This window comes from Amblyomma americanum, chromosome 1 (assembly GCF_052857255.1).
Source record: "Amblyomma americanum isolate KBUSLIRL-KWMA chromosome 1, ASM5285725v1, whole genome shotgun sequence".
Lineage (NCBI taxonomy): Eukaryota > Metazoa > Arthropoda > Arachnida > Ixodida > Ixodidae > Amblyomma > Amblyomma americanum.
This window is the reverse complement of record NC_135497.1, coordinates 299,814,892-299,959,070: the sequence shown is the minus strand read 5'-3', so window position 1 is coordinate 299,959,070 and position 144,179 is coordinate 299,814,892. Positions and strand designations below refer to the sequence as shown.

At 46.8% G+C, this 144,179-nt stretch overlaps 1 protein-coding gene across 5 annotated transcripts; it reads left to right on the top strand.

Moving 5' to 3' along the window:
* The first annotated feature begins 43,844 nt into the window (after positions 1-43,844).
* LOC144115286 (uncharacterized) lies at positions 43,845-129,664 on the top strand. 5 transcript variants are annotated; one of them, XM_077649606.1, is made up of 6 exons: positions 43,845-44,524; positions 85,236-85,384; positions 98,798-99,092; positions 118,597-118,746; positions 119,636-119,871; positions 127,679-129,664. In XM_077649606.1, exons 1-6 carry the CDS (start codon positions 44,426-44,428, stop codon positions 128,010-128,012), a joined length of 1,263 nt encoding a protein of 420 aa, XP_077505732.1. In that variant the 5' UTR covers positions 43,845-44,425; the 3' UTR covers positions 128,013-129,664. The 5 variants fall into 5 exon arrangements, with proteins under 5 accessions (XP_077505732.1, XP_077505733.1, XP_077505730.1 ...); XM_077649607.1 differs by having other exon boundaries at positions 44,281-44,515; XM_077649604.1 differs by lacking the exon at positions 43,845-44,524 and adding an exon at positions 65,046-65,445.
* Positions 129,665-144,179: the final 14,515 nt, after the last annotated feature.

Below are 144,179 nucleotides of genomic sequence, written 5' to 3'. Positions count from 1 at the left end.
CCTGATGCAGCTGGAGCAGAAGAGTGGTTGCAAGACACCAGGTTTGAGGCAGCAGGTAGGGCTTGCACAGCAGGTATGGCCTTCTGAGTTAGGCCTGACGGAATGTTAGGTGAACAGTCAGGTGGTGAGCCAGGGTGCGGCACCGGCGGAGCCGCACCCACCGCAGGAATCATACCCGGATATAACAGCGCAGGTTATCTGAATATAAACGTTCAGCGCTGATGAGAAATCCTTCATAAAGAGTGACAGAGAAGAGCGGGCACAGCCCGACAGCTGTCTGACTTCTTCGTCTTTTCCACGCAAAGAGGATCAATGTTCTCTGAGGAACGCCATCGTGCGTTTAAAATGCAGCCATCCACGGCGCATTCGGGGAGTGGAGGGGGGGGGGGGGAGGGAAGGGGAGGATGGGTGTTTACTGCTGTACTTGTTCTACGGCATGTTGCGCTTTCGTACAAATATTGAAATAAAACACATGCGGCGATGCAACGCGACCACGGTTCGACTCCGGTATACTATGCGTGCGATGCTCCGGCCAGAATTCGCAACCCACGAAATTTCATACCTCATCTTTTGAACACGTTCTCATTTCCAGTAGATGTCAACGCAGCATCATAGAGTTCGCTACCTGCTGTACGGATATAGGCGGAGAGACTAGAGTAGCGAGAGACGATGTGTTCGGCAAGTGCTATGTGTGTCATCCGCGTGCTGAACGGCATGAGAACCGCCAGCTGGGCAGTAAGCCGGCATTCGCGCTATGCAGGGCTAGTACAGGATGTTATGCTTATGTGGCGACTTTACCTGGCAGTAGTGGAGCAGCATGCTGCTTCTAGCTACTGAAATTCTGGCAATCACAAAAAATGTCCGGAGCATGTAAAATTCTTGTTTGCCATCGAATATCAGTACCGACTGTGAGAGAATTATTTTTTAAGCACTAATCCGTGCTTTAAACAATGTTTAACATAAAACTCTTGCGGGCCCATCTTTTTTATCATTTATTTTCGATGTCGAGATGAACCTGTTGCGGCGATTCATTGCACACCCGTGAAATTCAGTTCTAGGAATTTGCGTTTTGTCATTATTGTATCCTTTTCTCGTGACAATTCTTGTTTTTATAACATAGCTATTTCTTTGCAACAATCAGTATAATATTGCGTGTTTTTGAGATTTTGTATGCTTTTTGACACAACTAACGTCGACGCCAATTTCAACGCCTCGCTAAAAACACTCAGACTATCACCGGCAGTTTGCGAAATGGAGCAGTGAAACCTCTCCATAATCGCGTCGTGTAGGTTGCATTTTGCGCAGTTCTCTTCGCTTCTTGTTGATGTCTTTCCTCTACACTCATTAACGTTTTCTCTTGATCGCTTATTTGCCTGTTAGCGGTGCTTCTAGGCACTAAAAAACTGCTTTAAATTAAACAAAGACGCAATAAGGAAGTCATTACGCATTAGCGTCCATTTAGGCTGCAACTAGGTAGACGCTTTAGTAAATCTACAAAATTTACTACAAATATACTCCAATTTGGGGTATGCCCTTCTAACACCGTTCGCGCTTCGAGTTGTTTATCAATTCTGCCTCGCCCTACCATCTACTAGTTAGCTTAGTTAGTAGAACGACTTTCCCTCCGAGTGGTCCCAGGTACAATCCTAAAGACCAGGACGGCGCTTTTCACCTACAAAGTTTCTGTGGAAGCTTTACAGAGTTTTCGCGGCGAGCAGCAAAACAACCCCGAACTCGGCGGAGCAACGCCGCTCCTATTATCTGGTATGCGCCGGCGCCAGGGGCACCAAGGCATTGTGCACAGAATACGTATGCGCTCGCAGTTTTTAGCAGGACGAAGTAGCTTCGAAGCTTTGAACGTCCAGATATCGCCCCGAATCGTGACTCAAGGTCGTCCGGCCACCCCTGTGTTGTTGTCGGCTGCAGTAACGACTATCAGAAACGGAAAAAAATTATCTCCAGAACCACGCGAAGTGCAGCGACAGCCGTGGCATGTGTGTAGGTGCAGGCTGTTTAAGTTTAATCGCTTAACATGCGACAAAGATGGGGGGAGTCTGCTTTGCAAGCATCAGCCAAAAGGGTTTCGTCGTATCGGCCGCGTCTTATGGATGATCTGAACGCGTTGTTAGTGGATAACGGACAGTCAGAACTTAAATGGGCAGAGGGCACTATTCGCAGCAAAAGTTTACGGGATGCGGTTGAGCGGAAAAAAATGGTTGTGGTTTAGCTCTGGTTAAACCTGGAGGGACGCGATAGCTACAGTTGGCCGAGTGGAACTCGCTCAGTCGAATCACAAAGCCAGTCTTTCGACGCTCCGTTTCGCTGGGCTTTCCTTCTTCATCTTCGTTCCTGGACGTGGATTCATTCTCTCCCCCTCTCTACTCCCCCTCCCCACTCGGTTTCACCGCCGCGCTGTGCCGCCGGCAGCTGCTCCGCACCACGTGACCAACCACGTGGCCAAGGCTGTGGCGCCGCCACGGAGCTCAAGTGGTGCCGCGCTGAAGGCTCGAAGAGCTGGCGTAGTGTAGCTCTCGCTACAAAAATTATTTCGGTGCAGTCATGTAAGCCGATCTCCTGAAATTTGAGAAATCATGAGAGGACATGCATGCTCCACCGCTGTTAATAATACAAGCTGCCTTGGTCGCGAGGCAGCGCTACAGCAGGTTTTTTTTTTTTCCCCGAGAACACCCACCCAGCTAATATTTGCTCCCAATAATACGTGCGCATATGGGTATGTTAAAACAGGGTTTCGTCCACACGCGAAAATTTATCCACATTAAATGTGCTAGAAATGAACCATGCAAGCGAGCATCTTTCAGGGATAAAATTGGCAGGAGACGTGGCGTGAGAACTGACTACATGCCGGCAAAAAAGTAAGGGAGTTTAGCTTTATGGACAAGTGCCTGGACCTCGTTGTTGCTTTCACATGCCAAATCATCGTGTTCTTCATGAAAATTTTTATGAAAGATTTTGGTGCGCTTATTCGTCACTTTGAAATTGTGCCACATTATTTAGTTCACAAGAACGGTTACTTCACAACGGCTAGAGCTCCCTCCCCTCATTGTCTGGCGCTGGTACATTTAAAAGAAGGCATGTAGTTGCATCCCCTGCTTGGGGCCTAGATCCAGATTTCCGTTATTCGGAAAGACAATTTATTTGCGGCCGCAAGATTTTCCAGTCGCAGCGCGTTGACAAGGGCGAAACGTCCATTGTCACATATCCGCTTCGGCATTCACGAAACAAACTCGCCACCATAGCTAATCGCACAGCAAACTGAGTGTCTGCACACTGGGCGCACTCGACAAATAAGGTGCACTAACATCGCCTTTAAACAGTCGTCAAGAAATCACCAAATTCGCAAGCTTCCAACAATATACCTAACTAGTTCTATCTTTCGAACTTGGTCAGATATCATGGAAAGTAGCTTAACAATTGCCCTACCCTGCGTCGCAACCACCGTTACACCTACGCCATTTTTAACCGCGTAGATCACGCGCGACTCGTCAGTTGTCAGCACGACGGTGCCAGCGCCTGCGGCGTCATAATCATCCGATGTACCGGCCATTTCCTCACATAACGGCGTCACTGCTGCTTTAAAAAGCTTTTACTGTCAGTCTGGATGGAATTTTATAACGCAATAAAATAAATGCGGAATGCTTCGAAGTGCCGATTAGGGCCAACTGTGTTCTGTTAAGTCTGAGTGCCGCGAATGCGATCACGCGTACTAGCGTGGCGTTCGTTTCCGGCCTTGACACTAGATGGAGCCGCCATCCCGAAATGGTGGCGCTCTTGATAAAACGGTCTGGCAGAATACAATATCTCGGATTATGGGGAAACGCAGGAGAGATTTACATGGAAAAGCACTGAAATGTAAAGGAGAAGGGGTGTGGAGGGTGTCGCGATAATGAAGCATAGAGCGCTACGGCGCCACAACAGGTATGAAGTACTGAGAGTTATTTGGAAATGAATAATTATGCCAGGGCTTACTTTTGGAAATGCGGTTTTGGGCCCAATGGCAGAAGTTCACTCGTGGCTAGAAATAAATAAGAGAGCTGTTAGCAGGTTATCATTAGGTGCAGACGACAAAACTACAGATGAAGTAGTGCAGGGGGACATCGGCTGTGCATCATTGGAAGCACGGGAACCTCAGAGTAAAATATTGTATAAAGAACGCTTGAGGAAATTGGACGAAACCATGTGGGAATGTCGGGTATTTATGGTATCATCATCATCATCAGCCTGTCTGCGCCCAATGCAGCACAAAGACCTATGCCATATCTCTCTAATTTACCCTCTCCTGTGCCAGCTGCTGCGGCCACCTTATTTCCGCAAACTTCTTAATCTCACCCGCCCACTTAACTTTCTGCCGCCCTCTGCTACGCTTGCGTTCTCTTGCTATCCAGTCCGTTACCCTTCACGACAGAGTGTAGGCTCACAGTGGCGGGAAAGGACTAGGAATATAACCAGTAAATATGAAAGAAATAAGCACGGAAAAATAAAGAGCTTTAAAGGGGAGATAAAAAATGCACATTGTAAGAATTGGATCTATTCAATGAAGAAACAAAGCGGACTCTAGACCTGTATATTTTAGTTCAGTTTAGTTTATGGGGGTTTAACGTCCCAAAACGACTAAGGCTATGAGAGACGCTGTAGTGAAGTGCTCCGGGAATTTCGACCGCCTGGGGTTATTTAACGTGCACGGACATCGCACAGCACACAGGCCTCTAGAATTTCGCCTCCATCGAAATTCGACCGCCGCGGCCGGGATCGATCTAGACCTGTATATAAAATACAAAAGGCAAATCAGGAAGCAATCGATCTATATATGTGGTAACTCAAGAGGCAGCGGCCTACTCTTTGAAGCGAGATCAGGGTATCTTAAAACGCGAAGCTACAAACGAAATTTTAACCTAGATGGCGCACGCAGGGTGTGGTAAATCCATAAAACAATGAAACTGATTTCACTAGAATGTGCCAGTACCCATCTAGATGTCGATACAGGCACAATAACCGTCCCTGAGGCCCTTGGATTTAAGATATAACAAAGCTAATGTGAATTCGGTGGACGTTAGCAAGAAACAAATGGGAGATTAGTGACTCAAAAGTAGCCCGGTGACGTAAGGATACAAGCTAATAATAAAAATTTGGTCGAACGTAGAAGTCAGTATAATTTATGTGCAAAGAAAGGTGGTGAATTTATAAATAGTTCGTTTAAGCTTCACAGATCGCTTAGAGAAATAAAAACATACGAGCATGGTGGCACCATCCATCCATCCATCCATCCATCCATCCATCCATCCATCCATCCATCCATCCATCCATCCATCCATCCATCCATCCATCCATCCATCCATCCATCCATCCATCCATCCATCCATTACTTTCTATCCGTATGGGTATGGCTGCGCTTGGGTGGACGGTAATGAAATTACTCCCTTGTTACACCTTGTTAGAAACCTACTCAACATTGGAAGATTTTTCTAAAACATTGGATTAAACGAGTGAGTATAATCACGTATCTACCCCCTGCGCTAGCTCAGTGGCTTGGCGTTCGGCTGATGAGTCCAAGGTCTCAAGATTGAATCTCGACAGGGGTGGTCGCGTGTAGATGGAAGCGAAATACAACGCGTACACGTGTGCCCGTCTAAGTGCACACTCAGTGCATCTCGGGTGCTCAAAATTAATCCGCAGCTCCCCAATCCGGCATACCCCATGTGCAGGTTTGGCACAAACGCCAAATACCACAACTTCATAGCTCTATACCACACATCAGTACGGGCCGCCAGCAGAACAAAACCACCTAATTTTTCCCGTCACTGTTCAAAGCTTCGTGATCTCCGATCAGTGCGCCCTGAAAGCCCTGAGCCAAACCAACGGTTGCATAAAAGCCGCCATGCGGCCGTAACAACTCGTCCTAACACTGGCGGATCTCCAAAGAGGAGACACGACCTCGCCCTCTCAATGCGCTGCTGTGGCTGGGGCATATAACAAACAAGACAAGGAACAGCCGTCTGTCCCGGCGACGAATAGGTGGCATCCACGCCTCCGAGAACACAGCCCGCTCACTTCCGTATCTCGTTTTCCTCCTTTCCCCAACTAACTGCGGCTCGCGGCTCCAACGGTTAGAAAATGGCGTGGGTGGCATGAGTAAGATAGTGAGTGAGAGAAAGCGAGGAAGAGAAAAAAAATAAACGCTCTCGCTTTCCTTCTGTGGGAAAAACCGGGGCAGCCTCAAGCTTTCTGTTCTGAAGCAGGTGATGGGGCGATTCAGAGAGGCGAGGAAAACAAACCCCTCGGTGACTGTCGCCGCAAGAAATATCGGCCAATGCCAAGTCGCATGCGGCTGCTGCTGCTTCTTCAGTTTGCCTCTGCTGCGTTTCCCCGTCAGCCAGGCGCGAGTGGGGGCAGCTGCTTTCTAAATCGGGCGCGGGCAGCGGGACAACCGCTTCGCGAAGCCCAACGCGCGCCCGCGGCTCCGCTCGCTTCGCCCGGCCGCCCCTCCAGCTCCCTCATCTTATTCCGCCAGCGTGTCTTTGAGAGACACACTCTATTTTGCTTCTTTGCCTTACCCGCCCGACCGCCGGCCCGAGTCGCACGCGTTGCCCAGCCCTGTGCCGGCACTGGCAAATCGAGGTCACGCCACAGCGAAAAAGGGCGACCGGCGCAAAGTAAACCGCAAAGGTGAAAGCCGCGCCGGCCGGCTTTGGCAGACGACACGTGGCGGAGGGCCAGTAGTTTTGGCTCTTCAAAGATGTCGCCACAGTACCGTTATTCGGAGAGAGCGTGCTACTCCTGTTTCGTTTGTTCGGCCACAGGTGGCGTCACTGGCGATTCTTTGAGGGATTGCGAATTAAATTAAAAAGTGTCCTCTGTAAAATGCCTTTTGCTGAGCACCTTTGCATTAAAATTGACAGAGGGAAGATATGACGAATTACGGTCTGCAAAACCATGTAATCATTATGAATGTCCGAAATCAATCGCACCGGAACATATTGAGGCACATGATTGCTTTGTCACTAGAGGGCTTACAACACAGCATAAAGTACTTCAATTAGCTTTCTGGTAAGTTAATTTCGACTCTTGGATGTGCTGCAGCGGTTAAAACACAGCAATCACATCGCCTGACGAAGCGACAAGGACTACACCGCACTAAACAATCAAGTTCTTTTTTTTTTCGAATATCTTGCGTATTCGTGAAGTACAGAAGTTGCGATAACATGAAGCCTCCTTTTTCGTGCCGGGAGGCGCTCGCAGGACCTTATCCGACAGTAATTATGAAGTTTCGCTGACAGACTGTTCACCGCAGCCGCAGAATGCAAACCTTCCGAAATGCCCCAGTAAGCATGTCGATATTTTTCTCGAACAGCCACCACGTCGTGCAAGTTAGCAGCCCAGGGGAATTTCTTGCAGCACACTAGGAAATTACTGCTTGGCGCCTCTTTTATTGACAAGGCATTTTCTCGAGGCTATTATTCGCTGTCCAGTTTTCTGGGATATCCCTTCTAACTGTGAGGAAACTGTGGAATATCGTAGGATACTATTATTAACATATTGGTTATGTGTGCGCTTGCGTGCGTGAGTGTGTGCGTGTGTGCGAGAGAGATAGTGTGTGTGTGTGTGCGTGTGCGCGCGTGTGTGGTTGTGTGCGCACGCGTGTGTGTGCGTGCGTGCGTGTGTGTGTGCGTGTGCGTGCGCGCGCGCATGTGTGCGTGCGTGTGTGGTGTACGCGCGCTATGAGGACCCCCGACCTTCATCTATATCCTCGAAGGTCTCGCCTACCAGGGGCCCACGCAGCAGCAGAATGAAAAAGCGGCGTCGACATCATATTCAGATATTCCATGGTAAGGTGGTCAATGCGTGTTGGGATTCAGGTAGCGTGGTGGGGCCAGAGCCGGAGAAAGGTCGAGGAGGATGATGATGGTCGTGGATTTTTATGGCGCAAGGGCATCTGCGGGCAAAGAGCCCCATGGCACAAAGTATTTTCGTTTGTTTATAGTGGGGTCAAAGACCCATTTCCCGAGCAGGCGACGTGGTTACTATAAAAGGGACGAGGAAACTCTATTCAAACTATTTAGATGATGGTTACATTACGAGTCAACAATAGAGGAGAGAGATGATCGAGGCAAGAAGCCCCGAGGAGAGCAACTGAGAGGAACTGCCGAGCGCACACAACGCTGCTTTGTTTAAAGCTTGCCTCCTCCCTAGGTCCCACGTCCCTAAATGGGGACAACAGTATCTTCAAAAACGTCAAATAGGTGGTGCTCAATCTGAACGAGCCGTAAGGCATGCTGGGTACTCCGACTTAAGGGTCGTTCGGAGAGATGCGCTTCTTCGGCGCTCTGCTTGGAATTCGGCCTTTGATGTGTTAATAAGTGTGAATGAGGTCATAAACAAGCTCAGCATGCTCTACGTGCATTATGACGTCAGTGTTCAGCGTTCAGTATTGGTATAAAGGGCGAAAAAGCGTTTCAAGTGCGAACGTTTCAGTGTGCGTCGTCTGTTCGCACTGAAGTTTATGCAATGCTTTAGGACGCTTCATTTACTCTATTTACTAGCTGAAAAGCTCGCCTGTTATTGTTATAGTGTGGGTGCTACATCATTCTTTAACACATATTAGAGCATAAAATTCTTAGAATTATCGCTCTACACCGCAGCGGTGGCCTAGTCATTCCACTTCCGGTCACCGACATTGACGGACGCATGTATGATGGGCTCCGTTGGAAAGCGATAGCGGCCGGTGCCGGCCGCGGAAACAGGAATGCTGCAGCTGCAGATAACGAGTATCAAGTTCTTTTGCCAACTTTGCCTACTGGACACGTGATGTTAAATACTGTTTTTCTTCATGGCGATGTGCGACTTCGGCCCTTCAAAGTCGAGGACTTCCATGATGCCCTGGCCAAGACTGGAACTCTGCCTGATGTGGTTGCTGTGGGGGCGTACCAGGTTAACCACTTATGGGCGGTAACCCTCAGCCCTTCCGAGGCAACCAAGCGGCTGGTCGCCGTGAAGGAAATGCAAGTAAAAGAGGGACGGTGCATGATCATCTACCCTGTGGACCAGCATGTCAAACTGCGGCTGCATTGGATGATCCCCGGCCTTGATGACGAGGAGATAACAACGGCATTTGCAGCGTTCGGAAAGATCACTGCAGTGACCCGTGAACGGTGGCGAGTTCAAGGTATGACGGAAAAAGCCTCTAATACAAGGACTGTTTTACTGAAGATGAAGCCAGGCATTACAGTTGAAGACATCCCTCATCAGCTAAGAGTTGTGGGAGAGCTGGAACTTGTGGATGTATCTGGTAGGCCAATGCAATGCCTGTGCTTTCGTGGAACTGGGCACGCGCGGCGAGAATGTAATATTCCTCGCTGTACGAAATGCAAACGTTTCGGTCATGGTAACGCTGATTGCGTTCGCATCTACGTTTCGGCAACGGGAGCTGCGCTCGACGACGAAAAGGTGTAGTTGCAAATAGATGCCGCTGAAGCTGAGGAGGCGGCTAAGGGGCAGGGTAAGCGGATAAGTCAGCAGTAGCCACGGTCTCCTTACCGTCTTCGGCGGAGGACACCGAGACGCCTAGTGACCAAGGGGAGGAGCCTGAACTTCCAGCGTCTATGGCAACCAAAACGGCAGAGGAGGCGGGTCTGCAGGCGCTTCAAAAACCGAGGTGCCTCAACTTGTGTGTGAGGAGGGCATGGATGACAGTGACAGGCGCTTGGCAACCATTTGTGCGCCAGTCAAGCGTCCTCATGATCCGACTCGCCACGAAGAGGCCAGCGAGACTACAACCAGTTGAGAGGAGCCTCCAGCGAAAGCTACTCAGGCCCGGAGGCCAGCTTTCAAGCCGCGCCTGAACATTTCAGCTAACAGGCGAGTCGGCGCAAGTTCACCTTTGCGGCAAGGCCACGACGATCGACTTGATGACACAGGCGTTCAACACAGTGTCTAGCAATACGCTGGACGTGAAAGGCAAGCGCCATGCTCTCGGCCTCTTCACCTTTTTGTCTAAATGGCTCCTCTACTGTGCCTGAGAATAGCCACACTTAATGTAAGGGGATTGGCGGGGAAAAGAAAACAGAGCCAAGTGTGCCGACTTATAACTGACTACGACATTGATGTGTTGGCGGTGCAAGAAACTAAAGTAGACGGGGAGGAAGAGACCGGGAGCATGGTGTAGCGTTTCACTTCTAGTTATTACGCGATAGTTGCTCATGCAGTTGAAACGTCGGCTGGGTGTGGGCTCTTCTTTAAAAAGCTACCGGGCTTGGTTGTTCAAGCTTACGCGACACGTTCTTATGGGCGATTTAATGTGCTTGATTATGCTTACTTGGATGTGGAATGTAGAATAGTCTGCCTTTACGCACCTAACAAGGTCGAAGAGAGGGCAGCCTTTTTTGAAAGTATTGAGCAGTACTGTACTCTCGAAAGGCAATTGATCGTCATGGGTGATTTCAAGTGAGCCTTGGCTGCGCGTGACAAAACAAGCGATAGCATATTCAACGACAGAAGTACCCAAAAGTTTGTCCGCGTAAGTAGATAAATGGAATATTGAAGATGTGGCTGACTGTTTACAAGACGAGCGAGATGTGCAGTTTACGCACTTTCAGCGGTCAAGTCACGCACGTCTGGACCCTATTTATATGGCGGTAGACCTGCTTCCAAGAAGTAAAAATTAGAAGTTGCACCTGTGTCCTGTTCGGACCACTGTTTGGTACAGTGTAGGCTAGGCACAGGAAACTGGGACAATGCGTTTAATTGGAACTTGTGGAAATTTAATGATAAGTGGTTAAAGTGTGAACGTTTTTATGACAACATAAAAAAAGAAATTTGCAAAGTAGTGCCTAATTCAAGAAAAAAGTTATGGGAGCAGTGGGAACAATGTAAGCAGCAAATTAAAATGAAAGCAATTGAGAAGGCGTGCTGCGTGGAAAAAAGGAAAAAATTAAGGAAAAGAATTCAAGAGAACTGCTGCGGTAGCTAATCGAGCAGGAGAGTAAAGCTCCTAGTCAGTGGATTTATGACGTAAAGAAAATTAAACATAAGCTAGAAGTTATGGAAGAAGAGCGTTTTCGTGGAGCGCTGGTGCGTGCGAGAGCCGAAGAGGCGGTTTTCGGTGGAACGCCAACAAAACGAGCATAGGGCATGGAAAAAACCCGGGCTGAGCACAATCGGGTTGGTAAGATTGAATGGGGATGTTTCATAGCAGATGACGAAACGCATATAAAGCATGCTTTTGGTGAATACTATCAGGCGTTTTTCGAAAAACATGACGGAGACATTGACACATTCAAAGACAAGTTTCTAGGAGCAATGCCAAGAATAGGTGACGAACAGAGAAAGCTATTAGAGGAACATATTCTGAGTCCGGAGAGCAAAAAGCAATAGACAATTTAAACTCGGGCAAGTCGCCTGGACCAGACTGTTTAAGTGCGGTTTTCTATAAAGCCTTTAAGCAAGACATTTCTCCTTTGATAACTGCACTCTTTAATGAAGCATATGAATTGAAAGCACTACCTCCTTCTTTTGGCTTATGTCACACTGTCCTAATTCCGAAAACGGAAGACAGCGAGAAGTTAAAGCTGGTTACAGCCTACAGGCCGATTACACTCACGAACATGGACTACAAAATATTTATGAAGGTGCCAGCAAGACGGCTACAAAAGGTAATGAAGGTGATAGTACCTGCTCGTCAGACGTGTGGCATCAAAGGCCGTTCTATTATGCCTCTTATTCATAAAACAAGATGTGTTCTTGAGGGCAGCAATACTACAGACAGTCGTGCTGCTATTCTTTAGTTCTACCTAGAAAACGCTTTTGATTGCGTGGCACATGAACTTCTGTTTTTAATTTTGGATCAAGTGAATGTTGGATCAGTCATCAGGGAGGGAGTGGCCATGGTGTACCGCAACTGCACAACTAGACTAATAGTAAATAAGTGTTTGGGGCCCACATAAGGGTGAAGCGTTCGGTGCGCCAGGGCTGCCCCCTCAGCCCTATTTTGTTTGGTATATACATAGAAGCCCTGTCTTTGAGAATAATACAAAATAACGGTATTCAAGGTTTTGGCTACAAGCGGCAGAAATTAAGTTGCTGGCTTATGCGGACGACGTAGCCGTTTTCGCGGTTGATTACGAGAGAATATGAAAGGTAATCGATTGTGTTTGACAGTTTAATCAATCGACAGGAAGTCGAGCAAATTGGGCAAAATGTATTGATTTCTGGTATGGTGCATTGCCAACAACTCCAGTTAACTTTGCGAATGTGTCCTGGGTGACGACCTCAATGAAGTACTTAGGGCTCACACTGGAGTGATATCGAGACAGCGAACCGTATTGGAAAGGTCAATTGGAAGACACGTGAAAAAGCTGGCAGGTGGAAAGGGACACGGTTATCGACTTTCGCGAGGGCTACAGTGTGCAACTTATTCTTCATCAGCAAGGTGTGGTACGTGATGCAGGTACTGCAGTGTTCGCGCACTAACGTGCAGAAACTGCACCGCATTTTTTCAGCGTTTGTCCGGGCCTGGAGCTGGGATCGATGCAGCCGAACAAATTTATTTGGAAGTGAAAAAGATGGAGGCCTAGGCCTGGGTCATCTGTTTTTTTTTTTCGTGAGGCGAGTGACCCCTTCTTGCGTACAATCTGTCAAGAAAGGCTGGGCCGTGCGTTACCAGAATGAATTGTGGGAACGAATAACACTCAAGGTCAGATTTCTGGATACAGCACTTAAGTGGTTATGAGTGTTAGATTTTTACCTGCACGTTTTTCACAGCAGTACATCTATACTGTAAAAAGAAAAACTCTATCGGGATGTACGTAATCTTGTTCTGTCTGTCCATTGTGCAGGGCCATGTACCGTGGAGGCCAGGGCGGTAATGTGTTGAAGCGTATGAAGAAAATGCAGGTACCACCGGTCGCTAAAACTTTCTTTTTTAGTTACACACAGAAACACTGACCGTGAAAGCTTTTATAGAGAAAAAGGAAATGTTCCTGCCTTGGGGCACAGATTGTCTGATTTGAAAGAAGCCAGACACAATCGATCATGTTTTCTTGCACTGCTGGGAAGGCGTCTATTGTTGGGATGTTTTGCAATGAACGCTCAAGAAAGGCTTGCCTCTACACACGTATGGAATACGGTATCTGCCTCTACAAAACGAAGAGGGCGTACCTTATGACACAATATTGGTTTTGGGTCTCCACGCTATTTGGTGCTCGCGAATGGCTGGATACTACTGCGAACAGGATTCGAGGCCTGCTCGAATTTACTTCCGTGAGAGTGCGCACTGGTTCACTGAAATACAAAAAAAAAGCGGCCGATCAAGTTCCTGAATGGCTCTCGAGGGTAGAGCCCTTGGTATCCCTGAGGGACTTTTAACATGACGAAGCCAGCAGCAGAGGCTGGTTGGGTGTCAGATTCTCTCCTGAAAGGGGAATCATGTAAATTTGTGTTTGTGTATTCTGTCGAAGCCCGACAATAAAGAAAAAAACAGCGGTGGCCTAGTGGTTGAGCATCCGCCTCGCATGCGGAGGTGTAGGGTTCGAGTGCCGCCGGGTACCCACCCGTCATACAAAAGGGTACAAGCTTTCCCCTGGCCTAGTGCTCGGCTTATGACGGGGTGAAATGCTTGGGAATCAAATTCAAAAAAGCTGTAGGAAGGCAGTCAATGCGAAAGCTCAATGCATCACCAATACGCCATATGCAGACTCGTCGCATCGCATCGTATGACCGGCCGCCAGTTTTTTTTAAAATAAAAATGTGCTTCTTAGCTTTCTGTATTAGTCTTTATATTCTACCTTTACCCTAACTTCACTTCACGCTCACAGTGGCATCTCGAGGTCATTCTGAAAGACGGGCATTCGTTACCGGCTGGCGACAGCTAAACACCACGAATGTTTCTATGAGGAGTGAAAATAATTTTCGACCTTTCTATCGCGGCATCAGTTTTTGTTTCTGGCTGTTTTTGTGGGCCCTGAGAAATCTGCAGCAATCAATTAGGCCCGACTTTTTATTTGACATAGACCTATCGCCACTCGCTCCTAGGAAAACACATCGACGCAAATCATCCCTTTGATCGGCTCGCAAGATTACTGTGCGGAAACTCTGGACTGCTTCGCAAGCTGAGCTATTTCCGTATTCACATCCAGCCACATGGATAACATTTCGCAATGCTACGGCAGCGCTGGATACTCTGGTTATCGTCAAGCGCGTTGCACAGCAGTTCTTTTCTTAGAAAGGAAAATATGTGGTCTCGTCCTTTCATGCAAGGACGCATCAACAACCGTAATGCATACTCAGAACCTTGTCAAGATGTCAGTTGCGTAGATTTCACATCGAGTGTTCCACAAAGTACCATTTTCGGACTTCTCTTTGCTATATATAAGAATTACATTTGGTCACTAATTTATTTAGTTTGCAGTTGTGGAGAAAAGTTCTCGGGACATGTATTCAGGGGGAAAATTGTTTCGCCGTGGTCAGGCCAACCAATTCACCAAAAAGTCTGGAAGTATAAGGGTACATACATGCTCCATCTACTGAAACGAATATTAGCTTACGGGGTAACGGGGCAAAGCAGCATCATTCCTTTCTCGCGCACCTGCATTTTGTTAACTTTTGTCCATGACGGCACGGTTACTGTCAGTGAGAGCGTTTTATGCAAAAGAAATCAGAAGCGAAGGCGTTAGCCAGTAACAAAATAAAATATGTTGTTTTTGAACGGCGGTGGCAACGGGGAGAATAATCTTAAATAGTAAAAAAACGCGCTCATGTTTCATTCACAGCCAAAAAGAAAAGATCAGCTCTCAGTATGCCGCGCCTGCGCAACAATACGGCGTGCAATGCGTTTCAACACGAGCAGAACAATATAATCGCTATTGTCGAGTAATAAATAGGCCCAAGGTTTCCATGAATGCACAAGACTTTGACCTGAAACTGTACCGAGCAATGAGAGCATGCTGCATTGATTCGTGCTCTGCCCCTCCATGCCCCCCAATCCGCACCTCCTTACTTTTGTAAACAAACCGCCCACACGGGCGCCGTGCGCCATACGCCGTATGTGAACAGCTCAATGCGATGTCAAAACAACGATAGCCTGTGCTGACTCTTTGTGTCAGTTTTTTTTCAAACAGCATTTCTGTAAAAACGTGTCCCACCTGTCGTCCAACGCGCGAAAAGTATTTCGGTGCAACAGTGCAGCCGACTGGCGGTCTGGCCTGGCCACAGCCATGACATTCTATGCTTCAAAAGGCTCGTCGATGGAAAAAGGAAAAAGGCACCGTAACGTTTTAGAATAATATATAAGTTAAAACAGTGGCGTTGTTAGCACCAACAACTTCAATAACACTTCTGTTGGTACTAGTTGGTGCATGATAATACTACAGATGATCGATGTGCACAAAACATTAGACAATCCACTTAAACCTGCCCTTCCGTTTCTCTCGTGTACTCGGATTGTCTCATGTTTTGTGCACATCTATCATCTGTATCATCAAGAAGAATGTACGCTTGAATAAATGAAAATGAAAATTTGTTTTTAGGGAAAGGAAATGGCGCAGTATCTCTCTCACATATCGGCGGACACCTGAACCGCGAAATAAGGGAACGGATAAAGGAGGGAGTGAAACAAGAAAGGAAGAAAGAGGTGCCGTAGTGGAGGGCTCCGGAATAATTTAGACCAACTGGGGATCTTGAACGTGCACTGACATCGCACAGCACACGGGCGCCTTAGCGTTTCGCCTCCATAAAAACGCAGCCGCCGCGGTCGGGATCGAACCCGGGAACTCCGGAATAAGAACATTTATTTTCACTCTTGCGTCTTCTGGCGTTTGGAGAAAATACCAAGCGGCTTGCGTGGTCATAACGTACTTCCTGAGGCCAGTTTCAGCCGAGTCTCCTCTCGTTACGTTTTCTTTCGAAGCGAAAGCCGCTCTTCGCATGTCGCTAAATTTGACCTTCCCAGAGACAGAGGTGATGCTTTCGCGGGGTTGAGGTGTCCACTGAGATGTCGAGATCTGAGAGCTACTGCGCCCTTTCATTTCCTCAAAACACATGCTTTCGCATTCCTCCACGTGAGCAGACCTAAGTGCCCTCGATTGCGTTTCGCCTCCACCGATACAGGGCCGCCGCGGTCGGGTTCGAACCCGGGTACTCCGGCTCAGTAGACGAGCGCGTTGACCACTGGGCCACAGCGGGGGGTGCTTTCGCTGTCTAGCCAGGTTCAACACTAGTTAAACCGCACCGAATTTTTTGAAGCAAAAAGCTTCACTACGCTAGGTAAAGCAGTCATCGAGCAAGCCAGAGAATGACCTTAAACGACCTTCAACCCAACGACGTTTATCTCTTGCTTACGGCGTGGTTCGGATGTCCGCAGATATATGTGAGACAGTTACTGCGCTATTTCCTTTCCTCAAAACCAATTTTCGAAACCAATGAAATTTTCTTCGAAAACAAAAGAAAGGCGCATGACTGGCCCCTAGGGACAGTTTAGGCCTGATTCGCGCTTTAAACAATTCTCTTCGAAAGCAAAAAACAAAAGCGTGAGAGATCACTGCGGCAACCCGCATTGGAGGAATGCCAAACCACTAACGCTTCCTCGATACTATTTGCTCCTCTTTGATTCTGTTTTGTCTTCTTCGCCTTATCGACTGATTGATTAGTTATCGATTGGTTGATTGCCTCTATTGATTGCGAGGTTCAACGTTAATTCATCAATTTAATTTCTGTAATCATTTGCCTTAATCACATTTACTCTTATTATACACTCTTCATTTCAATCGCCACACGCCGCGGTGGCTCAGTGGTTAGAGCGCTCGGCTGCTGATCCGGAGTTCCCGGGTTCGAACCCGACCACTGCGGCTGCGTTTTTATCGAGGCAAAACGCTAAGGCGCCCATGTGCTGCGCGATGTCAGTGCATGTTAAAGATCCCCAGGTGGTCGAAATTATTCAGGAGCCGTCCACTACGGCACCTATTTCTTCCTTTCTTCTTTCACTCTCTCCTTTATTCCTTCCCTTACGCGCGGTTCAGGGGTCCAACGATATATTAGACAGATACTGCGCAATTTCCTTTCTCCAAACAGCAATTATTATTATCATCATTATTATTATCTCAATAGCCCATTCTGAGTTTTGAAACTTATATATAATATATATTATATATTATATATAGCGCCATGATTTGTTTTGAAATTTGGCGCCCTGGTTCGTTCCCGCCCACCTACTTGTTTTCACGACCATTCGCTATGTTCACAACCACTCCTAGATCTGTGACATTTTTGGCTCTAGTTACTAACCATGCAATTGACATCAAATTTTTTGCGCATCATCCTGACATCGTCTTCTATCGATTACAGTGATTCGTTTGATGCTATCTTTTATGAAAATGCCATAACTGCAGCGGACACATTTTGGCGACACACTTTGGCGACACGATTCCGCCGATGTAGCCTAGAAATGCTTTCGCATTAATAACTGGCCCCCTGGGACAGTGGACACCTCAGTCGACCTTTAACCTACGTGGCGGTAATGACAGATGTGCTCTGCGTGCGTTGGCATTCACAACGTTGTAGCAGAAATGCGGCACTCAAGCTATTGACAGTTGGAGTTCATTGCGTTCATCGCCGTTGGCAACGTTCTAGACTCCGATGATTTTGAGGAACGGAAGGAGCATAACTGGCTCCCAGGGGCAGTGTACGCATCAGTCGCACTTTCAGGTACGTCGAGGGCAACGATAAACCATACGATAAACGAAAAAACTAGCGCAACGATAAACAACCCAAGCGTACAGGCAGCAGAAGAAGCCGCCATGGCTTTGACAATATCGCATGGCAACGCAACAAGACAAAACCTCACTATAGTGACGGACTTCAAACAAGCATTCAGAAACTACACAAGAGGCAGAATCAAAAGCATCGCCAATCGTATTCTAATCACAACGAGGAGACACGTAAACACTAAACAGTATAGTATGGTCCGCCGCGGTGGCTCAGTGGTTAGGGCGCTCGACTACTGATCCGGAGTTCCCGGGTTCGAACCCGACCGCGGCGGCTGCGTTTTTATGGAGGAAAAACGCTAAGGCGCCCGTGTGCTGTGCGATGTCAGTGCAAGATCCCCAGGTGGTCGAAATTATTCCGGAGCCCTCCACTACGGTACCCCTACCTTCCTTTCTTCTTTCATTCCCTCATTTATCCCTTCCCTTACGGCGCGGTTCAGGTGTCCAACGATATATGAGACAGATACTGCGCCATTTCCTTTCCCTAAAAACCAATTATTATTATTAGTATAGTATGGGTTCCAGGACATGAGGGGATGAGGGGCAACGTGGCATCAGACGAGTTAGCTCGAGGCTACGCCAACCGAGCAGACTCAAAACTTTGCACCACGGGCACCTTTTGACTGTTAACCTCACGTCCTCAGACATACTCGATCATTAAAGGGGGCAGCGGAAACGCTGCCCAGCCCCACACAAAAGGCTTACCAAAGAGGAGGCGGTAGACTGGCGTATACTACAAACCGGCACCTGCCCGCACCTGCACGAACTACACAAGATTTTCCCTACCCAATATGTAGAATAATGTCCGTGCTGCCAAGGCAAGCCTACTCTACAGCATGTCACATGGGCCGGCCCTAAGGCAGATTTAGAGCCTAGAATAGACCACCCGAGTGTGGCGCAGGGGGGGCACTTGCTCGCCAGCCAGGACGAGGAAGCGCAAAGATTTCTCGTACGCCGAGCCACGATGGCAGTAGTGAAGTGCGGCATCCTCGATCAAGGATCGACCACGGCGCCCAGTGACCCGTAAGGGTCAAGAACACTTTGAATTTGTCGCCAACAAAGTTTTGAAGCGAAAGGCTTTAATACGCCAGCTTTTCGAGCCGTCAGCGGGGCCGCAAGTTTGACCTTGAATATAGCTTGAGGTCAAACCATGAGCATAATTAGTGGTAGTCAGGTTCGACACATGGCGTCGGCTACAGCAGCGACACCAGCGGCTTTTACACCAACTGTCTCGACTTTGACCCTTGACCTTTGATCATGACCATTGTGCCATGATCTTTGACCTTGACCTCTGGTAAAGCGGGAAAGCGTCTCCCGGCATCGCATGCGCAGGCCATGAAAGTAGGTTCTGCATAAAACGCCGGTGCCCTTTGATGCGTTCAGCGGAACGCTAGGTGTGATAATAATAATAATAATTGGTTTTTGGTGGAAAGGAAATGGCGCAGTATCTGTCTCATATATCGTTGGACACCTGAACCGCGCCGTAAGGGAAGGGATAAGAGAGGGAGTGAAAGAGGAAAGGAAGAATTAGGTGCCGTAGCGGAGGCCTCCGGAATAATTTCGACCACCTGGGGATCTTTAACGTGCATACTTAACTGGTTTCGAGCCGTTATTTCAAATACTGCCACTTGTTCTGCAGTTTGTCGGGAAGCTTAATGAAAAGCAAATAATTTTAAATTTTCTATTGATGTTAACTTCTAGAAATTTTTAACAAATATGATGACAGTCAATTTTGAATGCGATCAAGGGAGTGGTCCAAGCGAGTAAGGCACACAAATAAAATGTGACAGGGAAATGCATCAAAAGAAGCTATTTACTGCGGATACGTTTTTCTGTTGCCTTTAGTACCAGGTACAAAATGGGAAGATGTGCCAAAGCCTCAAAAGCATAAATAACTATGCAGTGAGTGAACACAAGATGCTTACCCTCTCATTCAATAGACGTATGCATCAGTTTATATCATGCTGCCTAGAACCGCTAGTTTCAAGAAATCATTTACCTCATCCTCACATAGTAAAATTACAAGTACAGCTTCCATGCATTGGTGTGCATGTGTATCTTGTGTACCACCTGCCCTGAACCCAGAGTGAAGCTTCAGCATGCAGTAATGAGTAGGAAACATTTAGTACAATTGATTAATATTATCAAAACAGTAATTTCAACATAAACATTTTTGCTAAAGGGATCTTTCTTTTCTACTCCTATTAAGCCGCCGCGGTGGCTCAGTGGTTAGAGCGCTCGGCTGCTGACCTGAAAGACGTGGGTTCGATCCTGGCCGCGGCAGTTGAATTTCGATGAAAATTTACTTCCTGTGTCATAGTCAAATAACGCACAGATTTCTTGTCACTTCACAGTTGATGCTTGTCACATCATAACAACTACAATTAACCATAATTTCATGTGTAGCATATGAGCATGGTCCCTTTGAGACGCACGACCTTCAGCTGCGTTTTTATGGAGGAAAAACACTAAGGCGCTCATGTGCTGTGTGTTAACAGAGTCATTATAATATTTTATTCTAGCCCTGGATTGTTTAGTCTCTTCTCAGTTGCTTCTAGAGACTGACTTCGATTATATAAATTCTGTCACCCAAAGTTCTGAGGCCTGGCATGTGGTGCTCAGAAAAGAACTTCGGAAAACCAGCACCTGTTCATGATTATTTCGCAGTGTCAGCAATTCTTGGTGATAATCAAGTGATTGTGTTATTTGACATTTGCACCCATTGAAAACATTTATATTGTCATCTTGCAATACCACACAATGAAAGAACAAGGGTATGCTATCATGCTTCATGTTCTTACAGGATGCCTAGTCACTGTTTGGAACTATGATGATGGCTGTTTGTTTAGCTTGCAGTGAAAAATGTTAGCAGGCACAGGTGAAGTGATTTGGGAGGCAAACCTATAATTGTTCTGTGGAAGCCAGAAAATTTAAGTATTTATGTTGGTGTTTTACAAGGAATTAATTTTAGCTTTTGTGTGCAGCCTCAGCTGCATAGAATAATGTATTTTTTTTATCACACTGCAAGGCTTTATGCGGCAACTGAAATTTACTAATCCTCTTGCAGAACGTAACCTACAGCTTCATGTGCAACTTTAGTGCAGGCGGAAATAGAGTAAGGACCACTGATTATGTTGTTTGTTTACCTCCTCCCTTTAGGGAATAAAGAAAGCAGAGGAAAAAAAGTACTGTTACACACCAAGAATGTGTTTATTTTGCAGAGCTCTGTGTACGTTTCGATTTGGCAGTGTACTCTAGAATAATATTTCTATTCTTTCTCTTTAAAGAACTTTATAAACTGCTTTGCAGGCCCCTTCCCAGTGCTGTGCAGGCTTGCTTCCCTAGCCAGGCACCCACATCCTTTTGACAGAATTGGCTTGGTAAGCACTCTTTCTTGTAACTAGATTTGGGCACTGGTCTGGCTTGCAAAGCAGTCTGTCTTGTAACTGTTCTTTCTAGTCATCTCGTTGATGCAGTGCTGCGATATGCTGAAGTGACATTTGAAATCTGGGTTCAACAAAAATAAGGGCAGCGTTTTTGCACTTCAAAAAATTGAAGCCAGCTATGCACTCACTGCAATTCTTCAACTATCAAAACAAATACAATAATCAAGTCAGTATTAAGTGTCTGTCTGTCAGGTCTTCAAACTCCTTGTTTTAGCCTGCTTCCTGAAACAGTAGAAAATGTGTTGCACAAAATAGGTGCATCGGTAATGGTGACATTAATCAGACAAGTAGCTCCCCTCTACATTTGCCTTTACTGCTGCTTGTTGCTTTCACTATTTGTCAAGGTATTTGCCTGTCTGTGCAGTGCAAGATCTGCCTTGAGGACATTAACCAAGAGACTGCACTTGTGCTGCTGGGAACCGTGTGCATTGCATGCCGTTGTGTGCCATCGCTCTCACTCTTGCACTTGATAGAACACAAGTGTTCTATCAAGGAGTGTTCAACACAAGGAAACACCACAGAAATCCCACACTTCCTATCATGTTTCTGAGGTGTTTCGAAAAAAAAAGAATTGCATGGATTTGTTCCTGGAATGGGTTACACTGGATAGATAAGCAAGTACATTTAATTTCTTATTGTGAGTGTGCCATTTAACTGGGATGGTGCAGGTGGTAGGAGGGTGTTTGACTGACCACAGCCACCGTTGCCTAGACGCTGCAATGTTAGCAGTATGTGTCATCCACCATTGCAGGCTGCTTACTTGTGATGAATATTTGAAGTGTTTTCAATATAAGTAGACAGTGTATGAACATGGTATCTGGAGACGGTTGTGTAAATAGCCCAAGGGTTAGCTTCTCATCTGTGCAGAGGGGCTTTTGTAGCATTCATAGATGTGCCACCTTTCAGAGGGGTGATAATAATAGGTCATAGTGTTAGCAAAGTTAGGACAGATGACACATATACAGTGTTAAATGGTTTGGTTCATGGTTTATGGGGTTTAACGTCCCAAAGCGACTCAGGCTATGAGGGACGCCGTAGTGAAGGACCGCGAAAATTTCGACCACCTGGGATTCTTTAACGTGCACTGGCATCGCACAGCACACGGGCCTCTAGAATTTCGCCTCTATCGAAATTCATCCGCCGCGGCCGGGATCAAACCCGCGTCTTTTGGGCCAGAAGCCGAGCGCCGTAAGCACTCAGCCACCGCGGCGGCTAGTGTTCAATGGCTGGTACATATCCTGCTATCATGGCTTACGAAGGAAGTTAGAACTAAGTATAGGATTTTAATAAATAAGTATGTAGCTGGGAATATCAACAAATTCTTCACAATCAAGAAGACAATGGTAGTGATCGTATTTAGATTTAATAAGAGGTACAAGTCGAAGGCTGTCAATGTTTATGAATAGACATAGTCATAACAATCGAGTTTAATAAAAATTTCTGTGAACGCATAGAAGCGGCAGTGAACCAAATAAAAATGCAGCTAGATTGCTGAAAGACGAATTTAATGTGGAGGCAGAGATGAAGCATGCAGTAGGAGAGTATCGCATGAATTTAGAATAACAAAAAAGCTATTAATACTATTCGCAGAAAAAAGTAATTTATCTTATATGTGAAGCATTTGAGAACACTATTCCCTGCCACCATAGGCATCAGCAGTCTCACCACATCTGTCTAAGCAAGCAGCTTCTTGTATATTGACAACTTATTCATACTGCGCACTTTTTTCCAAGATGAAAGGGTACAAGTTGACGCAGGAAATGTAACACCATGCAGTCCACGTAGCCCTGGCTGCACTTCACAGTGACTTGGAAATTGCCACCTTTCTGAATGCAATGAGGGCTTTCGTTTACAAGGTGTGGAAAGAGCTGATGTGCACTGACAGTGACATGGCATCTCTGGGGAAAAGAAAAAGGCACAGCAAGCTGTCAGATCTGGCCAGAATGCGTGATTTTTTCCAACGGCTGCAAGTCATCTTGAATGATGACCCAAGAAAGTCGATCAGGATCATTGCCAAGGAGCTCCAAGTCGCAGAGTCGACTGTCAGGCACGCTGTGCACCAGACTTGAGTTACCGTTCTTAAGTTATGAATAGGGGAATTTGATGCCCATTTAAACTTGCGAGAATCGTGTACTCTGTCCCAAGCGCTTGTTAAGCAAGCTGAACAAGGCTGAGAAGTGTGGATTGCCCTGCGGTTTTTCAGTGAGAAGTTGGACACAGACCAAAAAGCCAACCGCCGTAATTACAGGCGGCTTTTTGCAAGCTCTGATGAGGTGTCTACATGTCACCGTCCGAGCACATCAGTTCTTTCTGCAACTTGTAGACGAAAGGCTTCGCTATGTTCTGAATGGTGTCAATTTCTAAGTCACTGTGGAGTGCGGCCAGGGCTATGAGGACTGTGTGGTGTTTCATTTCGTGTACCAACGTCTACGGTTCTATCTAGGAACTCACCGCACAGTATGAATGATAAGGTGTCAATATATAAGAAGCTGCACGCCTGGACAGATGTGGTGAGGCTGTTGGTTTCTATAGTGATAGGAAATAGTGTTCTGAAATACCTCACGCGCTTGTTAAGAATCATAAATGCCTTCTCCAAAAAGCAAAGAAAAGCATTCTTTAGTAATATTCTCTTGAAATAAAGTAAATAAATAGACATGGCTAAGGCATGTGATGTAAAGGTAAGATAACTGAGGGCCTTAAGAGAAGTAACCAGGCAGACCTCTCCTGTTTCATTAAAGATCTTCTCTTCCTTTTCAAGAGAAGGTAAGTTAGAAGGGGGCGATCAATTGTGATGCGCAGCGATGAAATTAGGTAATTTGTGAAGATAGGGTGGGTGCAGCTGGCAGAGGAAAGGGCAAATAGAGAGTATTATTAGCTTTTTCTTAAAGTGGAGGTAGATGGATTCGTGATGATGATTATGTAGCCCAGTATTAATTCTAACTCTGCATTCTGATGCTTTGTCCTGTATCTTTGGAAGTGCTATCATGTTCGGTAGTATGGGCAGAAGTATTTTTCTCTGGGCAAAAGGTGCAGCTGAGCAGAAATTCTGAAGGCTATGCATGATATTCTTTGCTGGAGGGGTAATTGAATATCAAAATAACTTTGGAAGATATAAATCTACAATGAAGTTAGCGTACCTGAGACTGCTAACCAGTGCATATGCGTTGTATATATTTGCCTTTACACAGTGCTGTCTGCTTATGGAGACCATGGTTCTGACAGGCCTCTAAAAGGACAGATACTACTTCGAGTTCACTTATGGAAGCTGTTGATATGATAAAGACATTGGCTGCCTCCATGGTGCACATTTACTTGTTTAAAAGCGTAGCATATCTCACTAAATCATAGTATAGACTATTGCTAAGGTCTATCCCTGCTGGCAAACCACGCTTGCGCAGTAGGCACTTTGAAGTACACGCACGGCTCAGGCTAGTTGTGGTTGATAATTAGCTGAGTGTGTGTGCTTGTAAAATCTACAGGGTTGCTATTTGTTGTTAGTGGAAATATATTTACGTGTCGTAAGGGTTTGGTGATTGTTTAATTATTTCCATATCAGGTGCCTCAACATTAGTCTAAGCACAGAGGACTGGCTGTTGCCACAAGGAAGGAGCAGCACAAATGTGTTGAGTGGGCAGATGGTAGATTTATACTCTTCAAAAATTTTTGCGACTGTATTTTTTGAAAGTCCTATGGAGTGTTTATTTATTTTTGCCCAAATGCACACAGTGAGTGCCTGTTTGTGTTTGTGAGTAATTAATTACTAAATGTGAAGCCTTATACTTCATGCAGATTGTAGCCTCTTTGTAGCTTCTTGTATTGCAGCTTGTGTGTACATCACTGCTAGGCAGGTCACTAGAGTTGAGCTGCCTGTTTGCATCTAAATTCAGTGTTTGTAGTGCATAAAAATTTGAAACCTTACTGTGAACCTTCATGTGAGCCATAAGCAAGGAGTATTTGAGGGGGTGTTCAATTTTTATATCTTTTCTTTTCGAGCCTCTGATTTGCTTGTCACACTACTTTGTAAAATTGGCCACAATGTGTTTCAGTTTTTTGGTTACTTCAAGCCCATTTTATTGACATGGTATAAGGGCACCTTTACCATTTTTTGGTGCATGTTCTGTCCTTACAGCAAGAGTATGGTTTTCAAATCTTTGGCACGGAGGCCACTGCAGCATTTTGTTTATCTTTTGAATAGCGGTAGTGACCCACTAAATGCGATCATGGATCTGACGGGTAAATCATATGTACAGTCGTGCCTTTATAATATGAATACTTTGGTTCCCGAGCAAAATTGTCGTAAAGTGATTCATCCATAGTAACGAATCATGAAGGAAAAGAATAAAATTTGATATAAAATTAGTGGCTAAGGTCTGCTTCTGTATATAGTGGTGGGCAGTGAAGTGGAAGCTAGACAAAGGGTTGGTAGCTCCAAGTACATTAGCCTAGTAGCCGTTACCTTTAAACATCGGTAATCTTATTGACATACTTGAAGCCTGCGTTTATTTGACTTTATTCATTAAAAATTAGGTTGGGCATCGTTTTTCTATGCAAAATTTCTTGCTTGGGGAGGGCTGACCACCCCCATATGAATTCTCCCCTAGGATAGTGCCGTCATAATGTGCATGGTACTGAAATGTGACAGTATTTCTTTGCTCTTTTGCAAGTGTTGATAATGTTAGTGACATTTGGTTTTTAATTTTGCAGCACTTGCACCATACCTGCTCCCTATCAAGGCGCAGTTTTCCTGTTCATTGGACAGCACCTTGTAGTGAAAACCTCATCGCTTCTGTGGGGTTTCTGCTGTTTGCAGCCCTCTGGGTGTTCCGTGTGGAAAATCTAAACAAGGCAAACTGTCTGCTGAGCTTTCTTGAGTGTGCTTTTATAAAGTTTGCTTAAAATGAGCCGTGCTTCGATTATCTTGAGCCCATCAGTTCTTAAGAACAAGTTCGTCTTTCCTTCACAGCTGCCTCTTCTATCTGCCAGTACGCGTTGTATATATCTAGTTGTTTAGTATTGTTTAGAACACTGCTAGGGGAACACTAACTGTGCTGCTCTAGCTTACCAATGTTAACATGTTACATGGTACGGTTGGCCAAAGTGCAGAAAAAGAAAAACAGTATCAGCATGAATCTGTGAGAAAACTGGTGAAAAGCTTTTGTCAAAAGTAAGGATCCAAAGGGTTGGGCTTCTAAGACATGTGATAGGGCCTGTGTAGCATCCAAGGACGTCCTAACATTCACGGTGGTCAGGACGAGAGTTTCTGCACCTTCAACGGATCTGGAATGCTAGCGATGCACAACAAGCCACTGAAGCCAACTCCTCGGGCTATAAACTTTTGTACTTGCATTATGTGGCAGCGGGGAAAGACAAATGACAAACAGGAACATGGCGTTGACCCTAGGAATCATCACCCCACCGTGTTTCTCGTCCCCACCTGGGCTAGTCATAGTCTTTATCTTTTTGCATTTAGCTGGGACAGCTTCCTGGCCACACGGTCAGCACGGTCATTTTTTCTGTCTTCTTGTAGTTTTCCCGTTCTGCCCCATGGTGCAGTTGGTAACATTTATACATATCATGCACTAATAAATTTTTCATAGTGATTACGGATTTGGTGAACATTTAAGTTTTCAAGCAAAAATGCGCTTAGGCACAGGCCTTCAGGAATTTTATTATTTATTCACCAAATTACCAGTTCTTTAGTGATATTAATTGCCATGGGAACTTATTTTCTGGAATTTTGCTTCAATCCGTAAAGTGAAGGTGATGAATGCCTTTCTCCTCATCAAACAGAATGCCTGTACCCTTACAGCTTCGTCTTTTGGCTATGTTTTTTCCTTTGCTTGTTGTGCCACCACTCAAGGCAATGCCAGGTTGACTCGTTCCTTGTGTTTGTGCATTAGTCAATATGTGTTAGTTGGATTGAAATGCAAGTGTGATGTTTGCATTTGTTTTCAGTAAAAAAATTGTATTGCCACTGAAAAGGGTGGCTAACATATGTTTCTGAACACTAGAGAATAGGCTCCAAATATTGAGTGTAAAGTTTTGTTTTGTGGTTTTTTTATGTGAATGTGTGTAAAGTGAATGTATTTTATACGTTTTCTAAGGTTATGTTTGTCCTTTCTGTTTCTAAGAACAGACACAAAAGTTATAAGCTGGATACCTGGTGAAATTTACTGTAGATTTAGTGAGCTGCTTTAGAATGTCTGTGTTTGGCATTTTCTTTACCATAGTTTATAGATCTGCATGTTGAAGTTATCCAGTGTTACTTAGAGTTTGAAAAATCCTATTGTCGTGTACCTACATTGTTTTGGCTAATCTTATCTGAGTGCACTGGTTAGTCTGTAGTGTAGGGAACAAATGCTGAAGTCATCTCTGCATGAGTTTTCATGATTTGCTGTTATATCGTTTTGATTACTTTTAGGTGCTCATTTCAAGTTCGTCCCTATCACTTACACCTGTCCAAAAATTGTGGTCGCAAATGTTGTTTATTGTCCTCTGTTTTAGAGAAATGCAAATTGGAATCTACAGGCCTTCGTGACCTTTTGCTTATTACTTTACGCTGACTCTTGAATTTCTTTTCAACTGAATAAGCTTGAAATGCCATAGTTAAGCAGCATTTTAAATGCTGTTGCTGTTAATAATCCAGTTATGTGTGTAGCTTAGTAACTGACGTATTTCTGATAATCCAGCGCCATTTCTAACAGTAGTCTGTATAATTAAGTGCTATCGAATATATAATGAAATGAATCTACTTCGCATGCACAAGGGAAGTTGTGAATACAGTATTTAGAGGATTTCCTAGTAGTAATGTTTTTGTAAAATGCTTACAAAGTGCTGCTACGAAGAAATAATGGCTAACAAACACACAACTACTTTGCACCGTAAAAGTAAAATCATAGAACTATGTTTCTGCTCCAAAATAAAACCACTGAGCGCAAACTATATCCCATGTTTTTGTGTAACCCTTCATGGGGATCCTTTTTGCAAAATGGTACTCGAGACATATTTTATATGTGCGAGTGAAGCACAGCATTCAAAATTTTCTTTAAAAAGCTCCACTAAGGACTGGAAAAATAAGTGACATAAATGAGCGGATTTTAAACATGCAAAATAATACTCTTGAGTATTATTTTTAAAAACTCCCAAGGGCAGAGATAGCAAGCATTGTTTATCCAATGTGGAGTAGCCCGTTGGTGGCTTGCTTGTGCACTGTTCAGGATCTTTAACTTCAAGGAATCGGTTTTTGGACCAAATGAATAAGACAAGGTAAACTATTGTGAGAAAAAAAAAGAATGTGTTGCAGGAGTCTGGTACGTAGATTAGTTACGATGGTCTCATTTTCACTTTCTTGGCCCGCCGTCTCCACAACTCCGCTTTTCTTGCCCGTTGCGGGCCGCCCCTTCAAGATTCGTTCGGCTGACGCCGGAGCCATGGTTCGCGTATTTTCTACAGAAGTGCCGTATACACAGCAGAGTCAGATCACGGATGTTTCCTTGCCGTCGCCACCGCCGCCGCCGCTGGTCGCGTTTTGTTTCCGCGGAATACGGTGATACGCTGCGACGTGGCTGCGACGTCGTGTGTATGCATGGCGCCACGACCTTGCCGCGCTGGCATCCTGGAGAAAGAGGTGCATACAGCGGTCTGATGCACTGTTCTATCCAGTGTTTTCACCCTGTTACAGTACTACTGCGTAACGATATGGATGGAACGGTGCCAGTTGGTACACCTCACCTTTGATGTTCGATTGGGTTTTGTTCACGATTAAAAAGCGCATTAGACCCTAATTGTTGTCGTATATCACAATAGCACCGTTTAACCTATATCATTAGCATTTGTAGCGTTGTAAGCAAAAACGAGAGTGCCATAAAAAAGTGCACCGCTGTCATCACCCGTTCCTGGCTGCCGGCGTTGCGAAATCTTGGCCCCATGCATACACATGATTCCGCTGCCACCACTCAATCACCGCGGTTGAATTCTCCGATTCCTAACTGCACAAATCATGAAAATTTCTCCCGTTGTCTACTGTAAGTACTCGGTATTTTTTAGCGTAAAATAAACACCAAATCTGCTCCCATTGCTACTAGCAAGAGCTCCGTGTTTTTTGGTGTGCAAATATACATCAAACCTTTTCCCGATGGCAACCGCATGCACTCCGTATTTTTTGGTGTGTTGAAATCCACACTAAATGTAACGGAGGATTTCGAACCTCGATTAGGGAGGCCGCTAGAGGACAAGCCATTTACGTCGATATTGGTTGATTCGTGTTTAATGTGTAGACACCTTTAGAATTCTTTCCGTCTCTCCTCTTTCTAACAACATACAATCACGGCGTGGTTCAGGTGCCCATTCAGTGCAACAGCGTCCTTCATGCGTTTCTTCGTTATTTCGTCCTCCTCCTCTCCATCTTTCACATGCCACTGGCCTTTGACGCTTCAGCCTGCCACCGATTTTATGTTGCCAGCACCAGAAGCACAAGCTTTCCTGGGAGTCTAATCATTCAGTCTTTGAAGCGTCGCGTATTCGCAACATTTCGAAATGTACGCCGCGTACTCATTTACACGTGGAGCTTGGGTACGAAGTTTTGAGTCACCATACACAGAAATTCTCGACAAGCGCATTTTTCAGCGGGAAATAGTATATGAACGCAATTTTTTTCATATATCCTAAGAAATCACCTTAACAATCAATATGTCTGCACGTCTTTCTTCGGCAGGACATTTTGTTTTGTTATTAACGTCTTTCTGTCGTCAAAAACATTCTCCATTGGATTTCTATGGCATTCTTGAAAAAATCCATGCGAGCGATAAACAAATATATAAAAAAGAAAGGCTTTGGAACGCATCGGAAGAATGAACCATTACCTTTATTATCTCTATAACAGTGCTTACAATATTCCACAGTTGCCTCGCATTTGAAATAGATGTCCAAGAATCCCGGACATGATGCTCCCAGTAGCAGACGCTTTCTGATGAAAATATATGGCACGAGTGTGAGGAATCTGTACGAAGGAAAACGAGGATCTGATGTACTATCGGCGGGAAAAGTAAATGGCCCACGAACACGAATAAAAAGTTTTACGGCAGTGCAGTTCTGCATTGCAGTCCTCCGGAAATCACGAGTGCGACAAGCGTGGTCTGAAACGCTTAGCACCAGCCGACAGAGGAAACCGCTTCCGATATGACAAGCTTCAAGAAATAAAAGTAATTCCGCTTCCGTGGTCCATTTACTTTTTATAACAAGGAATAAGTACTCATTGGCATCCGACGATATACCGGCAGTATACCACCACATGCAAAAGTTGAACGGCTCATCCCGTCCCATTTTCTGAACTATTGCCGGAACACGTTAAAGATTGTTGCATCAAAAACTGTTTACTCTAGCTAGACCCCTGCAAACAGTCTTTTTATTTATCGTACGATTGAAATGTTTTTTCTTCGCATAAGTCTTTAATTTTTGGCATATCGCGAATTTTCGACAATCAGCAGTGGCGTCACTGTTTTTATTTTCATGAAAATGTATTTAAACTCAACTCCGTAGTGAAATTCAATTCTTCTCCTTACAGTAGCACACGCTGTTCTGTTCTAATCGGTTCAAACGCCCGTGATTCGTCGCAACTCACGGAGACAATTATTCCACGAAGCACGGACTTTATCTCAATCTGAAATTATTGTCGGCTACGTTACTGTCAAACCGTAAGAATACCAGCCTTGAGTGCCAAACCCAGCGGGAAAGACGAATGATGTGTACTACTTGTTTTGAGCAAATGGACAATAAATCTTATTTAAGCCAATTGTTGAACATTTTCAGGTGGAGCTTGTCACTGAACTTAAAGAGGGAGTTGTGAAAGTAGAGGGCAATGATGAAGAGAAGAGCGACGCTTGTAGTACAGTGCAGGCCTGGAAAATTGGATAGGGCGGCGAGCGCCCGTCCTCTGCCAAGTAAGTGCTCAGGGACGTGTGCAGGCGTGGGGTGAGTTGTGACACCGCGGGCACTGACACGAGTTGCTTTTCTCAGTCTTCATCCATTCTCCAACGGTAGGCTTCATTGAGTGTCGCGGCTTCCCCTTACTGTTACCCGCCGCGGTGGCTGTGGCGTTCGGCTGCTGATCCCAAGGGCGCGGCGGCGGCCGTATTTTGGTTGGAGGCGGAATGTAAAAAACACCCTGTTTGACGTCGGCGTGCGTTAAAGAACCCAGGGTGGTCTAAATCAATACGCAGCCGGATAATGTAGTAACGCAGCATTCTCAACGCAAATGTGTACGTGTGATAACTTCAGTCAAATGCTAATGAAATGTTCGCGTTGTTAATGCGGTTGCAAAGGCCTGTCAGAACCTTACACTTCAATCAGCTAAATTTGAGACAATCACCTCACCTGGTAAGCGTATGTCGATCAATGCCGATGAGGGAATATATTAGTGGCGTACTGAGTAAAACACCGGACAAAATTCAAGACTGAGAACCAAGGCTCGCCTTTCGTCGGTATTTGAGAGGACAGACACAATAGGAGCTGTGTTGGGGGAAATTACTGCTAAAGCTATTTCGAATATTTAATCGTTGAACAGGAATTAGTAAAGAAATATAATTATATACGCCTCACTGCGTTTCCAACCGTACTCATGATTGTTTCAAGAGTAACTGAGCGTATAGAATAGACTTTAGAAAAAACAGTTGAAGCAGCTGTGCAATGTGTGCGAAGAAACACGTTTTACTAACACTGTGACCCCCTGCGACAGTGTGTCTGGCGAAAGCGAGGTAGTCCTTGTGTAAAAATAAAATAAAAAGAAACAGGATAAAACTCACAGACGGCTACGAATGGTCAACGCGACACTCAGCGACCGGAAAGGTATATCTGCTTTACGATATGTTGTGGTAGAGAATATGAAAGCGACCTCACATCTGTATAGTTCTAGAGCGCTCTTTAGTTTTCCACACATAGTCGCTTTTTCTTTAGGTCTCCTCTCCAGTTCGCCACTCTAGACGCGCAGTGCCGCCGATGATTCTCTCCTCAGGCGGCGCTCTTCGCAGCAACAGCCGCAGATGGACCAGGCTGTATTCCTCCGCTGTCGCCATAACCTCCCTCCGCCTTCCTCTGTAACCACCCTCCGGATAATTTCGGTGGTATCCAACTCACGGTTACTCATTTCTACGCTCACGTCAAGCCTTCCTCCTTGCGCGGTAACCGCCGTCCGAGTGGTTCCCATGGCAACGCACCCACCGGTTACGCCGACGACCACTGACTACGAGAGAAAACAGCAGACTATAACAGACTACGACAGACGACGACCGACAACGACAGACTACTACGACGCGAAACACAGGAATGTGCGCTTAGCAGCTCTCGCTGTAATAGCGAACGAAAACTTGCAACCCGGTTAGAGTGATAGTTGGTAGAGTTTTTTCTGGAGTGCAACACGGCGTCCGCGTTGCTGTCGCCGAAACTTCCCGCTTCCCACTGCTAGCCAACAGAAGTGCTATCATGGCACGCTGCGCATTTCGCACCCTCAAAAATGTGCTCTCTGGTGTCACAATACAGGGTAGGCTTTCGAGCGTGCACTTGCATGTGTTAAGGGAGTGGTGCATAGCAGGACTACCATTTTCACCGTTTTCACTTCTTGGCCCTGGACGAGGGCTGAATATGCCGGAGATTTTTTCTGTGTCACCCTTTGTAGTTGTCGTAGTCCGCAAACGTTACCACACGCATCACCACTTTTCAGACTTTTCAGAAAGTCCGTTCCAGTTTATGAGACTTTCAGGCACGTTATAACCAACATTGTCAAGCAATCTGTCTCTTCTGCCAGAGTTAGTGGATTAAGTGTGCCGGCGCCTTCAGTACTCCTGCTTTGCTCAAGTTTGTTCCTTTCCTTTTTTTCGCCCAAACTCTGCTTCCTGATTCTGCTGCACATTCCCGTTGTCAAACACTAGCACTTTGCGCTAGCATCCGGAAAACTCATAAAGACATCGGAGTTTCTTGACGCATTCACAAGTGGAAGTCTTTGTAATGGGAACATGGTAAAGCTATATGCACCGGCCGGTGCATCATCTCTTCTAATCCTGTGGTAAGTCAAGCGTGGTGATGGCCGGTGCAGCTTCCAACTTCGAACAATGAATCATCAGACTGGCCTGGTCGAGTGTACGCATAGTAAACCGCTATCTGCGACTTTTTACTGGTGAGCTTGTTTACTTTAGTTTGTCCAGCAGATACTCCCGAGTCTTCTCATTGTTGTATAATTAAACTATGCCTACACATCACTGACTTAAACCTCAATTTTTCGTATGACACCCTCGCCTCTTTCGTTCTTTCTGCTTCGCACTTGAATCGTTAAGCAGGATCGGAACTCGACGTGGAAAGGTTACAAAGTGTTTAATGACGCCCGGCTGTATTCTGACCGTTTACTGCTCTGGCATGGTTCCAAGAACGCAGAACATCTCCGGAAAGTTATCCTTGTGCCATTGGTTCTCCAATCTTACGGAATCAACCAATTTGACGCTTTCCAGAACATGCCTGGAATGTGGTTCATGATTTCGTAATAATCTCGTCAACAACTTTGTCAAGCACACCGATCCTGTGGCATTTAGCACTTTGCAATACCTCCTCAAACTTCCTGCTCCCCAGATTTAGGAACGTCAACGGTTAAACTGCCTGAGCAAGTTTGAGTTTCAAACAAACATGCATGCAGAGCTTCCGAAAACAAATTAGCAGTGGCTTAGCTCGGCTATGCCAGGATACACGTAGCATGAGCTATGCTGAGCCACTGAGCAGCAATTTCGCTCTCGTTCTCCATGGCTATACCACACTGGCAAACGCCCCGTTATATGTATAAACCCCCCCCCCCCCCCGATACCTCTGCGCATGCGCACAAAATGAGAGGCGCTATCAAGCAGCTCCGGCGCAGCCTCAGACTTGGCTAATGCGCAAAAGGAGGTGCACAGCTGGGCACGCGCCGGCGCCAGTGCGTCTGCCGCGGCTATGAAGTCACTCCACTAAAAGGCGCAGACCAGCGAGGCGCGCGGCGGCGACGGCGGCGGCTCCGGCGCGCCAGCTGTGCGCCATGTGAAGTCACTGCTCCTCGCGCATGCGCAGCACGGCTCTGCAGGAGCCACGCGAACTGGTCAACCTCGGTCAGTGTAGCTTACGCTACAAAAGCTGCGTCGGTTTGGCGCGTCGGCTGTCAACGAATTATACGTCGCTTAGGTGTGCTAAATTCACAGTGCTTCGCGAGTAGTTGTAATGCTGCCCCAAAGAGATACATGGCTAAGTTCCTGACGTGACATTTAAACTTCAGGCAGCCACTTTGCAATTTTTTCTTCTTTCTGACTCTTCTTTGGTTCGACCTTGTTCAAATGTCTTAAGACCAGATAGTTTGCTTTTCAGCCGTACATAGTGGTGCCCTTATCGCAACCGAGGAGATCTCTGCTGAGCGAAAACAGCGCTCGTCCTCAACTTGCAAAAACTTTTGGTCTCTGAGCGTGTCAGAAGTGCTGCACTGCAAATAGGCAGAGTCATAAAAAACTAATGCAAAATAACGAAGCGATCAATGAAACCTTCCGGTGGCTCTAAGCGGCTACAAAAACAAGAACCAAAAGCGATATAAACATTTGAAACGAGACCACAAGCAAGAGCGCCTGCATCAGCATAATCGGTGTTAGGCGAGCGTACTTTAACTATACGAACCCAAGCCATTTCGGTCATGGCAAGAATTTTGTATCGTGTTACAGGGTCACTCCGCTAGAAAGCAATTTCAGCCTGGCTAGTTCGTCCATAGTTCATGTTTGTGTAGCTGCATGTAGCCACCAGTAGTATTTCTGTAATCACTATGCTCCTTCAGGTTAGCTTTACCGCGTTTAGTACGGTGTTCACAGAGACACAATATAGGGTTTGCACTGAAGCGCGGAAATATGCGAATAAACAAAGCTGAGAGCACATTACACTTCGGCAGCCAGCAGTAATGCAGGAGACCAGCTTACCGCGCTCTTATCAGCTTTTTAAGGTTAACCTGCATAACTGAACGAATGCAGATTGTTTATATTAGCGTATTCAGGGGGGCCATAAGTTTCATTGTTAGAGGAGAATGTTCGCCGGCACCCATCGTTGTGAAACAGTCGCTAAGGTGTTACGCTGATGACTCGCATTTCCCGAACTGTTCTTCGTCTTAACGACCATATTTCGATCGAGTGAAATGCGAAAGCACCTATGCATACTGTCTTAAGTCAGTAGCCATTTAAGTAGCCCAGGCGGTTGAACCTAAATTTTAGCCCACCACTAAGGTGGCTGTCACAGTCCACGCAAAGCTTCGGGGCGTTAAACCACGCGTGCCACCAAAATATTTGTTTGCAAATTGTAAAGTGCAGAGTTTAACGTCCCGAAGCGACACACGTGATATGAGGGACGCCGTATAGTAGAGGGCTCTGGATTAATTTATACTCTCCGGGGCTCTCTGACCCGCGCATTGGCATTGCACGGCACACGAGAGTTTTTTGTATTTCACCTTCGTCGAAATACGGCTACTGCAGCCAGGATCTAACCCACGACCTTGTGATCAGCAGCCGAACGCCAAAGCCATTGAGTCTTCGTTGAGGCGGGTGAATTTGAAGGCTTGAGCGGCAAGAATCTGCATGACATTCTTGTAGTCGTCACGTGATCTCATGGCCCTCGGTTACATGAATTTCTCTGTTCCACTACCGTTGTTTTGGCGGGAGCAGCTTGGATGATCCAAACCTATGTCAAAAAGAAAAAAGTAAAGTAATAAATCACAGACAGTCTTGAACACTGCAACTAAGTAACAAATAATTGTACGCAATTACTTTCGTGCAACCTCATGAAAATGTAAGAAAGTGTTCTGGACATACGAATATACGTGCTTGTAACTTGTTAGTGAAAGATGCCTCTATCCTTGCAATGCGTGGCACCCAGATAAAAGCCACTAACGCTTTCCACTACAGCCATAATGACGTATAAATCGCATGCAGTGTAGGCGTCCGTCACTTGAGGATACAAGAGCGTTGCGGTTTTTTAAAGAGATGGTACAGAAACCTAAATGGGAAGGACATACGCCAGTAGTGACTGTGAGCGTGCAGTAGGTGTTTCCAATCAAAAGGACCTGCATTTTAAACGCAAGCGTACTTTATTACTTTCTAAATTTGAGCAATTGTGTCCGTACACTGTAGTGAGATAAATATGAGGGACAATCGCATACAATGTGCACCTCCGACGTATGGAAGTCGTCTGAAGCGTGCCGTGCGTGTAGCATCTCTAAAGAGAGTTTGATTAATACTTAACTTTACACAAAAAAACAAGATAGGCTGTGAAGTTTTCAGCCTGGTGTGCGTGATAACACTTACTAACAAGATCTCCTGACTTCCTTCTTCTCTGCTCACTTCATGAACTTAAGTTTTTTCAACGTTCCTCAGTCGGTTGACCAACTATTTCTTGCTCTAGCAAAGCTCAACGTTGTCATCTTTTCCTGTAAAGGGTACTTTGCCACTGACAGGTGAGCAGTGTGAGGAGGCTGCAAAATGCTGAGGGTGACACCTCGAAACTGACTATTCAGAGTGACTTGAGTGTGGCTTAAAAAAGACAGTGCTGCGAAAAGCAATATCGACTATGACAAAAATGCCCTCAGAAACACTTGAAGTAATCGAAGTGTTATAAAAGCAATGGGAATGAGCATGAGCTATGATACGTGTGTCAGATGGTGGCAAACAAATATTAACAGCCGTTCACACGCAGTATAATGAGCAATCAGTGAACAAACTACGCTTAATTTCACATAACGACTGCTGACGGGGCCCGCTGTTTTTCCTGCCTTTCAAAATATGGGTGGTCTCTGTTAGAATGCCTCAGAGAAGCTGCGAGAGAGCGCCCTCTTGCTTGGAGCACTATTTAAGCATATAAATTTTGCGGCTTAAGTTTTTTGTTTTCTCGAGGGATACAGAAAGAGAAGAAAAAGTGAAGCTTACTGCAAATGTTTGATTAAGAACCACTTGCGGCCATAAAAGCGGAATAGAGCATGATATAGAGCAATCAGCTAATTTTCGGAACACAAATCACTCCAGTGACGTCATACCGAACCTTTCATGCACTTGGCATGCGGCAGAGCAGATTACAAGCATCCATGAATCATAAAGTAGTAAATTTTAAGTTATATGTTCGTGGGCTTCAAAATAATCTCTTTGTTTTGTTTGCGACAACGTCAGCCCACATAGCTAAGGGCGAGCTTCGGAAGAGGACTCTGGGAACGCTACAATGAGGCAAGAAGTGCAATTCGCTCCAATATGTTGTGGCCAATTCTGGCTGGAAAAAATACTCGGAAATAAAAACGACCTCCACACTTCCAAGGGATACACCCTACATCATGATAAATTGCGACACGCTTACCTTGTTTTGAATCAATCTGCCAAGAATCAAACTTCTTGGCAGCACATGTCTAGGTATATATTAGATTTCTTCTGATTAGCTGTTTGTGTGGTTGTCGTTTTACCTGCCTGGCCTCTAGCGCATGCAAAGTGGTCCTCGTGACAAAAAAAATATGATATTTGCACCGATGACCAAAAGCCTCCGGTCGACGGACATTAAAAATCAACAACAATGAAAGAAACAGGCAGGTGCTCTCGACCCAAAAATTATAATAATAATAACGGCAATCTTAACATCTGCTCATATCGGTTAGACAGAATGCTGGCACAGTTTGTTCGTTAACTACTACACGGTAAGTTGTTAGCGCATGCGCTGTTTCAGTAACAGGAGACTAACGAAGACCGCAGATGAAGGGCACGGCCAGCGGCAAGGACGTTGCCGGGGAGTGAGAACCGGGGGCTTGGGGCGCGGTCTGACAGCGGCGCCCGACGCTCTCTTCGTCCCTGGCTGACGTGTTCGAAATAGAAGGCGCGCCACGCACTCGTCACCCTTCTAGAAGTGGGCTGAGAAACGCGCGGAAAGTGGCGCCACTTGCGGGCACGCGTCAAGAAGACTGGCCATCGCGCCACCGCGCAACCGTGCGGCAGTCTTTGGCACTCTCACTGCTGCTTTGCAGAAGATGGCAGGAGGGCTTGGTAGGGTTTGGTAGGGATGACTGCAAAAGAAAAAAAAAAGCTGTTGATGCGACGTAAACAAGGCCGATACCCGTGATGTTTCAGATGATTTTGTGGCTACTAGCCATACCGCTGTTTTGCCCGTGGATTCATTCCTACCCCGAACATGGGGTACAACCGGCCGTGCTGAACATTACGCTTGGGAACGGACAAGTTGAATTACTGTTTGTACCGATAGAGCACGACGGTGAAGGAGACCTTGTTAATGAGCCCCTAGCTTACCGGCTGTCGAGCTGAAGGTAACGCTGCTTTCTTAAAAGCGTTGGCCATTGTAAGCATTGTGCACAGAGCACACCTCTGTCATTGTGTTGTACGCGTAAGTGATCTGCTTCCCAGTTTGCGACATGCGTTTAACTGCCGAGTCAGGTTAGAAACAGCCGTAACAAGTATTTTTGCATTTTTTTCTTTTACGAGATTTGTTGTCTTGACGCAAATAGCTGACATTATAAGGCCTCGACTTTAGGTTGGCCATCGCAACTGGCGCCACGGTCTGTAAGAGAAAACAAACGGGCAGCACTGGTTTCTCGTAACAGTAACATGATAGATGAACACCACATTCTACAACAGGGGTGGATGTATGGGTCACTCTTACGGCTTGGGTGAGGGCGGTTCAATTGGAATCGTGTAATTCTTGGACATTTTCACCGAAAAAATTGTGCTTTAGCCATGATTTTCCTGCGTAAAATTTCTCGCCTGGCTAGGGCGACGCCTCCCTTCCCTTATAAATCCGCCCCTGCTTTACAGCTGTTACGTGAGCTTAATATTTCAGCACTAAAAACTGCTCGGCTTAAACTGTAGCACTGAACCCTCTCTAGGGCACCCCATGAAAAATATTGCCCTGAGGGCGCATGCATCTCAGTCTCAAGCTCAGTATTAATCGACTTGATTTTCTTGTTCCTGCTTGATAGCAAATACTTTGGCTTGAATCAGATGGTCTAGTCGTACCACACACATTTCGTGCTTACGACTACTCTTCTCCTTTTGCCTAATCAACAAAGGAGCACTTTTCTTTTCAGCCACCAAAGGAGACAAAAGCAGTTATAGCAGGTTTTGTTGCGTAAATTACTGTGCCCGAAATATCATTTATCTTGATGACTGGCGCAACATGCTGTAATTAAGCCAGTTGCTGCACCGAGCGTTCTCATAAATAAATACTGGATGAAACTACACTTAAGAAGTGGTGTTCTGGGATGCGAAAACTAGGGGACACAACTCACACACGCACAAAAAAAGAATACAACACAATAAACGCAGGCTCGATGCATCACAGGTTATGCTAAATAACGTCACAAGATCTTATGCGCAGGCTTTCTGAACGACGAGAACGCTGTCTTGAAGAGCCGTTTCACTATGCTCTCGTCTCGGTATTCTAAGTATATAAGAACTCACTATCCGGTAAGCTCGTTCGTTGGCTACCTTTAAATCGGCAATTCATCTCTTTAACCAGTCGTTTGTTTTCACCGCGTAGTATTTAACGACCGACTCACTTATAATGACATGTCAACCAGACACGACTATAAATGCTTTATGTATTCGTTTATTTGGACTGTCATACAGAAGAGCAAAGAATGCATATCTATATATTACCACATAATGGATGCTGTGTGCGACACGAAGGTGATATACTCTGCAAGATGAATATAACATCTTTTTTACCTTTATAACGCATTATTTATTCTGAGTTGACTTGCTGAAAGGATATGTGGGGAGTATTGTATTCTCCTCTACTATTACACAAAAAAATGATGTCGCAATGCCTTAATAACTACAACCTACCTTATGCAGCACATACCTACAAAAGTCTACTGGGGCAGCAATGTACCCTCACTGCAATGAATACGAAGCCGTGTCTATTTTATTTTGGTGCATACTGGATTCACTTCGCACCGAATGACATAGAGTGGAAGTCAAATTAACCATTTAACATCAAAAAGCATGCGAGCTCAGCTCCACTTCCCTGCTGTCAGCCTGTCATGACACAACGGTGAAGGATCGGTGATTGGGTGATCGGGGATACCATGATTGACCAGGAAACTTAGCGGACGCATGTGGGTTCACGCCACAACATCCGGTACTTGAGAAGCGGAGAGGCATGAAGAGGGAAAACTAAGAGAACTGGATATGAGGAAAGGCGTAGATGGAAGAATATATATATATATATATATATATATATATATATATATATATATATATATATATATATATATATATATATATATATATATATATATATATATATATATTTTGGGGGACTAAAGACGCAGTAACTGTCACATATCCCGGTGGGCAGCGGAATCACGCCCTGAGGGAAGTGATGCAGGAGGGAGTGAAAGATGGAAAGAGAAAGAGGCGCTGCAGTGGAGAGCTACGGAATAAATTTGACCACCTTGCTTTCTGTAACGTGCACTGATTTTGCACAGCCCACTGGAACCTTTTGCACTTCGCCTCCATTGAAACGTGCCCAGCGTGGCCATGGATTCATCCGGTGTCTTTATGGTCAGCACGTGAACATCGCAGAAGACAGAAGGCCGAATTTCATCCCGTATTCTTCTCCTTAGCTGCTGATTGCCGTTGAAGACGTTGCCACGACGGTGGAGAGATTTAGTGCACATGCGTTACACTGTCACAAAACCCACCACGATCAATAGCACAATATTAGATTGGGTATTTGAAAATGACGTCCACAGTGTCAATTGACTAAATTTTTCGGCACAGTTCAGTTTTATTATGCCTGTTAGGTGCAGTGATAAATTCTGCATATCCCTGGGGTATGTGTTCGAGCAGCGTGACTATGTATGGTATGTCTGCAGCAGGGCGTGCACTGTATGGGATGCCGCCGCTATTCTTTTGAAGGATACAGCAAGAAACCAAGAATATTTTTTCCCTTTCATCTTAAAGCTTTGTTGAAACTATGAATACACTGTTGCTGGCCCATCGATGAGTGTGCCGTGTCTATCGCTGTCATTGTTGGATCCTGACGCCTTTTAGGCATGTTTGACGGGTCGAAATCTTCCATTGGACAGGCTAGTAGGACGGCAGTTACGTCAGCGCTCGCGACTGACTGAAGATGGGCTCTAAGCCAATTTGAGCGGTCGGCACCGACAGAACTGTCGCCTCGCCGAAGTTGGCTTGGACTCAGGATATAACCCTGAATATAGCGGAAGGCATACCAGCACTCTGGTTATAGTTACAAAAAATTAAGTTAACGGCGTCAAGCTCAAATACATTCTACTTTGCATGAAGATCGCGTATCTTTGTGAAAACTAATATTTTTGTCGGCTAATCAGGGCCCATATTCGTAGAACTGTTCACTTGAGGTCATGGTTCCCGTGCGCTGACGAGCCACAATTGCCAACAGTCCGACAGTCCGAGCAGTCTATAGGACAAACGGGAACTGTTCTTACGTGACAGTAGCTTTGGCAATTGGGTCTCTGATTGGCTGGCGCAGGCTCTACCTCCCGCAACGCTGCATATCTAAGGAACACAAACTTTTGGGCGAGCTGGTTTGAATTTTCGGATATAAGAGCAGCGCAATAAAGATGTTCACAAGAGAGGACGAGGAGGAATACCTCAGTGGCCATCCTTGCGTATTGTGTTCTTTCCTTGCAGTCTTTTTTGCGCCACAGCTATGTTAGAAAAAAAAAGAAACAGCATAGTCACTGCGTATAAGCATGCTTGAAATATCGAAGTTAGAGCGTCGTGATTCAGTGCTCACGCATGCTTCATAATTAAACAGTCTTACAGAAAAGCAGCGGCATCGTAACGTCACGCACAAGCACATACCTTCAGGTACTGTTTCGTATTGTCAAAATGCACTACGGGTGCAACAATTTGACTGTCTAAATTCGGTCTAGAGCCACGCTACACAGCAAAATGTTTGCCAGTGCCTCTAAGCGTAGCGTTACAATTGTTCCAGTAAAATATTTCGTTTTGGAGACGATTTACTTGAGTTCTTACGCAATTATAACCTATTTTATTATTTTTTTTCTAGCACCCAGATGCGTCGCATGAAACGGAGCTCTCTAGCGCCCTGAAGACATTAGGGGGGAGAGCACAAACAACACATGCTGGAAAATCTCACGCTTAAAATGTATTTAATACGCTCTTCTACGCTATGACAGTTGATTGGAATGCTCGTGTCGCTGCGTTCGACCGAGAGAACGCTCCAAGCTACCTCTTCGCTCCACTGCTTCGCGTCCAACTCGCACGCGACGGACGAAAACGCCGCTGGTTGACACCGTCAAAAGGCAACAACGTATAACGCGCATCAAACTGTCATGCTTAACAAGCCGCCCCGGGGGCCTTCCCCCAGCGCCATCTTTAGTCGCCACCCACCTCGAACGGGTGCAGTGGCAGGCGACGCTTTCGAGATCAAAGGAAAGCTGCACTATGCGAGACAACAAAACCGAGAAACTAAAATAGGGAAGCAAAAAAGAGGAAATGCAGGATTAGCTGAGACGAGAGGAAGAAGAGCGTACGAAGACGGCGAGGCCGGGCTATAGACGTCACAGCACGCTGCTCGTATGGGGGGGGGGGGGGGGGGGGGGGGGGGGGGCTCTCGATAAACGGGCTCCTCGGCGAGAGCGGACAGCGTGTTAGAAGGGCGCCGCTCAGCCATTTTCTAATTTTAAACGGGCCGACGCGCTCTTTCGACTTGCTCGTTCGGGATTTTTATTACTTTCAACTTTCGAACGCCGCCTTCCCTCCCCGCTTCCAGTTCTTTTGTTTTCTGTTTGTCAAAGCCTTCTGGTTATGTAGCCACGTTGACAGCACTCCAGAATTTCTGCCGCCAAGTGATGTTCCTTGCCAGCGTTTTTATTTTTTCATAAACGTGTCTCTGGTTTTTGTTTTCTTTAGAAAGTTGGGTGGCCCAACCGCGACTTCCATTCTACATAGGCCGGAAGCGGTAACAATGATGGTGATATTGAAACCCCGGCTTCAAATGCTGAGGGCTTACTAAGCCCCCTACACGATGCCGGCAACGAAATCTCCATCTTTTCATGTTTCTTTTTGGCATGTATTTTTTACATTGCGGTAATAACCTGCGAATCAGTCCGTTACCGAATTTGCGTGAAACTAACCCTCGTAGATGCGTGTTCTTACGCCGCTTGGGCTTAACTTTACAGCTGAGAGCAAGCTTAGACTCTTTTCGCGTACAGGGCGTACGGGGTATTCTTTTTTCCCGGTGTGAAACCAGATTTTCTTTTCGTGGCACCAACCTGCCGCCGCCCTCGGATGCATTTTGAGGCTAAACTGCGTCTTCGCCCGAGTTTCCCCTCCTTTCCGCCAGCAGCGCCTCCAGTGACGCCGGGCACGTAAGTAGACGCGCTCGGTCTTCGCGAAAACAGAATGCGCCCGCTTCTGGTCGCTTTCCAGCGGGTGCCTATGCAGAATCAAAGCACAAGAAAAGCATGCGCAGGAGAGAGCGAACGGCTAAATGGTGGGGCAGGAAGGACTCAAACACGAGTGTTTCAAAATTAAGAGTTGAAGGCCGCTGGTACACGCCGTCGGTGGCGGGCGAGTAGACGTCAGGAAGAGGGCCGCAGTGGGGGAGAAGGGTCCTCCGCTGAACGGGCGAGCGGGCTGCCGAGGGCGAAAATCTGGCTTCTGTACATCAGCCACGAATTCCTCACGGACGGCCCAGGGCCGAGCCATGATGATGGAGGCGGCTTTTAAAAAAAGGACCGGGCGGACCCTCTCCCTTCCTTCCCGTGTTTCTTTTCCTTCTTTCGTCGCTTGTCGCGTGTGGGGAAATATTGACGGCAGCAGTGCACGCAGCCAAGGAGGCCTTCTGGACGCGCTGAGGACCGGCGCACGTATTGAGAACCTTCAAAGAGTCTTTTTTTAAGACGCGACTTTCAAAAGCAGCCCCGCGATAGGTTAGGCGAGGGACGGGAAAAGAGAGAACAGAAAGAGGACACACGAGGGAAAGTAGAAAAGAAAGAGAAGAGGGAATCTTCCTGGGCTCAGTGCGGCCGCCGCGTTTCCGAAGCTTGGACACCAGTTTCGAGCCCAACTCGAGTGCGCGGGGACAGCGTTTTCCCTCTGGCCGGAAGCATCATCCCGGAAGAGTGTCTTGAGCGTACGTTGTCGTCCGCACGTTTTTTCGCCCAAACCGCAGCTCGCTATGTTGAAGGCGACGGAGAAGCCGGACTGCCTCAAGGATGCCCGGGACTACAGGCGCTACACCGCGGCGCCCAAGAAGAAAACCAAAGATGTGAGTGAGGTACGTGGACGACGTGTGTATTGAGCGCGGGAGCGAGGATGTCGGTGGCGTTTCCGCGCGCATCCAGCTGCGCGCGCTTTCGTGTGAAAACCGCAGGTGGCCTCTTCCTGTTGGCAGACGCCGAGGCGATTCGCCAAGAAAAGCTTTTGTTTCCGCTATACCGACAAGAAATCAAGGGGGGGGGGGGGGAGGGGGTTGCACCATGGGGTGTCATTGCACTCTCTCCATAATTCCCTGACGGCTGGAGTACTGTTTTTTTTCCCATGGGTAACTGAGTGATTGAGAGAGACAGCGTGCTTTCTGTTGAAATCCCAACAGAAATTTCGCTAACTGTTTCTGATAGGTGAAAAAATAAGACGCTCTTCCACTCATAATGTAACGCACGCAGGGTTTTCAATATTTTCTGCTGTGCCTTCTTATCGAGCCTTATGGGACCTGCACAAATGGCACGAGCAGCACTATATGTACTCCTTCTTCACTATTCACTCGAAGTGCAACCAACGGCGCGTATATTCTCTTTTAAAACACGCCGCGTTTTTGCTTTATTATTAATAATATAATTTAATCTGTTCCACAGATGGAATTCCTTGCTTTTACTCGTGCACTGAAGTATTGAGCACACGGCACGTGGACTTGAGTTTAAAGTATACTGGAGCACATGCAGTGTACTGAAGGATCTACCATCATAATCTGCAAAAAGTTCCAGTTTCTTACCCCTGTCCGCTTAATACTTCTACTGTTTTGTGCACATATTTTATGCATGTGGAACCCCAAAACGTTACGTTCTTCATTTCGTGTGCAGAGCGACACCTAACGTAAATCCAGCTTTTCATTTGAGAGGAAGATTTTCACACGCTCTAAATTTGAAACGTAGAGCATTTCTCGAAGATCCCCTTATAATACGAATAAAACAGCAAGCGGATGTAAGAAGAAAAAAAATCACAGGAAGGTTACGAGCTTGTAACGCGAGTGAAGCAGCGTTAGCTGACTTGTGATCGCGAAGAAATGGAGACGTATTAGCGTTGATTTATTAGAGTTGATGATCTCACATAGCATCGCCGCAGTGGACTAGTGGTTCGTATTTCCGAATCGTATTCGGGAGGAAGTGGTGGTAGATGACGGAGAATATAGGCGCCGGTGGGCTACCCCGGTGTGTGCAGCCGGTAGGTGGCTGCTCGGCGGCGTGTGTTGTGCGGACGCCACGGACACCACATTTTTGAACAACGAGCTAATAACAGGTGATGCTGTAAAAGTTGTCGCGTTATTACTTGCATTAGTGGACCTAGTGGACCACTTCCTGTTAGCATGGCTGACGATATTTATGCTGCAATTGATTGGACTAAAAAATAATTGGTCTTTGGCTGAACTAAATATGTCCTGAGCTGTTGGCCTTCCACTGCTTATTTGCCGAGTACGGTGGACACCGATAAAAATTTGAGGCACAAATACGCCTACGCTATACTCAACTGCAGGAATAGATGCGTGCTGTGCCTTCGTGACCCGGCAAAGCTGGCCAACATCGTCCACCAAAGAAGAAACTCTTAAAGAGTGGCTTTGAAGCTGAGACGGCTGCTCCGCATATTAAACTGCCTGCACTGCCTTTCGTTTGGATTGCCTGACAACTTGAGCCTGGATTGCTCTCCTGAGAGCAAGTTTTTCAGCTCTGCGCCTAGGCGATGGGAGCTCCCTTTTGCTCGGGACCCCGAGGCGCAGAGTTTTTGCAATAATGAATATTGAAGGCCTATGTATAGAGCCCTTTGCTCCAGATCTATCAAAAAGGGTCAAACATTGACTTATTGCCTAGGAGACAGAAATTACATTGCTGCCTCTGACTGCTCAAAAAACGGGTACACTATGTAGACAACGAAAACAAGCTGTAAATCCGTCCTCATGTGAAGCTTTATGCAAACAGATTACCTCATTTCCGCAATGACACCTTGGTAAATGAGTGCGATTTAAGTGTGTAACGGTATTCTCTAACTGAGGGATTTGTCTCTTTCATTGAGGAGGCACACATGTTCCGGGACTTGTAGCCGTATCTTGCGAACGTCATGGGCGGCAGTACCTGCCCTGACCACTTTTCCCTGTACAGCTCCATGCAACGTTATTAGAATTGCGGGCAGCTGCCAGCAAGCGCCGTTAAGTCTTGCGGCCTAAACCACATCAATAGGAAAAGTCTAGTTTTTTTTGTATAACTACTCGTGCAGATAATGTATTGTTTTTTGCCACTATTTAGAAGCCAGGTGATCTCCCTCACACGCCGAAAGCAGCGGCGTCTCGACTGCTCGCATAACGTTTATTTCAAATCCATTCAAAGTTCAAACAACAAGCGTCGTCTATGGAAATGAAAATTTAAAGCCTTTCTGGCGCACAAAACTATTATTTTTGAAGAATCTACACCTCTGTTCCCGTTTTGCCAGCGGCTTTACAGGAAAGTCGGGTGAACCTGTGGTTCTTTGAACTCTAACAACGCGCCGCCGCCTCGCCACGATCCCAGAAACTATAAACTCGAACCGCAGGCACCTCGTGAGGTCCTGGGCACAGACTCACTGAAGGCTCCTCCGATATCAGGCGAACGCAACAAACCGTGTCCTATGGTCCGGGCCGTAAACGTTCTGGTGGCGCTGAGCAAATAAGCAAGCAGCTCCTTCAGTAACGGTTATCGTTTGAGTAACGGGTACACATTAAAAAGACTCGCACACGCTCACCGTACGCTTTGCAGAAATAATCTAAATTACAATGCAAAGGACATGCATACGAGGAGCGACATGTCTAGTAAGGAAACTGGTACTTTAGTACACTTTGCACTCCTGCTTCCGTGGCGCATTGTTTAGAGCGTAGTGGTTAACAGCCCGGCATTTCGGAGTTTGATTCCCGGCTTGCACGTAAGTTTTCTTTTTTTTTTCAACGCCATGGCTCCCTGAGTTCCGCCAGAGGGCGCCGAAGCCATGAACACCGTACAGTGCCCATCTTGCGTAGATATCACTGCAGAATTTTTCATGCGAGCACAGGATTTCTACTTTCATTGTTATGCCGAGGAAGTACAGTGCTTACCAAAGAGTGCAACGCTCTGAACCTCAGCCGTCATTACATACTTTCTAATAGTCGTTGTCTTCGAAATAAGGATTGTTTCTACAGTTAGGCCAACTGGCTGCTTCAGCGCAGTTGTGTTGTTTTTATAGGCGACCTAATCCTACCGTCAGGTTCCGCGCAGGGGCGGTGGTCATGACGAAATCCTCCAGGCATCAAAAGTGCAATGCTCCGATACAGAGCAACTCGAGCTGCATGGCTGGATTTGGTGACTGTCGGAAAGGTTCTAAAATTTCTTTTTTTTGTTTTAACCGTCAGTTTGGCATCATAAAGCACAGTGTACCATAGCGAATTGCAGCGGACTATGACAGACAAATATTTTTTTAGACGCCTTGTAGAGCCGAGTGCGAAAAATACAGATATATGTAGTTAATTTGCGCAAAAGAAGAGTGGTGGACCAGTGAATCAGCGGTAGGGGAAGGAAGATAATGAGACCGGCGGTGATGATGATAGGTGCAAGGCGAAGGTGCTTATGAACGGGTTGCCAGCAGGCATTCTTCAGGGCTTTCGAAGGAAGAACGCCGTACCGCAGGAACCAAAAGGCCGTTCTTAATCCAAGGCTAGTAAATTCTGGCTCTCGCGAAGGAGCCAATGAAGTCTCCTCAGACTATAACCGGTTGCCGGAGAACGCCGAGAACACTTCTAGCGCATGCTGTTGTGAAGAAAATGGATGGTAAATGCACGACGCATGTTTTAGTTCTATAATAAAGAAGGTTTGGTTGATTAAAGTGCTTCGTAGCCCTCTCAGTGCTGCGGATGGCCACAGTACGAGTAAAAAAAATGCTCTCAGGGCAAGCGTTGACACTCAAAGAAATTTCCACATCCGAGAAAGAGTCCATTTATGAATTGGCACGTGGCGGCGATAACAGGAGGACAAACATATGTAGGAGATGGACAGGAAAGTTGACGTAGTAGTCGCAACGAACTGTTCACTCAGGCCAAATTGTACCACGAACGAAAGAAAGCAACTCATCGGCGACGACAAGAGTAAGCGCATTTGGCGGTATTCGAGACCAGATTGACTGAGGTTGTCGACTTTGCTTCGTCTATAAATGACACAGAACACTCTAGATAACGAGCACGCATCTGTGTGAACAGTCTCTAACCTCGCAGAAAAGCCAGAGAACGATTTTGATATTTTGCTAACGATTTTATTACGTCTAGCAGCACCATTGAATATAGCTCGCGTAATACGTGGTGAGCAGAAATTTATTAAGCCATGCGCCAGCGGTGATAAACAGAAACGTTGATGAAAAAGCAACCATAGCAAAGGTGCGTGCGACGTAATGTGGTCACACTAATGACAGCTGCCAACAAAATCAAGAAAATAAGATCGCCACCACTGCTGAAATTACTGATGCGACCATATGCTTGCACATGCATACCTAAGCTATTGTTTGAATAAACAAAAATTTCTCAATGTTTCAACGCTTGTCTTCCGTTCACCTTGTCTTGCTGCTTCTCATGGCGCTGGGAACGCTTTTTAAGAGCGTTAGCTCTTAATCATCCCGTTTCGAGATTTCGTGGGGTCTGCTACCACCCTGAGATCACAGCACCAAATTTGGCAGCAACTACTCATCACGTTTCGAGATTTCGTGGGGTCGGCTGCCACCCTGGGATCACAGTGCCATCTGCGGCAGCAACTAGAAAACAGCACATTTAGCATTGAGACTTGTAGCGCCATCTACGATAGCATTGTAGAAACAACCACCTGCCGCGTGCCAAAGATGACGTCACGGTCCAATATGGTTGATAAAGGTGGAACTATGTGAGTATGACGTGAGGTTACGAAATGGCGGCATAGTTTTGGTTTCGGCACAGTTTCGGCGATAACGGCTGCTTCGGTAATGCCTATGACTATAGAGCCCTCGCCGTGAAATCTCAGATTATGCTGGCCAGTGGATTCCTAGTTCGTGCCCTATAAAGTGGTCACCTGATTAAGAGGGCATCGCTAAGGGTTACCTTAGCCTATGCATTGGTAAGTTTGTTTCCGGTCAAGCCGCTTGTGCGGCAGACCAGTGTAAGCACAACACCGCTTCCGGGACTACACCTGCGCGATTCAGTAACGTCCTGAAGGGCATTTTCGTTTGGAACAAATGCGCTTGCTTGCGGAATCATTTTTTGGCTACATATCGCAGGGTGTTACCCACGGAAACTACAGAAGGAAACAACAACATGCCACTTCTGTGATGTTACGACCACGTCCCGTCGCATTCTGGTGGTATTAAGTTCACAAGACATTGATAGAAACACTTTTATTTGCCAGGGCACTTGAATGTCTTCTGTCGGCTGCACAATAAAATTGTTACTAACGATAGCCAGTCATATCACAACTGAAAAACTATAGTTGCCTTTCCGCGGCAATGACATCAACGGAGTGTTTACATCCATTAATCCTTTTTCTGCTGATGGCTTCCTTATTTTTGAGGGTGCGTCAACTTTGACCGGGTGCAGAACTATATCTGTATGCACAAAGAGATATATTTAGGTGTGGGTAATGGAGAGCAGGGGTGACGGGGCGCCACTGCCATCGCCCGGAGCTGTATACCTGGCACGCCGGCCAACATCGCCTTCTTTTTGTCCTTTCCCCAAGGCGTCCGCCGCCCGACTCGAACGTCACTGATGACGTGAATTGGACTGCCAATCTGGCTTCGTGTTTACTTGTGGCAGCGTGCCATTATAACCGCTACTGCACTTCTGCCATTTTATATGATGTTTTTGTATTGTTTTAAGTTCCGATTTTTTTTGTTCTATCTGCAGCATTGCTTGCCGGGGAGCTCTGATATTCAATATCGCTTCTTTAATTTTTGTTTTTCTTTGGCCAGATGTACTTGTTGGTCTGGGAGCAAAGGCAATACGGTGGGTGATAAAATGGTCCGAGCAAGACAACAGCGCAGTCTGCGCTGACATAACTCCGTAGCCCTACTATAGTTACCCGGGGATTCACTTCAAGAGAAGAGTCGCGTCATGCCAGCTGTACAAGCGTTATCATCATCAGCTCTGGGAATAGAAACATGCAGAAAGGAAAGAGGAAAGGACGGACTGGGAACTAGTAGTAAACATTATGCCATTCCCTACGCTACTTGAGCTGAATTAGCCTACGGGAAAACAAAATGAAACGCACGTCCGGTTCTGAAGAAAGGAAAGAAAATGAGCATCGCTCTTTGGCCGCCCAAAAGTAAACTAGCGTTGAAGCAGCCTGCAGCGACACGAAATAGACATGACCCTTTGCGAAAGCCTCCGCCCTAACGACAACAATGCGCTGCTGTGACGTCATGGTTGCTCCTTTGAGCAGCCAGCCGTCTAATCCAGTGGCACAGTGGAGGGCGATAACAAAAGCACAGATAGATAAAAAAATGGTAAGTTCCACTTAGGAAAGCGGGGTAGCAAAAGGAAGCGACTGAAAGTCACGTGAGAACGAGAGGAAGGTTGCTGAGAAGCACGAGAAAATAAAACGTAAATGCTGAAACAACAAGGAATGACGGAGGCGCCAAGTTCAAGTCAAAGCCGAAGGCTGTCGGAGCTTCATTTTGATCTCGAAACAGGAGCGGTGGAAGAGGCACCAGCGAAGCGAAATTCCTGGGCCGTGATGCGACATTGGCTCTCTTGCACTGACTGCTAAATTTGGATATATTAGTGAGTCGGCGCTGGAACGAGTTTAGCGGTGAAGCTTAATGAACCTCGCGCAAAGAGGGTATTTTTCCGTCCTCCTGGAGTGAAAGTGCAGCGACTATGTGACATTTTTGTGTAGACTTCCGACTTCATGCTCACACCATGTCTCAAGAGACATTCGAAGAGTAGCAGCTACCTGTGTTACACTTCAAGTGCAGGCACGCGAACTGGCCGACAAGGACAGCATTCCAATCAAACTGTTGTAACTATCACTTACTCATGCTTTCGAAATGCTACGCACTACGCCATCCAAATTAATTACGCTCTCGTAAGTTGCAACAACAAGTATTGACTTGAGGCCAGAGCACTTAAAACTGGAAGCTTAAAAAATTTTCCTCAATACTGTATTTCACTAAAGGCGGTATCCCGCCAACTGTTTTTTTTTCTCGCAGAACACAAAAAACAGCTAAAGTAGTTTCTGCCAGAAATTAATTTATGAATGAAATTAATTTATCTAGAAATGAGAAGAACTTCGCTCTAAAACGATGCGCGCTGTGCGAGGCCCAGTAAGTATACCTAGTGCTACCAGTGTTGAAGATTTCCGCCGGACGCGCAGTCTGCATAAGACTGCTGGATCCTAGCATCTCCAGCTCGAACACACAGTTGCACTACTCCGGGTACCCACGAAGTTGATTGCAACAACAATGCGCTCGACGCTTTTGTTTTTTTATGTGGGCTTGTTTGTTACTCCCCCGTGTGTTCCTGCGTGTGCAGCTTAGTCAAGCATTTTGTGGCGCTTGCCACAATTTGCAGCGAACGGTAACGTGCTAATCGAAGTACTTCTATGTCTAGTGCATCTTAGTGGTTAGGCCACTAGGACAGCACGCATCGCCGACCGCCCTAAGGCCCACCTTGGCTGCCATCCAGGAAGCGCACTGATTTCACTGAAACGTGTGCCTGGCACACTGGAGCCTGTTATACGAATTAAGCGTTATTTTATTTAGACCGACGACCTCTTCTACAAGCCACCATTATTTCTGGCTGTGCAGGCGACGTCGTATCAAAGGAGGCACTCAGAAAAAAACAATAATCTGGGTTAGGAGGCGCATCTCGATCTCCTCCCAGGTCGTCAGAGAGCAATTCGGGAAGTGCCCGCTTTCTGCGATGACCGAGAATTCCCTGCTTTTAGCGACTCTGCAGAAGTGCGCTCCCCTTCCCGCAGGACGTCGCAGAAGCGAGTGCTGTGTTAAATAGAACGGTGACACACTTCCAGCGAGCATTTCTTCCCCCCACCCCCCTCTTATCCCTGGAGCGCAGTCGCTGTTTTTGTGCGTGCTATACCGAGACAGCCTTAGCGGTGCCACCCAGCCTGTGTCAACGATCCTCTTCGAGGCCTCGCGACGCACTCAACCCTTTGCTTCATCTTCTTTAATCCGGCTGCGCTGTCGTCACTGCTTGAGTTGCTAAAAAATATGGCGCTGTCAACAGATATCAAAACATGTACAGCTCCAGCCGCCAACTGACCAAAAACTTCTTGTTTCTTTTTTTTTCGTTTTTCTGTGTTGGCGTTTGAAGTGTGGCCAGCTCATTGAGTAGGGTGAGGGATGAGACTGAAACTGGAAAGTTTTGACAGGGTTAACTGCTGTTTGCAATAGAAAAAAGAAAGGGGGAAGGGGATTCATTTCGGTTATTTTTCCAATCCCCTTGCTTTGAGCCAAGCGCATATTTTGGCAGCCATTTCCTCTCTTTTTACACCATTCATTTACATCTCCCTCAAAAGACGTCAGATTTATTTACTTTTTGCCAGTAAAACCGCGCAACGCTGTGGAAGCTACTGCCGGTTTCAGCCAACCGTGGCGACTAAAGCAGAACGTGAGAACGTGCCGTAGACAGCTTCCATGTATTCATTGAAGGGACACTGAGGATAACTCTATTATTTTTTTTGTTAGCAAATTCTGATAGTTCGGCATTTCATGGCTTTGTTGCCGCTTGTCCGGGCGCGAAAGATGCGTTCATTTCAAAGAAATTTGGATTCGAAGATGAAAAAGTTCTTCCCGCCGCTCTGATTCAAACTCAGGAAACTCTTATGACGCCACGGCAACTCTTATGACGTCTTAGAACGGAGTGACGTGATACGTGACGTAAACGCAGACTCCGTGATTTCTGTAGGCTAGCGGTGCGGTGCGCAACCTTCCTTTGCCAGCCTCAGAGATTCGTGGTTTCCATGAAGTTAGGAAAATTCCTCCAAGGTGGCGCCTCTTGTCCTAGGAAGTCATCACGCTTGTACTTGCGAGATTGGCCTGTGGCGGCGACACCTGTATTTTGGTCCTCTCTATTTTCTACATTACAAGAGCTTTGTTTTCAGTAAGAGTGGAGTTTTTGTGATCAGGAGCTGCTATTCTATCGATACAAGCCAACTTCAATTTCTCCTCAGTGTCCTTTTAACTAGGAAAACTAGCGGCATGATATCAGACGCGTTGGACGATTACAAACCGCCCGAAAAACGAACAATCCAGTGATTTGGAGCTTCAGGGGGTGACCCTTCATGAAAGAATAAATATGTTCAGGAAAGGGAGGGGTATAAGATTGAGGACATTGGTATAAGATTGAGTTGAGATGGGTGAGGTTGTGTCTGGCGTCAATTGGCGACTGTGGAAAAAAATCCACTATCCTACCCTCTGAGCCAGGCCATTCGTCCTGGGATTTGAGTGCTGCAGTATTTTCTTTTGTAAGGCAGTGGTCTCCTTGCTGCTGTGTTGGTAAGGAAAGCTACAGTGCTTAGCATAAACTGAGGGGAAAAAAACCAGGAAGAACAGGTTTTAACAAAGCTGAGCGCCTCTGCAAGCGTGACACTTGTATCAGTTGTGGAAGTCGATTGCCGCCTTGCTGACCCTCTTCCAACACCACACTGAAAACAAGCGTTGTTCGCAATCCCAACACGCAGACAAAATACGCATTAACTACTCACGAATGTGCGCATTTGCTTTGAACTAGATTGTCTGCCTCGAGACCACGGAACAGAATAAAGGGCATTGCTTTGGTTTAAAGCAATGCTTTAACCGCACTCTTTTTCTCGCTTTGCGAAAGATGCAGTGGAGCTCGCATAAATTCAGGGCACAATAAATGCTCGTATAAATTGAGCCGGCGCTCATAACTCTGCTATCGAGAATACCAAATACGCGTAGGTTGATATCACTAAAACTCGTCTTTTAAAGGAAATAAAACAGAGTAAAAGTGAAGTATACGTGTTTACTAAGCTTTCTTTCTTCTGCACTAGGAGTGATGACAGTTTTATGAAGGGCAACTTCATTGGCAGTGTCTCTTGTTCTTCCTCAGAACAGCGCTCAAAGCGCGCTGAGCCGAGATGCCTTGCTTCCTAGAGCGGTATTTGCAGCGTTGTGTATGAATAAGAGAGAACCCACAAAGTGTCAAAAAGGCGAGGAAAAAATAATGAAGCCCGCAGCAGTGTCGTCGCATGCCAACGAACGACTCAATCAGGGCGCGCAGTTTTGTGAAGTCACTCTTCACGTCAGCATTTACACTGCCGGGGCACGATACTCGAATTCGTTCAACTGCGAGTTTCTCAGCAAAAAAAAAAAATCTATTCGCGACAAATAAGCAAGGGATTGCTGAGGAGTTGAGTCAATATGCCATTCATGGGCTTTGGAGAAATTTTGTCTTTTCGACAGCAGCATCGACGGTGCATGAACCCCGCACCTCTCACGTGGGGCACAGGCAACCATCAAAACACACCTAGTCACAACGACAGGTTCCACGTTGCTTACTGGCACGTCTCAAAAACCATGCCCAGCCCAGCCGTTAGAGCATTCAAGCGCACGATATCTCTCAGTGAAATATCAACCGCTATCGTTCCCAACGGCAACCCAATTGCCTGATTCCCGAAATGGGTCCTGCTCGTCAGCTCAGCGGGCGGCCTGATAAGATTGTAACGCCAAGCTTAAGCCTAGCAAGATTAGTTCGTGGAATTTTATGCAGTCAGAACATGCACTTAGACTTGCCACCTTCACTGCAAGTTTCCTCAGTTGATTTTGTGGTCTCTGCAAGCTCTTACGCTGCAGCTTTTCCAGGCGCGAACTAAGCAGTGTTCTACTTTCAAGACCACGACCACCGCCTCCACTCACCCCGACAATCCTCATTTTATTTTTTCCCCTGTGTTTCGCTGTCTACAAGCCTTGACATGTAGTTTTTGTAAGGAACCGGTGACCGCGAGACTGCGGGCCTTGCGAACCAACGAAGGACAGTGAAAAACGAGGCGCGCGCCGCGAGAGAGCGAACGAACGCTGAAACCGAGACCACGGATATTTAAAGAAAGAAGCGCCTGCTGCTGACGAAGCGAAGGTTTACACGAGAGGCTGGAGCTCGTTGCCGCAATCGGCTGTCGGGACGGCACGGCCAGACTGACACGTCTGCGAACCTTGTTTTTTATTGGCAACCGCCCGTTCACTGCCTGCGCGTGCGTGTGCCTGTGCGTGTGTCAGGCGTCCTAAAATGTGAACGTCTTTTTTTTCTTTTGCCTTTCTATTTTCTGCTTCTTGCTACAAGGGCGGCCATACTTTCAAAATGAAATAAAAAAAAACATTAGTAGATCACCGCCGAAACTTGCTGAAGCTTGCAAAAGCACTGCAAAGGGATACTTCGTGAATTACAGTGTTCTTGTCGTTAGCAAAACCTGACTAAACCCACACAAAAAGGAGGCCTTTCAAAATATTATCGTCACAACATAGTTCGCTCATGCTGGCCAACAGAAAAGGAAGTCAATAAAGGCCGAGTTTGGGCGAGTTGGTTTACCATGCTGAACGTAAAAGCGCAAAAAACAAGGACGTAGAATAAGACACACAACACGAGCACTCGTGTTGTGTGTCTTATTCTACTTCCTTGTTTTTTGCGCTTTCGCGTTCAGAAAAGGAAGACTTTGTGACTTTGTGTCAGCATGATAACGGTCCCCCAAATTTTTTTGTTTTTACTACTCATTCTCGCAGTCGTCATCACTTGAAATAGTTGTTTTTTTCACATCTGTATGCGTCATTTCTATATTTCATTAAGTGACGGGCACTTTCGTCTCCATGTTTTATGGTGCAGATATAGTTATACGGCTATGGAATGGTGGTCAGACAACCACAGTTGGCTAAATATGATCACTCGGTCATTTGCTGTTTCCCTAAACAATTTTGCAATTACGCGAAAGTGCACAAACACAAGCACTGGGACTCAGAACAACGCGCATGACAGTACACAAGTGCACAATGATCAGATGCCGTTGCGCGGTTTTGCTTCCCTTTCATTTCGGCAGAACGCACGAACCTTACGCAACAGTGTGCGACCTTAGCTAGCGCGCTAATACTTTCGCTGAGGCTGTCGACTATTTCTGAAGTTGCTTCAGTCATTAAGCGAGAAAATATGGATTTACAGACATATCAAAAGTCGCGCAGACTTCTTTCAGGAAGAGCGGTGAAAACCGGAACGTCTCTTCCGGCTTCGTGAACAGTTCTCCACACGTCCCGATAGCTACACAGACTGCGCGACAGAACCAGCGAACTATGGCTGGCCGCTCAGTTTCTCCCTGTATTTAATTTTAACATCTTTCCATGGGAACGAGACGATAATTTTCGACGGCAAAGTTGTTGGCACGGCCGAGCAGCCCGCACCTTTGCAACTGCCTTTCGTCAGCCGCCCTGAGGAGGGCCGTCCTTGACCCACATGTTTCGCCACCAAACTCCTTTCCTTTCCGCGTGTTGGTGCCCCTCGTCAGGGAAGGACCGTCAGAGAGCGATAGCCGGCTCCTTCTGCCGCACCACTGTAACACACGCATCCCCTCCGAAGACTTCGTCCACTGAGGCGCTTTCCCCGCAGCTTCGATGCTGCACCGGCGGGGTATTGTTTGCTATCTCGACGCCCATAGCTGCTGGCGCTACTCTCGCGCTAGGGCTGGCCGAGAGGATCCGCGTCTCCTGACGGCCGGCCGGTGCGGCTGCTATTCTGAGCGGCGCGGTCTGCTGCCAGGCGTCGCCCCCCACCGACCGACCGGCCGAACGCGAATCTGCTCTGGAGGTCCTGGAAAGAGGGCCAGTTGTGGTGGCAAAAAGAAAGGCAGAAAGACATAGGGGGGCGTGAAAGGGAGAGAGAGATAAAAGCTGTGTCTTGGTGGGGGCAAAACAAAAGCCGAAGAAGCCGGAGCCAACGTGTTTTGGAGGCAAGCCCAGTGGAAGGGATTGCAGAAGAGCGGTTGCCCAGGATGACTACCACTCCGCGTCTCGTAGCGCAGTTCCATGCAGCAGGATGGGGAGGCTGGGCAAGTATGGGCAGTGCTGCATAGGTTGGGACTTATCTTGAGTAGCAATTAAGCGCGAACGCAACCACTTGATACTATGTCTCTCACTCGGTTGCAGCTGTCGAAAATGCTTTTCACAGTTGAGCAACGTTAATATTTCTACTTCGTTTTCCCCGGTCCTTTAAAAAAAAAACACGATATCTTTATAAGGGCTTTCCCAGGTTAACCGGCGTAGAAATTCATGTTGACCCGGCAGTGGGCGCTCTCGGCAATGTAACCTCTGCAGTCACGTGATACAGATAGGCGTCACACATGTGCGCCTTAAGCTGGTAACTGCCATGGGGCGGAGGGGCATTTGGTAGTGATACTGCTAGTATGTCTGTTTTTAAGTCTGAGGTTAACTTTTGCTTTTGCCGCATAGGATGGGGAAGAATCAGAGTTACTTCAAAAATATTTTTTAAAAATATAATAAAAGCGCACTTTTGAATCAGTTTCATCACTTCCATATACGTGTTCCAAGAAAAAGGACCCAGTTTTATTGGAATCAGGATGAAAAAAATTATGCTTGCTCAAGCAGCAGACGTCAAGGGCGGGTATCTTTTTTGAAGTGAAGGGGGAGGCTAGAATAGAAACCTTTTAAGCCACCCTGTTCGTTTTTATCAACGCGTTTTTGTTGTACGCTAGATATCTTGTGTCGGCCAACAACTTTGGAATTAGCTGATTCGTGCGATCGTCACGATATTTAGGCTGATGCAGCCTTGTTGGTGAGTGCTAGTTTCTTCAGAGTTGAATTCTAGCACACAAGATAAAGAGCAATCAGCACAAGTGCAGACTATGACAAACGTTTTCATTAAAAGAGCAAACGGACATAGTCGTGTTTCAGTGAACGTCATTGTGGACACATAGCACGTCGATCGTCTAGTATTATTGCCTGTATACGACAATCACTTTATTAAATCAGTATCGCTGCCTAGTTATGCACAGCACAAGCACTGTTTCGTAATTTACTAAATAAGACATGCGTGAGAAGTGAGTCATTGCGTTTGCTTCTGCTCGTGTTGTGCGCTGAGTTGAACTTATGGCAGAATGGACACCAGCCATCACATGCATCTCGCAGTGCTTTTGCCAGCACAAATTTCATGCGAATCGCCTCGTCCCCGCTTCGTGAAATTTCTACTTTCATGTGTACTGCCCCTTTTGTTAAACGGTTTGCATCTGTTCGTCCAAACTCTGCTGAGGGAGGTGACCCAGACGAAAAGACGCGCCGCTGCAATGTTTACTATCAGTATAGGCGCGTTCCGAGCAAACGCGCTCTTCTAGGGGGACCTGGCATACTCTTATAAAGTGTTGTCCTCCTCCTCCATTTCCATGGAACGAACCCTTTCGGCGGCTGGTGAGGCCCTAGTCTGCGTCCTAAGCGTACTGCACCGAAACATTGAGAAAGCGGCGGCGTGGCGACAACGGTGACGATGATGATGATGAGCGCCGGAGGACAGTGTCTTCTTCTCGGACGGGTGTCAGAGCCAGCGGTTGCGGGGCTCTGGGGAAGTATATATAATCCAGCCCGGAGTCCAGGGAGTGTCGCAACCCGGATTTTTTTCTGGCACCGCCGAGACAAACTGCGGCGCGGAATGAAGGGCGATAATAATAAACAAAAACAAGTGACGCGGTGGCGGCACCTCCCGCGCGGCCAGTTGTCGCGTTGCGACACGGGAGAAATCTGTCGCGCGTGGCGACGGGTAAATGTACGCGCGCGTGCCGCAGTGACTCGCTATGGAGAAGGGAAATGTGATCACGTCTCCACTGACACTGTCGAGCATACGCACCGCTAGTCGGCCGAGCGCGAGGCCACGCCAGGCTTGAGCCAAATGTCGCATCTCGGACCTTGACGGGCATCATTCATGGACGCTTACGTCTTCCAAGCGCAGCTGTACGGGCTGAGGCGGAGAGTGGCAGTCCGGTGCATTTTCATCGTCCAGCTTGCGATTTTTGAGATAGCATGTCAGCGCAGCCGAAAGTTCGATCTTTCTTAGGTAGCTCGACCGAATCCCCGTGTACGCGAAGGAAAAGCGAACCGAGTGTCTGCACTAACAAATAGTTTGTTGCACAAAAACTGGCCGATTGTACGCAGAAGTGACTTCACTTCACGCGGAGGTGATGCCGTTTTATTTGACGACGTTATTAATTGGGCGTGATTGTAGACAGAAGGATGAAACGAATTTTATTTCAGGTGTGCACATACCGAATTATGCACAGTGATCAGTTATGATACTTCTTTTTGAATGCGCAACACCTAACACAGAATTGAATTATTAAGAAATAATTTACCAAGGCAGTCGCAGTGATCGCTTTTTGTGCGCTATGTACCGAACATATTTCCGAGCCCTTAGTGATTACGAGATCGAGTTAAGAAAATATATAGTTTATGTTCGTTAAATATGAAGAAACTTTCTGGTAGAACTAATATAAGTCTAGCCCACTTATAACGAACCTCAAGGTCGAGCGGATTTCATTAGCTGTATCCGAAGTTTGTATTTAGTGGGCTTGCCCTATTACGGACAAAAGTGGCGTTTATTTCTCGATAAAAGTACCGTTTTTTTCTTCAAGACAGACTCTATCAAGCCACTTTCTAAGCTCTCCCCAGCGGTCATGTGCTGCTGGCCGAGACCCTTGCTGCGTACGAGAGCGATTGAAGTGTTCTCGAGAACGGTACGAGAGGTTAGCATCCTCGTCTTCGTTCCTCTGCAAAGTCGTAAGGATGCAGAGACGAAGCTACCGTTTCATGTGCGAGTCTGCCGTCTGTGCGCGCTGCCTGCTAGCGACGGCAGCGCAGAAAGCGGAGTTTCAGGTGTACGGGCGATGCGCGCCACGTCCCCGTGTGGGCCCGGAGGGCCTCCCCGAGTGGTATAAAAACGTCTAAAATCGCTGTCATTGGTTGATGGACGGCTGTGTGCAGTGGTTTCGCTTTCAGCGCTGCCCTTGTGTCGCACTTACTACGCTTCTGCTGCCAGTTCAGCCGTTTTGCCCACTGGCTGCACACGGTCAACTGCGATTGCAATGGCTCCTTTTTATTGTGCTCTTTATTGGGGCGGTCGACTATTTATCTTTTGTGGGAAGGGGGGGGGCGGTTGATGGAACAGGGAGGGGGATCATGAAAACTGGGAGACGCTCTCATGTCTGCGCGCTGATGGGAAACGCGCGTTTTTTGACAGCGGGTGTAAGTTTACGGCGCATCCTTATTCTTTATAACCGAGTGGTGTGGACATGCTTGTTCGTTCTATCTGAGACGCAATTACGTATCCCTAGTTCATATTTTGACAGTAGCTCCACCTTCTTTCGTAATAAGCGCGCGTTCGTTATAACTGCGGTCATTGTAACTATAGGCTCGACTTAACTGATGAACATTGCATGCCAATTTAGTACTCCTATGAATACTATGAATAGGATTCGTAATAAGCGCAACAAAGCATGAGCCTAGCGTGGTTTGTGCCATGGACACAAAATGAACAATCGATTTTTTTATTGCGCAGGCTCGCGCTTGCGTGTGTGTGCGTGCGTGCGTGCGTGTGCGTGCGTGCGTGTGCGTGTGTGTGTGTGTGTGTGTGTGCGTGTGCGTGCGCGTGCGTGCGTGTGTGCGCGCGCGCGCGTGTGTGTGTGTGTGTGTGCGTGTGCGTGCGTGTGCGTGTGTGTGTGTAGGATATGCCAAGGAAATGGGACTGCAGAAAGGTGTAAATTCATCCTATGCCCATTTGAGAAAAGTAGCTTCAGAATAATATTCTTCTTTTCTTCATGGGGCACTGGGGACAAATTGAAGTTGAGATAGGTTACCGCATTCTAACGACAAAGACGCTACTTTCACTGGAAATGGAGCTTATGTAAGCTGTAAAAACAGGTTTTAAAAGTGAAACACATGTGCCGCCATAACCGGCCGATTTAGCAAGTAGACTGCGGTGCGTTGGCATCATATTTTTTTTCGCTGATGCCAGAGGCCAGGCTACACCATCATTCACTTCGAGCGGCGATCACGGAGTCCTTTTCGATGTATATGCCACAATTTTGAATCAGAGTGGCAGGAAATATATGTAATAAAATGTTGACATCAATGAATGGGTCTATTGTTAAAGATACAAACATCAGCAAACACAGGAACAACCATTTGATCAAATTTTACAAAGCACATAAATTGAATGGAGGCGCCCTGTGTGCTTTTAATGTCACGACCTTATTTAAGTTGATGCAAGTGACATCGAAGGTAAAGGTCTCAAACCTGATTGGCAGCGGTCGTATGAATAAAGAAAACAAACAGAGCTTGCGTTCTTGGAATGCTTAAGTTAAAACATGCGTGTATAAAGTAACATTTTGCGCCAACATTCAGGAGAACGTACTAAACACGGCCTTTCCAGTACCTGCTCTGGCGGCTGTCAGATGACACCAGATACCGAATTGACCTCTGAGCGTTGTCCACAACTGGCCAGCAGACAATAAATTCAGAACCGCGCTTAGATACAGTCAGTCCTCCGAACGGCCAAGCAGGCCGCAGTCAAGAACACTTCGCTTTCAGCACCCGTCTAGGGATCTTTTTTTTTTTTGCCGTGAAGTGTTTTATCTCTACTGCAGCCCCATTTTCTTATCGCTCACTGACGTAAGAGGACAAATATGCAGCCTTCTTTCTTCTGCATGCGCTGCATGATCCGTATCATTACGCAATTTGAAGGGTCGCATTCTTCAGGGCACTCGACAGAATTAAGAATAGAATTGAAACATTACTCCACAAGAGAACTCGTGCCTGCGTCACCCTCTCTCTTTATCGCTACTACCTGTATCGAACAAGAGCTGCATACGATCTTGCTGTTCCCACGGATAGCTGTGGCATAATTATTGCTCAGCGATTCACAACGACTGAACTTCATTCTAAGCATGTTCTAGGTAGCGCTTGCTGGCAGAGGAATTATTTCCTTTTGGTAGTCTAAATGGGCAATCGTCATAGAAACGCTGGCGCAAAAAAAAGAAGCATCCTTCGCCGTGCACATGCTATGCTTTAGAAGATGTTTTCATACTCCTTGGGATGCTGAGAAAATATTGAAAGCGTATGCGCTTAGTGAGCGAAAGTTCACCAATTTACTTTCCTGCGAACTTCTTAAGCGCTTGCCGCAGGCGTCAGCCACTGGTTAGCAGAACTGGCCAATGAGTGCTTGGCGTTGCTAAACTAGTGTTGATCCTTACTTTTTAATTTGCTGTCTTCGTCCTCGAAAGAATGCTTCAGTATTTTTAACGAAGCCATAAGCGTGCTTGGACATGCTAACAATTACCGGCGCTCACTGATTTAGAAATAAAGTACCGACATAATTGAAACGAATGAAGCAAATAGTCTGTTGCTCACAACACGTCTAATTACAGTACCGGCCCTAAACGACAAATGCCGAATACGAGCTGGGCACCATCGTTAGTTCTGTGTATCTTGTCTGCAGTTCTTGTCGTTCAGCGGTGGTTATACGAGACCTTTAAGGACACATCTTGAATGAATCACACAGAAATGAACGTGCATGTTGCGATAACGGGGTTATATACCTTAAGATACATAGCTATCGCCGAGAGATCTTAGCTCATGATTACTAGTTGTTGATAATTATCCAAACATTGTCGACATCTACAGTGGCAACAAAGCATATACTGTAATATTACTCATATCCACGCAGCGAAATTATTCACGATATGGAGACCTTCGGTATTCAGCACACCTGCTCATGATTTCGCGAAATGTTGCGTTGAGTTCCGCTAATGCCATGAGCGTTTCGAGTGCACATTTCCGCCACGCGCAAATTCCTTTCTATCTGAACCTGTGAGTTTGCACTTGGTTGAGAGAATGATTTAATTAGCACAGTTGACTTTTACAATTTTTTTTTACTTTTCCTCAAAGCTCCGCAGGGGCATTACCTGAGGTGTGGGCTGACAAAAAAAAAGGGGGGGGGGGGGGGTATTAGCGTGATAACAGATCGCCTTCGATGGCGGATTTGAAGTGAACGGGATTGGCAGTGGTTGCCGCTTCGGAAGGAAGGCCATTCCTGTCGCTGGCTGTTCTGAGGAAAAAAAGACTAATGATATGTTTCTGTGCGTGCTTTTTCTGAATAGACGGCATTAAGGTGACTATTACGAGAAATGCGATGAGCGCGTGTGATATAGAGGAAGATTCGTGGCTGAAAGTGTGAAAAAATGTATGATACAAAGAAAGATGGGTGATTTTGCGACGGCAGGCCATTGTAGGGAGATGGAGTTGAGATTTTAGTTCCGGAAGGCCAATATAGCTGGAGCAATAGTTGGAGCAAGTTAATCTGGCAGCGTGATTTTTGACCGATTCGGTTCTGGACCGATGTAGTAACTGGCCACAGCTGCCTGAGAACATAAGCGGGCATGATAGAATAGAATGGAATAGAATAGAATAGAAGCTTCGTTGTCCGCAATATATATATATATATATATATATATATATATATATATATATATATATATATATATATATATATATATATATATATATATATATATATATATATATATATATATATATTACTTTTCTGCCGCACCTAAGCACCGAGGTGCTTGTGGGTGGGCCGGCAGAAGCAGTGCACACCACACACCGGACAACGCAATGCTCACAAATGCACTCTTTTGATTCATAAATCAACACTATTAAGTAAAAATGAAAAAGCGAAAATATAAAGAAACGAACAAGTACATCCTCGAATAGTGATACCACCCTCATGGTACTGAGCTAAAAGACGTAACAACATGCAGAAGTACATAAATGAAACATCACGAAAGTAGCGCCAATATTTACACACAGTTCTGCTAAGAACTGGTACCAGGATGTTGACCGTGAGAGTTGCGATCAGCTGGCATTCTTGTTATTGTATTTATTTTTCGCTTTTAATCAAAATTTATTATTTTTAACGTCATATATCTATGACCAACTTATTACCTGTCCCGGTATACCGCTCCAGATTTTTTTCTCTGTTTAAGGAATAGCGGCCGAGTTCAACGCCTAATGATGCCGAAAAGCCGAAGGAAAGCAGTGCCTGGAATTAGGCGAGCTAGCGCGCGGAGAATTGTGCAACGGACAGGCAGCCTACGCGAAAGGGGTGGAGGGGGCATCAAGTAACAGATTAAGTAATCAAAGCAAACAAACAAGCCCCAGCCACAAGTTTGGAGGTGGCGCTAAGGACATGGTGCCGACATGTGGGCCGGTTGCTACAGCGGCGGTATGCCTTCGGCCTCGGGTAGACGGTAGATAACGGTCGCTTTCCGTGCGAGCCCATTCAGGGGGAGAGAGCGGGCATCTAGAGCAGCGACACTCGACTGAGCGCGCGTTCCGACCTTTAGCGGGAGGAGGGCGCGCGTCCCTAGCCCAGCAACATGGCGGCAGGCGCAGTGAGGGGGAGAAGGTGACGTCGCTGGAAGAGCAGGATACACACACCGCTGAGGGCGCGCCCTCCGTTGCTCGAGGGGGGTGGGAATGGAAACCGAAGAGGAGGCAGTGCGGTCGGCAGCGGGTGGGGGAAGGGGTGAGGCGAGGGCGAAAGCTCCTCGGTGGAGCGCGGCCCCGGCGTTCCAGAAGGGGGTTTTCGCTGGCACTACGTAGCTGGCTCCCGAGTTCGACTCCGACGCCGCGAGACGCGAAGAAGCGACGAGGTGGTGACGACGACCGAACGACCTCACCAGCAAACAAGACCCCGTGTCATCATCTGCCCCGTGTGTACGCGAAGCATATTCGCGCCGAGTGAGGTAGAACCAAGCCTGAGAAGCAGCAGAAATCATGAGTTACCAGAAGGGAGGCGTCCTTAGCGTCGGCCTACGGCGGGACTTTAGCGCCACGCCGTGGGGATTCCGGCTCCAGGGCGGCTTCGACCTCAACGCCCCTCTCACCATTCAGAGGGTGAGTCCCGCGCAGCTCTGGCGCCACGGCGAGCTCTGTTTCGTAACCACGCGGGCGCCGTGTCACCTTTGGGCCGCCAAACGTGCAGCAGACTTTTGGCGCCAGGGTGCGGCTCGCGCGGGCACGAAAGAGAGTGTAAAATTGGTTGTCGCACCTCCTCGGCGGCTCAGAGGAAGCGAAGGTCGCAAACTGCTGTTAGGAGAGTCGCAAAAAAAAAAAATACTGCGACAGGGCAGCCGCCTTTTGACGTGTGAGTCTAAGCAGCGTCAGTAGATGATTATGAGCAGCAACGATGTTGCGATCTAGTGCCAAGCTTACCAGTGAAGATACGGTAAAAATCGAGCGAAAAAACAAAAACAATGGTGGCTTCTTAATGCTGAGGGAGATTCTAATGAAACACCCTTTTTACCTCCAGCTGGTGAAAAAATACGCAGCCACTTCTTGTGTCTTTCCCGACAGTCTGCGGAAAAGAAGAAATAGAGTGACAAGTCGTGCTGACAGGCTTCCGTACTGTTGCTTTTCGCCGAAGTGTTTTAGACTACAGCGTAAAGGGCCATTGATGAGTTGCAAAAAAAAAAAAACACGTTCTGTCCACCAGAGCTGTGGTAGCGATATCGAGGTTGCGAAACGAAGTTTAAACTTGTATTGTGGACTTGTCGCAACCATAAGAACGCCACAGACGTAGTGATGGCTGGAAATTGCTCAACTCTTGACGCATTGATCGCACAGGGACGAAAAGGTACCCATTTCTTCGCTTAAAAGTGAGATCACCTCCTTTGCTGTCTCAATGCCAAGTTCCTTTCCACGCTCAAAAATTCGACCAAGCTTAAGTCTAATGTGCTCCATAACGTTAGATGAATTCAATCGCTAACCTTAAAGCGAGCGCATTTCCATGTTCGCACAGAAAAAAACATAAATCTCACTTAATGTTGACTGCGCAGCTTACATGAACTGTACACGTCGACACAGACGTGGTGCACATATGCAGACCGAGGATGCGATGGTCACACGCAAGGCCATCCTTCGCGTAAAAGAGCAATGAAGCTTAAAGAGTATACTATATTGGTCGACATCCGTGACAGCTGAAGTTGTGCAGTTTTTCAATCATGTACAATACAAAAAAACTCAAACGCAGCGTCAAATCTGAATGTTATTTCGAGCCTCTTGTTTACCTTAGAAAGATTCTTGTGCGTCGAAAGCCAGGAGCTTGTCTGCACAAAAAACATAAAGGCTAAAGAATTGATTCTATGAACAAATGTGCTCAAGAAAAAGAGGAAGCTGGCAGGCTTCTACTGTAAATTAGCGCATGTCGGGCTGCATTAGGGAAGCGACAGGAACTTTCCCCGCATCTAACAAAGTTCAGCGTGCACTGCGGCGACCCCGAGCCTCTAAAGAGCACAGGCCGTTACAGTCTGGCACCTCCATGTTACACATTAAACTGAGGCACGGTGTCGGTGTAGTCGACGCTGATGTAGAGAGCAAAACGACTTGCCAGTGGGAAACAGTGACGGCATGCACGTTTCGTGAGGGAAAAACTGCAGACGCCACGACGTTTATTCCGCCTAGACTCCCTTTCAGTGCGTCCTATTTACTGAGAATGCTTTTGAGAAACTTTTCTCTCTCCAACGCTCCGTTCATTGTTTGTTTTGTTAAGTGAGAACTATGAATAAAAATAAGAGATTTTGTGTAACGATACATTCTTTTAGTAAGCAGTAAAAACTGAAACCTAGTTTACCTGATTACATACAAAAATGACCGAATATCACAGTTACTGTGCTGTTCTACTAAAGTAGCTTAAAACACCTGATTGTTACCGCGCGCCTAAGTGGTGCAACATGTAGCGTTCAACACGAGCGTTGAGAAAAAGTGTGTGATCATATATATATAACCGCGTCCGGAATTTGGTAGCAAGGGGGACGACGTTAAAATGCACAGGACTTTTCTTCCGCTGTTGCTGCTGTCCACTCTGACGCTCGAGGAATGGAATGTGCAGGCTGTGCCAAAAATATAGAAGCCACAAGGTTCCCTTCCGAACCCCGCAGCACGGTTCACTTCTTATCGCTAGGGCTCCAAATGTCTTGAGTGTAATGAGAACTACAGGAACGCTGCAGGAGCCGCACTCCTTGACACAGCACCAAACCCAGTAGCCTGAATTACATTGTTCTGTGTGAGAAAGTACGCTGAAATGACTTTCCGTCACGCCTAAGTCATGAAGGCTGCTGCGCACGACGCATGCTAGAATGTTATTGCCGCAGCTAGCAGAATGCAGTATGACTTTGAGTAGAAACAGCTACATGCTAGAAAATTGAAGAGGTTTTCGGCACATATTTTCATTTAACAGAAGAGAAAGAAAAAAGTCGTACAACACACTGCGCGCCATCTCATCCTCTTTGCAGAGTGTGTCGGAATAAACTGTCCTCGGTTGCTGATAAGCTACGCTCCATTGTCCGCTAACACGTGAGCACACTCGACCACAACTTATTTTCGGCTGGCATTAAGTCACAGTGTAGGGCAGGCATTCTAGGGCACGCAAAAGAAAAAAGTAAAGAATGTAGTTGGCATTGTTCTTCATCAGAGCTACGCCTAGAGAACAAAGTCTATTTAGCGTGTGTTTAGATTGCGTTGTAGGGATGTTACGAGAAGGATGACTGTATTGTTAATTGAAGCGAAAGCGAGCTGTCTTTAAAGCTGCTTAAGGTAAAAGAATAGAAGCTAACGTAATAAAATGTATGATTTTGATACAATAATATGAAGCAATGGGTTGCGGAATTTGTAAGAATCTCTAGATCTATCATAAAAAAGAAACCTTCTTACTTTCATGCTCAATTATCACGGTCGAAATTTTAGCGAATCGTTTTTTCATGGGTCACCCACTTGCACTCATCGAGGTACGAGTTTCATATCATTAAGGCATGCGGTTTTATCCTCCCTGTAAATAACCTGCGAGGGAACAGATGACGCTCTCAATACAACGTCCCAAGCAGACCAGATAGCGTGCGGAAAGGCTGCGCAACCTTGTTTCCTTGCTATCGGCCTTTGTGGGGGCTCGATAGAGCAGCATCTAAATATAGAATTATAGCATTCGGCCATCTGCCCTCGCTTATCTCTTAGTGGGTATGTTTATAAGCCTCTAGCGCGGCTTGCGAAAGCGTCGCAGCTAGAATCCCCGAAGAACTGCTTACGAAACTGTAAACAATTACTGCGAGCAGTTATCGAATGCTTGCATATATCGCCTCACTGAGTGCAAGAGGAACGTGTTCGTATGTTTCAGATCCGGCACTGAAGTTCATGCAAAGCGAAATTATTCAGTACCTAGCGCACATTATATTCACCTTTGTTGTTTGCTCTCAAAAATAATAAAGTAATACGATCGACCGGGTAGTTGGGAAGCTTCGAAAATTGTGCCTTTTCGTTTTAGAAGTCTGCATGCAGTTTTTCTTTTATGTTAAGTACTTGTCTGTGAAAACATTTCTGTTCATCGGCTGGTGTCATTCCGATGTAATCCTTTTGAATCGTTTTTGTTTTACAAAAATCTACTTGGAAAACGTCGACGAAACTAAACGTTTCACATTAAAACCTGGCTTCAGGTTGTTGAAACCAGCAGCTTCCTAGCAAACTTAAGCTTGGAAACTTTTACGATGTTAAAATGAGGCACAGGGAACAGACTAAGGATCAGAAAAAGTTAAGAGGCAGCCATTCAGTGCCATTTGTCACACATAAGTACGACGACAGGCAACTCTAAGGTTCGTAGCCCGCATTCACTAGACATGCTTTACACTGTTAGAGTATTTTTTTTTAAAGTGGCAGCAAAATGTACGGTAAGATTATGAGGCTTATTTAAATGAGAACAATTATTTACATGAGCTCTACGAATGAAGGCTTCGTGGCTCGTCCTTTTCTTTGTAGTTGACTTTTTTACATAATAGGCCGGCTGTGCCACACAAAGTGAACTAAGAGTATGCCCATAAACTCTTGGTCACTTGAGCCTTAGTATGCCACACTACTGCACATGGCCACTAGTAAATCCGCAACTTATAACATAGTATTGAGCGTCTGTAGCGTTCAATTCCTTCACCCTGATGAGCACATCTTACCACCTCTGCAGCGAGTCAGCTCAATCGTGACCACTTGAGCTGACTCGTGCGGCAACCCTTTCAACTGGCATTGCAGTCCAAAGTAACAAAATGATTAACAATCTACTCTCAATTGTTTCATAATTTTTGACTAGGAGAATGACGTTGCGAAACAGAACACAAATGTCCTGGCAGCAGATGAAGCCTTTAGGGTACCCCAACATTGCCTCACTTGGCTACCGTGTCCTCTAACTTGAGTCTGAGTTGGACGAGTGGGGACGGTTGCAACAACCCGAATTCTCAACGTGTCACCACCTCGCATACAGCGCCGCGGGGCACTGCTAGCATTTCTTCGCGTCGCTTCTTACAGCCACAGTAGGGCGACGATCGTCACTGCTGACCCTCTCTGTCATTAGAGGCATTTACATTAATGCTACAGCAGCGCATCGCATCAACTTTTCAGCGTATCGCATTCATGTAAACGGTGATAATGCCCTAGGAAAGCACATCCCATCAATGCGCCAGACAGAAGGAGATCGAGAATGGCAAGTCGACTTCAGCGGTGAATGGAGACAAGTTTAGAGGTGTCCCTCCCCGTCCCTATCGTGGGTATACAATACCCCCCCCCAGCCGGATAACAAAGCAGACTTCACCTAAGATGGGGGTGGCCGGACCCCTCTGCTGCGTGCAATGGGCGAAGGGTCACCGTCCCGCCAGGCTTGATGCGGAACGCGCAGCAGCAGGGCTTCGGATCCGCGATATACGGTAGGAAATCCGATGTGCTACTCTCGCATTCATGTAAACGCTGATTTTGTTTCGCGCAAACTTGATTCGATAGTTCCGATCCTCCGCGGGTATTAGCCGGGAAAAAACAGAACGTAGTTAAAACTCAAAACGTTCCTTCGTGTTGGCCGACTTACAGGCTAAAACTTCCTCTTTTATATGTATGCCGTAGGCAGCAGGCACCTCTTTTTTCTCCTTAATTTTTTTTCTCGCCGCAACTCGTTCTGCGGTCGCGCTAATAGATGGCACAGACGACGCTGTGCTCTAGTATCCTTGAGCGCAGAAACCACGACAAAAACGACAGGCAGAAGGGAGGCAGCAGAAGGAGGCAGAAACGGTGTCCAAGAAACAAAAATACCCCCCCCCCCCCCCCCCCCCCCCCCTGCGAGTGTCGCGGCAGAGAACAACGGCAACCCATTGATTCCCCGATTCTCCACTCTGCCGTCTCGGCAGGACGCGGTTTCGGCGACGTCCCGTATTCGTTACCAGACGGAAAGGCAACTAGCTTCCTCAGTGCGGTCGAGAGCGCGCATGGCAAATGCTAATGTCAAGGGAGCCGAGAAACCAGCTAGCAGAAAGGGTGTCGTTGTGCTGCTGGCAGAAGCTAAAGCAGGAAAAACATAAAAGTAGAAAAAGTAAGAGGAAAATGGCCTGTAGAAGAAAAAGATAGAACTGTGAAATGATACTCGTACTCCGTTGTGATCGCGATGAGCGCCAAGTGGGAGACGCATGCAACCGTCGCCACCAGATTCGACCCAATCGCGTTTTTTTTCGGCGGGCTTCGCTTTGGTGTCCCAACGCGAGCCGACTCCGCACGACGACGATTATTAGAGCATAAAAAAAGGATGGCATGATGCTGATACGCGAGAAGCAATCAGCGCTCTTATGAAGTACAGAAACGTCATCTCATGAGACTATAGAATTGTTACGCCATACGGTAGATCGCAAACCGGAAGCAGTTCAGATACGTGCATGGCTAAGCTGCGCAGAATATAAAAAGCTACTGTGAAACTTTACTATGCTGCCGCCTCGGTGGCCCACAGTGGAAGACTTTCCACGAGTAAAATAATCACCACAGGTCTGCTTCTTGCCTGAGGAAACGCTACAAGCGGTACGCCTTTGCAGTTTTTGCGCCGAGAAAAATATTGTCCTAGTGTTATTTCTACGTGGTTCATGGTGAACCCGCACAGAACCCGCAAATGACCCCTAACACGAATCACGAAGGCCCAGACCACGCTCGCCTCCGAGACACTTTGTTTACTTCGTCTGCATTCGTATTATCCGTTGCAATATAACCGGGACTGCTTTACCTCCAGAGATAACATTATGTTATAAGCCTTCTAAGTATTGCGGCTTGTGCCCATTATACAAATGGCAACACAATAATGCTTAGTCGCGTCTGGCCTTCAAACGCGCTTAAAACGACGAGAAAAATGGGTTCAAGACGAGATGAACGTAATGTCGTCGCTGCCGTAAATTACCCTCGTTCTCCAACGTCTTTCCAAGGCCTTCTGATGGCTGTTTTTCCGGATAAAGTCTGAGGTTCAGTGAACCAGGTCTTGGCCACCAGGTTTCTTTTAGTGCGCTCAATGATGCATGATAAATATATCGTCTGTCATGTACCTATTTCCTGCAGAAACGTGCACCTATGACAAAAGTAATTACATATATACACTGCGAGCGCACTAAAAATTGATTACTTTTACAGTAACAAAAGAAAAGACAAGCGCCTGAGCAGTTTTTATGCTTACACAACTGTGACAAAACAACGCAGTTCGCCCGTAAAAAACTCGACGTGAAGGGAGAGGGCAATAATTAGTGTAATTTCAAACTGCTGTTTTTCTAGTGCCAGACAAACTAATTTCTCAGGAGAGGACATGGAGGTTTATCGTGACGACTGTATGTGCTGCGTTACGTATGTACTTATATGTTGAACCTGCAATGTAACAGCGTCTTGTAATTAGTCCACTGACCTCCTTGTTTTTTATTGCACATATAAGGGAATAATAAGGGCGCCAGGAAAAAGCAGCGCAAAGATAGTACATTTTGCGATATGAGCACGTTATCAGACCTCCCCCCCCCCTGTGGCTGATGAGCTAATTCTTCACTTTTGTCATGGTTATCGGCAGAATAGTAAAAATTGAAAGTAATCGCATTTTCATGCAGGGTGGCGGGGATAACGACTTTTATTACAAGAATAAGGATGAAGGAGTCAAGGTATCAAGTCTTAAACAGATCTGTTTCGCTTTTCCCAGAAAAAACAAGTCCAGGATTCATGAACTTCAGTTTGAATTGTGAGGAAACAAATATTGTAAGATACAGTTATGGGCATATTGAAGGTAATGGTTCGATCTTACGGATACGGCGTCCGCAGCTGGCAAAGAACAGGGTTAATTGGAGAGACATGGGAGAGGTCTTTGCTCTGCAGTGGGCGTAGTCAGGCTGACGATGATTATCCAATCTTCCGATGCGTTGCAAAATCTTTCTTTTGACGTTGCTCCTTCGCTCGCATTGAATAGTTAAGACTGCTGTAGAAAACCAATGAGCAACGTTTCTGGCGACAGCAAATACGTTAATAGGAAAAAACTACAAGCCTCACGAGGGGAGATGCGCGGATATAATAATTGTTATGGTGGACTGTTACCACATGTGCAAAATTGGACACATAAACAACTCCCCGTTGAAAATTTTCCCGTGTTCATAATTTATGGGCACGAAAAATAATGGTCAGGACCCCTACTGATAGAATTTACCTCATGTAGAGCGCTGCGAGAATGAAGAGCGCATGCAGAAATGTTAACAGCCTACTGGAAAGGTGATTACTCATGAGGACATTTGTGAATACGGCCGCGGAAGTTAACCTGACATGCATGAACCAGATGAACTTGAAAATGGCGTTAATATCTTGCCATTGAAGCCAGGGCCTTTAGGTACAAGGTGGATGTAGCACTAAGGGCCTAAGTGGTGCGGTATGCGTCCGGGGGAAACAATTGTGACCTGTTCTATCGCTTGACTGTGCAGGGTGAAAAACGTTTTTCTCCGCTATGCACTGGAATTGAACCGAAATATGTTAGCGTGCTCCGAAGACGCGTTTGCGTGTAGTACACCACTGCCAAAATCACAACTTTACCGTGGGCACGTGGTTTTCGAGAGTATGTACCGCATTACACAACGATGCGAACTCAACATGAACGCGGAGTGTTTCGCACAAAGAATTCAACTTGAACGCGTAGTGTTTCGCACAGAGAAAGTCGCCAGAGCCTGATCGAACTATTACATGAAAACATAGCAGAATTTATCGGTCATAATTGATGTTCTAGAAATGCGTAAAGAGCGAGAAACTATACTGGAGCATACGCCTCTCGTGCTTTTTTTTTTAGTGTGGGAGTATTGCAGTCGTATTTACCGACTTGATGCGCAATTTCAATTATTGGGCGAGTTGGAAAATTGTCTTTTAAGGACTTTTTCTTTTCCGGAACGTAAGACAGCACAGCCAAATTTATTGAGTCAGCTTAACTAATGAGCGTGTTGGACGCTCCTCGTTTCTCCTGGCTTATCGCTTGTAAAGCATGCGCAAGGAAATATTAATGCCCGAGCTTTCAACAGGCGTACACTAAGAAATCCTAGCCGGCTCTGCCTAAATAAACGCCTCCTCCCTTGATGGCCTGGCTGATACGCCTCCTTTCCCCCTGGCACATTTTCCACCGTGTCGCTTCCTAAAGTTAGGTTGTTCCGGTTTTCTCGTTCGTGAATCCTCATCCGTTTCTTGGGCCACGTAGGCTAAATTTAGCATCGGCGCAACAATCGCTACTTTGGGATCCATACGCGCCCATTTTAATATTACTTTGGTGATCTTCGCGAGTCAGACGTATTCCAACCTTCATAGCACATCTTTTCCAAACCGATTCGATAGCACAAAATGGAACACCTACGGCACTCAGTTGGCTGCTCGGAAATATTGTTTTGGTTGCGCGCAACGTCAGTAGGAAAGTTTTCAAGTCGGCGTCACCCAGATAAAACTTAACTGCGCCCTAATCTTAGCGCTGGACCTAAATTAGCAGCGACTCAGTTAGTCCTCAACACAAAGCTCAAGCTCACTAACGTGTTTACGATGTGATTTTCCTGCCTGAAAAGTTTTCTCCACGCAAAGCTATTCAGAAAAATAAAAAAAAAACGCTGCACTGCATTTACAACCAACGCTTCCCTATTATCTCAGGGCGCGACATCTACCGTACCATGAGAGCATTACCGTTGCTTATGCGACTGGCTCGCCGTTCAAAGGCGAAAATGTTTGAATAGTGATAGTATTTTCTTAACTTTTTCTTTTTTTGTCTTAAAGTTTTCTCGGCACTTCTGTATGTTTTCCTTATTCTCATTAAATTAAACCCATTGCTTTCTTTGGCGCGAATTGGTGACTTTTATCTGTTTCAGTTCTTATATTCTGCAGTATATATTTTCTGTATGTCCGTAACCATTACGCAAGAAAAATAAAATGTTTAGTGGCTTGTCGCTTTTTATACTTCGTGTTCCTTACAGATACACAAAGCGTAGTTCAGGTCGAGGTATTCCTTGCGTGCAGATTCAGGGTTTTACGGTCATGAATCAATCTTTTCTACCGGAGATCCAGCTCTTATTACGCCCATTTTAAACGTAAAAATCTCACAAAATCTTTGTCTCGAACAGCTTCATGCTTCGGGTGGCATCGTTTGCTTTATTGTTTTCCCCCCAACTTGGACAGCGTTCAATAAAAACGTATTGTTTGCCTGTCTATAAGGTGTTGCACAACGTTTACAAAACCTTGATTGAGCAATACACCAATCTTTGCGTGCAAGAGAGAAAAAAAACAACAGAGTTACGTGCGAAGAGCATACTCCCTCCCTCACTCTTTTCCTAGTTCTTTCGCCATATTTTCTGAGATCACGCATGTGGCCTTTAAATACCGCTTCCAGCAAGGACCGGGCCACACAGTGTCCCCGCTGAGCTGACATTCGAGGCCCTCGCCGAGGCTTGCTTAAATAAACTGAAATAAATCCGCGCTCCCTCCCTCGAGCCCTGCAGCGTCGCATGCGCCCGCAGTGCGGCCACCGCTGTCAGCTGTAACGAGATACCTCTCGGCGTTAAAAAGCCGCGCCGTGAAGCCCTCCACCGGAAGGGCAGGAACGAGAAGGCTTGGGCGCTTTCCAGCTTCCAGGAGAGACGATGTGGCGTGCCGATTGTCTTGTTTTCTTTCGCCGCGCTTGGTTATGCCTTGCCCTGGCTGCTTCCTTGACTCTGCTCGAGGCCAGCAGCATGATTTGGCACCGGCTTCCTCGGATGAGAATGTCACGTTCAAGAGCGCGCCGCCTCGTCCGAGAATGCGCGCGAAAAGGTCACGTGTGAGTCAACGCAGCCACTGCGGGCGGTTATAACAATGTGGGAACTACTGTGCACACGTGGCAACACCCTTTCAACAGTGGCGGCAGCACTGAATTAGACAGGAGAGTCTATTTCATCTTGAACTATACGATGACAACAGATGATATCAAACTACGTTCATTTGTAAGGGCAGCCGACATGATTCGAGTAGCTCATGAAAGCTTTCACTAATTTTTTTCCCGTATCAGGTCGCGTTATACGAGCGACTATTCGATTCCCGCAATAGTGGCATCACTGGGGAACTCTTGCAAGGAACTCTTGCAGAGAAACTCGTCTCCATGAGACGACGACGTGGAAATTCGAAAACCCGACGGCACTTGTAATACTGCAAGCTGCCGGCTCGGGTGTAGTGGTGCAAAGCTAACGCAAAACGATTACGGGCGCTACACTCAAGGAAACTTACACATGATCTTGTTATCGTTTGCATATGCGTCGTAGCGGAGCATGTTCTGGGCTGTAGTCACAGCCCATTAGTTTTGTTCTAACAGACAGCTGAAATCTATATAAACCTGCTTGAAAACAACCCCTTTTTCCCCTCTTCTAAACATCGAAAATTTAACCGCCCTTTTATAAAACGCTCATGCGCAAGCACCGCTTTTATAATACGTGCCTCAATTTTCGAGTTTACTTCCCGTTCCTTGGAAAGCAAGCTTTGTTGGCTTAAAAGCGGTAATGAATGTTCCTATTTTGCAACGTTTTTGTTCGCAAAATGTGCCACGACATTCCTTGAGTTTCCAGAATATTGAAAAAGCTCCATGCGGAGCATGGCCGGAGAGAGGGAATGCCTTCGTAGAAAGTGAGAAAGGCCACACGGAATGAAGTAAAAAAAAGAGAAAGATATGGAGAAGGGTGGGGGGGGGAGGCGGTGGAAGAGGGGTGTTAGGAAGATGCCTTCGCCGAGGAGCGTAGCCCCTGTGTAGGCAACACTATTCGCTGTCCGCGGGCCGCGAATTCAGGCGGGGCGTATCCTTAGTGAGTATAGAGCGCCCTCGGCGTGCAGGCGTTGCGCACACGTCTTCTTCCGGACGCTTCGTGCGCGCGGCTATTTTGAGGGGGCCAGGCGCGCGCGCTTGGCCCTGCTTTCGTTTCAATGCCGGCCCGACCCAAATAGAACCCGGCGTAACCCGAGCCACCTCCCTCCCCACAGACCCTCCCCCGAGGAGGACCCCGGCCTAGCGTAGACCCGGTCCCCAGCACTAGAGGCAAGGGCAGTGGCGCGCTCAGCTCGCCAGTTCCGGTGGCACCTCGCGCGGTTTTGCTGATGCAATGCATGCTGTCTGCGCTCTTTTTTGTTTACCGCCATTTTTGTGGATGCACCCCTCAGCAGAGGGCACAGCTTTGCGAGGGTGCGGCGTATACTCCTACACCTATAAGCAAAATGGCATTTTTCTGGGCAGCGAGCTCCGCAGCGCCTTCGGCTTGTTGACGATCGTGACGGCGGGCCGCACATGTGGCCTTTCCTTCAGTCCGGCCCCTGACATGTGGCAAGCGCGCTTCCCCAATGACCGTTCGCTTCCACAGTGCTATATGTAAGTTCAGCAACTCGAGTAGAAGAAGCGTGCCACGGCTCGACAGATGAACTGTCGTAATCTGCAAGCTGGTACAACTGGCGGCGCGAAGTTATGCCGACGTGGTATTCCCCGCGGATCGAGATCGGTGTCGGTAGGACGTAGTAGGGAGAACTTGAATGTTACTGATTACGTGCTATGTTGACGACCTGTTAAGGAACAGGTAAATGAGGACGCGCCTGGATGACGCAAACGTACAGAGGCGCCACCAATGATAGAGAATTATGAAAAATTAATTGCTGCACAGACGCCACGCCTGCACCTTTCAATAACGACATAGAGACTGCCGATGTCGTAGTATTGCCCTTGCATATCCGGCTCAAAATTTCACGTCGCATAGCTTTGTTTGCAGAATCGCCATGGTTGCGCTCCGGAATGGCGCCGCGATTCCGCGGCCCCCGAGGTCAGTATCAACAAGCTTTGCCGTCATCAAAAAAAAAAAAAAAAGCTTGCACGAAAAAGCAGCAACTTGGATGTATTGCTTTTTAACTCTCGGAGATATCCTGCATTGACCTCCTCGGCTGGAATTTAACATCCTCGTTGTCGCTTGTCCCTCGAGTACATTTGTTTTCATGTGCTGACGATTGATGAAGGTTAGGGTCGCTTTCATGTTACGATTTATTTGTTTCACTTAACCGCAAAGCAAGCGGCGACAGTTAAAAGAGAGAGGTGGGCTGGTTCGTTATTTGACTCTTGAAAGATAGCGCCCGCGTAAGAGATGGGATACAGAAGAATAGCAGACAGGACGATCACTGAACGTCTAGTTTATCACTGGCAGCAAATGAATATAGAAAGATTAGGGGGCGTCAACTAGATAGGTATGTCGACGTCAAAAAAAAAATGACTGAATAGGGAAATTTTGGAGGTCTGCTGCATTCAAAAAGCACGCAAAGAATGTATCCGCACTCCCTTTCTGGCCCAATGAGCAAAAGAAACAGCGTATTCGAACGTCTGTGTTTGTGACAAAGATGTCTACTAACCTCCCGTGACGTGTATACCTATCTGTTTATTCCGGATCCCCAATATCTTTACGTTCTCCTACTGTGAGTTAAGAACGGGTTTGTTTACATCCAATGTCCTGTCTGTACTTCTTCGCCCCATGTTATATGGCATTACACTTAATAAGACGCTAACATTGGTACTTCTGTTTACGTGACCTATTACGCCAATCAAAAAAAGGGAGAAAAGCTTCCAACACAAAGAATATTTATTCTAGTTCTTTCTGGCCATCAAATATCAAAACAGGCGAAGGGGCACGACGTTTCTTGGTGGGCATATGCGCCACATTGAAAATAGCTCGACTTTTCACCCAATGGCATGGGATAATTTAGGCCTACTTTACTGCGCCTCCGTGGGACTGGCGGCGACAGCTTACGCAACTTTCAACGTCCGTTGCATCATATATTGTGCTGAAAAGGGCTTCACGTGACTGCCTATGAGGTCTTTAGATCAGATGATAAAAATAAACCGCAGAGAGTTAAATTTTCTGCTCACTTCTGGATCAGGGGCCCAAGGGCAGGATTCAAGACTAAACTGGAGCGGTTGCAGTTTTCGACTGGTCGGCGCCTTTTGCGTCTCTTATAAAAGTTGCGCTGTCATCAAGGGCAGGTAGTGACCACTGATCTGGATCATGAAATGGAAAAACACTAGAAGAAAAAGAATGGAGTGCAGCGCATATGGCAGGCTATTTCAGATCATGATTGGCAGTTCACCAATTTCTCTCAAAATAAAAGTGTACAACAGCTGTATCTTACCGGTACCCACATACGGGGCAGAAACGAGGAGGCTGACGAAAACGTTTCAGCTTAAGTTAAGGACAATGCAGCGAAAGATGGAAAGAAAAATGATAGGTGTAACGTTAGGAGACCGGAAGCAGGCAGAGTGGGTGAGGGAACAAACTCGTGTTAATGACTTCCTAGTCGAAATCAAGAGGAATAAATGGGCATGGGCAGGGCATGCACTGCGAACGCAAGATAACCGATGATTCTTAAGGGTAACGGAGTGGATTCCAAGAGAAGGCAAGTGTAACAGGAGGCGACAGAAGGTGGATGCAGCTGGCAAAGGACCAAGTTAATTGGAGAGACATGGGAGAGGATTTTGCCCTGAAGTGGGTGTAGTCAGGCTGCTGCTGCTGATGATGATGATCGTTTAAGGGACCATTATGATTGGTCATGTTTTATGTGCGGATCGATCACATTGATTGGGGCTATTACGTGAAAACGGCGGGATGTTCATTGGCTGTTCGTACGAGTATACAAGTATAGTTGAAATGAAACGAATACGGTTCCAGTGACGTAATCACGCTGTCATCCGGGATGCTGAAATTTCAAGCGCGCGGTGCGTGCGTAGGCGTGGGCAGCACTGAGACTCACACGTGAGGGCAGTGCACCCCCTAAATTCCACAATGCCGCGAGTGTCAGGGTACTTTGACGTCAAGGCTGTGTTCCGTTTACTTGTTATGTTACATATACGTTTCGGCGGAAGGAATCGATGCGTGGCTCGCCGACAACCTGATTATCATCTCGTTTGATGCCGGAATTATCCGGCGCGCAGGAATCTGGGATAACGCGAATCAGTGGAAGATGTATACAACTCTGTGAATCTGGTCTCTCTTTCTCTGCCTAAACACCTCGTGTGGCATGCCAAAAAGAAATAAAATGGTGAATAAGGCGGCCCCTTTATGCGAAAAATTTGCCGACGCCAGCAAAGAGTGATATACTATAGCTGTGAAAATAGCGTAAGCGCGCAGAGTTTCGAGCCCATGTAACGCAGTCCGTTACACTAGGGCAACATGTTTTTCGAGTAGCAAAGACGACTGTCAAGGTTACTGCGTAACTAGCCCTCCCCCCTCTCCATATTTTTCTCCCCTTGGCTTGGCACGAACAAGAACAGTACTCCATTTTGCTCAGTGAGATACAGCCTTGCCTGCGCGAGCACCCATACTTCTCACCCTTCGTCAGCAGCCTTGAGTCAGTGCACTTAGGCTTGAGGTGATGGTCCCGCGATAAGCGAAAACAGAACGCGTAGTTCCTTGACGTGTAGCGTATATGCGTCTATACTGACAGACACCGTGCTGCGAAATTTCCTCACAGCCTGTCACTGTCTACGTTACCAAACGCCGTTTAGACGGGCATATAGCACCGAATATTTGCTGAGCACAGCGTGCGGGCGAGTTCGCGAACTCGAGCATTTTCGACTCTCGTCAACAGAACGCGACAAAATCGCGCTTTTGAGGAGAGGGTAGAGAGTACAGAAGAAGACATGCAACGCTTCGTGAAATAGTACCTGAAGGCGGTTTTAAAAACACTTGCCTGCCGCAGTCATCGAACTAGAATCGCAAAACAAGAACTGCGAGGCGCGGAGACAACGTGTTTACCACTCTCTTCGGACGAGACTCAGCAGGCCTGAAATAGCGCGAAGCCGTCGCGGCTCGTTTTTTACAAGCCGTGTCTAAACCGGCGTGACTGAAGGCGAAAGATAAATAAGGTAACATGGCGTCGCGACACGCGCTGCAGAAAGCATAAATGCTCCCGCACATCGCTCAAAATGCGTGACGGGCTTCGATTTCTTTCTACTATTTTTTTCTTCTTTTTTTCCCCTTGTTCTGATTTCTGCCAGGTTGCAAGGCTTTCCAGAGCCGAGGAGGAAGGCACTGCCTTCCTGTTGTATCGGTGGAACTTCAAAAAAGTTTTTGTTTTCATTCCTCGTCCTCGAAGTTGCTCGCTCCTTTATTGTTTCACTCGCTTCTATGCATTTTTTTTACCGCTGAAGAATATAAACGATGCTTTTCAACAGCTTGGAGCTCATTGGTGGAAGCACGAAATGGGCGCTGACGCACAGTGCAAGAAAAGGGGGCAACAACACAAGGATGCAATAAATCTGGGGTAGAGAGAGTTTTTCATCCGCTAATACACTCGCTGGAATTGTTCCCTTCAAGCAAGTTCGTGATTTATTTCTATGAATGTGGTGAAAATGCTGAAATAAGAAAATTACCTGACTTTACATATTACGTCTTATCATATGACAGTGTCATACGGGAAGCACCATAAAATTCCGAAAGAGCGTCCACCCGGCGACTTTAAGTGAGATTTACGGAGCGCGCTCTTCCGTGGTGGCACGCTAGACTGGAAGCATGTGGATTAACTTGAAATAACAGAAATAGATGGGAGCTTATTGCTAATTCAGGATTGCTGCTGGGAAAACCGCTAGAAGAGTCTCTGCTACCATTGTCAAAAACCATTTACAGCGTTTTGTTGCTCAAGCTCCGACCTATTGCTGTTTAGTTGCTCAGTGACGCCAGTTCTTTTTTTTATTTAATGTGGGGTAGAGCGGCAGCTATTCCTGATGTTTCCGCTCTCTTTAGAATCATTCAAAGCTGGTGGTCAGGGCGCGCGCCTCAACTGTTGCAGGTTGCGCAAAGATAATGGTCCTTCGGACGGTTCAGCACTTCTCGTTGCAGCTGCATGCTTTGAAACTTAACAGTAACATCATATTAAGCATTTCAACAGGGTGCGTTACGTTTCAGACTCTCGTTGAAATAGATCGCTCTCCAAAAGCTAACTGGGTAATCCTTTGAAGGTGGGAACATATTCTGAACTTTATATGCTAAGAATGAGCTGTGGCAGTGCCTACGTACGATGCTGACGCAGACAGGGGCACTTACAATCGCCAGGCCAAGGCGGAGAGGAGCCCACCCGATTTTGTGAGACCAGACTGAGAGGAAGGCTCATTTCCAGCTTCTGTAAGCCTCCATCTTTCTGCGCCCATGTGTGCTCACCCATAATAAGATATATGCTATATGATCTGAAATGGCAGTACAAGAGCGTGTACGACGTCACGAATGTGCTTTCGGGGTAATAAAGGTTATTTATGTACATTCACCGGAAGAGTCAGACAAAGTTTCGATTTACATGGAAGCTTTCACTTACAGAAAATCAGATTCCTATGACACCCAAATATGGAAACAAGCACTGCCTTCCGCTGACCTTAAACCTCCTGCATTAATCGATCCCGTTTTACGCACCACCTATTGCGTTAAGAGGCCTATAAACGCAAAACATGCTGTTTAAAGGTCGGTCAAGTGTTCCTAAGTTTTCACAGGCAGAGCTGCGAGTTGCGTTGGATTGTATATTTTCTAATAGGGGTACCTGCAGCACAACAAGGACATTACTACAATGAGGGACATCTATGGAAAACATAAACTGTACAACATAAGCAGAATCAAAATACAGAACATACAGGAATGCACAAGCAAAGATTCAAAAAGAAAAGGTAAAGCAACATCAAAACTTCAACACTGCCGCAACGAAGACACAGGCATTTTAGTATAAAAATTTCATGCACAGTAAAAGGAAAAGCGAAGGAGCTATATCGCATCAAGCGCAATGGCCATAAAAAAGCAGGACTATATGCGCCTATGAGAAATGTGACGATAAGGGCTGAGTAACGGAACACGTTTTACACTGAACAAAGCCCTTGGGAAGGCTATTCCAGAGTGCGGAAGTTTGAGGTATAAATTAATTGCGGAATACATCAGAAGAACTCCGCGTTTCACGAGCTTTCAATTCATGTTCATATATTTATAGGTGAAATGGCGATGCGATGTTTACAAATTCTTGTTGATCCCGGTGAAAGCAGAGTGAATTCGGTAAAAAAATCCTAATTTTGCGTTTAACCGTTCCAAAGAGGGAAAGCATTCTGAAGAAATAGGCACAAATATAACTAACTATTAGACCTGATCACAAGACATTACGCGCATTCTTCACAGTCAAGTTAGATCGTAACATTCACTGCTACTTGCTGTTTCCATGAATGATTTTTCGTCCAAAGAATCTACTCTGCTTTAGAGCTCCACTGCACAACTCAGAAACTCTGGCTTCAATCTGCTTTGTTCCTAACTTGGCTCCATCAATGTGAAGGTGTGTCTTCTGACAATAGGCCGCATCCGCACTGCACGGTGGCTCCAGTTGGCTGCGACTGCTGTCGAAACTCCTTCGTTTTCGCACATATAGTCTGTCAAGTACAACGGGGTCCGAGTTCAGGGCTATAGCGAAGGAGACACCTCATTTCGAGCTGATTGCACGAAACCAGGCATGGATTGCACATACGAGGCTGACTGTCGCTTGCTGTCTACGCAGGAGTCTAGAGAGCATGGTGTCAACCGTGCTTCACCACTTCCGTATGGGTAGTACAAGTGGGAAAGCGAGGCCCCGAGCCTACAGATTGTTTTGTAAATCGTGCTCGGTAGAAATTTGTATTGTGACAGATTTTCTGCGAACGTGTCAGTCTGTGACGAAGTCACTTAAGGCCTCACTTAGCATAAGTTTGGAGCTCGCTTTGTGTCTTTTTTTGTGTTTTGACAACACCCGAAGCCCTACCCTAACACCACATTTGCTGTAAGGAAAACCGAAACTCTTCACTAAACTCACTTGCTTCAGTACTTCGGGCAAGTATATCTGCGAGCTTATTTCAGCCCTTTGTGCACTGCACACGTAGGCCTTGTGGCAAGCCTCAACCTTGATGTGGGTAATCTCTCGTGGAGCCGGCAAGCATAAAGATATCAATTAACATAAGCATTTTGCCCTAACCTATACGCTCTTCAAACCGGCAAATTGCTGTGATACTGATGCGCGTGGTTACATTGGCAGCATAGGGCACGTAATGTATCATCGGCCGAATGCGATAGTCTCGAGTTTTATGCTATACAACAGGTGTTGCATTATCTGTCTTCAATACCTTCAGTCGGACTTCTGACTTAGTCGTTACCTAGTACTGTTCTTTTATTTTGACTCACGCACAATTTGCAACAGTACTGTAATACTTAGCAGACAGTGCCAGCTCCACGTACTTTTGTGGTATTCTTTTTAGCATGAACCAAATTCCAATACCATATGGCCCAGCACTACGTTTTGCTTAGCCGAAAGACAACTTGAGGCTACATTTGAGCAGGTCGCAAATGCCGCGCAGTGGCCAACAAGTCGTTTAGCTTTGCGTGCAACGAAACGGCAGGAAAGCCTAAATCACAAGAGGAGTTTAACATGATGTTTGCTATTTATCACTCTATCAGTGACCGGCTGCACGTGTTGAAGCCATTAATGGCTTAGTAAGGTGTAGAAGTTTGTCTACACCCTCTTCGGTAGTGGCAAGCCGAATACTTGCCTTAACATGAGTTAAAGGACATTGGTCACATGATATAGGCTCACCTGTTTCCCACGAGATAGAGAGGCGATGCATTGAGTTTCCGGCTGCGACATGCTGCTTCGACAGTAGACAATAATTACCCCCTAAACTCCGGAAGCGCACCCTGATACAGATTTCCTTAGAAAGGAATAAAAAGCAAACATACCGCGAGAAATATAGATATAGCTTCCACTAAAAATCTTACAGTGAGAGTAAACGACACGCAGATGTATCATGTTCGGATAAAGCGCGCGTCCGATGATCTATGGCATTTAGAAAGTGTCATCACACCAGAGCTGCATCTTTCATGCATTATAGGGCTTGTGGGTATAAGTGCAGCCAGCCAGACGTACGAGCATCGCGAAACACGGGCGCCGCACCTTGATCTCATCACCATATCTCAGATACCTATTTCTACGCTTCGCAATGACCGTTCAGCTCGAGAGCTGTAGGTAAGGCTGACGTCTGTACCTTCGCAGTTCAGCGCCACCGCTTGTACGCGTGCAGTACTCCCGCAGACTAGCATGAATCGGCTTGCCCTTCTTCTCGGACTATAGTTGGGCTGGCAGGTATGTCTCCCACCACACGGTAATAAATTAAGCGTGAGCGAAAGAAAAAAAAACAGGGCGAAGTGGCAGGGCCACACGGAGGCCCTCTATGTCACCTCGATCTCTTGTTCTGGCCCCTCCTGTCGTGGTCTGCTTCAAGGCAGGTCTACGCACTCGAGAAGAACGGCGCCCTTCCCTTTTCTCACTGCGCGCGCCCCTCGCAGGTGTTCTTGGGCAGCCCCTCCGAGGGCGAGCTGCACCGCGGCGACCTGGTGCTCAAGATCGGCGACCGCGACACGTCCCGCATGACCCACAACGAGGCAACCGAACTTATCCGAAACAGCGGCAACAACCTCAGCCTGGTCATACACAGGTGAGTACGCGCTTCAGATGGCTCCTCACTATATATCCCGTACAGCGGTGCATCCGTGAAGTGAGTTTTATCTTCCCTTCGTTTTTTAACGCCTCCTAATTATTACTTGTTTATTTATAATGAAGGCCTAAATAATAGCCCAAGAAGTAGGGCCAATGCAGTGGCAAGGCATGATGATGCGAGACACAACAATAAAAACTCACGAATAGAATGCAGGCTTTAGCAATGTTACTGAAACATGAAAATTCTCGCACTAGCGCAGTAACTAACAAAAAAGGAAGAACCGCACATATGAAATTACATACAGGTGGGCAGGTCGCTGTGCCAAACAGAAAGTAGCACAAACATCGCATAATGAAGGAATTTTAAGTGCAAACAAGAAAGTAGATTGAAAACAGGGCATAAGTTTGAACTAATTTATGGGAGAAGATTGCTTTCTAACTCTTGTGCACAGTTCGTTGCTTGTAACACCTCAGCAAGGATAGAATTTCATTGTTTATTGTCCGCGGAAAAAGCTATTCATGTGACCTTTTGCTTTAGAAAAGTTGTCGTAAGGGAAAGGTTGTGTCTACGTCTTGTTTTTCGTGTACTGTACTCAGAGATTTTCATAATGAGGCAGGGGAAGTCCGATTTTTACATTTATAATCTTATATAAAAACTGGAGATGACTAACTTCACCCCTTTGCTCTAAACTAATTTTATTCCTAAGCTTTAATGAAGTCGGGGAATTCTCTTTTTATATTTTCCAAAGATAATTAATTTGGAATTCCTTTGGACAAGCTCCAATTTCGCAATATAGTTTTTGGTACGAGGATCCCATACAACCACCACATATTTCCATTTTCATCGCACGAATGTATTGTATGCTAAAATTTTGGTATTTACAGGTATATTTTGTAGTTTCCTTTTCAGGAACCATAACATGTGCAAAGTTGCTGAACAGTAAGGGAAATATGGTTTTCCAAGAGAGTTTTGTTATTGAATGTGACACCTGAATATGTGTATTTTTCCACTCCAGATATTAGTGTGTCGTTAACACACATAAGAAAATACACTAAACTCTCTCTTCTGTGTTACTCTCAGCAAAACTGTTTTGTGTATATTGATTTCCATAGCCCAAAGTTTACACCAATTGCAGATAGCAAAAACTGATTTCTGCAAACATTTAAGATCGTTTCAAGAAACTATTTCTCTAAAAATGGCCAGTCATTTGCAGAAAAAATAACACAGACATCATCAGGAATTTCGTCTACTATATCATTAATATAGATCAGAAATAAAAGTGGTCATAATATGCGGCTTGCGGTACACCTGATGTTATCTAACAGATATCGGAAGAACATTTGTTAATTTCTAGGAATTGCGGTCTATGACGAAGATTGGCCTGGATACATGATATAATATTAGTAGGAAGACCAATGCGCTCGAGCTTTTGAAGTAATTTTCCATGTGGAGCCATATCAAACACTTTGCTAAAATAAAAAGAAAAACAGCATATCGACTTGTCCGGACGTGTCAGGCACCTAAGAGATTTCATGAACTGAGACAAGCTTAGTTGAAGTCAATAGTTCCTTTCTAAACGCATGCTGTGATATTTATTTATTTATTTATTTATTTATTCACGTTGCCTCACAGGCTCCAAGCATGGAGTATTGTGTGAGGGGGGGATTACATAAATAGGGGTAATAACACGAGCATGAATGACACGATTATATAATGCTGATTGACTGTTAGTACTCATTAAACAGTAAGAACATCATTATACAATAGTTATTGACGCGTCAGTAATTAGAAAAAATGGCTGTTATTTCGGTCCTAAAAGAAGCTGGATCACGAATATTGACGATGTGTTCCGGAAGACCATTCCAGTGAACAATAGCCTGCGGCAAGGCGGATGAATTGAATGCAACGGTTTTACCTGAAAGGCGTTTGAAGCTGAGATGGTTGTTTAAACGGCGCGAGGTGCGGTGAGGTTGGGCAAGAGAGAGAGTCGAAAGATTACTGCTATAGACTATCTTGTGAAATAAGCAGATTAGGGCAATTAATCTTCGTGATTGCAAGGTACAAAGAGAGAGCGATAATTTAATGTTTGTGACGCTTGAGTGACGGTCATAGTTTCTGGAGATGAAACGCGCAGCACGATTTTGGACTGATTCAAGGGAGTTAATTAAATAAGCCTGGTGAGGTGACCAAATGGATGATGCATACTCGAGTTGCGGACGAACAAATGTTTGATAGGCGAGCTTACGGGTAGTAGCAGGAGTTCCATGAAGATTCCGTTTTAGGTATCCTAAGGTCCGGGATGCTTTAGCTGTTATTTTCTGTATATGAGTGGACCAGGACAAGTTACATGAAAAATGGACACCGAGGTATTTGTAAGAAGACACCTGAGAGACTAAGCTGTTATCGAGCATGTAATTGAACGAAGAGTTAGATTTTTTGCGGCTGAATGTCATTAACTTGCATTTTTCAGTGTTAAGTGACATTTGCCAGGATGAACACCAAGCGGTTACATGATCGAGGTCCCTTTGAAGTGCAAGAAGGTCTGCAGGTGATCGGATTTTGCGGTAAATTATGCAGTCATCTGCGAACAAGCGAATGGTTGATGTAATGTTAGATGGCAGATCATTAATGTAAATCAGGAACAGCAACGGGCCCAGGACGCTTCCTTGAGGAACACCAGATAGAACATCGCTAAACGGAGATGAGTGGCCGTTAACAACCGTGAACTGTTTACGAAAAGACAAGAAATTCCTTAGCCATGAGGTTGTTAGTGAGTCTAGGTTGAGGGAAGTAATTTTACCTATTAAGCGTGAGTGCGCAACGCGGTCGAATGCTTTTGAGAAATCTAAGAATATGCAGTCTGTTTGGAAGTTCTCGTTCATGTTGTGTAGTAGCTCGTTAGTAAATTCCAGTAGTTGAGTCTCACAAGAGAAGCCTTTCCTGAACCCGTGCTGGTTAGAAAAAAAGAAATTATTACTATCTAGATGCTGCGCCACTGCTGATACGATGATGTGTTCGAGGATCTTACATGGGACAGATGTCAATGATATGGGGCGATAATTTTGCGCGTTCGTTTTATCACCTGATTTGAAGATGGGGATAATTTTACCAATTTTCCAATCCCTTGGAATTTCACCAGTTGATAGCGACTGACGAAATATATGGAAGAGAATATTGCTTGAATGGATCACTGTGCTTTTGAGAATTTTTGTATTAATATCATCAATGCCAGCAGAAGTCGAAATCTTAAGATTGTTTATTAATGACACTATTATTTTTCAAAGACTCAGGAACAAAGAATGCGACGATATGTTCTAAGAATTTACTGCAAATGCCTGTAATAGAAAGATGATGCTAACTGGACGCTGTAAAGTGAACACCTTTTGCGTGAATTGGGACAACTCTTGCCCTAGGCCAATTTGGTGGTATTTTCCTGATTGTAATGATACTTCGAAAAAAAAAAGAGATACGAATACAGATTTCTGTTGCGCATACCTTCGTAAGAATGCATTTGGTAGCTCATCCGTCCCTGCAGATTTCTGAACATTGACGTTTAGAAACACATCCAATACACCTTGTCTGGAAATCTTAATACCGAAATCATAATACTGCTCAGTAGGAACCTGAGCTCAAGTAGATGTAGCCGTGCGGTGGACTGAGGTTTCTATAGGCGCTGCCCACTAATGTTTACGTAATGGTGCGCTTTGCACGCCGTAACCTTAGGTTTGTCTCGGTAGCCGCGAAGCTAAGATTAGAAAGACGCTGTAAATTTAACTACGAATCCAGCTCAAGTTGCATTCACAGTGAAAGTAAATGTGCGAATCTGTTTTACACCGCTTCAAGCGCACATCGAAAAAAGCCCTGCGGAAGCACCGGTTGTGTACGCACTTCAGGTCTGCTGTGTCAGACGGGCGCTGCCATCTGTGTCGGTAGCCTGGTGCTTTTCATGTCATATTGTTCCGGTCAGGCCAGATGTTTCCGCCCGGGAACGGTCGGACGGCAGGCCTGGCCGTGCGTCTTTCTCGCCTAACTTTGAACTCCACGAAAGCTCTGCAGTATTACCCGCAATATGCGAATGAATCCTGCCAGAAAGTTACTGGCAGTGGCACCTCCTGCTGTCACATTCCATTCGCGCATGCCACGACAGCTAGCGTCATCCATAACAGCGTCATTGCGTCATCAGCATAGCATGATGTCAAAACATTTGACATCAACAACTGCACTCACGTCTTTGAGCATACTATGGCATATATGGAGTCACGTGCTATCACAGTGCAAGACCAAAAATGGTAGAAATGAAAACATGCGATGAATCAGATTGAAAAAGCCAAAAATAGTGATATCATAGCAACCCAAGTCGAATTACATCAAATATATTAAAAGAATCACAATTCGCAGTTGAAACAAAAATAAGGTAAAAGTGCAGCTTTGACAGCCTAGAAAGACGCTTTGAATAGGCACCTGTTATTTCAGTAGTTTTTTTTCTGGTAATCATGCAACAATGTGCGCTTAATGCCAAATCGTTCGAGTGTGCTGTGGCACTATAAACTTCGGCGAATTTCGCCCAGGCTACGATTTAAAAAGAGAAGGAGGGAGAAAAGTGCGCGCGCGCGCGCGCGCGTGTGTGTGTGTGTGTGTGTGTGTGTGTGTGTGTGTGTGTGTGTGTGTGTGTGTGTGTGTGTGTGTGTGTGTGTGTGTGTGTGTGTGTGTGTGTGTGTGTGTGTGTGTGTGTTTTGCGGCGAAAAGTGTTCAAGAAATATATGGTTTAAATGGGACCACCCTCCACCGCCCCCCAACCGCTCTTCCAAGGGTGACCCATATATCCGCCTCTGATTTCACCAAGTAAAACCTACTCTCTTATCCCTCATTACAACGCTGTTATTTAGTGCCTTCTCAATCCAAGGGAGATGCTTTTTTGAGTAATAAAACACAAAACATTCACAGGCGACACGGCTTCTTATTTCTCAAAATGCGACTTACTCGCTTCTCTTACACGTATGATGACACAATATGTTGTCTACGCAGTCCATGCGATAAGTTGTCTGTATTAGACAATAGTCGCAGAAGCAGTAAATTGGCCTTGATCTCGCACTTCGTACTTGTGCCAAATACAGAGGAAAACATCACCAGAATAAACATTTTTTTTAGATCTAAGCTTACTGGCCTAGCGCATTAATCAGCTAGAGCTTGGCATTAGCTGCCGATAGGTGAGGAGTGGAAGGCCAAACTTGACGGTTCACAGGCGACTGCCTGGGTGGGCGTTCTACAAGCCCGTTTTGGCGTCTATACGCTCTCGTACATACTTGGCGTTCTTCCGCTTGCGGTCTTCGGTTCGATCGCGTTGCCAGAACACTTCACGGACTCTAGGGACCGCTTGCACCGAGCAAATAGTCTAGTTCCCAGTGTTGTCTTATTCGCTGCATAAACCCTCCGTTCGTTTTGAAGGAACGAAAGGCGTATAACTGGCTTACTGGACACACCAATCGCGCTGTGAGATGGCGATGGAGTGCACATACAAATTGAGGCAGTTATGCGCATTTCCTTTTTTCCAAACCAACAGAGGGTTTAGACTCCATTTGTTTTGGGGAAAGGAAAGGCCCATAACTGGCTCCCTGGATCAGTGGAGACCTCAATCGCGCGTTGAGGTACGTGGCAGTGGTTTGGTTTTGTTTGGTTTGGTTTATAGGGTTTAACATCCCAAAGCGACTAAGGCTATGAGGGACGCCGCAGTGGAGAGAGAGAGAGAAAAAAACTTTATTGTTGGAGAGGAAGTCGGGGCACGCCCCTAGGTCTCCGCACGACCCCACTGCACTCAAGTGTTTATGTCCCTAAGATCCATAGCACTGGCAGCCCGGCCGGTGGCGATTATCTGCACGGCCGGGTCCTCCGAGCGCAGCAGGGTCTCTCAGTCCTCCCAGGTCTTGAGGTCCTCTAGGCCGCGCGGGGGAGGGTCCGCCGGGCAGAGGGAGAGGATGTGGAGGGAAGAGGCGAATGTTTCTGGGCACAAGGTGCAGGCAGGAGTGGGGAAGGCGGGCTGATAGTGGGCTAGGGTCGGGGGTGAGGGGAGTGTGTGTGTCTGTAGTTTGCGCCAGCATGTTGCGTGTTTGTTATCTAGGGAGGGGTGGGGCGGGGGGTAGAGCTGGCGCGAGGCTCTGTAGGCCTGCGTCATCTCGCTGAACGAGTGCATTCGCTCCCTCGCTAATCCCCGATCCGAGGCCACCTGAACCCGGTTTAAAGAACCTCGGGCTAAAAGGTTGGCGGCCTCGTTTCCCGGATTCCCGGAGTGCGCAGGCACCCATATAAGCTCTACATGGCGGGGTGGGGGTGCATCGGGCGAGCCCAGTATGCCAAAAGCAGGGACGTGGACTCAGCCTCGCGCAAAATTTAGAATTGCAGTTTTAGAGTTTGTTAAAATGTACTGGGCTTCCGTGCGGGTGATGGCAATTGGGATGGCGGCTTCCTCTGCAGCCTCTGGGGTGGTGTCAGGGGGGAGAGGTAGTGTGAGGAGGGCGGATGAAGAGCAGTCCACCACGGCTGCGGTTTCTTCGTCACCCGTGTAGGCGGCGCCCACCCATACGGCGTCCGGCTCGGAGCCGTACACTCGGTGGAGTGCCCTCGCACGGGCTCTGTGGCGCTGCTCATGGTGGGAGGGGTGCATATTTTTTGGCAGTGGCTTGATGACCAGCTCTCGGTGAAGGGATCGAGGAATGGGGAGGAGGGTTGGGTCGTTGGCCGGTATTCTGATTCCGAGGGAGTCCAGGATATACCGGCCTGTGGAGGTTTGTGTAAGCCTTATGTATTGGGCCTGTCGATGGGTCTCCACGAGTTCCCCGATCGTGTTGTGGAAGCCCAGGCCTAGTAATCTGTCTGTGGGGGTGTTGAGGGGAAGATGAAGTGCGACTTTGAATGCCTTGCGGATCAAGGCATCCAATGTATTTATGTCGTGTTTGGATAGTTCTAGGTATGCGGTAGTGTAGAGCACACGGCTGAGGACAAAGGCATGAATGAGGCGACAGAGGTCGCGCTCCTTCATGCCTGTATGATGGCCCGAAACTCTGCGGATGAGATGCGATATCGCGCCTGCAACCTGCTTGAGTTTCTTGAGGGTGGTGGTGTTTTTGCCATGGTTCTGGATATGCAGGCCCAATACGCGGAGGGTGTCAACCTCCGGTACCGGGTCCCCATTCAGTTCGATGGCAATGGGGGAGCGGGGGGAGCGTTGGTTCTTTGGCCGGATGAGCCGGATGAGGAGCAGTTCGGACTTCTCTGGGGAATAAGACAGTCCAATGTTCTGTGCATAATTTTTGGTGAGGGTGGCTGCTTCCTGTAAGGTGTTCTCTATGTCGCCGTCACTGCCGTGGGTGGCCCATAGTGTGATGTCGTCGGCATAAAGAGTGTGCTTAAGGTGGGGGATAGTTGCCAATTTTCGGGCGAGGGGGATGAGGGTGATGTTAAAGAGGAAGGGGGAGAGGACGGACCCTTGAGGGGTTCCGATACTCTGAAGAGTGTAGGAGGGGGAAGAGAGAGGTCCAAAATGTATCTCAGCCGTGCGGTCAGTGAGGAATGCTTGAATGTAGGCGTACGTGCGCGCACCCACATTCAATGGAGATAGGGCAGTCATGATCGCCTGATGTTCGATGCGATCAAAAGCTTTGGAGAGATCCAAAGCTAAGACTGCCTTTGTGTGACCAGGCAGAAGCGGGTCGAAAATGTCATGTGTGAGTTGCAGCATGGCGTCCTGTGCGGATAAATGGGGGCGGAATCCCACCATGCTATGTTGGCATAGATTGTTGTCCGCCATTTGCGTTGTGAGTCTTGCTAACACAGCATGCTCGAAGAGCTTTCCGAAGCATGAGGTTAGCGAAATCGGGCGAAGGTTTTTAAGTGTAAGTGTTTTGTTGGGTTTGGGTATGAATATTACCTTCGCGTGGCGCCACTGCTGCGGGAGGATACCCTCCCTCCAGCACTGGTTGAAGTATTGCGTAATTTGGGTGATCGATTGGTCGTCCAGATTACGAAGCATGGAGTTTGTGATTTGGTCTGCACCAGGTGCGGAGTTGGTTCGGAGAGTCAGGAGGGCCGCTCTGACTTCCGTCTCAGTGATGTCTGTGTCGAGTGTTGGATTGGCTGGTCCTGTGTAAGTGGGTAGAGGTGTGGAGGCACCCGGAGAGGTGTATGTGTTCTGAAGTGTGTTTATGAGGGCCTCGGGATCGTCAATATGTTGGTGCGTGAGGCGTGTCACGTGGTGTTGTGTTGATGATTTGGTGTTTGTTGGGTCGATGAGGTGTCGCAGTGGAGGACTCTTGATAATTTCGACCACTTGGCATTCTTAACGTGCACAGCACATGGGCCTCTATAGCATTTCGCCTCCATCGAAATGCGACCGCTACGGAAGGGATCGAACCTGGGTGTTTCGGGTCAGCAGCCGAGCACCATAACCGCTAAGCCACAGCGGCGCCGATACGTCGCCGATACGGCGCCGATACCCCCTGAATTGGCTCTACTAAATGGCATGCACAAAGCTATTACAGCTTTCCCTGTAAAAAAACTAACTCCATGAATGCGCTCTGGAATAACCATTACCTGGTCCGTATAATGGCGAGTCAAAAGGGATAACCATAGGTTTTAGCTCAGTAAGGCATGTTGCTGGGCTAGTTGGTTTAGCATTTTTTCAAACTTGGGAAAAAAAATCCGCCTTGGTGCAAATAAATTCACACATACAAAACAAGAGAGACAAGGAGACAACGGACAGGAGCCTGTCCGTTGTCTCCTTGTCTCTTTTGTTTTGTCTGTGTGAATTTATTTGAGCCATGGTAGATTTTTTTCCAAGCTTCAAAAAACAGGCTTTAGCTGGAATAGAATTTTTATATTCTTCTAGCCTTGGCGCGCACTGGCTTTTATAACTAACCTACTGACAAAAGCGGCCTGCAGGCAAAGAATTTTCTTCTCGTAATTAAGTCTTCACTATTCCTCGGTGTACACTTTGGGTCGAAATAGGAGCAGTGGCTTCAGTTAAAACATTTCTTTCTAAAAATATATTCCACAAATTTTTAATATAAGGCGTGATGGCTGCACGCTTGATAGCAAGTACAAGCTCGAGAATTCCAGAAGTAAAAGTAATGATGGCGAGCTGTCCTGACTCAATGTAGATTGCATAGCACTGGGTGCACAATTAACGGATTAACTCTACAAAGCAACAAATCGAAAATTACAGAATAAGCTGTGCGGCTTATCGGATGTTCAGTTTAACAGAAAAAAAGCACCAAGCACCGATTGACTTGAATTGATCGTGGAAGAAAATAGAGGGCTGGAATCATTTTTACAGCGAGGAAATGGTGATAAATAGATCATTAAAAGTTATCGACCTTTGCCGCACATAAAACTTCATTCACTTCTTGACTTGATTCATCCGGTTATCTCCCTCTGTCCCAAATGGCAAAACTAGCGGTGCCAGGAAAAAGAATGCCACCCATATCAGGTTTCTTATGCATGCATCAGTTATGTCGACCTACGTGCAAAACAGCACCAGTAAATTCAGGGCTGCGTGAGCATCAGTTGCCCGATAAAGAAGCATTCCACGCTGCGCTTACAGAACCCAATAATTCCCTTTTAACAAGGTCGCTACTGCTGGCGGCCTCGACCTGATTTCGCTGGTCTGTGTGCCAGTTTTGAAGTTTTGGCTCTGAACACAGTTTTTCGGCAGCTGGACGGTCGTCCGTCACATCCGTCGCTGTGTATAGGTTTCACCGCTTGATTCGTGTTCTCCATTCATACACGTGGCACATTTTTTTTTTCAGAGAACCTACTGCGCAAAAGCATAGGTGACGTCATACTTTGCAATTAGCGCATCTGCGCCGGAGAAAGACGTTAAGTTTCTGTTAAAACTTCGGCTAAGGCGACCCTTCGGAAAACGATGGTCGGTGTATTTTGTCGAGAAACGGATAGGTGAGGAAACAGCGTAAGAAAGCGTCAAGACAAGAAGGCAGCAGAAGACGGGAACGAGATGACGTCAGCGCTTTTTTTGTAAACTGCTGTTGCTCCACCCCGGGGCATTTTGTTCTCCTCGCATTACAAACGCTCCCACTGGCTCAAGTAAGCACCTTGCTGAAGCGTGAAAACGGACCTATGGTGACTTCCAATCGCAGAGTTGGAGCACTTCGGGAGCAACGCTTTCTGCTCTTTTCGGAGCAACTGTATTCCAAACGCAGATCTGAACCACGGATCGCGTCTTCCAATCGCAGACACGGACCTGTTGCCGAGCCGTGATTGCTCCGTGGAGCCGTCGGGACTGCTCCGCCGAAATCAGCGGAGTCGACCGGAAGTTTGCGTGACGTTCTTTTATCCGGCGGCTTGTCGCGTCTGCCGCGCCGGCTCTTCTCCGCGCTCCGTAGCAGACGATCAGTATCGCCCGCCGCTATGGACTCAAAAGTGAATCGTGCGAAAAGTGCCGGCAAGTGCAAGGAATGACGGGTACTTCCTCCAGCAGTTCGCGAACGCCACCTACATGCTCTGGCCAGAGCAAGTGTACTCCAATCGCAATTTCAGATCGCGCGCTCTCCGCCGGATTCAGGCGCTCTGTCACAAAGCGTGCAGACCGCTCCAGGCCTGCGATTGGAATTCACCATGAGAATCGCGCTCTTGTGCGCTGTCACCTTTACGTTTGCGCCATACGGCTCTATGAACTACAATACAGGGAAACGGTATTCGACACAGGCGTTCTCGGGGAAAACTTTATCTGGCTTGGTAGGGGCTGTCTCCTTAAATGGTAGCGTAGCGAGGGTGCACCGCAATTTCTCGTCGCTGTCATTAAAGAGGTTTAGCATACCGGAGACGTACTAGCGGAGACGTAAAACGGTTTTACGTGCGGGAGCGGCGCATGCGCAGCGGCAAGGGCGTGGCTGGGTAGGACGACTACGCATGCGCAACAGGCGTACGTGAACACGGCATACGTCTCCGCTAGAACGTCTACGGTATGATAAATCTCTCCTATGGCTTTGTTTCAAAACGTAAAGAGCACCTGAGCGGAATGGATAAGAGGAACATGTCCAACATTCTCGGACAAAAATTTTGAAAATCGAAAAACTGTAAGACACTCTTATGGAAATGTTGAAGGTAATGGTGCGTACTTCTGATATGTTGCAAGATCTTTCTTTTAAAGTGTTTCCATTGAACGCATCGAACAGTTAATACGGCCATAGAAATCCAATGGAGAACGCTTTTGACAACAGCAAAACTTTAATAGGAAAAAAAAATACAAGACTGACGTCGGGTGATCTGCGGATATGTTGATGGTTATAGTGAAATCTTACATTGTACGGAAAAAAATAGCTTTCATATAAGGTTCGCGGCTCAAAAATGCTTTTGCCCAGAATTGTTGGGTATAAGTAACAACTTTCCTTCTCCAGAAAGAAACATCCCCAGCGTCAAGAATGCAGTGCTTTTCTAAAATAACAGATTTTTTCACAGGAAATATTTTCGTGTGCCTCTCGCGGGGTTCAAAGGAAGCAGCCAGCGCTGATGCGTTTTTGGAACGGGAAACATCTGCAGGAGCAGTGCGCCAGTGGACAGAACTACAAAAAGCCCGAGTGATGTAGTTCAGAGTTGGATGGAAATCTGTCTGGTCAGGCATTGTGGTCCGACGAAATGGATCAATCACTGCACATGCACAAAGTCGAAAAACAAAGTTGGAGCGACACTTAAGCTCCGCCTTTAAGGGTATGACGCGACCGCGGCTCCTTTTGACCACGCAGACACGGAGACTGTTTCCGATTTCACCATTACATACATAATGTGAAATACCACACGACATGCATACAAAGCCCCGCTTTAACCAAGCCGTACGAACGTGCCTGCGTGGCCTAGGGGTAGCGTGTCTGCCAAGGGTGAGAGAGATACAACAGTGATGGGTTTGCTTCGTAGCAGCGTGAGAGGCGACGCTACTAACGTGACTCGTCCTCTGCTTCGTGTTTATCTGAGGGTGAGGAGGAAGACGGCGGTCAACGGCCCGTGCGCTTAGCGCGTTGCTCGCGGTTGCTCCGATCACTGAAGTTCCGATGCGTCGTTTGTGTGGCTGGCGCCATCTATCGGAGCATCTTGTAACAGTCACCTTTTCGGCCAATCCAGATTTTTCGGTCACAACGACAATGACAACGCTGGCGGCAGCTTTTCTGCAGGACGGGGCCCTTAGGCTGTCGCGTAAAAAAATGTTTCGGAAATCGTACGGTTTTTTTTGTTCACGAGCCCTATTCATCCCTCAGAGCAGGCAGTAAACTTTAAAAACACGAACGGAAACCCGAAGCCAAGAATCTACTCCAGATCATGAAATTGCATTCTTCGCACATGAATACGCCCCCCGCTTCTGTCCAGCTCTTTGTGAACAAGAAACCCGTACGAGTTTAGAAACGTTTCTCTTTCTTTTTTCGACCGTGGTCAGTGACGCATTCTTCATTTTGCCAAGATCGAGTGATATGTCAGCGCGCAGGAAGGGACAGGCGAAGTTCACTGTAGTAAGGTATGGTGGCGTGAGTGTTGTAGACGCTTATCGCCTCGTCACACAAATGGCGCGCGACGAGGCAGTATAGGCTACGGCTGGGGCTGCGTGGTCAGGGAGAAAATGGTGCAAGTTCATGGACTATCAAATATTTGCTGTTATTGTATGAAAAACGTGCAAACTATAAAACACATCGCAGCCTGTAACAGTATAGTAAACTGAGGGAGTTGATTAATATTGATGTTGCCTCGAAACAGGGGAAACAAAAATGCAGCGCGCAGGCAACGTTCCTTCCGTACGCTGTGACTTAGTGCACTGTTTTTTTTTTTTCACTGGAACGTCGTGCAGCCACAGGTAACTTCTGATACACGAAAGAACCACGACGTCGGGTAATCTTTAGGATCCAAAAGGATTCAAGAGGTTAATGTGAATAAAAGAGAGCTAAATAATGGGAGTATTAAGGATATGTTAAAAAAACGAGGAAACACAATAAACAAACGGAGCGAGCAGGTATATAATTTAACAGGAGAAGGTGGCGGGAGTAGGGTGTTTTTGGACGCCGAAATTTGAGGTACTTGTGACTTAACGACAAACTGACAACCACCGATGCCCCGCTATGAATACAAAACCAGTGGACGTCTCTCTGTTTGATAACACGTGGTGCACGCACAAGAAGGCATGGCTGCGGTGTGGTCTTGTGCAGTGATTGCAAGTCGTAGACAAGTGACAAGACAAGTGAATAAATTACATTCGATACATTTATAAACACCTCTTGCAGTGACTTTACGACATCACGTGGAAAGTATTCCATTCACGACACTCATATTATTCTTTAGCGCAGCGTGAACCTCTCAAGCACGGTGCGACACAAGATTCTTTCTGAAACCGATGCAACCTCATTTGCCGTGCCGCTTGCGCAGGAGCCCCGGTCCTCACTCGCCGGCATCGACTCCGACGACGCCCAAGGCGCCCGGCATGGCCGCCGGCGGCCACCCTCTGGCGGGGGCCACGTACCGTCCGGCGGGCCCGCCGGCCTATGTCTCGCCGCAGAGCCCCGGCATCACCATCACGACGCAGAACGTGTCGGTGCCGGCGCCGGGCCCTTACCAGGACGGCCAGTACCAGTATGAGCTGCGCCAGGGATTCCTAGTGCCCGAGCCGCTGGTCGAAAACAAGATCGACGCGCTCAAGGAGCAGGCCAAGATCACCAACCAGGTACGCCTTGCAGCCGGACACATGCAAGCGAAGCGATAGGGCGCCAGCAGAGGCTTTGATGAGGACGTTCCGATGGGTATACCCGAGCGCTCCGCTTGTTTGTGCTCCACCGTAGCACATGAAAAAAAAAACGAAGAGACTCCTTCACCGTTAATGCATGTGTGTCTGAAAAAAAGTAAGGTATTCAAGATGGGAATGGAACTCTGAATTATTTTGCTGTCACCGGTTTTTGAGTGCTGGTTAGAGTGCCATTCTTTACCAGCACTCAGAAAACGACTGCATCGATACTCGACCAAAAGACTTTTTTACCTGGCCCGGAGAAACAGGGTCCCGCTCGCACGCGCATTTTCAGTTGCCGAAATTTGCTCGCGGTAAGATTCACTTTAAGTCTGAGCGTGCTTGCCGCTGACAGTGACGTCAAGGGCACCATTACTGAAAAAGTATTCACTCTCGACGCGCAGTATAACGCATTATGATCCCGCGTTTATATATACAAGCGGCTGACGATTGCACTCTTACGAGGCCGAATGAAGTAAATGTGCCTCGTAGAGGTGAACTCTCACAGGATGCAGCAGACACGCAACATCCAGCGCATCCTCTCTACTACACAAACCCTCTCACCGGATGTCTGAACTCATAAGGGCCATGCTTAAATAATTTAAAACTTGAGCGGAAGTAAACTAATGTTCCTTGAAGGCAAGGGTGAATAGCTCGCGCAAGATCCCAAAATTACCTCAGCGTTAAACTTAGTATTTCTTTTCGTTCCTTTATCTCTCTCTCTTCTTTACTGAGTTCACTGACTTATCTCCGAGGGCGAGAAGAAAGGAAGGAGTATCGTAAACACTGAGCCAAGAGTTGTGGCCGTCGCCGAGGCTGCCAAGACCAGCAGAGACGCGAAATGCAGCCCAGCTGTTTTTCACGGAAACTTTGCCGCTCGTCGGCATCGCGTCCTTTCTTTCCGATTTATCCAGCCGACCTGCTTGAACCCGTATACGAAATGTGCCGAGTGTAAGAATAGTACTTCCACTTATTTTATTTCAGTTTGAGCTTTGCCGGGTCATTGCAAGTTGGTTGATGGACGCGCGCTGGCGTTGAATGCAGCATCCCAGCTGTTGCTATGCCCGCACCGCTCTCCAAACGCCGGCTCTTCAAAAGAGAAAAAAAAACCTAGTCCCGGCGTAAAATTAACGCGGGTGGCTCTTGGCTTGCGGTGGAAAGAACTGAAATGGACAAAAATAAACTACATAAATAAAGACAAGGGCTGAATGGGGGTTTCCTCTTCTTTTCTGTCGCGCAATGATGATTTGAGCTTCAAATGTGCCAAAACAAGAAAAAAATGCGTGACAAGCTAAGATTATCAGGAATAACGAAACAAGGTTGCTAATAGATTCACGCGAAAGACAGCCGTTTCATTACAGCTGGTGCACATCTCTTGAGTTCGAAAGATAGCAAAGGCTATCGGTGTGCAGGTGTCTCGTGAGGGTGTAATCTGCACCTTTAACTGTGGTAGCAGCACTGTAGCTCATGGTAGTGTGACTTTCTGCTGCTTTTGTAAAGGTATAGCTTCTCCGCAAAGCCCACGTGACTGCAGCTTATCCCGCTCTGGAAGCTCGGAGCTCGCGCGCCTTGCGTGCCCTAGGAAAGTTACTCTCGCTGTCTCCATGACGACCTCGTGTTCGCTTGCGAACACACGAAAGCACTTAATCCTGTCGCAAGCACACACAAGCACATGCAAGCACTTAATCCTGGGCTGAGCGCACGCGACTGTGGAAAGAAACCGACTCGAGGATGAACGATCAGTGGAGCGTTTCTTCGTAACGTGACGTCGCACTCGATTCATGTTCAACCTGCGCAGCGCTTGTCTTGAAGCAGGATGGAAGGACAATCTCTTCTCATTTGTGCTCACCAACAAGAGTATCAAGGTACAATGGCCAGAATGACTGATGGAATGACCAGAAGCAGGGGAAACATGCTCGAACAAGATGCTCATGAGGCAAAACGTTTGAGACTCGCGCGGTTATTTAGCGTGCAGAAAAAAAAATAAAATGACGGTCGCTTTGCGTAGCTGGGCCAAATACGAAATAGGTGCGCTAGAAGTTTGGCTTTTACATCGGTTCCGGTGTTCAGATCCAGTGTTCGCGGATGGCCGTTGTTCAGATAGCGATAATGGGCTAATGTCCATATATGCGGAATAGCCCACTCTCTACATTCGTAGATCCCTGGGAGTCTTCCTACCACTCCTGGCACAGTGATACAGCGGCCAAGCAACGCGCCGCTTTCCATCTATGGCAGGTGCTGCCATCGGTCGGACTTGGGTTGTCTGGGTTCGGTTGCGACCCAGGTTGCTCTTGTCGGGCCGCCTATCCCGATTGGATGAGCTGATCACAAAACTGGCTGCAGACAGACGAACACACAATAACTAAGTGAGGGGAATTCACTATATAAGTGCTAGTCCACTAAAAATGGTAAACCCGTTCGGCTCAAAACTTCTTTTCTTTTTAAGCAGTGAATTTCATAGCCAAACTCGATGTCCTCATAAAACCTTCTCATGTCTGAAGTACTTAAAGGGACACTGACGACAATTCGCTCCAATTTTTATTCATGGTAAAATTCAATTTTATGGCTCTTTCTGGGGACGTTGATGTTTTTCTGGCAGCAAAAAAGCGCATTTATTGCCGAGAAAAGTGCATTTTAAAATCTTCCCACCACTCGATTCAATCTCGTGATGTCTGCACCGAGAACTCCGTGATCACCATTTTGAAGTGAATAGCGGTATAGCCTAGCCTCCGAGACCCGCGAGAAACTGCGTCGACGCATCGCTTTTTAGTTGCGAAGTCGGTCGGTGGTGGCGACACCTGTATTTCATTTTTTGGCATTCTCTTACTTGTGAAGTCCCTATCTTCAGCGAAAGCATAGCGTCCGTGTAGTTAGAATGCGGTAACCTATTGATACAAGCCAACCTCAGTTCATTCTGTTTTCGCTTTAAAAGTTTATTGAAATATTTGGTAATTTTTTTTTCATTGGTCACACAGTTAAATGTTCCTGCTTATATAAGACTGCATTTAAAGATATTGACAAAAGAGAGCTCCGTGCTGAAAGACCTGCTAGCTCCTCTCTTCTTTTAAGATTAATTCCACTCATGCGGGTCCCGCTGCATGATTTCCTGTAAAGAGCCCCTTCGCCACCCCAAGCAAAAAAAAACTTTAAGCATACTTTACGCGAACTACAGCACGAGTAAGTGTGCGACGCAAACAGAATAAAATCTCAATATTTTCCCGCTGCTACCCTTTCATATGGAAACAGTGACAATGAACACAAAAAGCGTTCGAAAAATTTTATTTTCTTTTCTTGGAAAGAAAGGACGATTTATTTAGCCTTACTGAAGAACCAAGAAAAAACAATTGCAGACATTTTCTTTGTTGGTAAATGTCCGTCTGCAACCTGAGCATGGAGCGAATTGTGGCGAAGTTCGCAACCGACAAGAACAGTCGGGAATCGGTTGTTGCGCAGGAGCTTCTGACCAACCCTGCCACACCCCTTCTCGACGATAACGCCATTGACTGAGCAAAGCCAAGGGCGCAGTAACCAAGCAAGACAAAGCACCTCCTTTTTTGCTACGAAGCGTGACAGCTTCGCCATAAGTGCTGGCAAAAACGATAACTTTACGTCTCTTGAGTGTATGGACACGTGTTTGCCACCTCTCAGGGAGCCATCCACGGTTTTAAAGCTAAACACACATAGCGCGTGAAAAAATGGGTGCTGGATGGTTCTGTTGCGAGGGAGGCACCGTGAAAGACGCTGGTTCCTTCGTCTTCTGGCAGGATCAACAGATTCCTCCCAAGCGACCAACCGCCCGAACAGCAGCTTAGGAAGCGTGGAACGCGCGACAGCAGTGCGGCCCGAGGTGGAATTTATCGTTGCTTTTGTTTAGGTCGCGGAGAGGGCCGGGCTTCGCTGGCCGGGGCTCGTGCGGGCGTTCGTACAGACGACCTCAAACGGCAGCGACACACAAACAGTGTGTGCCAGTGCTAAAGTTAGAGAGGGACCCCTGAGGCACACGGCGCGCGCGAGTCCGGAGGCGATAGGTGCTTCAAGGACTGGATTCACGCCAGCAGAAAGACCTGACCCGGACTCGGGCCGGCGGAGCGCCGCTGGGACCGGAGCGCGATCTGGAGCGTAGGCCGGCAGCTCCTTCCCTCCGGGCCGCGGGCACGGTCAGGACCGCGCGTGGGCGCACGCGCCGCAGCTGAGAGCAAATCCATACTCTCGGGAGGCTTCCTTCCAGCGCAAGCAGCCTTTCCTGTAGCAAAACCTAATCAAAAAGCCCTGCCCGCCCGGTTTGGAAGCGCACTCTGTTTACCAGGATGCGTCCCAGACGATGAAAGCCGCGCCTGGACGAAAGCGATTCTTTGAGCCTGAACAAGGAAAAAAATAAGAGAGGAGAGAAGCTTGACGTGCAGACGAGAGAACGAGCCGCACTGTTTCAGCGGAAAATGGCGGATAGTGATCAGCGTGTGGGAGACTAGCATTTCCGGGGAAAGAAATAGCGGAGGCGTTTGGCGAGTTATAGAGTAGGTGCTGAGTAGAGGAACGCGCGAAGAGGAGTAACAAAGAGGAGCTGCAGTGTACCACTTGGCACTCAGACAGAGGGCACTCGGATAGAGATTCACAGCCGCAGTAATGAGGGCTAGCAGCGTGCAAGGCAAGCGAGGAAGGCGGGCTTCGGTTTCACGGTAGTGCCCTTGAAATTCTGCCTCGTTTTTTTCGAACCCTGAGAGAACGCAAATCCTGCGGCAAGATTTCCCGGAGAAAAAACTGCTAAGAGCGAATAAGGAAGGAACAGAGTGCAGAGGATTCTACCCAAAGCTTCCTTGTGAACAGTCAAATTGCACGTGGTCGTAGTTAGAATTGAGCATATATCAGGATCAAGGTAGTTTAATTGCAAAAAATGAAATTAAGAAAATTGGCGAAAGAGTTACTGTTGCACAGATCGTTCGACGTCGTCTGAAAGCGCAACTCGTGAATATTTCCTTCCGCACCCTACAACAATGCAAGCAAAATGCATGGATAGATGAAACTTGAGCCGCAAGAAATTTGGGAAGTTATGACAACGATGGAAGCAAGTGAAAAAACTCAGAACTATTAGGCTATGGCGAACATAATAATGTTCCAGCATTTAATGCGCTCAAATACTCAGAGAAACAAAATTTAATAGTGCAAAAAGGTCATATATATGAATATCTGCTGCACTAGATCGCATATATTCAGCCATGACAGCTGCATTCAGTGGTGCAGCTGACTGCGATTAAGAAGCGAACCGAAAAACCAAACAGAATCCAGCGCGTAAATAATAAATTTAATATACAATAGCTTCTCACTATTTTGCAGTAATATAGATGTAACTATTCTTAACAGGATGGTCATTTCTGTTCCTACTTGTTAATTTCTGTTCACTTCTGTTCCCAATAAGGCATGTTTTCTTTTTTTTTGCCTCCTCTGTCCTATAAACTCAGGAAGGAGACAAGAGAGGGGGGACCTTCTTGCTATCATTGGTATGACACTTGCCACGGCTGTAGTAGCGACTAAAGTTTGAGAATTTGGTCGAAATCAAAATCTTGCAGGAAAAGGGAGCAACGGAAGAGGAGGTTAATTGCTGTGATGAGACGGTATAGCTGCAGGAATACGGCATACATACGGAGCGCCTCACAGGCAAAAGAAAAAAACGAGAAAAAGAAAAGTCTGTGTGCTGCAGAAAGTAAACTGAAACAAAACAGCTAGCTGCCGCCTTGAGCAAGCGGGAGCATCGCTTAAATCACACCAAATTTAGAACTTAATGCGAACTGACATCACACAGCACACGGGCGCCTTAGCGTTTCGCCTCTGTCGAAACACAGCCGCCGCGGTCGGATTCAGTGCCACGTTTCTGTAAAACGTCAAATTAAAGATATCCAGGTGGTCGAAATTATTCCGGAGCTTTCCACTACGGTACCTATTTCTTGCTTTCTTTTTCACGCCCTTCTTTATCCCTTTCCTTACGGCGTGTTTTATAATAATAATAATAATAATAATAATAATAATAATAATAATAATAATAATAATAATAATAATAATAATAATAATAATAATAATAATAATAATAATAATAATAATAATAATAATAATAATATTAATAATAATTGTTTTTCGGGAAGGGAAATGGCACACTATCTGTCTCACATATCGTTGGACACTTGAACCGCGCCGTAACGAAAGGGATAAAGGAGAAAGTGAAAGAAGATAGGAAGAATGAGGTGCCGTAGTGGAGGGCTCCGGAATAATTTCGACCACCTGGGGATCTTTAACGTGCACTGACATCGCACAACGCACGGGCGCCTTAGCGTTTTTCCTCCATACAACACGAAGTCGGACACAAATGTCCAGAACACGCTAGTGGAAATCCCGCCGCGCAGAAAAGGGAATGGAAACTGTCTACATTCTTAACGTCTATAGTTAACCCAAGGACAGAACTAAAGCAACCTCCGACATTATCCGTAAGGCCGTAAAACTAGCAGGGAAATCCCAACTTGTAGTGGTGGGCGATTTCAACGCGCAACACCCGGCCTGGGGATACCGGGTAGCGCACGTAAAAGGAACGGCGCTATGGCAGTCCATACAAGACGAGGGTATGACGATCCTTAAAGACGTCAAAGCGCCTACTCGGATAGGCAATAGCGTCAGCATGCACACAACCCTCGATCTTTCCCTTAGTAAAAACATTAACTCAGCCATATGGACAAACACAGGCCTCACGTTAGGAAACGACCACTACATAGTGGAAACAACCTTCGAGACGGCCCTATACAAACCTACCCTGTTAAAAACGAGACTCACAGATTGGGACCGCTTCCACAAAATTAGGAACAAAACCACTCCGAAAGAAATCGGCAACCTGAAAGAGTGGACCCGCGCATTGAAGGAAGATGTAAAAGCCACCACAGAGGACACAGAGGCGATAACCTCGCAACACACGACCGACCCTAAATTGAAACACATGTGGGAAGCCTACCTGAGCTTACATCTGAGGTGGAAAAAACGAAACCACAATCGCTCCCTCAGAAAGAGGATAACACAGCTGCAAAGGAAGATAGAAGCGTACGCGTTCGAGCTGGAAAGGCAGCAGTGGGGGCAGGTATGCGGCAGCATGAACGGGCACCACCTGGGTAAGAAAAACAGGTGGCTTCTGCTGGGGACACTTACTCGACCCCACACAGACCAAATCGGCTCAACGCAATAGACTTGCTCGAATAGCACACAAATATGCAGGTAACACAGAAGAATTGATCAAAGAACTCAATGATAGATAACTAAACACCACGTGTTCCACCAGCCCCCTTCCCTGGTATAAGAGCGAGCCGAACCCAGAATTTAGACCAGGAATTCAGCACTGCTGAAGTACGGCAAGTCATGAGCCAACTAAAAACGACATCAGCCGCAGGACCCGACGGCGTCACCAACAAAATGTTGAGAAATCTAGACCTTACGTTAGTGATTCCCCTAACTGACCTAATAAACAAACTCTGGCAGGAGGGTGAAATCCCTCAAGAATGGAACACGCCAGAATCATCTTTATACCTAAACCAGGCAAGAAGCTAACAGCCGAAAACCTAAGACCCATCTCCCTTTACATCTTGTTTAGGGAAAACTAATGGAACACGGGGTTCTAAACAGACTCCAGGGATGCGCGGAAGATAACGACTTCCTACCCCCCTCCATGCTAGGCTTTAGAGCCCAACTGTACACGCAGGATGTCATAATTCAACTTAGTGAAGATGTAATCCCCAAAAGCTAGAACACGAGAGCTATCCTCGTATTAGACTTAAACAAGGCTTTTGACAACGTGTCACACGAGGCCATCCTCACTAACCTATCGAGGCTAAATCCAGGATACAGAACCTTCAATTACATAAGATCGTTTCTGGACCAAAGGACGGCAGAGATATCGCTCGGTGGGTGATATCGGATCCTATATGCATGGGCTGTCGGGGGACACCGCAGGACTCGGTACTCTCGCCGTTCTTATTTAACCTGGCCCTCGTAGAACTACCGAAACAGCTCGAGGCCATGCCTAATCTCAGGCACACTTTCTATGCCGACGATATTGCCCTCTGGATAACGAAGGAAATGATGGGGAGATAGAAGGGACCCTACAAAGCGCCGTCGATACCATAGAAGCCTACGTTAAAACGCTAGGACTAGAATGTTATCATCCCAAATCGAGCTCCTAATTAAAAGAGACATTCGAGAGGACAGAAATCCAGCCTCCCGCCAGCCAACATAAGCATACAAGTGCAAGGAAAAGTAATTAGACAAGTGAGTTCCATCCGAATCTTTGGAATGATAATCCAAGAGAACCGCCAAAATACCGAAATAATCGAAAATTAAACGCCTCAGTTCACCAAACCATTAGACTGATCCGACGCATAGCGACCAGAACAGGAGTTAAGGAAAAAGATCTATGTCGGTTGGTGCAAGCCTTTGTCATCAGCAGGATGAATTACGCACTCCCCTATTCACAGTTATACAATGCCTGAGGAACTCAAAATTGAAGGACTCATCAGGCACGCCTACAAGGCAGCCCTAGGTCTACCAGTCAACACCCAACTGAGAAGTTACTGCAACTCGGCCTACACAACACGCTAGACGAATTGACTGAGGCCCCATCGTAGAATGCAAGAGCTCAAGCTCACTAGAAACAATGCGGGTGGAGCAATAATAGAAAGGCTCGAATAAAAGCGGATACTCGAAAAATCCCGTCCAACCTCCGAAGAACAATCACGGTAAAACCATTACCGAAAAATATGCACCTCGTCCATCACGAAGGAAGACGCAAGGCCAGAGCAAAAGCCCTAGCTAAGAAACTTGAGGCCGACAGGACGTAGTCTACGTAGACGCGGCAGCTTACCCAACACCCGAGAAAGCATTCACGATAGCCGCGGTGACCGAGGAAGGCCAACTTATAGCAAACGCGACAGTACGCACCAACTCTTCAAAAATAGCCGAAGAAGTGATAATCGCCTTGGCGTTGACAAACCCGCGAGCAGAAGTGATTGTCAGCGATTCTAAAGCAGCCATTGGCAATTTTGCCAAGGGCAGAATATATGCCATCTCCTGTGAATTCTCAGAAATTACCCGAAGACAGGGCAGACGTGGAATTGGTTTGGGTACCGGCTCACTCGTCAAACCGGGAACGAGGCCGCCCACGATAAAGCTCGAGGATCTATCGGCCGAGCTGTGGACGCTAACTCGGACGTTCGAAAAGACGAGAGACGGCCTTAATACCTGCCATGAGTTTACTCAGCATTACAGGCTAGAAAGGCTAACCTTCCCTGCTCAGCATAAAAGCCTAAACAAAGAACAGGAGGTACTGTGGAGACAACTTCAAACGAAAACTCTCCCTAATCCAGCTAAGCCATGTGTACCAGATAGATTTAAGCCAGAGTGCAGCAAATGCGGCGGAAAAGCCACCGTAGACTACATCTTCTGGGACTGTCTAAGAGATCCTCCACAAATATCGCTCAAGAGGCTCGCGCTCCCGGCCCGTGGGAGGCCTTGTTGCCCAGCTCCGACCTGGAAACCCAAGTACAGGTGGTGACGAGAGCCGAAGAGGTAGCCGCAAGTCTCCACTGACGGCCACCACTGATCAACAAACTCATTTATAACTCAAGCCGATAATGAACGTTTTCCAATCGAATCCTCCATAAAAACGCAGCCGCCGCGGTCAAGTTCTAACCCCCGAACTCCGGATCAGTATCCGAGCGCTCTAACCACTGAGCCACCGCCGGCTCAGGTGTCCGCCGATATATGAGACAGATACTGCGCCGTTTCCTTTCCCCCAAAACCAATTATTATTATTATTATTATTATTATTATTATTATTATTATTATTATTATTATTATTATCATTATTAAACGCACACAGCGTTCCTCTCTCTGTCAATACCATCACTTAGCTCAAAGCGCCATTGAGGCGTTCATTGACCCAGGGAGCCATTTATGTGCGTCTCCTTTCCTTTCGTGACTTTTTTGAACAGATGGAAGTTGATGGAGACGACGACGTGCAATGCACAGCGCGAGAGTGCGTTGCAGATTTACACGAGGTGTGATCAGCTCCGGCGATCGATTAATGCTCTCGTTCAGGGCCAGCCCAGCTGATCTGCTCGTGCGCCGCGTGTTATAAATAAATTGAGTTTTGGGGCAAGGAAATGACACAGTATCTGTCTCAAATATCGGCGGACACCTCAACCGCGCCGTAAGGGAAGAAATAAAAGACGGAGTGAAAGAAGAAAGGAAGAGGAGTCGCAGTGGAGGGCTCCGGAATAATTTCGACCTCCTGGGGATCTTTAACGTGCACTGAAACCGCACATCACACGGGCGCCTGTGCGTTTCGCCTCCATCAAAACGCCGCCGCCGCGGTCGGGTTGGAATCCGGTAACTCCGGATCAGTAGCCAAGCGCCCTAACCACTGACTGAGCTACCGCGGCGGGTCGCGCCGCTTGTTCAAAACCCATTTCACTGGTAGCCGCTTGGGGCCGCGGCATACGCGAGACCGTACCCTGAATGATGCGAGACGCGCACCTGGCTCATATAGCGTTCCTCGTCTCGCAATGCACGGCATGGACCATGCAGTTACGTAGGCCCGAGCCATGTATGGCTCCGGTAGAGCGCGGACACTCGTGGCTCGGCATATGCTCGACTAGGTGGCGCCGAGAAAGCTGCCTCTGACTCTCGCTAGGCGCCGTGCATTACGATGCTCCAAGCGGCGCGGGAAACTTCGCTGCTGGTTGGCGAGCCTTTCTTAGACAATGATGGAGACTGTGCTTGCCTAAGTCACCGATTGTTGACCGATGCGGAGACCGCCACAACGGCACCTCTTTGTTCCTTTTTTCTTTCATTCTCTCCTTTATCCCTTCCATTACGGCTCGGTTCGGGTGTCCACCGAGATAAGTGGGACGGTTATTGTGCCATTTCCTTTCCTCACAAACCAATTTTCATTTTGAACGACGCGACCAAACACCCGCCGCGGTGGCGCAGTGGATAGGGCGCTCGGCGACTGATCCGGAGATCCCGTGTTCGAACCGACCGCGGCGGCTGTGTTTTTATGGAGGAAAAACGCTAAGGCGCCCGTGTGCTGTGCGATGTCAGCGCACGTTAAAGATCCCCAGGTGGTCGAAATTATTCCGGAGCCCTCCACTACGGCACCTCTTCCGTCCTTTCTTCTTTCATTCCCTCCTTTATCCCTTCCCTTACGGCGCCGTTCAGGTGTCCGACGATATATGAGGCAGATACTGCGCCATTTCCTTTCCCCCAAAAACCAATTATTAACGACGCGACCAAAGGTAATGAATGAGCAATAAATGTTAAATAAACGTTTTTTGAGAAACTGTGTAGCAATTCTGCAGGGAAGTTCAAACTACGCCCTTCAGCTTGTGGCTGGGTGCCTAGGCTGCGGAGCAATTAAGCTTTGTACAATTCTCGTGTTCCGAAAATTTTTTCGGCCCCCGTACGAGCCACAGCGACGCGTTGCCGTAAAGGCACTGACAATGAGCATGAATTTACTCAACCGAGCAGAATTGCTACACAGTTTCTCATAAAACGTTTATTTAACATTTATTGCTCATTCATTACCTTTGGTCGCGTCGTTAATGATAATGATATATGAGACAGATACTGCGCCATTACCTTTCCCCAAAAACCAATTATTAATTATTATTATTAACGACGCGACCAAAGGTAATGAATGAGCAATAAATGTTAAATAAACGTTTTATGAGAAACTGTGTAGCAATTCTGCTCGGTTGAGTAAATTCATGCTCATTTTCAGTGCCTTTGCGGCAACGCGTCGCTGTGGCTCGTACGGGGCCGAAAAAATTTTCGGAACACGAGAATTGTACAAAGCTTAATTGCTCCGCAGCCTAGGCACCCAGCCACAAGCTGAAGGGCGGACTTTGAACTTCCCTGCGCGATGTGCACAATGAGCCACTCAGTACATGGCTGTGTCTGTCGTCAAGGATTTAAAAAAAAGTGAGATATCAGTGTTCTGAAAACTTTTTGGGGCACCTGTACAACTGCCGCGCCAACGCACACAGGGCTGGGGTTCGAAACTTAGTCGTAGAAGTTTCTTTTAATTTCAACAGCAAACACGCACACCGTAGGGCACTTTTGAAGCATTTTATTGGCGCACCACAGAGATAATATAATAATTGGTTTTTTTTGGGGGGGAAGGAAATGGCGCAGTATCTGTCTCATATATCTTTGGACACCTGAACCGCGCCGTAAGGGAAGGGATAAAGGAGGGAGTGAAAGAAGAAAGGAAAAATAGGTGCCGTAGTGGAGGGCTCCGGCATAATTTCGACCACCTGGGGATCTTTAACGTGCACTGCCATCGCACAGCACACGGGCGCCTTAGCGTTTTTCCTCCATAAAAACGCAGCCGCCGCGGTCGGGTTCGCACCACAGAGAGCAAGGAAGGAAAAGTCCAAAAGAGAAAATGTGAAGTCAAAGTTCTGCTGCCGCTGCCGCCGAAAGTGCGCCACCAGAAAGCTCGCACCAAAGTTCTCCAGGAAATTGAGGAAAAAAAGTGAACCTCTGCTGCCGGAACCAAGGAAAGAGAGTGGCAGCCCACCTTCTCATCCGTCCACTCACTTCAACGTAAGACAAAAGTGCATACCAAAGGAAGCAAGGAAGTTATAGAAAGGCACTAGTAAAAGAGTCGTGGGCTGTTGCTGCTGCCTTTCCCCCAAATAAAAAAAAACACATCCAGAGAGCAGGCCAAAGAAGCCTCTCTTTTTGCCGCCAAAAAGCGAAGAAAAAATTTGGAGGGTGCTTAAGCTTCGTCTTTAAGAGTGAGACGCGACAGCGTGTTGCAGCGTTGCCAAGGGGTGCACGGAACGCAATCGCCTGTTCGGTGCGACGCGTGGCCCTTTGGACAAGCTAAGGAAAGGACGCCTGTCTCACATATCTCTGTGGACACCCCAACTGAGCCGTAAGGGAAGGAAAACGAAATGAAAATTGGTTTTAAGGAAAGGAAATGACACCTGTTCCACAATTCTCGCTGGACTCCCGTACCACGCCGTAAGAGAAGGAAGAGGAGGAGGAGAAATCTGAGGAGGACAATTTTTCACTCACGGCCAATGCCGCCGACGCCGGCGCCAGCTTTTCTGCTATACGAGCTCCTTAACGCTGTCGCGTTAAAATAAGACTTCACTCGTTCACTCACGCACACGCAAAGCATAAGCGAAACCAAAGAGCAGCATGGGCGCTACAAAAACGGTAAAGCAGTAGGCAGTGCAAGGAAAACGCAAGCCAACGGCCAGAATTTGGTGCGGCTACCAAAAGCGCGCCATAAAACACAACCATGAGAGCAAACAAAATCTCGAAGTAGTGCGACGAACGACTCGCAAAACGCAGGGGCTGACACTTGCTACTCTCCATTAAAGCACGAAATATAAAGCGCTGTAGGTTAAGTGCTTCAAAAAATTGGAGCCAAGTGGTGACAACAGTGCTCCTAACAAAAAGGGGAAAAAGCACAAGCAGAAAACAGAAAAAAAGGCCGAAAAGAATCTCGAACAAAAATGAAGAAAAAAAGCCCGATCAGATACCTGAACTTGCACATGAAAAAGCCCTTACCGAATCATCAGGAAAAGAAAGAGGTACGAAAGAAAAAGTTAAAGCACAAACAAACAAAAAAACCTGAGCACGAACAAAAAAAAATTGGAGGACGCTTAAGCTTCGTCTTTTAGAATGACGCGACATGGTGTTGCAGCGTTGCCAAAGGGTTCACGGAACAGAACGCCATCGGCGTTCGGCGCGACGCGTGGCCCGTTGGACAATTTAAGGAAAGGACACCTGTCTCATATATCTCATAGACAAGTGAAGGAAAATAAAATTAAAATTGGTTTTAAGGAAAGGAAACGACGCCTGTGTAAGAATTCTCGCTGAATAACCGTACCGCGCCGTAAGGTAAAGAAAATCCCTTCCCTTACGGCGCGGTTCAGGTATCCATCGAGATGCGCCATTTTTCGCTCGCGGCCAACGCTGCCGACGACACCGGCTTTTCTGCGACACGAGCTCCTTAACGCTATCGCGTCAAAAAACGAGCAGGTAGCCTGAACTAAGCAGAAAAGCTGGATCTGGAGCATGAGTAAAAATCGAAGCTGTAGCTGAATAACGAGCAAATAAAGCCCGAGCTCTATCTAGCACGAGCAGCAAAAAAGCTTGAGCTGTAGCTCAAGCAAAAATGGCCGAGCTGCAGCACAAGCGAAACAGCCGGAGCTGTAGCACGAGCAAAAGTGGCGAATGTCAGCTTTGCTACCGCAATCGATGCCAGCTTGCGCGGCCTTGGTCTGTCACTGAGCGCGGACAAATCGGCGGCCATGGCCTGCGTTTCGCGCTCGCGCGCGCACCTTGCGCCACTGTCACTGGACGGGACTCCGATTCCTTGGCGTTAATCGGTGCGGTACCTTGGCCTGGACATCGACTGGCGCCTTTCCTTCCGCCCCGCGGCGACCAAGGCCTGTCTGCTGATGAAGAGGATCACCGCCGCCGTGCACAAGCTCACCGCTCGAGGCCAGGGCATCTCCCAGCAAGCGGCGCTGCGTCTATACAATGCCGCAGCTTTGGGGGCGGTGCTCTATGCGCTGCCGCTCGTCACGGTGCGCAATCCGTGCTGGAAGAAGCTCGAGCTTCAGCACCGCAAGTCCCTGCGCGTGTGCCTAGGCCTGCCCAAAAACTCGCAGTGCGCCGCAACGTTGGCCGAGGCAGGAGCGTGGCCCCTTGAGCTCCAAGCAGCGCGCAGGGCACTGAATCACGTCGACCGGCTTCACCGCGCACCGGACGGCGGCTCGCTGCTGCAGCGTATGCGCTCGCACCCGCGCTCACGAATGGGCGCGGCGCTGCTCGAGTATGAGCAATTGACCCAAGGCCCACCCCCCTACGGCTCCTGCGCGCCCTGGCCTGCTGTCTCGGAGGTGCAGCGAGAGATCGTCGGCATCGCGGGAAAGCGGAGCACACCCCTCTGCGCTGTGCAGCAGCTGGCCAGAGCCGTCATACACGAGGAGCTCCAGGACCATCTCCTCGTGTACACCGACGGCTCAGTGGCCCGCGACAGCTGCTCCCTTGCTGCGGCGGCCACCATCCCCGCCCTGCGACTGCACAGCCAGCAACACGCAACCTTCCTGGGCTCCTCCACCACGGCGGAGCTGATGGGGATCCGGCTCGGGCTGGACCTGCTGCTCACCCTCGGCCCTCCGCCGCCCAGGAGTGCTCTGCTGTGCGACTCCCGCGCCGCCCTCAGCCGCCTGCAATCTAACGGCCGCGGTACCCCACTAGTCCGGGAAATTCGCTCGCGCATCGAGCGCCTCGCGCAGAGAGGTTGTGCCGTGCGTGCACAGTGGGTGCCCGGTCACTGCGGCATCGCCGGCAACGAAGAAGCTGACGACCTCGCGACCGCTGCACACCAACTACCTGCCAGCGATCTGCCCCTTGCGCTGGAGGACGTGCGTGCGGCCATTCACGACCATCTCCGAAAGCAGCACCCCGACCCACGCATCGCGGGAGGTGAGCGCATCGACAGTGTCACCGGCTGTCGCGCACTTACACGGTCGCAACGTGCAATGATCCTCCGCGCGCGCATTGGCTGCGTGTGGCCCGGGGAACGTCGGGTGCGTCACGGAATCGCGACGAGTGATGTGTGTGACGGATGCGGTGAAGTGGAAACACTAGAACATCTGCTCCTTCGCTGCTCCGCGTTCGCCGATGCTCGTCGCGATATGCTCGCGGCCTATAGGGCGCAGGGCATACTACCAGACTCCATCAAGACGCTATTGTGGCCGCAGGGCAGTGCGCGCACTCGTGAGCGAACTTTGTTGAGCCTCTGTGCATTCCTCGAACACACGGGCTTGACGTCCCGTCTGTTCTCCGTCAGGTAGTTACACGCAGTGACCGAACGCTCCGCGAGTTCTACCTTGAGCGATTAATAACTGGACGCCCCACTCCAGTTGTAACCTACACAGTGCTGTGCGCGTGTGTGATTTAATTCCTCTAAAATGAACTAATCACGCCCACAACCTGGACACATTACTTATTGTGTAAATAGTTTGTACATATTACTTCTCCCCCTGTCCTCTATTCCTGTCTCCTCACCTCTTTCATTTCATTTCTCCATTCTGCCTGCTGTCCTTTATTTCCGCTGCCCCAGCTCAGGTGCTTCAGTATCGATGGCAGATGCCGGGGCTAGCAAAAATCTTTTCCTTCCTTTTTACTATTATTTTTTAATAAAACCACTACCACCACCATCCTCCAGTTGACAGGGGAAAAACACGGACAAAAATGCTGCAAGAATGAGGAAAGCAAAAAGAAAATCTAAAGAATTTCAAAGAAAAGGTCTATCAAAATGTTTCGTCCCACCAACGTGTTGCGCCCCTAGGCTGCCTTGACACCGAGCACGCCCACTTGCCACCCTGAGCACTGTAGTCGAATTCGTTCCAGCCGTGTCTACGCAAACGTCTGATCGCGATGAGTTACAGCTCAAAGATGGCATATTTTCCTAAATGATGCCCAGAGTAAAAAAGAAAAAAAACAAACGAAGTCCCTGCAGATGTCATCTTACTAGGTGCGCTAGACGAAGTTGCTCCAGAAATAGTCTCTGCAAAGAGCAACTTAGCTGGAACGTCTTATAAGTCCGGGCGCTGTGTTCCATCGATGAAAACTGCCGTCCTCATTCCGGGAGCCTTGCCGACACCCTGCTGCGTGCGTTTGAACTCTGAACGGAGGAGACTGCCACCGCATTCTTGGCAGCACCTGCGGCCGCTGCTACTGCTCCCTCGCATCCGCCTCTCTGAACCGCCTTCGAGTGCCTAGCCAACGCTGAAAACGCTTCTTTGTTGGCCACGCAGCCCATCTTCGGCACTTTTACCTCCGTCCTTGCTTCAAACTGCGTGTCCGGGCGCGCAGGTACCGAGGCCTTCATCGCGGACTTGCGGACGACTGCTTGCGCCTCCCTCCACCCAAGCGCCGCCGCCGCTCTGCTGGTTCCCAATACTGGCCCGTGATACGAGGAAGTTGCCTACACCCACAGCGTTGTTCAGCTCGTCGTTGCTGGTCTGTGTGCGTCCAATACGAACGTGCAGGCTGCAGTGGAACTGTTGGAGACAGCGTTGATCGCGGCCGCGCCCCGGCAATTGATGAGCTCCACTGGCAAGTGGACATGCGCCTCCAACTCCGTCTCCATGGCGACTCTCCAACGTTGGCACTGGCGGGCAGGCGAACAGCGGCGCCATGGCGTCGATTCGAACGCCAGAGGCGGCAGGAGCTCGTGCCAAAGCCTATCAACAGGCATCGGCCTGGGGTCCTCCTAGCGCCGCCGCCGCTCTGCTTGGCCTCGGCCCGGTACACGAAGTAGCCCCCGTTTTCAGCACTGCTCTTCAGCTCGCCTTGGGTGGCATGCGAGTGGAGGAAGACGAATGCGCATGCTGCAAGAGAACCGTCAAGCACTCCTATGATCGCTTCCGGACCACGGAGGGTGACGAGCTCCAGCGGAAGGCTTAGCCTGCGCCACCTGCTCCGACTCAATGGCGCCCTTGTTACAGATAGAGGACCGCCTAGACGCACTGCGACGCCACGACGTAGGACGGAACACTTGCTGCGGCAGGAGCTGCAGCCACAGCGGCCGCCTCCTTCTCTGCCCCGGCTTCGAATGCTGCGTCAGCGTTCCGTTAACAGGGAGGAAGGGGGAGGGTGTAGGTGCACACATCCACCCGCCATCTGTGTCAGCTTCTTCGTCATCGCAACCTTTGTAGCTGGAGATGAAGATCTGAAAACGGATCACACATGCCTTTAAGAATTCCCTGTTGTTCCTCATCACTTTAGCCCACTTTACCCAACTATAGGCGACGAGGTTGCTCGAAGGCCGCAGTTGATCTATCAGGCCAGCCACAGAGGTTCTGCTTGCAAGTGCGCAAGTGCTCGTTCCTTCTTTCTTGATCAGCTCCATGTAGCGGAGAATCATTAAGGAAACTGATACGTGTATATGAGTGATAGACTATGTTGTTGTTATTAGCCTATCAAAACAACCACAACTCTTTCCCTGACTCAGCGTCGTCTAGGTGCTTAGCGCGTGCTCCCAGTACAGCACACTAATTAGTAAAGTCTCTGGATGGGTACACGTTTGAAAGTTTATTCATTAGTTTCTTCTTAATTCACTGGGCGGATGTTAGCTCTGCATAACGAACAAACACTGAGAAAAATGAGGCGTGTACGTCAACGGATGCCTACCACTCTTTCCTTGTCGTCTTAGGCGTCGTCGCCTAGGTGCTTGGCTCGTGCTCCCAGTACAGCACAATGATTAGTAAAGCTTCTAGATGGTATATTTTTCGAACTTTATTACAAGTTTCTTCTTCATTCACCTAGAGGAGGTCAGCTCAGCGTAGCGAAGAAACATTGAGAAAAATGACACGTGTACGTCAATTTGGTTGACTACAAATCTTTTCTTGTAGTCGTCGTCTAGGTGCTTGGCTCGGCTCCCAGTACAGCACATTCATTAGTAATGTATCTAGATAGGTATACGATTGCGACTTTATTTATTAATTTCTTCTTCATTCGCTGAGACGGTGTCAGCGCTGCGTAGCGAAAAAACATTCAGAAAAATGACACGTGTAGGTCAACGCTTGGCTACAACTCTTTCCATGTCGTCTGAGCTTGTCGCTGTATATACTTAGTTGAGCCCAATTGCAAAGACTTTTCAGAGCACGTGTTCTTTCTTCCAGTTGTACAAAACGCTTAGCAGTGAAGGCAGGCAAGAAGAAAAACTAGGTACCCCCTGCGCAATACGCAGCATATCCTACAGTGGTAAATGTGGGAACTCCTGTGGTACCCAAGCCTGGAATCTCCTGCCTGGTAGCTGGGTTTTACCTTAACCGAATCTCTATAAAGGCTTCTCATATACCTTCAGAATTAAATATTGCCGCGACGACACTTTCCCGTGGCAAAGCGGAACAGTCGCAGCGCAGCCACACGCAGCGATGGATAAGTAGTTAGGGCGCTCGGCTACTGATCCGGAGTTCCCTTGTTTGATCCCGACCGCGGCGGCTGCGTTTCAATGGAGGCGAAACGCTAAGGTGCCCGTGTGCTGTGCGTTGTCAGTGCACGTGAAAGATCCCCAGGTGGTCATAATTATTCCGGAGCCCTCCACTACGGCGCCTCTTTCTTCCTTTCTTCTCTCACTCCATCATTTATCTCTTCTCTTACAGCGCGGTTCAGGTGTCCGCTGATATGTGAGCCAGAATCTCCGCCATTTCCTCTCCACAAAAACCAATATTCATTTCTTATACTTCCGAGCATTTGGATACACTCGTGCTGGTCTCAAAAACTTGTTTTTTTCTGGAGTGCTTTAAAATTTACCTTGAGGCACCATATCGAGGACGTTACATGCATTCCCTTGTCTTTCTTTTCGCACTGCGCGCTCTCGCAGACCTACAGGACTACTCCCCTGATCACACCGTCTGCGAAGCCAAGGCGTGACGTCACCATCGGGTCGTACCTGCGGCACGTGAAGGAACCCTACTTCACCACCATGAAGATGCCCGTCGACAGCCTCAACAACCCCGATGCAATCGCCAAGGTTAGACCAATTTCGCCTATTAATGAAAACACCAGTCCCCAGTTACCAGACTTTCATATGGTGAGCTCGCCCTCTTAAACGGCCGTGCGTTCCCGCGGCAAGTGCTACAATGCTGCAACTTACTGTGGGTATGAATCGTTGATAACTGTACACCGAGGAGTGGCAGCAGTGGTGCCTCACGTCTTGCCTGCTTTGATGTCACCTTGTTTTTGCCTTAGCAAGAAATCATGTAACCGGAAGGCCCGAACCGAAGACAAGCGATATTTTGAATAAGCGCTATAAAATAGCTCATCAGGACACGCAGCTCCAGACTTTATTGTGCGCACCACTCTTGAAGACGCTTTAGTGGTGCACGGTGCGCAAAAGTGACGGGCTTCTTTATGAAACCCGTGAACGGTGCTTGTAAACTGCCTTGAAAAAGAAGCCCTCATCTGCCCTTGGACTGCGGAGTCGCAGGCTGCTAGAGGAGCAGTAGGCTCAAATTAGCCGCAGTTGATCCTAAGAATACTAATAATTGGTTTTTGGGGAAAGGAAATGGCGCAGTATCTGTCTCATATATCGTTGGACACCTGAACCGCGCCGTAAGGGAAGGGATAAAGGAGGGAGTGAAAGAAGAAAGGAAGAAAAGGTGCCGTAGTGGAGGGCTCCGGAATAATGTCGACCACTTGGGGATTTTTAACGTGCACTGACATCGCACAGCACACGGGCGCCTTAGAGTTTTTCCTCCATAAAAACGCAGCCGCCGCGGTCGGGTTCGAACCCGGGAACTCCGGATCAGTAGTCGAGCGCCCTAACCACTGAGCCACCGCGGCGGGTGATGATTCTAAGAGCTAAAGAAGATTCCTGGAGTGTGCACCCGGTTCACTCATGTCTTATCACGCGCATGCAGAAGGTGCAAGAGACGGTGAATCAGGTGGCGTCCGGCAGCAACTCCCCGTGCTTCGGCCTGCCGGCGTCGGTGGCTGTCAGCGGAGGCAGTGGTGGTCGCAGCACACCGGGTGCTGACGGTCCTAAGATTGTGCACAACGTGTACAACTCGCCCATCCACCTCTACTCGACCCAAAACGTCGCCGACACGCTGGCCGCGCAGGCAGGCGTCAAGCTCGGCCAGGGCAACCTCCAGCCGTAAGTACGCGGCTTAGTGGTGGGAAATGCGACCGTCACCTTGATAAACATATACTGTGCCAGAGACGTTTCTCTTCGTCGAGACTTCCAAAGAATGCACTCAGGTCGAAGCAAACAACGTGCTCAGCTCACGCAATCAGGTGCGAGAGACTTTAGTTAGTGTTTTTCTATTTAAAACGCCCTATGAAAGATGCGAAAGGGGTCATGTCAAGATAGACTTTTGCAGCCAACTAGAGGTCGGTCATCCTCTATGTACATACAATGGCTAGACGGCGTCTGCTTAGGCCCCACGCAGTGATACATCGACATGTGCGTGCGTTTGGATGTGCTATTTTATGTTAGGTGAAGAGTGTATGTGGAGGAAAAACACTGCTGGCACTATGAGGAAGGCCCCAAGGAAAAGCAGACAGAATAAGGACCACGTCAAGCTTGACAGCCCCCCACCGCTCCTTGTTCACTTAGGCCGTCTCTTAGCTATTTCCCCGGAGTCTATAGCGTTACCCCTCTCGCATCCGTTGCTTCTGCCTTGACAAATGAAAGCGCTGATGCCGCTGAAGACTCCATTTTGCCAGTATCATAAATCATTTGGTGGTCTTAAATTAGCGGTGCTTAATTTTCAAAGTGCACTTATCGACAGGCCGCACGAAAAAATAAGAACAGATAATAATTTAGAGCTGCACAGAACTTTAGTTTCAAAATTACGTGCTTTGTAAGGTCTCCGTTATTTACTGGAGCCGTATATCAACAAGGAATGCTCGCATTAGGAAGCCTTCATTTCGAAACTGGAGCTTTATGAGATCGATATTGATCGGAAATCAAAACGCAATGCGTTACATTAGTTTCATGAGATATAAAATGTATTGAACATTTGTAATTCTTTTTTTAGTGTTTTTGCTTTGCAGAGTGGTGCGTTTATGCTGTTTGTGGAAATACTGCATTATGCCTGGCTTTTCATGTGCTGCATCGGGTGTGCTTATTAGACGGTTGCGTAGTGAGAGATATACACTCCCATTAGGATATAGATGGGCACGCAAGCGACTGAAGCCAACTGAAACGGTTAATCACATTGCAAACCTAGCCAAACTGTTTTAACTCAGAACGAAGAGAACCTGTAAAGATTAATCGGTTGCATTAAAGTATGCTTCAAGTGATTCTAGAATTGAGAACACGAAGAAAGGCTACGCGGCCGCTGCAGAAGTAAAGTTGCAAGATCACTAGTAATAAAACTGAATAAGAGCTAACCATAAACTTGGAGGCTATCCTTCTAGAGCCTTAAATTTTTATGGCTATGTTTGGTCGCGCGTGACCATGAGAAGTGAGAGCGCCCAAACATAGTAATCGCTTGAAATTCAAACACAACGCAAATAAAGTTCGCCAAACTGCATGCGAGGTAAGACTTGAAACAATTGGGAGGACTCCGAATAAAAGACAACTTCTTGGGTGAAAAGTTGTCTGTACAATTAGCCGTGATTGCGCGAAAGAAGCTTATCTGACCCGTCACAGGAATATAACTTCCGGCGCAGAAGATACAGTGACAACACAACATATGTAACTTCCGCCCACACAGTGAAACTTCCGTGCGAGGAGAACTACAGTGTGAGGAAAGTCCAAGCATATACGCAACGAACACGTACGCAGGTCAGCCAGTCTGGAACAGACGTTTCTTTCAAGGTTCTGTTGAAAGTGCCGCTTTTAGTTTTCTCTCTTCAGAAGACGATGGATTGGCCAAATGTTCCGAGGTCACAGGATCCGCATGTGAGCTGTACATTCACATAACTATGGCACGTATAAAGTTACCGAGGTCAACCGGGATACCGATGAGGCCTTTTTTCACCCTCTATAGATTCTTAGGTTCGGGGCTACCGTAAACGTCCTATTACAAGATTGAGAAGCAGATCCTGCGGCCTGGGAACTTTTGATCAAGCCCGTACATCTGGAGTAAGCGCATGCGGTCTTGAACAATGCCACGCGAATAATGGGATCGCTTTCTGGAGCAACCAAACAGCGTCAAACTTCCCGCTCAGAACTTAAACCTCAGCCTAAACGGCTGGAGAAGTTATTTTATAATCCATCAAATAGGCCGTTTCAGTTGGCTTCGTTTGCGACCTGCCCAAAAATCAATCACTGTGGTCCGTTTGTGGTTGAGAACGACTGCCTTTTGTGCCTCCCTGTGCGTTCCTATGCCTGCATCTTGCGTGTTGTCTGAGCAGCTCCAAGTTCCCGCGTCGTGTAGCAAGAACGCGGCGCCGACGTCAAACGTGCGCACACTGATGTAAACGGCGCGGCGAACATTTTGGGTTAGCAAATGACGAACGCAACGTGCAGATCCAGTAGCGCAACGCTCCCTACCACGTGTCAAGATGCAGGGCAGCAGCAGTCATATTCAAGCGTAAGCTATATCTGGAACGTAGAGTTTCATACATTAGCAGCGAGGCGATGCCCGGCATACTTCGTAGCAGTACCTATACCGTGGGCAACCGTTACGAGAAATGTGAGATTTCCAGCGCAGCCGGAATGCTACTCTAACTACAAACGATCGCTACCTACTAAAGTTAGGTTCGAATGAGCGGACATATATAGAAGTGGTCACTAGTAAGGTATAAAATTTTCGCCCGTAGTTCACTTCATCTCCCCGATCATTGGGCTGCAGCTTCAGATAAAACAAAGACTGGTCTATTGGTTTCGAGGCGAAGCATACACTTGCAAAATGAAATGACAGAAAAAAACCCACGCAAAAAATGAAATCTTGCAGCCTAGATGTGTCGCAGTCGTTTTAAAGCGATTTTTACTGTGCATCGATCCGCAGATCTTTCCAGCTAGCTAATGGAGAATTTTAACATCTTGAACTTTCAGCGAATTAACTGTAAAAAAAGTTGATACACCGTGACTAGAAGTTCTATGCATAGGCCCAGTCAGATAAACACAGAGGGAGCACATATGCGCTCTTTACAACTCTACTAAATTAACTGGAAGTTCGGATTTATAACAAGTTTGCACGACCTTCCGTGTCCACCGGCTAGCGCAGTTTATTTTTATTTGCATTTTCTGCTTTTCTCTTTTTTGCGCCAGTCGGTCACAAGCGTACACTGTTACACTGTCTTAGGTCTGTTCGTTTCTGACCAACAGGCAAACTAGGCTTGCCAGTCTTCTGAAGGAAGCGATATTAACTGCAAGCAAAATGGTCAGGTCTGTACTCGCTCCCAGGGTAGTGTTGCCTGCAATCATTCATCATGCTTGCACTTAATGCGCACACCTTTGTGCAAGTCTGGGCATGTCCATTGACACCAATACGCGTCATGTTTGCCTGCTTTTAAACATAAAACACCCTCTCAAGCTTCGCAGTTTTGTCGGATGACTGTCGCCCCGCCGTAAGGCTTGCACGACGCTGTTCCCGTCATTCCCTCACGAAGTAAATACCAGTCAGACATATCCACATCGGAAAAAGTTACTAGAAAGCTTACGTGCACAAAACCCGCGCAAACAAAATCACTTAACTAAGCCACGAATTCAAACTCTCCAAGTACGCACCTCCTGCTCTACCGAAATCAGTAAATTAATGTTAAGTTGAATTAGAATGGCAGAAACGATACTGCATATCTATTTGCTATGAATGTACGCCAACAATACTTTTTGAGTATCATGTCTGCAACGTTTAATTTTTTTATTCTTTTATTCTTGGCTAGTGGTACATGGGGCACCCTGTTCTAAAAGCGCCTTCTTTGAGTAAAACCGCAGTTGAAAGTCAGACATTGCTTTTCATTCCACCCTTCGTATTCTACTCGTTGCTCAGGCTGGGAATGGCACAAGCACGTGCCTTGCAGCCTTGTACAGGTTACTAGGCCATTTGTTCTGGCTGATGCGCGTTTGTGTGGGCCAAGCCCACTGTTTGCATTAGAGTATTTTCTGAGAGTTCTTAACAAGCGTTGTGTAAAGCGCCGTCGTGACTGTGCGCGTCCAATGCGTCCAAGCAATAGCGTCTTGCGGGAAAAAAATACTAAATCATTGTGACCATTTATAGAGGTAAAGTGGTCATCAGCTGAGCAAGGAGCTGACCTCTTGGGACGCGCGCCCAGTACTCTACCGTGCTTAGTTTGGAGTATGATTCGAAGCGGCTCAGTTACCATCAAACAGCGGGGTGCTAGGGGAGGGGGAAGGGCGGGCAGCGGAAGGTCTGGAGCGTTTTCGTCTCGTTTTTATTGAGAGATTTTCCAAATCATTTATTGCACGTTTTATTGAACCTCCCCGTGTTTTATGTCAAATATCGCAGCCATACAGCGTTTTAATTCAGCGTTAAAGTGGAGCTTTTCATTTCATGATCTCGGTAAGGCGATTTATTTGAGCGACCCTCCGTTAGTGGCGCCATACAATACACGCACGTAGATGATCACTTTGCGCTGGCTAAACGAGAAGGTGCCAGTTTTTCTTTCGCCCATTGCAGGCACATCATGAATGGTAAAAAACTAGTTTTTCATCCCCGTCTTTGGTGCTGTTGCCCCTAAAAATGTATAACCAACTCGCCTTTTTAGCTACAAAATATACAGAGAGAAAGGTCTAGGAAACATATAATTACCAACAAAAAATGCATAAATATTCGCCGGAGTTGTTCTCTATTCCTGCTAGCTCGACAGCCGGCGGACATCTATCACAGCTAAACCACAAACACACGAGCAGATGCGCGCCGCATGCGCCTTAGGTGGTGCCGGTACTGATATATATGTCGGACATCGGCGTTTTGCACAAGTCACCGCCAGCAGATGCTAAGATGGCGGCACGGAGTGCACGTTCTATTGGGGCGGGGGAGGGGGGCGGGGGAGGCGGGAGGGTCGAGGGGGGGGGGGGGGGGACTACAAGGCACAGTTCGCACACACCATGGCGCTCTTTCGCTGTACACGCGAGCAAAAGGAGAAGACAGCTTTACAGGCGCCATTACCTCCCTCTTCCTTGTGTTTCGGAGTCCAAATGCCAGTGCCACGCTCGCATCTGCTCGCGCTACCAGCCGTACGCCGCGTCCTGCGGACACAAAGATGCGTAGACGGACACTGGCGCACTTTTCCCCCGTATTTTCACTCTCAGCACTTGCGAGGTGTGTATTGCTACACGAAGGCATTATAGAAGGCCCACTTCAATCTTCGCGAGCGATCTGTTTGTGCCCTCATATAAAAAAAAAGCAATAAAACGCGCGAGCAGCTATCGATGGCGACTAACTCGAAACACTGCCGGACTTCTTCGGCAACGACTCTCTGCCGACGCTTCGCAACGTGAGCGCCAAACTGTTCCGCCACGCGCGTATTATAGTAGAGACGCGGAGTGGAGGGGTAACGCGGGCGGGCGCACGCATGAAGACGTCGCTAAACGCAATCTTCGCCGCCGAAGTTTGCGCAAAGACCATGCTTGTCTGTGCAAGAAGAGCACAGACTTGAACGCAATGGGTCAGATAGAATGCCGCAGTAGAGTCACAGTCGCACGGTAAGGAAATACCGCTCGTGCGCTTTCTCCGGACTTACCACGTCCGGTACGAATGATGAGACAAGAAACCAAGCAGACCTCCAAGCTGCCGAATTTAACTGCGCTCTCCTCCCGAAACGACAAGACGGACATACACATTCACCGCTGACTGTATACGTCCAGGCAACGCGCAGTCTACGTTTTTGCCGCATGAGCCAATGCATATAGCTCGCAGCCCCAGTGAACTGAACATCTTTGCATGTTTGTGCAGCTTGACGGTGTCGCCGCTAGTAGCTGCTACTGTAGTGGAAAATGTATACGCGCTGTGTTACGCGCTTTCTGTGTCGCAGATCTCATGTATACGCTGCACTTGGTGACAATATAAACAAATGAAGTCACCGATGAAAAGCCAGCGGCAGCTAAAGAGTAATAAGGCTGCCTTGAAAAAAAGAAATGCAAGGAGTGACTTTTTCAAGGCGATTATTTCCAGTATGCAAATGAGTGAGATTGAGTGCAGATTAGTGGGGAAAGTCTAGAACATGCTGGATGAACAGGGTGTTTGCCTCATTGTCACAGAGTGCAGCCGCACGCTTACTAGCCTGAACATCGATACATACCCCGGGCTCAAATTCAAAGCAGGGTCACTTGAACACGAAATTCAGAACTCAACGATGTGACGGGGTTTGTTCCCCTTACGTTGAGACAAGACAACCAGGGGGAAACAACTCACTGAGCAAATTCCATTTGCAACAGTCTTACTTGCGAGGCGGCTGCCCGCAAGTTACTGTGAGGTGGGATTTAACGCGTCTGGTGTTTATATGTGCATATATTGCGAAAAAAAGAGAGATCGACTACGCGCATGAGAGTTCCCCTGTTCTCTTCAAAAAGACATCGAGCCCTGGGTATGCAGCTAAAGTTGATGGTCACCGAGAGCATTCCGTAAATATATACCATATCAGTTCGGAAGTGTCAAAAGAGAATTAAGCAGTTATTTAAGAAGGAAAAAAGCAGTCCCATACGAACCCCTTTGCAGAGTGTACAGAACAAGTTCACATCAAAGGTATCTCCGAAATCCGATCGCAAGCAGCAATTTCCGTTAATATATGACAGTTGACAATTTACGGGATCTTTTAACTCGGCTTCTTCGCGAGATTTTTCCAAACACAACCTTTTTTTCTAAGAGGTAACAAACCGCACCAGTACAACCGAGCTGGGCCTCGCTTCACCTTGCGATGAGGGGGTGGTCACGAGGAGAGTAAAGGCGCGGTAAATATCGTGCCAAGTGCAAAAACAGCGCACTTTTGGGCACTCGAGCTCTGTCGTACTTAGCACTGCAAAGAGGGCGAAAAGGCGCGTATTCATGCCTTCTTTCAGTAGCCTCTTCCAGTATTCCCGGACATGAGTGCGAAGTTTTCTTTTCGATCACTGAGGGCCAGCTACAGACAAACGGGGGTGGAAGAAGAGCAGCTGGTGACCGTCCGTAGTTTACGCAGATCAAGAGGGCGTCTCTACCTTCTCGCCTTGAAGTATAAAAGCAAGAGTGTCATCAGTGAATTAAATCTCTTGGCCAGAAAAAATACTTGGCAGAGAAGCCAACAGTCTGCAAATTGTCCGTTCCTAAACTTTGCCTTATCAATGAACCGGCGATTTATGCTGCTGACATTACTAGCCAAAGCTTTGGCGGGAAATATATATATATATATATATATATATATATATATATATATATATATATATATATATATATATATATATATATATATATATAATCGAGGCTGCGATAATATGCACACCCTGCACAGGAAAATCATATATATATATATATATATATATATATATATATATATATAATCGAGACTGCAATAATATGCACACTCTCCACAGGAAAATCATTCTCATCTCCGTACTCTTGGTGACCATCAAATAATTAGCCCCATCGATAAGGCTACGTAGTAGGAATGAGTAGAAGCAGTGCTTGCTGTGTGGTGCAGGCCCGTTTTGTGCATACAACCCCCCGTGCATCGTGTGGGCACCGAGCACACGTGAAACCGAACTGTGCTCAGTGCTCGCAACGCTCCGCCGCAATAAAGACGTAGAATATAGATACCTACGATTCGGACTCGTTTAGTGAAGGCATCACGGCCAATGCGCCGAGGACGTCGCGATCGTCCGTTTGTCTGCGCCTGTCGGCACCCCCTGCTGATATCGGAGCGGAGCTCACGAAGCACGCGCGGTCGTAAGCACGACACGGTTCCTGCGTGCCTGCCTGCCATGCCTGCCGTGCCGCTCGATGTCCCGAGCAACTAACCAATCGTGAAGTGTTTTTATCGACCTGTCCTTCCTGGGCCGCAAACACCACTAGATCGGGGAGCGCCAGCCCTCAGCAGCAGCAGCACTCACCGCGCAGCGTGGGCAGCGCGGGTAGCGGCGTGGGAATGGCCCGGCCCGGCACCAAACTGGCCAGCGCTGCCGACATCACCTTGTCGCCCACCTACCAGATGATCCACGGCGAGGAGTGGCGCGACATTCGCAAGAGCGACCTCCAGGAACACCGGCCCGTTCAAAACCAGCTGTATGCCGTCCAGCCAGACTACGGCAATGCCATCAACGCGTTTGGAGCCCCGAAAGGACGCATCCAGCAGTCTAACAGCTTCAAGACTATCATGTCCACTGTAATGACGCCAAAGCTGCTCTAGAGACACTGCTCACAAATGCAGAAGCAAGCACCCGTAGGCAAACTCATGTTTGTGAGGCTTGAAGAAATGCAAGGTGCAGAATGCAGCCACTTACATGCGTTTAATCCAAAAAAGCATCGCCTTAATGAGGCGTCTGTTTACAAACGCGAGTTTGCCTACGGAATTTGCTCATTGCTTATGACGCCTCTATATCTCTGTAACCGTCCAAAAAATAGCAGGGCCTCAAGAATGCAAGTTTGTGATGCGTCATCCCTTTGCAGCCACACATTGGTGCTAACGTCACTTCCTGAAAGAGGAAGGCTGTCGACATGAATGATGTGCAGGTCTATTCAACCAATAGAGGTAGCATATGTGATTCATTTCCGACCCGAATTCAAAGGCACCAAAAGGAGATGCTTGTCTCCTGTAGTCCTGACATCAAAATGTTCTCAACTTGCAGCTTTGCGAGATTGTGTGCCATGAGAGGCAACCATTTTTTTTTCTGTGCACAAGTGAATAAAAATCAATAAACGACAATACTTTGGACACCTAAATCCGCATAAAACATAACATGACAAAGAGTGTCATGATAACTGCCTCAACATTTTGCAGAACTGATAATTGTTTCTTAACATAGGAATTAGAAAAAAACTGGCAGACAAAAAGGTGTGGCAATGGCCAGAACTTCTGACTTGCCATTTGCATCACAAGTTTAACACATAAGTATAAAGCTTTTCTTAACACATATATCTATGAACCCTGTTTGGGGTGCAAAAAATTGTGAAACGCCAAAGGCAGACATTGTGACGCTCTGTGCTCCCAAAAAATGGGACTCATATGCTTTGGGACGCACAGCACGTCTTGTGGCCCCCTGCGTGTGACCCACAACGTGTACAATCCTAACAGCAGAGCCCGAAGATACAGGTTATGTAAAAAATGGAGGCTTGGAGCTTGAAAGGTGAATGACCACCTATTTGCTGTATTGCAACCATCACTTGTACCTTGCTTCCAAACAGTTGTGCTTGTTGGTGACTGTGAATGTATTAGCGCTTTCCTGCTTTGGATGGAGTGCCATATGAAAAGTTCAGTGCTTTTGTCTTGCTCTGGGTGTCTGATAGCTGGGTAGATTACAAGGAGATGTCTTTTTCACTTCTTTCAATATTTTTTTGAGTGAAATGCTATCCCTTCTGGTGAGCCTTATGCAATGCAATGCAATGTGTCGTTGCAGTAAGGCACATCAGGGGAGATGTAATTTTTTAAGTGTATTTATTTCTTTTACTCTGTTTGTCATTTTTTTCTTGCAAAAAATGCCATTACACTGGTCTGTTGCAAATCAAATTCACTTAAAAACTTTCTAAGAATGGAGTTGCTGTAATATACGTTTCATTGACACAATCTGCTCAGCAGCAAAAAATTTCCGACACACAAATCTCTCAGTGCATATCAAACCATGCATACATAATGCATTGCTGAGAGAAAAAAGCAAGTGTGATGTCAATGCTGCTCAGGCTTGACATACTGCTTCTACTGAAATAAAATAAAAAACTATGTAATAGCTATGGAGCTGTCCAGTGGTACCTTAAATACGCACAGCAACGGAATGTTCAGCTGGATGCAGGTTTATTTGTCACTGTACAGTAACTTATTGAAATAAATCTCCTATAAACCTACAATGTCCCACTGTTGTGCTGTTGCAAAAAGTACGCAGTACCTTTGCAACTACAGGCTTATCTATTACCTTGTTCAACATAGCAAAACATCCTGATTGATATTTGGCTGTCTATAACTAACGAGTGTAATACTGTAACTTATTTTTTACACATATCGCAATTCACTCCAAGGTCCCAGTGCTTTTCTTTTTGAATGTACCAGCCATTCACACTCATGGAAAGATGCAGTCTTGTTCATCAATTTTATTAAGAAAAGCGTGGAAGAAAATCGTTTCTCTCAGCTGTTTACTGCATTCATTTGAGTCTAGGCCGACAGATTTTCTAAGAATACGAGGAATGAAACTCTTGGGTAAGCTTATTCATCAACGAGCACTGGGAGAAAGGAACGGTACCAGATGAGTGGAAACACGCAACAGTGGTGATGATTCCCTAACCTGGAAAGAAGCTCCAAATAGAAAACCTCAGGCTGATATCGCTAACGTCGTGCCTGGGAAAACGTTTTGAGCGAATAGTCACCCGTCGACTAAAGCAACACTTAGAAGAGAAGGGGCACTACCCGGACAGCATGTTCGGTTTCCGGGAAAGCTGTCCACGCAGGACGTCCTCCTTCAGATCAAAGAAAAAGCCCTAACGCAAGCCCCGTACAATGGCGAAAACGTTATCATGGCCCTAGACGTCAAAAGCGCTTTTGATAATGTAGGCCACGCCGCCATCATGGAGGGACTCAACAACGCCAACTGCGCGAAGAAGATCTACGATTACACCAGCGCCGTCCTAAGCAACCGGACAGCCACGGTGGCAATCGGGGAGCTCAGAGGAGAAAAAACACTCCAAACAAGGGCACGCTGCAAGGATCGGTCATATCACCGGTACTCTTCAACGTAGCGATGATAGAACTAGCAAGAAGACTCGAAGAGATCGAGGACATCGGCTTCGCAATCTATGCGAACGACATCACGATATGGGCCAACCAGGGAACGCTAGGACAAAAAGAGAAGTTTACAAGAAGCGGCGACGTGAGTGGAAGAGTATGCGAAAGAAAGAGGACTGGCGTGGTTCACTGAAAAGTCGGAGATCCTCAGAATCCAGAGAGGGAAGAAAAACCCGGAGAAGGTCGAAACCCTGCTCAAACGAAGCCACATACCGGAGAAGGAACGGGTCAGAATTCTCGGAATGTGGATTCAAACAAACAGGAGATGCGTATTCGCAATCAACCGGCTTAAGCTGGCTGCGACGAAAGTGGAAAGAAGGATAACCAGAGTATCGCAGAAAAGACGTGGCTTAAAAGAAAGTACACTCTGAAACTCGTTAGAAGTTTGATCATAAGTAGGGTGACCTACTTCCTCCCGTACTTGCAAACAACGCAGGAAGAAAGGGACCAAATTAACGCAATCATTCGGAAGGCGTATAAAACGGCCCTTCATCTGCCGATGAGCACAGCAACGAGAAGTTAATAGCACTCGGCATTCGGAATACATTCGAAGAGCAGGAAGAGGCACAGCTAGAGACGCAGAAGGAAAGGCTGGTGCAAACAAGAAGTGGCAGAAGAATCCTAGAAAAGTTGGTATACAACTTAGAAAAAATGCTAGAAAAGGAAGCAGACATCTCCGACGACATCAGAGCCACTATCAAATTCTGCTCCCCAAAAACATGGACCAAAACCTGAACCAAGCTAGGAGAAAGGCGAGAGCAAAATACATCAAACAGAAAGTGGCGGTCAAAGAAAATACAGTATATGTGGACGCGTCGAGATATAGAGGAAGAGACGTGAGAATGGCCGCGGTAGCACTCAACTGGGAGGGCGCAGAATTCTCTAGCGCATTCGTTAAAAACGGTAAGCTTGATGAGGGCGAGGAACTCTTATTGCTCTAGTGATTGCCGAAGGCAACCTCATCAGAAAATCTTTAACGTACTAACTGACTCGAAAGAGGCGTGCAGGAACTATATGAAAGGAAGGATAGGTAAATGTGCAAGACACGTCCTAGCACAAGTGGCTCCAAAAAAGGACCAGGCGAGACATGTTATTTCTGGATACCAGGACATGCGGAAGTATGGGACAAGCTCAGGGCCGATGATTCCGCTTGAGCTTACACGAGCCGAGCCTCTCATCAACTCAGGCCGGAGGAGTCCTTAGAAAACGTAATGCCCACCTTCTCAGCAATCACCAATTACTCCAGAGGGGTAAGGAAAAGATATCGGTTACCGCACTCTAGCCTGACTCAGGAAGAGGCGGTACATATGAAGGAGGCTCCAAACAGAAACCCCAGCTAATCTTTTCATATTAATTAAGATATATCCAACGCAGTACAGTGACACGCGCCCCAAATGCGGAGGCAGACCCACGGTGTATCACACAACGTGGGTGAGCAAGGACAATTGTAGTTTCCATAATCAGAAAGAACTGTGTCGGGAGCAGTGGGAGGAAGCGCTTTCCAGCCAAAATTCAGCCTTCATACGAAGGCTGGTACAACATGCTCTGAAAGCTGCCAGATCCAATGGGGCTCTGGAATAGGGGCTCCACTCGCTGAAGAGGGCGAAGACATCGCAAGATGAAGACCTCTGCACTCTGAAGTGTATAGAAACTAGAGCAGTAAAGTTTATCCTACTCTATCCTATCCTTGGGTAAGCTTAGATTCGAGAATTTATAAATAAACCCCAAACCACAAAAACTCATCAAAACTTAAAATGTAGCATGCAAGTAGCACCAACGCAAACCTCCACTATAAGATAGCACTGTAGCCATTACTATTCTTAGCCGATGACAACGGAAGCACAGCAGACTGCCTGCCATTCTGACCAAGTTTACCATTCGTATAATATCGAGTTTGGGGAGCATGAGCCCATTCATCGACTGTCCAAGTTTTGTACTGACCAACATAATGACACCAAGCAGGATGTGTCATTACAATGCTGCCTTTCTTCAAACTGACCGACACTTCGCCGGGAATGAAAACAATGTTTGTCATTAGAGGGGTCAGCGTGACCAGCTTTTTGCATGCACTGCAACACGAAGGGCCTTCTCGTCCTCAATTTTTTTCAGCCGGCTTACATTCAAAAACTTTTTTTCTCTCTGGCCTTTAACTTTAGGGTGTAGGCTTAGAATCAAGGCCAGCCTAGATTTGAGTAAATATTGCACATGCATTTGCCATCGTCTGTGCTACATGACGCGATTCCAAATATGTTCCTTTAAGCTATATTTCACTTTAGAGAAAAGATACAACAAAATCAAGTGAATATTGAAGTTGTTCTAGCGTAGCAAATGCCTTGTTAGCGAAAAACTGCTTCACAGATTGTGTTGCATTCCACGTTTTCTTCAGCTTTTGAAATTAAAGTCTAGGGCAGTGACTGTGTTCACACTTTCAAGTTCTCCCCCCCCCCCTCTGTCATGCCACCGAAACACACATGCATGATAAAGGCAGTCTTCCCTACTGTTAGTCTAAAAACGAATTTGAAAGAGTTCTGCTGGTACTATATTCAATTTCACTAAAAATTACAAATACGACACATTGTTACATCCAAAGTCAGCATCTGTGTGGCACAGGAGAGAAAGGTCAATACCTTCAAATAAAGGTTGGCAGTCAACTCAATGGCCAATAGTGGTGTTGTTTGTCAGGAAGGCTCAGGCACATGTAATGTCATCACTCCATGCTCAGTCCTCCCTGCTTCACCTCAGAGGTATAAACACAGTCTTCATATATAATAGACAAACTTGCAAGCTTCTTACACTTCGTTTTTCAATAGAAAAGACAGGCTTTCTTCAACTTCTGACAACATATTGACATAAATGCTGGCAACACATTGAAACGTTACCAAAGCTTATGCTTCACGACAACTCAACTAAATGCATCAACATAAAATACAGCCAGACTCAAACATTTCACTATTTCCACATGCAGCAGCAATTTCGTACAACCTTCTAAACAAATAAACAGTCACAAGTTGTGCAAGAGAGTTCAAGCACAGGCTGCCCAATGCGTACCTGTTCTGCACTAATCAAGAAGACTAACAATAAGGAAGCTGTGTGCTAATAGCAAGTATCCAAATCCAAATGTCAAGCAGTTTTACAATAAAAGAGTGAAAAATTCAATCAACAGACAGTTGAACCACAGAGCTTAAAATGAATGTGCGCTAAAGGACATTTTAGCCCCACAACATACCAATGCTGGCGTATTTTGACGCAAACTCAGATAGAGCTAACGGGCTAAAATGGTAACAAGTAAAATGGTGTCCTTGACTTTTTGACACAGATAATAAAATGGCATACTTGATTCACAGCAGCGATCACCCAGAACAATAACAATAAGCAGAAAACTACGCCAAAGCAGCAACATATCCTTTGTATTTAAAGAAAGATCAGTCGACATCTAGATCATAAGATACCTTATGAAAATAGCTATATCATGTACTATTAATATTATTCTTCACAAAAATTATACCAGCAAGGGTTCACAGTCAGAAAATGACCCTGATGTCAATCATAGTTCGCATTATAGGCATACAAAACAGTACCAGAACCTAGCCTATAGAAACAGTAAGCATGACGGTTGGAGCGAATTTGTCCAGGCACAAGAGACTACTTACACATCTATTACCAGTACATGACTAAAGTGCTAAAAATTCCTTAGAGATGTTTATGGAATAGAATATGAATCAAAATTTGTGCCTCTTACACAACCCTCTGTCTAATACATGTGTATGCTTTGACGAAGTCGATGCTAAATGCCGGCCTTACATTTCTTTTTTATTTAGCTAGTAGAAAGCCACTATAATTTGCCACTGTGTGACTGTCTGTGACAAACTCGGGGAATGCCAGTGCAAAGCGCAAAATGTTGGATGCTGAGGAAATGGGTGCCAAGTTCAGTCTTGACAGCAGAATGCCAGGCCACCAGGTGATGCAGCAGGAAAATTTGGCGATGCTCATTTGGTCGGCAAACGTTTGACCTTGACAGCATCTATTTTAGTTCACAGCAAGGAAATCACTATATCAGATTTGTAAAGCTCATGGATTACAACTACGAGCACGTTATTGACAAAACCTCTAGTGAATGTATTGCAAAAAATCATTACAAGGTTGTGTATTCTTTAAATACTAGTGTAAGTGACATCACAAATATAAATAAATTGAACATTGTACAGCAATGCACCCAGGAAAAAATGCAAATGTCAGGTCTTAAGACGTGAAGGAAACATATACAATAAAGAACCATATACTAGAATGCTAGAAGTATAATCAACAATAGATTTACTAGACACCAAACTTCTTTGAAAACTTAATGTGCAAGTATAACTGGTATGCCCAAGTACACCAACGAATATAAACATGGATCATAACATAATGCCCAGTGTTATCTGTTCATGCTTATTTCGAAATGATTGCAGTAGCAATACAAACACCTGCTGTGTGCTTTTTAGTAATTGTACCAATAATAGACATTATGAATCCATGAAAATGGCATCCGTTTTTGTTTAAGCCATTGATGGATGCACTCCAGAGTATGGTTTCCCATGATGAGACCAGGGTCATTCACGCAGTCAGAACAAGACTGCATGTGCCAGGGAGAGCGTGGTACGAAAAAGGCTGCATAATACATTGGTTTCACATTGATATAAATCAGAACAAGTTGGTGGAGGTAATGCTGCGGCGTGAGAAATGCGGTGAACTTTAATGTAAATTCTGTTTAATTTTGAATGAAGAGCGTTCAAAAGAAAGAGAAAAATGCAGAGCATTATTACGGGGCAACACTGATGCTGTACTTTACTGCTCCACAGGATATAATCTCAGCCGCTTATACCCAAAGAAAGAAACTAAACTGAGACAGCAGTAACAGCAAATGTGCTTAAAAAAGCAGTGTTTGCGTTTTGCATGTACGCATGACATTAGAAACTCAATATGCAGACCACAATGTCAAATGAACACTGGAAGTATCGGCCAAACACATGCCTGCACATGATCGTTACGTGCGTGCTCTCTCTGCGATGAGAAAAGGTCTGATTGCACCATGCACACACTGGTGCTCACAAATAATTCTCTAAAACACCAAGCCAAACAAGTCATATCGACAGGCAAGCAATGAATTGTAAAAAGTGTCCGATAACAAGCTTAAATTGTTTTAAAAACCTGCGTTACAGAAGCAAATCAACATGCGACAAAAAAAGAAACAAAGATCTCAGATATATACACACACCTCCACTATCTGTTCATTTGCATCAGTAATGACTGTGGAAGACTATAACAGTGTTCTCAGTTTCCTCAACGCAACACAGTAGACTGCATCTGAGACGTGGAGAACAGAACGGGGAGAAATAGACCTCACTTGTACTCCTGGTTAATGGTACGCCCAATAATGAGTCGACGAAATTCACTTGTTCCATAACCGATCTCATAGAGCTGAGCATCTCGGAGCAGCCGGACAGTTGGGTAGTCATTGATGTATCCGTGGCCACCTGTGGACAAACCATAAAATAAATTAGACTTTTTCTACGAGTACGGAGACAAGAAAAAATGGGCTGCTCTAACAGAAAAGTAAGTAACGAGTTCTTTGCACACTTACAACTAATGGGGCAAACGCTCCTGACCTACAGTAGTGGGATTCTATGAAACAAGCTGGCGAAGCAGCCCGACTGTATCTTCTTAGTCTCAACTCTGAACTCAACTGCTCACTTTAAAGGGAAAGTGAAATAGTTTTCGAGAATTCGACGAGATCCGGGGATTCAAAAGTAGGAAGATTCTAGAAAAAATATGCCAAGTAGTTTTTCGCTGCCATTTAAAATCGTGATGTAATCGTCGATTCAATCTCGAATGCTTCCTCACAGAGTCGAAGAGGTGGAGAAGCTCGGTGATCACATCACTGTTACTCAGAGGACTGAGTCAGAGTAAGGAGTCAAGGCGGTGCTGACGGCATGTGGGGTTGCTAGTAGAGGACCATGCCGCTAAAAGCTCTCTTCGGCCAAGCATTCGCAGATGTCTTGCTGCGTCGGCTCTTGCCAACGGGATCTGGACAATGTTGGCACTGCCGTGAGCCGCTCGACATGCAGCGTCAGCTGCGTCATTTCCAACAATGCCAGAGTGTCCCGGTATCCACTGGAAGACGATGTCTTGACCGTCTTCCAGCGCCTGGTTTTGGAGATGTCTTAATTCAGCTACGAGTTGATCGTGACCGCTTAAAGCAGAATTAAGACACTGTAAGCCTGCTTTTGAGTCACAGAACACAGCCCATTTGTGGGGTGTTTGTGCACCGATGTACAGCACAGCTGCACGAAGAGCGGCCAATTCTGACCCGGTGGAGGTTGTCCGATGCGAAGTTTGCTGAACAATACTGGTCTGTCTAGCAGGAATCACCACGGCGCAGGTTGAACTTGTACCTGAGACAGAACCATCTGTATACACATGAGTGCGGTTACTATATTCGGCGTGCAGTAGACAGAGTGTCAACTGTTTATTGATCGGTGTCGATAAGTTCAAACTTTTCGTTATGCCCGGCATTGTAAGGCGCACGCATGGCTCCCGCAGACACTACATCGCAGAGGAAGACCATGCTGCCGGGGTGAACTGAGATGGGATGGACGACTGGTGGGCTGCCATAACCTTTGAAAACGCTGCGTGCGGTCTTTGATTCGCCACTGACACAAGGTGGTGCTGTGGAATCTTTGTTAGATGTCGTATGTGGATCTGCAGGGTTTCAGGGGTTAAATACGTCGAGAGTGGGTAGTCCTGGGCGATTGCAATGGTAGTAACTGTTGATGCGCTGCGAGAGAGACACATGAATGTGCGAAATGCCTGACCTTGTATAGCTTGCAGGGCACGAAAATTTCTCTTGCATGTGCTTGAAAGCACTGGTGCACTATACCGCAAAAATTCCAAAAAGAGTGCTCTGTAGAGTTGCAGCATTTATAGAATCGACAATCCCTATTATTTGCCGCCAAGAAATCTGAGCAGTGCGAGCAAGCTCTACAAAAGTTTGGCACCTGCCTACTTCTCACTTTCTTTAAAGGAGGATGACATACTGTAACAAAAAGAACCTCCCAGAACAGATGCTTGTTGTTACTTAAAATTAAAGATGATTTTGCCACTACTTATAATATATTGTTACAAAGGGGGCCATTCAGTGCACAGACACTTCTGCTAAGCTGATGTGAATGTGTCATCACCACAGCAACCATGCTCGACATGCTCACTTGCTCTCACGGATGGAGGCAGCAGGCGTGTCAACGCATTAGGAGAACTTTGCTTGTAAATAGATTGTAGGTTTCGCAAAAATTCAGACAGAATTAATCATGTTCCAATAATTTTTTCATTCCCTTTGATATATGGTAAACACAATTTTATGAAATAAGGTTAATCCTGCAAATTTTGAAGGAAACACGAAGCCCTAGTGACCCTAGGTATGATGTCACATATAACCAGTGCAAAAGCATAACAAGAGGGCTGCAGAAAGACTCAACATTACTAATATGATATAATGGAACATTAGTAACGTATAAATAACGTACTACAGTTAAACCTCGATGTAGCAGCCTTCAGTGTAACAAAATCCTCAATGTAACAGAGTATTTTAGATTTTACAACTTTGTGTTCATAAAACAGCATTTATTTATAGCTTCAATACTAACTAAACTTTGGCGAATTTTTTACGAAAGGATATTGCAATGATTGCTCAAAATTAGCCTAAGAAAAAATTTTACCTCGAGCTGGAGCGGATGACTAGAGCCCACAACAAAGTGCACACAGTGGCACTTGCATGAAAGAGGACGTTACCCAGCTGACAGGTGAAGAGCACATAGGCAGATGGAAGTACAATAATGATGATATGGTGGCAAGCGCACCGATTGTAGTGCCATGTCTGGTAGTATGAGTGAGGCTGGAGAATGTCATGTCGAACGAATACACACTAGAAGTGCAAGATGCCGGGCTAGTTGGTAATCCATGATGAAAAAACAGCGCAAGGAACGAGACGAAAACACGAAGGAATAAGCGCCCGTGCCTGTGTCTTCTTCCTTCGTGTTTTCGTCTCGTTCCTTGCGCTGTTTTTTCAACACACTAGAAGTCACAAAAATCAGCGCATCAAGCCAGGCCAGCTGCAACTCTCGCTATCTTTAATCTTGCCCAAAATCAGTGTCAAATGCAGAGTGCTACCTGTGCTCAGAGGCAGCTCGCAGTGTTTATCATATTTATTGGCTAATGAAGCTCGGTAAGAAGGCTCGAAGAGTCAGAGCCATCAGTACATAAGTCAGCTGTGAAGCCAGTTGTATGCTTCGAGTTCGAAACCTCACTCCGACTCAGATGGTGCGCACTCGCGCTTCCACTGCAAGACACTTCTCACTCTTACTGACATGGTGAAAGAGTGGAAGGGAGCCAGCCTCGTTAGCCGCTGGTGGTCTTCCCTCCTTTGATTCCCTGCCCACAAGGTGACAAGGAAACATGCGCACATGTCAGCGATGCTGAGAAGGCGATAATGACAGCAACTCATTACAGGTGTATCACACGTGGAGAACTCGACGCAATAGACATGGCGAGGTGTCTCATGAACTCGGCAACACATCTGAAACGCTGTGAATTCTCTATGGGCATGCAAACAACACGCAACGGCATTGTTGACAGCGAAGGATGCAGACAAGTAGTGGACCAAATTAACTGCAAATTAAGGTTTTTCCTGCTAGTTGGCTCCATTACATTTTAAATGTTCTTTACATGCTGGATGATAAATTTCAATGTAACGGCATTTCAATATAAAAAAGTAAAGCATGGATTTTACCAACTTCATTATATTGAGATTCAACTGTAGTGCCACTGTGTCTGTTTCCTTCCTTCATGCTTTCCACTTTTGCTTTTGTCACGTTGCACTATGAAAATATGACGACTCTATAGCAGAGCACATAAGCTTATGTGGAATAGTTAATTTTGTCTTTTGGAATTTTACTATACAAAAAGAGTGTTCATATGCAACTCACAAAACGCAGACAATTACCTTTGAGGCTTGAGACACCTACTATAACAACTGGAGGCATTTCCTTATCACACTTAAATCTTTATGTGCAGCACAGGAGTAATGCAGAAGTCGTACATTAGGCGGAGTTTCATAATATAGCCTCTGTTCACAGGAACTGTGAGTCAGCTTACCTACAGCCGACACAATGAATCAAGATCACTGTACTTTCACCAATTCACTGCTTTGTTACGAAAATCAATAGGTTCAAATATATACTACGTTCAGACGTAATTTTAAATAGTAGCCAAATGCATCACATAACAGAGCCCGCATTTGCATATATCTCACTTCACTCTCCGAGCTGAGCCTCTCATCATTGTTTGGCTGGTGGTGGTGGTGTTTTCTTGTTCCGATGTGGTTTAGCGTTCCGAAGCTGCACAGAGCCTATGAGGGATGGTGCGATTGAGCGCTCGACTAATTTCGACCACCTGACATTCACCATGCATTGGCATAGCACAGCACAAGGGTGTTTTCGTTTTTTGCCTCCGTCTAAATGCGACTACTGCGGTCGGAATTCAATCCCATGGCACTGTGCTCAGCAGCAGAACAAAAAAGTGTTCTTAAGAGAAAGGAAAAGATTAATAGACATTTTTTGCATGCAGCACTACTCACTGTGGTTTGGTTCCCGGAAACCAAATGACATGATGTTAAGCCTTACGGTTCATTGATTCACTACGACACCAATTAAACTGCATTGCCCTCAACTGTTAAGAAAAAGTGCTTCTCTTCTCCACAAAAAATGAGACTGTTAGGAGCACCACTTTCATTTTAAAAACTGCGCTCTGAGGTTGTTGAAATACGATGTGCAGGTTTTTATTGTGACCATTTATTGAAGTGTAACAACTGCTTAAAATAAAGGTCCACGTTTTCTCCATCAATGCCTTACGTGCGCTGCGCTATGGCGAGGACTCCAGGATATGCTGCTTTGTGATAACTGCTTTTTGAAACAGGAATAATAACACATGCAGAGGTACGATTACTCCAGAAACACTCGCATGAGCATCATATGTGATCACAAGCATGAAATGAAATGAGCAATGAAAATTGGTTTGGGGGGAAAGGAAATGGCACAGTCTCGGTGGAACATGTCAGCGGACATCTGAACCGCGCAGTAAAGGAAGGGATAAAGGAAGGAGTGAAAGAAAGGAAGAAAGAGGTGCCGTAGTGGAGGGCTCCGGAATAATTTCGATCACCTGGGGATGTTTAACGTGCACTTACATCCTACAGCACACGGGTGCGTTTTTTGTTTCGCCTCCATCGAAACTGGGCCATTGCGGTCGGGTTAGAACCCGCGAACTCCGGTTCAGTAGCCGATCGGGCGCCCTAACCACTTAGCCACCGCGGCAGGTCACAAGCATCAAGAAACAAGTACCGCTGTCACCTAGCATATTCTTCACAACTGATAATCTTACAATGCAACCCTGTAGTAACTCTTACCGAACACTGCCTTCGGTGTGCTGTCATTAACCCTTTCACCGTTTTTGACATACAAGTACAATCTGCACTCTGCGTTAAAAAAAAAATGCGCGCCAGAAAACAAAGCCGGGGTGCTTTTCAGTCCAAGGTTGCAGATGTGCCAACCCTTGACTTCAGGGTGCCGTGGTGGCGGTAGCGCCGCACACTCAACTTAGGAAAAGAGTGGAGGCTTCTCTATGTTCAAGAACCCCTACGCCTGCAATTCTTCATTCAAACATTCGCAAGAGTGGTTCTGCCATATGTTGCATCTTTGAGAGAAGCTTATTTTTATCATAATTTCGCTGTGTCCGCGAAAAAGTGGCTGTCGCACGCGATAGCTAAAGATTTGGCTGGCTATATACCCACGTTCAAATATTTAAGTGAATGCGGCCTTTGTAAAAAAAATTTATATTTTTTACCCGCAACATACTTATTTTATTCCTTGCATCAAAAACAGTCTGGTTAGCCCCTCAGTACAAGACCCAGAATTCTGAACACTCACAGTACGCACCCAAGCAATGCATGAATAGCCTCTAGGGCCAGGTGTTCCCTTCTCCGCACAGTACAAGATGGCACCAGCACAGTCCTGTACATGCAAAATTGAGAGAAAACAATTAAAGGTGACTGAAGCAACAACACTTAGCACACTTTCCAGGGTCTGCAAAAGTGGCAATAAGGAAACAAGGGGTTGAGGCTAAAGGAAAAAATGTCTCTTTCATGATACTCAAAGTCAACACCTTACTAGAGATGTGTGAATATTCGAAAGGTCGAATGCAAGTCATATATGCTTGTTATTCGGTTCATCTTTGGTTCGAGAAATGGATACTCGAGAATTTTCGATTATTCGGCCACGATTGAATCCTGCGCCAACTTTCTTAAACCAAACTATTGCAAAACCACAATATCAGGGCAAATTATCTGGTGATTGAGTTTAAAGTGTCAACAAAATAGTATATAGTGTTTTCTTCGCTTTCTCCGTTGTTTATTAAGTAGACTGATTTTAGTTTCAAGTGTATTTTCGAATGCTGCTAAGCGTGGACCTTGCGCGGATTTCTGCAAGTGGGATACATAGATGAGTTTTGATTGAAAGCGCAAAAAGGTTGGCAGGAAAGATTAATAACTGTCATGCTGCTCTGCACTGCAGAAGGGGAACCAGGAGCATGAGAGTTGTAATAGGTGGTGATGTGATAATAGGAGTGAATAAAATATGTACGGGCACATTTGTTGGCATCACAATCGCGAGTCGAGGCCCATGTCACTCAAAAAGCATGAAAGCGCCAGCATTGCCCGGAGAGCTTTCCAACTCCTTCCAGTAAGTAAATTCAAAAGTGGCCCGCTGTCAAAATGCTTCAAGGAAGCGGCCAGTGTTAGGCTTTCACGCGTATATTCTGGTCAACATTCTGCTCTTTTAGTGAAGACCACTCAAGACCACAGACCACAGTCCATACTTCTCAAGACCGCAGCAGTATACAGAAGGCAAGCTGGGCTCACATATCGCAATAAAAGGACAGCAGCACCTCTGGACAAGCTGTCGAAGTCACTCAGACAACCATGGAGGCATCGGGCATTCCACTGCCTCACTTCACTGCAGCGCATGTGCATAGTAGTTTTTATCAGCACCGTAGTAAATTACTGCAGTGCGGCCAAGAGCGGCTCAAGTGCATTCAAAACAAGTGCAGCAATCCTTGCTGCTTTCATGGTGACGCCAGAAATCAGCACCTGCATTGCATTGACGATCTGTTTCAGCCTCTCTTTCACCTGCTGGCTTTTGGCTTGTAAACAGTATTATCTGAAGAAGCAACCATACAGGTACGTGCCATGATGACAGCCTCTGATGGTAGAGCAGGACATTCATCATCAGAGGAGTTGGAGAATACAACTGCATCTGACTGAGTCTTTGCGGTAACATATGTGACTCTGCAGCAGGCGTCTTCCTACTGTTTTTTGGTTCAAGCTGCTGTGGCAAGTGAGATGATGCAAGCTGGGACATTGGTTTTCCCGGATTAGTGTTGCAGTGCGACTCCGGGCGCCGGTGGCAGGAATGACACTTTTAGCGATGAATGGACCCAGCGCTGCTCCTTGGTGAATCGAATTGCTATTTGCTACCTTCAGAATGAGTCCCTCCTTCATTTGTGAACAGTCTTTACCTGTCCCTTCATGGGTACCAACCCAGCAGTCGAGCACCTGATAGTCTCAGTCTTGCTAGTGTCATTGTTGTACATATCACAGCATCGAGAGTAGGATTACCTCGTTTCTGCAAACAGCACTCAGAAGTCCAATCTGCATTTGTGGCACTGAACACCTAGGCCTGGGAACATACAGGCAGACAGGATGACAAACATAGCCCACCTTAATGCGGGCTATGTGAAGCACCTTGCTCTCATCATGTGTGATGAGAATAAGATGCCTGGCCACATGCTCTGATGAATCAGAAAACGAACACATGTGGTTTTTTTTTCACCCTTGCGTACTATGTTACATACTTAACACCCACCCCAATAGCATTCGTCCTGTCCTCTTCCCAACTCTTTCTAGATAGTGATCTCCACCTTCTTGTTTTCGTCTATTCGATACTTGGAAAAGACCACTAGTGGAATTTCGCATGGTGCTCGCGAAGGGGGCAAGTCCAGGTGCCACAGGCACGGCAAGTGATAACTTAAAGATCCCGCCTATTGCATGATGCATTTTAACCTCGCGCTTCTGAGATGCGCTTCACAGTAGGCGTGACGACGACAGAAGTGCGCCTCTCACTGTCACAAAGCCAGAAAGAAACTTGGCCGTGCATTTTTGGTTTCTGATCTTCGCTGCCAGCCCAATATGACGGCAGTAGCAGCCATGCACTCACCAACTATTCGAACCCAGCTGCACGCCCCTTTCGTGTGTCGCTGGTCATTTCCTTTTCTTTCTATAAGTCTCACTGTTCTGACACCAATGTGCTTCCCCCTCATTTAAGCTGGAACTGCACAGTCATCACAGGCTTTAATGCCTTTTGGCGAATGAGCCTCCTTACTATAGGCTTCAACCCACTTTCGCATTTAGGGGACTTTGTTTGGGGACAATGAACAGCTGACAACAAT

Coding starts and splice junctions, on each gene's coding strand:
- LOC144115286 (XM_077649604.1), top strand. CDS start 65,326: ATGAGTTACCAGAAGGGAGGCGTCCTTAGCGTCGGCCTACGGCGGGAC. Junction 65,446..85,235: donor CCCCTCTCACCATTCAGAGG/GTGAGTCCCGCG, acceptor CGCCCCTCGCAG/GTGTTCTTGGGCAGCCCCTC. Junction 118,747..119,635: donor ACCCCGATGCAATCGCCAAG/GTTAGACCAATT, acceptor ACGCGCATGCAG/AAGGTGCAAGAGACGGTGAA.